The sequence below is a fragment of the Bufo bufo genome, chromosome 2 (assembly GCF_905171765.1).
Source record: "Bufo bufo chromosome 2, aBufBuf1.1, whole genome shotgun sequence".
In the NCBI taxonomy this organism is placed as follows: Eukaryota; Metazoa; Chordata; class Amphibia; order Anura; family Bufonidae; genus Bufo; species Bufo bufo.
In genome coordinates, this window is record NC_053390.1 from 508,678,413 (window position 1) to 508,822,591 (window position 144,179).

Genomic DNA, 144,179 nt, shown 5'->3' on the forward strand with positions numbered 1-144,179 from the left:
GGGACATGCCTCATAAGTGCCGCAAGCCCCCTCAACATTGCTTCTTCTTGACCGTCAGTCCTCCTCTGAGCTAGGAACTCGATAACTCGGGCATCTATCATTTCCCGAGTTACTAGCTCAGAGGTAGACTGGCGGACATTCCTCCTTCTCCTGGGCTGCTGTGATGTTTGGGGCCTTTCTTGTTCCCCGACGCTCGTTGCCATGGGCAGTTCTGTGGCTTCCACTGCTGGTGTTGCTTGTGGGCTGGATTCTGGTGAAAAAACGGCTGGGGTTTCTTCACCACCCAAATCCGAATCGTCCGTCTCTTCCAAATTGTCCACAGTACTGTAGGTTGATGAAAAATTGTAACAAATCTTAATGTATTCAAATATCACAGAACCAACATACAGAATCCTATTAATTTTCAAAAAATATATATGACTACTATATGTAAGTCGAGGCAACATATATCCAAAAAGGGTTCAAAGTGTAGAATTTAGTAAAATTTTTAAAAAAGACACATAGCATAAACTAACCATTGAAAAACTGTTGCTTTGTACTGTGTGCCAATAGCATAAGTTTACCAAAAAATTGTTGGGGTGTTGGTTGGTAGCCTGATCAGAAACTTGTAGGTCAGGAGCTAACCAAGTGCTGATATTCTGTCCTTCTATATCTGGCCTGCTCAACCAATGTGCCTCCAGATGTTTTTAAAATGTAACTCCCAGCATGTCCTAATAGCTGTAAGCTCTACAGATATGCTGGGAGTTGTAGTTTAAGAGCAGCTTGAGGGCCGCAGTATGGATATGCCTGGCGTAAATGAATCAGCCTACACAAGGGCCTGGTGGGACTTGTATTGTACAAAAAACTGAAGCAACGCAGGGAGAGCAACCCTGGTTTAGGTTAAAATGGGCGAATGAGATTGACATTATTTGAGAATACTTTGAAAACCGGTTGTTGTTTTTTTTTACATAACTTTTGAGGGTGTGTAAAAAACATTGACCATATTTTAAAGTGTCAAACAGTAATGGAATGAATCCAAAACACGTTAAATTTCAACAACAAAAAAAACACCACATCCGGTGCATCGCCAAATGAAATTTCGAATTTTGAAAGGTGTATTTCAAAATTATTACACAATGTCGGCATATTGCTCTGATATGGGCACATTGTCTGATTGGTGTGTGTCCCAGCGCTCGGACATGCAACTATTTATGGAGAACAGAGCACAGAGTGCTGTTGCAGGAGGACCACATATTTTCCAGGATCCGTCCGCCACCATGCGCTAATCCCCGCCTCTACCATAGAAGTGAATGGGAGGGTGCCGCACATGCACGGGCCTTGCTCCCATTCATTTATATGGGGCAGACGCTATTAGTGGAACAAGCACACAGCTATTTTATGCGTCCCCATATAAATGAATAGAGGGATGTTGCGCATACGCAATGTGGCCTCCTTCTCTTTCATGGCCACGGTTGCAATATAGGTGGGACGTGCACCTGTAAGACAATGGGTGCATATCCTACCAATATGCCCCCATTGGATGAGATGAGTGAACACCTTTTGAAATTAACTACCAACAATGTCTCGGCATCATTTTGGGCCTAACCTCAAAAAAGGTGAAGTGAGAATTTAAACATAATTGTTTTAAACATTGGTGGAACAGGGCATCCTGTCTAAAAGCACCCCTGACAAATCTTAAATACACCATCAACATCATATATAGCAGACCAAACCTGGAAGAAAGGTCTGCTAGATATATTCGCATTGTGTACAATGAAATATATACAGTTCAATACATTGATTGTTAAAATAAACAAGACTTACGGCTTCAACTCCATCACAGGGCGTAGAAAACTTAGTTGCTCTGTATATCTTTATGGGCGCTTCTTGGATGCACCATCCTCACTGCTGCTCTTTTCGTTTAGCTCCCTCCGGAACTGGTCCCTGCAGCTATTCCACCTCGTCTTGGTGTTTTTAACTGTGTAAACAACCAAAAATGATAAAATTATTTCCTTAAAAAATTAATAAACATCCAAAATTCAAAAGTGAACAAAAAAACTTAACAATAATGCCAAAAGGGGATACTGCACAGGACATCGTACAGTCGGGCAGTTGTGGGTATCATATAATGTTTGTAAATTACTGGAAGGGGGAAATTATTTGTGCACTGACTTGAAAAAAGACTACTTTTTGATATTGGAAGTAGACAGATGTTTAATCAATTCCAACAGGGCCACATGTGTCCAAAATTCCTAAGAAATACATCCTGGGTATACATTATGACTGGGGCCAGTAGGTAAGGTCTGAACAGACAATAAAACATGGTGTGGTGTGGTAAAAAGTTCATGGAAATTGAACAAAACATGGACACAGTGGCGTACAGAGAAATGACTGGGCCCAAACTCAAATTTGCAAATGAGGCCCCCTCACACAGTAATTTGTTTGCTACACCTTCCTTTCAAGCCGACCCAATTCCTGTGGCTAGTAAAGAGCACTCTCTTATACCAGGCCGGGCAGCAGTTTCAACAGTTTTATGCACTGTCTATACTGTTACTGTATATATAAATGTGCTACAACTGTTGAGGGGGCCCTGACAAAGTATTTTACTCCTCCTCCTCCAAGGTGGGCCACTTCAGGGTCAGGGTCCAAAAGCAGCTGCTTCCCCTATAGCTAGGCCCCTACATGTACATACCACTAGAGCAGGGATGCTCAACGTGCGGCCCTCCAGCTGTTTCAAAACGACAACTCCCAGCAGGCCTACAGCTCCTGCAGGGCATGGTGGGAGTTGTAGTTTAACAACAGCTGGAGGGCCGCAGGTTGAGCATCCCTGCACTACACAATTAAGCCTGGCCACAAAAGGAACATGATTCTGAACTCACTGAAGTAGTTTTCAATATCATTAGGGACAACACAAGGACCGAACACCAAAACGACATTGCTTGCACTTACCTAATTCTGCACGACCTCGGTGATCCGCTTTATCCCATTCCCTCGGCTTTAAGCGACGGGCCACTTTCTCCCACGAAACTTCCTTGCGCACACGGTCCAGATACACAGGGGGCCGTGTGTCCCACAGCTCGGGCCTTTCATGGACAAGAGTGATGAGTTTGTCCACATTCCACCTTGGCATTTTTTGTTGGTACAGTAAAATATACCAATTATGACAGCCAAAAAATATGTGTCTGCCAAATCACCACACAAGGCTTGCCAATCTGGTAGTTTAAACTTCCTGTCCTTTTTTTTTTATTGCCAAAAGGACTTGGAGACAGGTTGCCAGGCAACTGATCCGCAAAAAAAAACGGACGCGGATGACATACGGAAGGCTTCCAATGTGCATCCGCATTTTTTGCGGACCCATTGACTTGAATGGGTCCGCAAACCGTTTTCCGCAAAAAAAATTAGACAGGTTATATTTTTTTGACGGACTGGAACCACGGATCATGGACGCGGATGGCAAACGGTGCATTAGCCGAGTTTTCCACGGACCCATTGATTTTCAATGGGTCTGCAGAAAAACACGGAAAACGGAACAACGGACGCGGATGCACACAACGGTCGTGTGCATGAGGCCTAAGAATGTCATGTTCCGTAGAGAATTTTCAAACTTCCACGTTTCTTTTATTTCATGTGGGGGGGGGGGGGGGAAGCAAGTGCTGCATCCCATTGAAATGAATAGGAGGCTATTTTGGAGCTCATTCGGAGACGGAAACACGCAAAAAAAAAAAAAACCTGTGTGAATTGGCCCTTTTTAGTCTGGCCCTAGCCACTTTCTGCCTGTGTGAAAACAGCCGCAATTCTCAGCGTGAGCGCTAGATGGCGCCTGATCCGCCGCGAACAGGGAAGTGCAGTTCCACTAGTGGGATATTTCCCTTTCCCAGGCAGTCCCCACCCTGTGATTTTACAGGGAGGGGGGAGAGAGAAGCAGGTTAAGAGTCATCTCCACAGAGAGGGAGACCTGACAATGTAGGAGCAGCGGGCGCCGACACCTCATTCTTCTCAGACGTCTCCGAGACAATAGCTGCCCCCATTGTGCGGGCAGCCGTGACCGTCATTCTGTCCTCCCATGGAGGGGGGAGAAGAAGCATGTCCGCCTGGCCGTCACCCCGGGCTCGTGGGTGGAGGTGCCCGATACACCGGCTGCCCGGCCCCCGTGCTGTGCTTCCTCTCCAGTCCACCATCGCTGCTGCACTAGGCTGTCAGTATCGCATGCAGGGTGTGTGGTGAATGGTGCACCATGACGCTTCCGCAGCACTGACAGGCGCCCCCTCCCCGTCTCCATGATGATGGCAGCGCCAAAGGATGCCTGTGACCTGAAGACTGCCAGGCTATGGAGGGACGCGGCTCTGCGCTCCAGGAAGCTGCGGAGCAGCCTGCGCCAGCTCACCCTCAGCTGCGGCGAGCAGAACAAGCTCATCCTCCCCGAGGACCTAGGCGACGTGGAGGTGCTGAATCTGGGCAACAACTCCTTGGAGGACGTGCCCGATGGCCTGCGGAGCCTGTCTGCCGGCAACCTGCATGTCCTCATCCTGCGCAGGAACAAGCTCCTCAGCGTGCCCTCCGCCGTGTACGAGCTGGGCAGGCTGACCGAGCTGGACATGAGCCACAACCGGCTGAGCTGCCTGACAGAAGCGGTGGGCTTGCTGAGCCAGCTGAAGAAGCTCTGCCTGAGCCACAACAAGCTGCAGACCCTGCCCAGGCAGGTCGGCTCCCTGGTCCACCTGGAGGAGCTGGACGTGAGCTTCAACCGTATCAGCCAGCTGCCTGACGCCCTGCAGGGTCTAGCCCGTCTCCGAGCCCTGGACCTGGACCACAACGGGCTGTGCAGCTTCCCTCAGCAGATCCTGCCGCTGCCTGCCCTGGAGGAGCTGGACTTCTCTGGTAACAAGATGCTCTGCAGTAGCGGCTCCCTTCCTGATGGCATCCGGGCCATGAAGCCTCTGAAGATACTGTGGCTGAGCAGCACTGGCCTCTGCACCTTGCCGGACTCTTTTTGTGAGCTGACCAGTCTGGAAAGCCTGATGCTAGACAACAATAACCTCTCCTCCTTACCTGAGGGCTTTGGGGCTCTGCAGAAGCTGAGGATGATCAACCTGTCCTCCAACTCCTTCCAGGATTTCCCCAAGATCCTCCTGTGCCTCCAGGAACTGGAGGAGCTCTACCTGAGTCGAAATAAAATGACTGTGCTACCAGAGGGCATCTCCAGCTTGTTCAGGCTGGTCACTTTGTGGCTGGATAACAACAGGATAAGGTACCTGCCGGACTCCATTGTGGAGCTGGGCTTGCTGGAGGAGCTGGTGTTGCAAGGTAACCAAATAGCAATTCTCCCAGATAACTTTGGGAAGCTGTCCAAAGTCAATATCTGGAAGATCAAAGACAACCCTTTAATCCAGCCTCCTTATGAGGTGTGTATGAAAGGGATCCCTTACATTGCTGCTTATCAGAAGGAACTTGCCCATTCACAGCCTGCAGTCAAGCCTAGGTTAAAACTGGTCCTCACAGGCCTGAAGGAAGCAGGCAAAACTGTACTGAGACATTGTCTGACTGATGGTCAGCAGGCCAGCTGCATACTGGGAAATACAGGGATTGAGGTCACCAACTGGACAGCTGATGTGGAGCGGGGAATTACTTTCATAGTGTATGATTTAGCTGGGGACCAGAGCTATGACATAATCAACCCCTTCTTCCTCTCCCCCGGTGCTTTATATATCCTAGCAGTTAATCTAAAGTCCTATGTTTCTAAGCAGTTTTATATGTCTGTAGGCTATTTTCTACATTTTATCAGTGCCAAGGTACCACATGCAGTTGTATGCATCGTAGGGACTCATGCAGATTTATGTGAGGAGATGGACATTGAGGAGAAATGCCTTGATATACACCACCAGATAGCTCTGCAGGAGAAGAAGGATTCCGAGACCTTACAGAGTCTGGCACAGACTGTTGATGAAGCCCTCAGCCAAGACTATGACATGCGTGCCTCAAACCCTCATGCAGCTTTTTATGGTGTCAGTGATAAGAACCTGAGGAGGAAGAAAGCCCATTACCAATATTTAATGAATAACCGTCTTCAGATCCTCTCCCCGGTCCTCTGTGTTAGCTGCCACAATTATTCTAACATTAGGCGCTTGAGGGAAAAGCTCCTTTCTGTGGCGGAGCACAGAGAGATTTTCCCAAATTTGCATAGAGTTCTTCCCAAATCCTGGCAAATGCTGGAGGAATTGCACTTTAAGCCTCAGGAGCTGTGGCTGACCTGGTGGGACTCGGCACGCCTAGGCCTACAGGCTGGCCTAACTGAGGACAGGCTACAGAGTGCCCTGTCTTATTTACACGAGAGCGGCAAGCTGCTCTACTTTGAAGACAATGCGACTCTTAAAGAGTACGTTTTTCATAATCTGACTAAACTGATTGACATTTTGAATGTCTTTTTCCAGAGGGATGCCTCTGTCCTACTGCAGAAACTTATGAGTGACACTAATGTGGATGACCTGAGGGCTACCCAATTCCATCATTATGTGGAAGGGTTTCTACTTCATGGACTATTGCCCACTCATGTCATTAAGTTACTACTCAAACCACATATCAAAACCCAACAAGACTTGCAACTCATACTAGAACTTCTGGAGAAGATGGGCCTTTGTTACTGTATGAATAAACCTAAGTCCAAGCCGTTGAATGGGGCCACAGCTTGGTATAAGTTCCCATGCTACGTAAAGAATGAGGTGCCTCATGCAGAGGCTTGGATCAATGGTACAAACTTATCAGGACAATCTCTGGCGGTGGAACAGCTTCAGATAGAATACAGCTTTCCGTTCCTGTTCCCACCTGGCTTGTTTGCCCGCTTTAGCGTCCAGATTAATAGTCATATAGTGCACCGTTCAGATGGTAAATTTCAGATCTTTGCCTACAGGGGAAAAGTGCCAGTTGTGGTGAGCTTTCGACCTTCAAAGGGAGCCTTACAGTCAGACATTTTGTCTATTGCCAGCCATGCCTCACTGCCTAATATCTGGACGGCATGGCAGGCCATAACACCCTTGGTGGAAGAGCTGAATGCACTATTACTGGAATGGCCAGGCCTATACTACACAGTACATGTTCTGTGCTCCAAGTGCCTTAAAAGGGGATCACCAAATCCACACACCTTCCCAGGTAAGATTTTATTTCTCCATGGTTGAGTTTTTGTGCATTTAACACCTTATACTTGGAATGTATTACCGTAGATATAAATGGAGCGGAAGGATAACTATACATATGAGAGAACTGGAAAGAGCTTTATTGTTAAGGGTGTGGTAATGTCTTATAAATAAAGCTGTGCAGTCCTGAATGCAGGCAGAAATGGAAGCAGTGGATGTTTTCTTTCCGGTTGCTGTGGTTATGATCAGGACCATCCAGTGCACACCTTAGGATGTACAGTGCTTGTGTGTACAGGTATTCCTTCACATATTCAGATTGCTGGCTGCAGTCTGGTAATATTGCCAAGTTACATCTTTTTTTAAGCTCATTTATAAAAGGTTTATATGCCCTTTAGGTCGATCATCTGATCACTATCATCCTTCAGTGCCAGGTTAGTCTGGCATGGTGAAGGCACAAAGGATCTAATGGATGATATAGTAATCTGATGGGTATAGCCTGCTGTACAGTGAACCAGGCAGCTGAGATCTATGGTGCTGCATGAGAGCTGATGTAGCGGAGTACCAGCAATACTGACATGGAGGGGCGCATTTTTGGCTCCTCAAAGGGGTTGTCATTTTTGCTGTTCCTCAGGATAGACCATCAATATCTGGTCATCAGGGGCCTAACAGCCTGCATCTCTGCTGTTTTTTAGCAGCACTGGAGCTAGACATCTCCATCCATTGTGTTACTGTGGCACTTCAGTTACCGGTTCCATCCGTTACACAATAGAACAGCTAATTGGTGTGGGCGTTGGTGGTTGGACATCCCCCAATCAGATATTGATGGGCCATCAATATGCAAATCCTGGACAAGCCCTTTAATGACAGCCTTAGTCCATTCATGTCAGTGGCATGTGCAAGGATAGCTAATGCAGCACTTCATTTCAATGTGAGTGACTGGTCCCTATCAAGGACTGTCGCCCACAGGGAATGTACTTTCATGTTATGCAGCAGCATTGCATCTTCTGTTAATTTAATATATGGTCTCCCTTTAATATATATATATGGGGTAAACCATTGCTGTTTCCTGATGCGGGTTAGTGTAAAGTACCATTGTGGGTCCATGTACCAGAGGTTTTACTCATTGTACATATGTTCAGTATGGAGTCGGGAACAGCTGCATCATGTCCCATAATGGCGTCACTAGAACGTTTTCCTGTTTCAGGTCATTGACTTCAAGATGTTTTCTAGCAAAATTATCTACATGAAAACGTGAAGTTACATTCTCATATGTCTGGTGATCCCATGTAGTGCTCCGGAAATCCGCAGGCAGGTCAATTTCCGCATAGAAATAATGCGCAAAGTGTGCATGAGGTTTGTGTAGTCTTAAACGCTTTGCTGGTCCTGTACTACACTGTGGTTTTTCTGCATGGGATTCCACATGGAAAAACCACACATATTCTGCAACTTGTGCAGGTGGCCTTGGGTTGAGGCAGTCTTGGCCACAACCAGCAATCACTGCGTAGCACTGCAGTCAGGGATTGAGGCCATGGAAACATGCTGTCACGGCCTTTGCTGTGTGCGCCGTTACATGGTTGCCACGCAGGCTGTTGGCTGGTGTGTGCACTTCCCCTTTTAGTGGTTTCCTCCCTCTGTCTGGTGCTGGAAGGGTAAACTCCATGACTGGGTGTGGTCACTTGGGTTTTATTACCTGTGGCTCCCTGGCTGGAGTCAGTGGTACTCCAGCTGTCGTTGGTGCTGGAGCTCTGTCTGCCCAGTCCTTGAGGGCCACCTTGTAAGGACATCAATGTCATCCCGGGTTCTCCAGCTATATCTTCCCTCCCTTACATGTGGTGTAGGGTTATGTATGTGGTGTGTTATGTCTAGCTTGTTGTTCCATGTTTAGTGTTGTCATCCCGCATGTATGCTAGACATTTATTTGTCTACCTCCGTGAGGGGGCTGGTTTCCCAGAGGGTTAAACCTTAAAGGGACACTGACAGGCCGTTAGAGCTGACTGCCTGCGCCTATACGATACTCCTGGTCCTGAGGGCAACAGCCTCAATAGTGTCACTGGGCATGCGCCGAGCCCAGTGACGTAATCAGAGCGCTGTTGCCTCAGGACCCAGGAGCATCGTACAGGCGCAGGCAGTCTGCGATACTGCGGCTGCGCGGGATTTCGGAGGCCAAGAAAGGAGGACGCAAGGTTGGTGGGGTGAATAAATTACATGACGTAGTGGAGGGGGCGACGTCGTTTGGCAAGGATGTGGGAGTAAATTTATTTCTAAGGAGGCGTGCTGGGCTTGGAAGAAAGGCGAGCTGGGCACTGCAGGGGGCGTTACTGGGCACTAGAGGAGAGGAATAACGCCCCTCTGGGCACCTTGAAGGTTCATTAGCATATCTGAAAAATTGCTTTTTCATCTAAATGAAAAGTTGAATAAAAGAAAGAAGACAGATGCTGGAATGAAGGTACTTTATTGCACATTGCTATGTTAACAGTTTTATATGCTCAAAATAGGTGACAGATTCCCTTTAATTAAGCATATTAAGACCAATAAAAGAATATATGTCACTTTATATGCTCTGTGTCCCTTTAAGTCTGTATGCAGTGCTGCCTGGGGCTGCCATGCACCTTGCTGTATTGGGCCCAGGCAGTATCTGGTGTGCTGGATACCTGTGTGTTGTGTTGTTGGTACGGAGTCCTGTGTGGTGTGTGGGCTCCTGTACGTATGCACGGGTTCCAGTCATGGTGGCAGCGGCAGGTAAGCGTGTTGTCTGGTGTTCTTACCTGCCGACTCTGTTGCTGTATTCAGTCTTCCACTTTTCCCTGCAGCTAGGCCATTTGAGACTCCGGTTCCTCCGTGTCTTGGAAGAACAGGTCGTCTCTCCCCTGCTCCTATGTGAGGGATTCTCAGGGCGACTCAGGGCCAAAGGTATCCAGGGTATGAGCCGTCCTACCATCAAGGTCCGCTCATGCGGTTAGGAGTTAGGGTGACGCTTTAAGAGGTGACCTGATCCTGGCCTAGCTGCTCCCCCTTTATACTTGACATTGTACGGTGGGGGTTTCCCCCACTCCCCACCGTGATACATGCAAGTCACACTGGAACCCCATTCAGTTAAGTGGCTGCAGTGCTACACGCTGTCGTGGCTAGCTAATTGCTGAACCTAAGGGTCTCTACCACACATGAATTTTGTCTGGCATTTTTCCACCACTGAAATACACTGTAGTAACCGCCTGTGTTTTTATCCATTTTATATTCGATCGGTTTTTTTTTAGCAACTTTTTTGTTAAATCTGTGTGAACCCTATGACGGATCGCAGTAGCAGAAAGCGCAGGTGTGAAAGTAGCCTAAGAGATTCACTTACTTGAAGGACCACCAGGAGGATAGTGAGTAAGGGTCCTATTAGACGGGCAGATATTTTTTCATTAATGATCGGCAAACTGTTTGCATTGAATTTCTGAATTCTCATCTCATCCATCATGCTAGGGAAAGGATGCGACATTGTGGATTTAAAATCTGCAGCATGTCAAATTTTGCAGATTTCACCCTTTGCAATGGAAAGGGTGAAGTCTGACTTTTCTGTAGCAAAAACCACATGTAATACATGCAGTTTTGTTGAGGATTTTTACTGCGGAAACGCACCAGAAACAGCAGCAGATTTTTCAGCTGGATTTTCAGTCCGGTTTAAACCCGACCTTGCCCTCCTAATGACTTCTGATCAGGGAAGGGAGTGTGGTGGGGACTAGCAATCTTTCAGTCGGGCAGAGTTGTATAATCCACAGAAAATGAATGATTTATCACTCATCGTTCGATCTCTGCACGTTATTACACCTCAGGATAATTTCTCAAATTCAAATAATTATGTGAAAATTGAAATGATAATTATTAGTCTAATAGGCCTGTAAGTGGTATTTGGGATGAAAAAATTGTAGGTACCAAGGAGACCTGAGTAGACTAAGGCCAGACACGCAACCGAGTGAGTGTCCCATCCTGACCTCTGCTCCTCTGACAGGATTGTACAGCATTATAATGATTTATAATTCTGTGTTATTGTCCTACATTTAATGTATATGTGATGTATATGTTAAACGTGTGCCTCTAGACACCTTGCAGTGGCATCCGTCCCCATAGGGTTCCATTGTGAAAAACGTATTTAATGGTGTTTAGTGGTTGCTTCTTGGCTGTCCCAGAATGGCCACTGTAAATTGTGCTCTTAAACTCTGTCCAGTAAAATACAGGAAAAGTCCCGCCATGTTACTCTATATACTCAGAGGTTCATGAAGGACTTTCTATGGAAGTAAATTGCCAGTTGTTCCCTGTGGTACGAACAGGATAGAAATCCCAATTTATACGTGAAAATAAAAATATGACTGCTATAAAAAGTTGTTAGCATAGTGTTTCACTTTACTAGGTAATCGGAGGGATGAACCTTTATTTTCCAGCTTATCTATGCAGATTTACAGAAACTAACATCTGAATTTCGTATTCCTTTAATTTTTTTTCTTTTTTCTGGGAAGATGAAATGGTGTATAGCGAGAAAGAAGCAGAGCTCCTTCAGGGTGTCCACCTGATTGTCCCGGCAGCCGCACAGCAATCGCAGTGTGACTAGGTAGTGACATGGCTGTGCTGCAGCTCTCCCACCGATGATTTACTGCTCAGCCCAAGACTAAACATTTCTCCCTCTGGCTGTAGGCCTTACAGATTCCTCGAATAACTCGGTGTCAGCTCCAGCATGCTGTCCACAGCGCCCTGTCACACTGTGTGTCTATACAGTACAGAGCATTAGTACCTAGATGGGTGATTCCTTCTATTGTCCTGTATATTACTATTTCTTTATCAGCCTCTCTGACCATGTGAGGTGGAGGGAAGAATGACGGCCTAGCTTGGCATTCGTGACCTTGGCTGGTTATGGGACTAATGCAGGGACACAAGTTCCATCATGCAGCTGTCTGTTGGAGCGTTGCTGGTTACGGGCATTGTCTTGTGGCCGCAGGGTACAAGTATGTGCTGCTGATGATGCCGGATGCTCTCAGATGAATGGACTTTTTGGTGCGACTAGTGGAGCACAAAGGAATTCCTGCTGTTCATTCCAGGAGGAAGCTTAAAGGGAACCTGCCACTCAACCCGTCACCTAATACAGCATGGTTACTATATAGCAATAGTTACTTTGTGTCACTTACAACTGATAGAATTTAGAACTGATAGAATCAGGTCCAGTTTTTAAAACTGTCTCTAGGGCTTATGCACATATAAGGCCTAGTTCACATGTCAGTGTGATTGAGAGCCAAAACCAGGAGTGGAGCCTCCACAGACCATTCATTTCAATGGTTCCGCAAAAAAACGGAATGTACTCCATATGTAATCTGTTTCCGTATATCCATTCTGCTAAAAGATAGAACTTGTCCTATTATTGTCCGCAAATAATGTTCCGTGGCTCCATTCAAGTCAATGGGTCCAAAAAAAAATACGGAATACATCCGTATGTCATCCTTTTTTTTTTTTGCGGATCCATGCCCACTTTGCCCATGTGTATACTGTTAAAATACATTAATGATTAAAAATTGTATGTTTCCATTTGCGATCCACAAACAACGGATCGCATACGGAAACCATACAGAGATTTTTTGCGGAACTACAGAACGAAAACGTAAAACTGAACAACGGATCCGTTAAAAACGGACCACAAAATAATGAAAAAGCCATATGGTCGTGTGCAAGAAGCCTAAGGCTGGGTTCACACTTGAGCGTTTTACAGCGCGTTTGAACGCGCTGTAAAACGCTCAACACATGAAAACCAATGCTTCCCTATGGCCCTGGTTCTCACTTGAGCGTTTTACAGCGCGTTTGAACGCGCTGTAAAACGCTCAACACATGAAAACCAATGCTTCCCTATGGCCCTGGTTCTCACTTCTCACTACGCTCAAACTAGTTCTTGAGCTTCTTTGGGGCGTTTTGTCGCGCGTTTGCAGCCATAGGACACTGCAGTCAATCACACAAACGCGTGTAATACGCGCGTTCACCATGGACAAAAACGCGCGACAAAAACGCGCGTTAAACGCGCATATCAAATTCGCTCAAGTGTGAACCCAGCCTAAGGGAAAGATCTGCACCTGTTCTGTGTTTAGAGCCGCACCTGGTTTTGGCTCCCAGTCACTGACTGTGTGAACTAGGGCTAACAGTGTGTGCTGTGGACCCCAATACACAACTGTTTTGTATGTCTTATATCACACTGTATTCTCTTATAGCACTTCTACAATAGATGGAGTGTAGTATTACATACAGTGTCCAGTGGAAGATACTGTTGTGTTTTTTTTTGCCTTCTTAAAATATGACCGCATGCATGCCTCCCTGTCATGCTTACTACCTTATCATAGATCTATATAACACGTATCCCAAATACCGTCATGTGTGTAAGCTTTTAAGACCCGCATCGTGATAGTAAATGTCATGGTGTCACAATCGAAAACTAAAAACCCCTTATACCTAATACCTATAATAATAACGACTGACAACCAATTGTGGATAAATAAGGCCGCGGTCTTTATTAAATCTGGGGGTTAACCAATAAATATTTCCACAATAAATTAATCATACTGAGTTTAACCGCTTGCCGCCACGCTAACGCCGAAAGGCGTCATTGCGGCGGCTCCCCCAGGCTACGCTAACGCCAATTGGCGTCATCTCGCGTGAGCCGAGATTTCCTGTGAACGCGCGCACACAGGCGCGCGCGCTCACAGGAACGGAAGGTAAGAGAGTTGATCTCCAGCCTGCCAGCGGCGATCGTTCGCTGGCAGGCTGGAGATGTGATTTTTTTTAACCCCTAACAGGTATATTAGACGCTGTTTTGATAACAGCGTCTAATATACCTGCTACCTGGTCCTCTGGTGGTCCCCTTTGTTTGGATCGACCACCAGAGGACACAGGTAGCTCAGTAAAGTAGCACCAAGCACCACTACACTACACTACACCCCCCCCCCCCGTCACTTATTAACCCCTTATTAGCCCCTGATCACCCCATATAGACTCCCTGATCACCCCCCTGTCATTGATTACCCCCCTGTCATTGATCACACCGCTGTAAAGCTCCATTCAGACGTCCGCATGATTTTTACGGATCCACTGATAGATGGATCGGATCCGCAAAACGCACACGGACGTCTGAATGGAGCCTTACAGGGGCGTGATCAATGACTGTGGTGATCACCCCATATAGACTCCCTGATCACCCCCCTGTCATTGATTACCCCCCTGTCATTGATCACACCCCTGTAAAGCTCCATTCAGACGTCCGCATGATTTTTACGGATCCACTGATAGATGGATCGGATCCGCAAAACGCATACGGACGTCTGAATGGAGCCTTACAGGGGCGTGATTAATGACTGTGGTGATCACCCCATATAGACTCCCTGATCACCCCCCTGTCATTGATTACCCCCCTGTCATTGATAACCCCCTGTAAAGCTCCATTCAGACGTCCGCATGATTTTTACGGATCCACTGATAGATGGATCGGATCCGCAAAACGCATATGGACGTCTGAATGGAGCCTTACAGGGGCATGATCAATGACTGTGGTGATCACCCCATATAGACTCCCTGATCACCCCCCTGTCATTGATTACCCCCCTGTCATTGATCACCCCCCCTGTCAGGCTGCATTCAGATGTCCGTATGATTTTTACGGATCCACGGATACATGGATCGGATCCGCAAAACACATACGGACATCTGAATGGAGCCTTATAGGGGGGTGATCAATGACAGGGGGGTGATCACACCATATAGACTCCCTGATCACCCGCCCTGTCATTGATCACCCCCCCTGTCATTGATCACCCCCCTGTCATTGATCACCCCCCTGTCAGGCTCCATTCAGACATTTTTTTGGCCCAAGTTAGCGGAAATTATTATTTTTTTCTTACAAAGTCTCATATTCCACTAACTTATGTCAAAAAATTAAATCTCACATGAACTCACCATACCCCTCACGGAATCCAAATGCGTAAAAATTTTTAGACATTTATATTCCAGACTTCTTCTCACGCTTTAGGGCCCCTAGAATGCCAGGGCAGTATAAATACCCCACATGTGACCCCATTTCGGAAAGAAGACACCCCCAGGTATTCCGTGAGGGGCATATTGAGTCCATGAAAGATTGAAATTTTTGTCCCAAGTTAGCGGAAAGGGAGACTTTGTGAGAAAAAAATAAAAAATATCAATTTCCGCTAACTTGTGCCAAAAAAAAAAAAATTTCTATGAACTCGCCATGCCCCTCATTGAATACCTTGGGGTGTCTTCTTTCCAAAATGGGGTCACATGTGGGGTATTTATACTGCCCTGGCATTCTAGGGGCCCCAAAGCGTGAGAAGAAGTCTGGTATCCAAATGTCTAAAAATGCCCTCCTAAAAGGAATTTGGGCACCTTTGCGCATCTAGGCTGCAAAAAAAGTGTCACACATCTGGTATCGCCGTACTCAGGAGAAGTTGGGGAATGTGTTTTGGGGTGTCATTTTACATATACCCATGCTGGGTGAGAGAAATATCTTGGTCAAATGCCAACTTTGTATAAAAAAATGGGAAAAGTTGTCTTTTGCCAAGATATTTTTCTCACCCAGCATGGGTATATGTAAAATGACACCCCAAAACACATTCCCCAACTTCTCCTGAATACGGCGATACCACATGTGTGACACTTTTTTGCAGCCTAGGTGGGCAAAGGGGCCCATATTCCAAAGAGCACCTTTAGGATTTCACAGGTCATTTACCTACTTACCACACATTAGGGCCCCTGGAAAATGCCAGGGCAGTATAACTACCCCACAAGTGACCCCATTTTGGAAAGAAGACACCCCAAGGTATTCCGTGAGGGGCATGGCGAGTTCCTAGAATTTTTTATTTTTTGTCACAAGTTAGTGGAAAATGATGATTTTTTTTTTTGATTTTTTTTTCTTACAAAGTCTCATATTCCACTAACTTGTGACAAAAAATAAAAACTTCCACGAACTCACTATGCCCATCAGCGAATACCTTGGGGTGTCTTCTTTCCAAAATGGGGTCACTTGTGGGGTAGTTATACTGCCCTGGCATTCTAGGGGCCCAAATGTGTGGTAAGGAGTTTGAAATCAAATTCTGTAAAAAATGACCAGTGAAATCCGAAAGGTGCTCTTTGGAATATGGGCCCCTTTGCCCACCTAGGCTGCAAAAAAGTGTCACACATGTGGTATCTCCGTATTCAGGAGAAGTTGGGGAATGTGTTTTGGGGTGTCATTTTACATATTCCCATCCTGGGTGAGAGAAATATCTTGGCAAAAGACAACTTTTACCATTTTTTTTATACAAAGTTGTCTTTTGCCAAGATATTTCTCTCACCCAGCATGGGTATATGTAAAATGACACCCCAAAACACATTTCCCAACTTCTCCTGAATACGGAGATACCACATGTGTGACACTTTTTTGCAGCCTAGGTGGGCAAAGGGGCCCATATTCCAAAGAGCACCTTTCGGATTTCACCAGCCATTTTTTACAGAATTTGATTTCAAACTCCTTACCACACATTTGGGCCCCTAGAATGCCAAGGCAGTATAACGACCCCATTTTGGAAAGAAGACATCCCAAGGTATTCGCTGATGGGCATAGTGAGTTCATGGAAGCTTTTATTTTTTGTCAGAAGTTAGTGGAATATGAGACTTTGTAAGAAAAAAAAAAAAAATCATCATTTTCCGCTAACTTGTGACAAAAAATAAAAAGTTCTATGAACTCACTATGCCCATCAGCGAATACCTTAGGGTGTCTACTTTCCGAAATGGGGTCATTTGTGGGGTGTTTGTACTGTCTGGCCATTGTAGAACCTCAGGAAACATGACAGGTGCTCAGAAAGTCAGAGCTGCTTCAAAAAGCGGAAATTCACATTTTTGTACCATAGTTTGTAAACGCTATAACTTTTACCCAAACCATTTTTTTTTTTACCCAAACATTTTTTTTTTTATCAAAGACATGTAGAACAATAAATTTAGAGCAAAATTTATATATGGATCTCGTTTTTTTTTGCAAAATTTTACAACTGAAAGTGAAAAGTGTAATTTTTTTGCAAAAAAATCGTTAAATTTCGATTAATAACAAAAAAAGTAAAAATGTCAGCAGCAATGAAATACCACCAAATGAAAGCTCTATTAGTGAGAAGAAAAGGAGGTAAAATTCATTTGGGTGGTAAGTTGCATGACCGAGCAATAAACCGCTAAAGTTGTGGAGTGCCGATTTGTAAAAAAGGGCCTGGTCTTTAGGGGGGTATAAACCTGTGGTCCTTAAGTGGTTAAATTAAATAAATACCAAACAATCCCTTAAGTTAATATCCGTCCACCCAAAAGACTGGGCGACTAACCCCCCCCCCCCCCAAATTCAACAAAACCGCGACAAAAGACTGGGAGGGCGGGCGGGGGATGCTTCTTTCTTGCTTGAAGATTCCGACAGCTAAGACCCAGGTGAGTGACCGACCTTAAATAGTGGTCCAGTTCCCGCCACAGAACCTCCAGGCCATTCCTTGACTCAGGCTAAAAATAGCCTAAGCCCAGCAACCGGACAGCAACCCTCCTGAGCCAATCACCTGCCGTCCAGTTGCCAGCTTAACCTGAGGAGAAACAGGGAGAGAAAAGAGAAAGGGGGGGGTAGAAAACATGGCCATAACATAACAATGTGTCTCAATGACACCATGAGGGGGCAAGCGCCAATTTCGGCCTTGCCCCTATCATTCTGTGTCTAATGAAAAGCTACACTGGTTTCCAGTATACTTGATGTATGAGTTCATCACCATTTCAAGACCTCTGCTTGCTGTCCTTCATTGTCTACTGGATAAAAATCTGTGCCAGTCATGTGAAGGTCCCACAGGTGTGGACTTATTGCAGTACAGGGTATCAGGCCTGTGTATTATAATGAGCTCCATCACATGACCAGACAGATTAGTATCCTTCCTGATGGACCCTAGAGCTGAAAACCGCGTAACCGGAAAATTCTGATAATAGAGGTAGTGTGGTCCCGAAAAATACATACAATGAAAGTAAACTCAACATACAAAGCCTCAGACTGAGATCCAGCCATCAACATGGCCTGTATTGGTTGTATAGTACAGTGCGGTAATATCTTCTGCCCTCATTTTATTTTCCTGGTACACTGTGTGTATTGTACCAGACGCTGAATAAGTGATTTACATCTATTCCTGACTGTTATATGTAAGGACTCGCTTTATCTTAGTTATCTGCTTCTTCTTTATAAATCTTCATTTTCTTTTATTATTAGATGACATTTTTGGGCTTTGGAACAATTACTGAGTTATGGACTCTGGTTACATAGGTTTAAACTTACAATGGCTGTCCCAGAACCAATTGATATTGTAATTTGAGGTAGAACTGTATATTAAGGAATTACTGTATGTGCCATTTGTACGTTTTCATGACGGGTGAGTAATGGTGTTTCTTCTCCAGTGGGCAGATCAATGAGTGACACAGACATAACCAGTCACCGCAATGGTCATTTTACAGGCAAAACAGACATTGCGGCCTAACTGTTTTTATGTGCAGGTTGAAAGCCTGGGTGTGACACATGAGCAGTTCTTCTAGCTGCGAGGCTAGTAATGACGGGTAATGTAGCAGCATAAGTGCGTGCTTTGTACAACAGGTTAGGTAGCATTTCCTTCCCCACATTGAAGAGAGAGCGCACACTGAGGTCATGGCTTGAAGGGGTTAACCACTTTATAAGCTGCTAAACTGTTTGTAGTGATACAATAACATGATGTTCCTCATACTTTACCTCAGCCTCTCAGGAGAAGGCGTGGCGGCCTATCTGTGGGCTGTGTAGTAGAGCCATAGGAAGCAAGCCCTAATGGTGGCTTTCTCGGCTGTCCACAGGGACGGGATGTGGGCCCTATGAAGAAATATATTACATTACTTCTTTCTGTAGCAACTTGAGGCCTGTGTGAAGCTAACCCCGCTATGGATTTGTCTGCAGAAAACTCTGGCAATCAGCAGGGTAAGCAATGGCCGTCTGTACTCTCCTGAGAGAAAAGGCAGCCCCAGAGGATGTAGATGCAGATCAGTCTGTCTAGTCCAAGATGGGGGTGACAAAAGGCATTTAACTAATATATTCAGGAGCCAGGTCCTCCATGTGCCAGGGAGAAATTTGCTGCTGGAATCTAATATTTTGGGCTATTTTATGTTGAGATTTTGGGAGTTCTTCTTGTCTGGCTACTATAGAAAAGAAATCTGGCTTTCGGAGTAGTTTCACATGACCGCGCTTATCCGCAAAACATGGGCCATGTCTTTGCCGCATCCTTCAGGGGAGCCACGGTTGATCCGGGAGATGCGGCCAAGACACCGCCCGTGTTTCCCAGGCGGATCACAGTCCGTGCGTGATTTTTGTACCAGAAATACTTTCAAAAACGGATTCCTTGGTTTTCTATGGTATTCAGTACATAGAGAAAACTTAGCATGTAGGGGTAGATTTAGACCTCTTGCACGCGACCGTATGTCCTCCGAGATATACGGTCTGTGAGTGTGCCACATGATCGGGAGCACACAGCATCATAGATTACAATGATGCTGTGGACGTCGGGCCGCCTGCGGGGCTATTGTCCCTGACTCATATGATCTTATGAGTGCGGGACAATAGTCCTGCGGGCTGCCCGACATACACAGCATCATTGTAATCTATGATGCTGTGTGTAATGCCGCTCCGGGACATATGGCCCGCTCACGGACTGTATATCTCGGAGGGCATATGGTCGTGTGCAAGAGGCCTTAAGCATTGGTCTCCCTGCACTGCTGGAGGATGTGTCACATTTATGATGAGGTGCATACCTTGTTATAAATGAGGCACATCACCCGGCAGTCCGTGCGCCCTGAGCTGCTGTAGATTTCTAGCTTCATTTGCACCAGAAAATTGGCATAAATGATGATAAATTTGTCAGGGCGTCTGGCCATGCCCGTTTTTGACCCTGCCACACCTTCTTTCTGAAAAGTGGAGAGGGCGGCGTAAAACTGTCCTTTACAGCTTTATTTTTTAATCCAAAAATGTAATCAGTGACTGTATGTCTGACACGGCTGATGTATGTGAACCACCTCATAAGATCTAAAATTAGTTGTCCACCACTAAAAATGTTAGTACAAGGCACCCTCTGCCCTGAATTTGGTCTTCAAGGCACCCAAGCTCTAGTTATGGTCCCGGCCTCTGGCTAGGTTCCCTAGATTTTAGTACCTCGAATGGCTGAACTGTCAGTTTTCGCTCAAGCTTTTTTCGCTGCAGCTAGGCCTCATTCACGTGGCCTTTTTTTAATGGACAGCCGCCTTCCAAAAATAGGACATGCCCTATTTTTGACCAGATGGACCCCGTTGAAATGAATGGGCCTGTTTTTAATGGCCATATAGACAGTTAAAATGGCTACAAGGGTGTTTCAGGTGTTAAAAAAAAAACCACATCCACCTGAGCGTGGGGGCACCAGCTCCTCAAACCCTTGCTCCTAACTGGGATGCAGCAGGACCTTTGCTCTCAGCGTGAAGACATGACATGACTAGGCTGCAGCATCCAGTGAGGAACAAGTGTCCCCGGGCGTTCAAGTGGGTGAGGTGAGTATTTATTTATTTTTTGTCTGCACTATCATGGGTTGGGGGTTAAAGGCATGTTATAATACGTGGGGCACAAAGGGACCCATTATCTATACCGGGAGCACTATGGGTGCAAAAAAACTCTCAAATTCATCCATTTTTACCAGCTGTTAAAATCTGATGCAAAACCGCTGTTAAAAACGGATAAACGCCATAAAATGGATGCATACATACATGCAAAATGGCCATGAAAAACTGACAGTGTATCCATTTTTAATGGCAGTGTGAATGTACCCTAAGTTGCTACTTCTCCAGCGGGTTTTGTTTCTTCACTTTCATGTCCCCTCATACCCTTCTGAAGTGGTAACGCTATTTTATATATGCATGCCATTACCTGGAAATATAACTCACCAGTTAGCACCTCTTGCGCCAATGTTAAACTGGTGACCTTTCGCTCATTACAGATCTGTACAGAATTGTGATTTATGGGTACACAAAACCGTTCACTCACCCCCCAAATGTCCTGTGTAACCAGTGGTGATGTGAAATCACTGGCATCAGCAGAAGGCCCCGTTCTGTGTCCAGCCCTCCATTACAGCTTCCATCTTTTACTTCTGTTGTGTTCATTTGTCGGGGGAGTTGTTCTCAAGAATTGTGAAAGTAGCCCCCCCCTTTCCTGGTAAAGAGGAAAATCTGACAATCCAGTGCAGATGTCAGTAGTAGGTGGGAAGGAGAGAGCTTTTATAGACTTCAGCTTAACATATGATCATTAACATACCCTTCTATTTTCTGTCATGTAACATTAGACAGTCCCGCTGCGTAAACCGAGCACGTGCGTTAGGGATGCTGGGTGACTGCAGCAAGCTTGGATTGTGTAAAATTTGGCAGGGGGAAGTGTTAACTTTTTTTTTTTAATCTTTAAAATGTACCACACCACCGCTATGATTCCTGCCACTCTGAACCCCGCTGGGGCATCAGTCCTGTGACCACTACAGCATATCACTGGCTTCAGCGGTCACATGTCCATGAGTGACACATCCCTGCTGAGGGCAGTGATTGGCGGCAGCAGTCACTGGAGCAGTGAATAGCATTTGACTGCTGTATTTGCAGTGGAGATTGGAATGGCAGGGACTGAAGCAGTGGTGCAGGTCCAGTGAGAAATTTGAAAGGGGAGGAGCTTTCTGACGTATTTTACAAAATCTTTGAGAACTTCTTTAAATCTGTCTGCAGGTCTTAGGCTAGGGCTACACTGCAACATTGGTCGAGCCCCAGCTGTGGCAGTCATGATCGCAGAGTAGTGGTGATCCCATAGAAATTAATGGAATCGCCACGACAGTCGCAAGAAATTCACCACGGCTGGATTTATTGTGACGGTTGCGGCGATCCCATTCATTTCTATGGGATCACCACTGTTCAGCGATCCTGGCTGCCACAGCTGGGGTACGACCAATGTCGCGGTATAGTCCTAGCCTAAGGATTGTATTCCATTATTATTTTCCTCCATAGTTTGCATCACGCAGGGTCTCTTCTCGCAATGAAAAAGCCTGTTATGACTAATTTGGGGTGTTGTCTTGCGCCTTTCAATGCATGATGTCTTTATGGACATGGGGTGGGTAATTAAAGAGTTCTCTTGTAGACAGGTTTAGGCTAGTTTTATGTCTGCGGTAAGAAATTAGGCAGGCTGTGCTGGAGCTCTCGATCCAGCATTGCCAGACAATACCGGAATGCCCTCCGGCCCCATTAACTATAATGTGGTCTGGTGGAGATCTGGCCACTACCTGCGGACTTTTTGGCTTACAGGGGCTGATTTTTTTAAACTGTTTCAGAAGACTCCAAGTGTGTGTGTGTGTGTGTGTGTGTGTGTGTGTGTATGTGTATTTGTGTGTGTGTGTGTGTATATATATATATATATATATATATGAGAAAAATGGCGGCACTGGCTCCAGAGGAGAATGCGGGTGCACGTCCCAAAGGGAAAAGACTGGTTTCCCTGATGAATAATACCAGAAAAAAGAGAGCGGCACTCCAAAAAGTAAAAGCGGTGAACCCTTTATTCATACTAGTGGTGCAACGTTTCGGCTCTAGTCACGAGCCTTCCTCAAGCAAAGATACAACTCAAATAACAGTGGTTATATAGGGAATACAAATCATGTGGACACAACCCAGTGGGTGTGTTTAACAAATCATAACAATAATATACAGTGAATGCACATAATATAGAGAAATATGCTGATCATCATTAAAGTGATACGTGCTAAATACAAAACATATATACGGATCAAGTACATAGACCTGATCAGATGGTATATCAACATTGATTTTACATAAGTGTAAGGAGGGGGAGGAGCAATGAAGTGATATCGCAAAACATACCCATCCAGCAAGGAGGCTCATTCAATGCCGTGAAGTAGATATCATTCTGCGCAGGCGTGGCAGCGCACCAATAGTAGGTATTCAACAAGCTGGAGACGCTAAGCATCATCGCACTGGGCCGACACCCCTACGTCACTGCGAACGTCATCACAGCAGGACACAGTGTGTTGTCCCATGCGCATGCTCAGTGAAGAATCGAGCTAAAGACGCCATTTTTGTAACTGGAGAGCTGCCCTTAAATAATCACTATGTATATCGCACCCAGCCAAAAACAGAAAACGGGCATAGGGGGTTAGAAAAGGGCACAAGGAATCCCAATTGACAGGGTACCTATATGTCCCACCCAGGCAGAAAATCCACTACAGCCACGGAAACCGCAGTACCTGCAGGGATAACGCCAGGGATTCCAACCACCCGTCCTGCCCGAGAGGGATCTCCTCAGATTGGTACACAGATGCTGCAAAGTGTATAGAGTTCAGTTTCCAATTACAAAGAAAAAATTATATAACAAAAAGAGATTATAGAGAGTGTAGGCAAAGATGCAATATCCCCACACGGTGCCTGCCATGCCTGACAGCAATAGAACTGAACCAAACATAGAATATAAATTATAATAGAATGAACTCCTTCCGTGGTATGTTGCGTGCACTCCGACCATATGTTCCATGCCCCAAAGTGCAAGGTGTAAGTGATCTAGAAAAAAAGAAAAGAACATTAGAGTAGGAATAAAATGAGTTGTATAACTCACTAAGTGTGTACACAATTTTAGCAAAACAATATCCGGAAAGACACAGAGGGCAAACCAACCCTCACAGAACATCACCAAAGTTGTAGTCAACGTTTAAACCCTTTGGCTTCAAGCTGTCCAATATATATGTATATCTCTCAGTACTACCAACTATCCTGTTGTCAGACAATGGGGCCCATGTGCAAAACAGACGTCCCATGTGCAAAAGTTTCCGATTTTTCTTTTGCCGCTCACGGCGCATATATTTTTTTTTTCAGTGGGTGTGGCTTAGTGAAAGGTGGAGCCTCTCCTGCCTGACCAGAAACAGGTGTAAGTTATAACTGAAATCTACACCAGCTGTCACGAGGGTATCGAGAACCACGCCTGACTCCCTTATACCCGGGGTCAGGAAGTCGCAGCGGTTGGCTGCACGCTCTATTTAAGATAGGGCTGTTTTCCTTATGGTAGCTTTCTGGGTTTGCTTTGCAAACCCTTTTGGCTCACTCAGGGATCCGTAGCTCCTTCTCCTCAGCTGTTCCCTGTCCAGCACTCCCAAACCTCCTTATATTCCTCTCTCACACTTCTCTGGTTGCCAGAGATAGAACTTCCTGCCTGGACATCTATTCTGACCTTCTGGAGCTGTGTTGCTGCGTTCTCTGGTAGTTGGTCCAGAACGCTACCCTCCGGATCCCTGTTGGACCTTTGTGGTCTATTGTGATCGCCCACCTGGGTGTATGTGTTTGTCTGTTTTGTCTGTCCTCTCCCTGGTGTTTCCCTCTTAGTGATAGTGGTGCGGACTAGCGATCCCACCGGCCCATTCACTATCTAGGGCTCATTTTAGGGAAAGCCAGGGTTTAGGCACGTGATCGCCGCACGGGTGAGGAACCCGTCTAGGGACGTCAGGGCAGTAAGTTGCCAGCCGCAAGGTGAGTTAGGGGTCACCACCTTTCCCTCTCCCTTGGGCAGGGCTTTCCCTTTTATCCTCCCTGTGCGTGACGTCGGTCATTACATTCTCTCTGGCCCTTATTTTGTGTAGGTAAAAAAAAATATATATATATTTTTTTTTTACCTACTTAGAATCCAGTATGGATCAAATTGCTGCTCTGTCAAAACAATTTCATGGCCTGTCTTTTGAGGTGGCAGGATTGAAGGCGTCGGTCCTCCAGCAACAGCAGCGATTACAACTAACCGCAAGCCCAGCGGTTGCTACTGGTAACCAGGTTGTTGCGGAACCCAAGGTCCCTCTCCCTGACAGATTTTCTGGGGGAAGGGACAAGTTTTTGACATTCCGTGAGGCCTGTAAGTTATATTTTAAACTGCGCCCTTACTCCTCTGGTAATGAAGATCAGCGGGTGGGGGTTGTTATTTCCCTGCTGCAGGGGGACCCGCAGTCCTGGGCGTTCTCTTTACCTACTGATTTCCAGGCTCTCCGGTCAGTGGATGAGTTTTTCGGGGCTTTGGGTCTCATATATGACGACCCTGACCGAGTCGCACTGGCTGAATCAAGATTACGGAGACTCTTACAAGGAGAGCGGCCGGTAGAGGAGTATTGCTCTGAATTCCGTAGGTGGGCTACGGATACCCAATGGAACGACCCGGCTCTCAGGAGTCAGTTCTGCTCTGGGTTATCCGAAAGGGTTAAGGATGCGCTTGCATTATATGAGACCCCCTTTTCCCTTGATGCGGTTATGTCCCTTTCTATCCGTATAGAGAGACGCCTTAGGGACAGGTTGAAAAAACCGGAGCAATTGGTAACCCCTCCCAAGCAGCAGTTAGTCTGTACGGACTTAGACGAGCCTATGCAGCTAGGAGGAACTACTCGTCAGGTCCGTCCTCCTGAGGCTTGCCGTAGGCGTGGGGTTTGTTTTTTTTGTGGGGAGAGGGGTCATTTCATTAATGTCTGTCCTTCTTTCCTCAGAAACAAAAGACCGTCGGAAAAACGACTAACCCCAGGCTGTGTGGAGGATGTCAGCCGGGGGGTATACGTTTCCTCCATACGTACATCGCAATTTGTGTTGCCAGCGGTTATTATTTTTGGTGATAAGACGGAGACAATTTCTTTCTTTCTTTCTAGACAGTGGAGCAGGGGTAAATTTGATAGATGCCCATTTTGCCCGCACTATGGGTTTGTCTCTCTGTACGTTACAGAGACCCATTCCCATATTCGCTATTGATTCTGCTCCCCTGTCTCAGAGAAACCTCACCCACATTGTTCATAATTTACACCTTCGGGTAGGGGACCACCATAACGAGATGCTTTCAGGTTATGTTCTGGAGGGGCTTCCCACTCCGGTAGTGCTGGGTCTTCCCTGGTTGGTAGCGCACAATCCAGTAGTGGATTGGCAGGTCAGGGAGATATTGGAGTGGAGTGAGCAGTGCAGAGAAAATTGCTTAAATAGCAATTGCTTAGTCGCCTCCATAACTACCCTACCTACATTTATTTCGGATTTTGAGGTTGTTTTTTCTGAAAAGGGTTGTCAGAAGTTACCACCTCATCGTTCTTATGATTGCCCGGTTAACCTTATTCCCGGCGCAAAATTACCCAAGACCAGGTTATATAATCTTTCGGGTCCAGAGAGACAAGCCATGAAAGATTATATCTCTGAGAGCTTGGCTAAGGGACACATCAGACCCTCTTCTTCACCCGTGGCTGCAGGGTTTTTCTTTGTTAAAAAGAAAGATGGGGGGCCTGCGTCCTTGCCTAGATTTTCGCGAATTAAATCGGATAACCATCAGAGACCCATACCCTCTTCCTCTCATTCCTGACCTGTTTAACCAGATTGCGGGTGCGAGGTGGTTCTCCAAACTTGATCTTAGGGGGGCCTACAATCTGATTCGTATTAAGGAGGGGGATGAGTGGAAGACAGCGTTTAACACCCCTGAGGGGCATTATGAAAATCTAGTTATGCCTTTCGGTCTGACCAATGCTCCTGCCGTCTTTCAACATTTCGTTAATGACATTTTTAGTCATCTAATCGGCAGGTTTGTGGTAATATACCTCGATGATTTTTTAATTTATTCGTCTGATCTGAAAACACATGAGGTGCATGTCAGACAAGTACTGCAGGTCCTACGGACGAATGAATTATATGCTAAAATTGAAAAATGTGTCTTCGCCGTTCAGGAGATACAGTTCCTAGGTTATTTATTATCTGCTTCAGGTTTCCGTATGGATCCTAGGAAGGTCCAGGCAATTTTAGATTGGGATCTTCCTGAGAACCTCAAAGCACTACAACGGTTCTTGGGCTTCGCAAATTTCTATAGGAAATTCATTAAAAATTATTCACTTATTGTAAAACCGCTTACTGACATGACTAGGAAGGGGACTGATTTTTCTAAATGGTCTGACGCCGCTAAAGTTGCTTTTTCCTCTCTAAAAGAGAGGTTTACCTCAGCACCTGTACTAGTCCAACCTGATGTCTCTCAGCCTTTCATTGTTGAAGTCGATGCGTCAGAGGTGGGAGTGGGGGCGGTGCTGTCTCAGGGTCCGTCTCCTGGCAAATGGCGTCCTTGTGCTTTCTTTTCTAAAAAACTATCTGCAGCAGAAAAGAACTACGATATTGGCAATAGGGAACTATTAGCTATTAAACTTGCGTTTGAGGAGTGGCGTCACTTCTTAGAGGGGGCAGTCCACCCCGTCACTGTGATTACGGACCACAAAAATCTTCTGTACCTCGAATCAGCTAAGCGTCTCACCCCTAGACAGGCTAGGTGGTCGCTATTTTTTACCAGGTTTAACTTTGTGATTACCTATCGTCCTGGGGCAAAGAACACCAAGGCTGATGCACTATCTCGTTGTTTCCCTGGAGGGGGTAATGTGAGTGATCCGGTGCCCATTCTTCAAAGCGGAGTGGTTGTTTCTGCGGTACACTCTGTTTTGGAGGGGAAGGTGTTAGAGGCCCAGGGGGACGCCCCGGTCTCTTGCCCCTCAGAGAAATTGTTTGTACAGTTGAACCTACGTTTCGAATTATTAAAGGAACATCATAGTTCGGCACTTGCTGGGCACCCGGGTAGTAAAGCAACCTTGGAGCTATTGTCTCGTCGTTTTTGGTGGCCAAGGTTGCGTCAGGATGTATTGGATTTTGTATCTTCTTGTTCTACCTGTGTGCGCGCAAAAGTTTCACATACACGTCCTACAGGGTCTCTATTACCACTCGTCATTCCCAATAGACCGTGGACACATCTGTCAATGGATTTTATCACTGACTTACCTTTGTCTGCGGGTAAAACAGTTATTTTGGTAGTAGTGGACAGGTTTAGCAAAATGGTACACTTCATTGCGTTACCCGCACTACCTAATGCTAAGACTCTTGCTCAGGTATTCGTCAGTAAAATCGTGAAGCTTCACGGGGTCCCCTCCGATGTTGTTTCGGATCGGGGTACCCAGTTTATTTCTAAATTTTGGAAGGCTTTTTGTTCCCGTTTGGGGGTACACTTGTCCTTTTCCTCAGCTTTCCATCCTCAGTCGAATGGACAGACTGAGCGTACCAACCAAAACCTTGAGACATATCTAAGATGTTTTGTGTCTGAAAACCAAGAGTTGTGGTCATCATATTTACCGTTAGCTGAGTTTGCCATAAATAATCGTCGTCAGGAATCCACTGGCAAGTCACCATTTCTTGGTGCATATGGTTTTCATCCCCAATTCTGTACTTTCAAAGAGGAAGGGTCTTCTGGGGTTCCCGAAGAGGAACGGTTTTCGTCATCTCTTTCATCGGTATGGCAGAAGGTGCAAGCTAACTTGAAAAATATGAGAGGTAAATACAAATGCATGGCTGATAAGAGACGGTCGCCAGGTCCGGACCTAGGAGTGAATGACTTTGTGTGGTTGTCTACTAGGAATATTAAATTGAAGGTTCCCTCTTGGAAACTGGGTCCTAGGTTTATTGGCCCTTACAAAATTGTAGCCATCATCAACCCCGTGGCTTTTCGCCTGGAGTTACCTCAGACTTTTAAAATTCATAATGTTGAGTCGTTACTCAAAAAATATGTTCCACCTCTAGAACCGTCACCGCTGCCACCCCCTCCTGTTGTCGTGGATGGTAATCTAGAATTTCAGATATCCAAAATTGTTAATTCTCGTCGGGTCCGCCGCTCCCTTCAATATCTGGTGCATTGGAGAGGTTACGGTCCCGAGGAAAGAATGTGGGTTCCTGCGTCTGAGGTAAACGCCGACAGGCTAGTTCGGGTTTTTCATGCCTCTCATCCTGAGAGACCTGGTCCTGAGTGTCCGGAGGCCCCTCGTAGAGAGGGGGGTACTGTCACGAGGGTATCGAGAACCACGCCTGACTCCGTTATACCCGAGGTCAGGAAGTCGCAGCGGTTGGCTGCACGCTCTATTTAAGATAGGGCTGTTTTCCTTATGGTAGCTTTCTGGGTTTGCTTTGCAAACCCTTTTGGCTCACTCAGGGATCCGTAGCTCCTTCTCCTCAGCTGTTCCCTGTCCAGCACTCCCAAACCTCCTTATATTCCTCTCTCACACTTCTCTGGTTGCCAGAGATAGAACTTCCTGCCTGGACATCTATTCTGACCTTCTGGAGCTGTGTTGCTGCGTTCTCTGGTAGTTGGTCCGGAACGCTACCCTCCGGATCCCTGTTGGACCTTTGTGGTCTATTGTGATCGCCCACCTGGGTGTATGTGTTTGTCTGTTTTGTCTGTCCTCTCCCTGGTGTTTCCCTCTTAGTGATAGTGGTGCGGACTAGCGATCCCACCGGCCCATTCACTATCTAGGGCTCATTTTAGGGAAAGCCAGGGTTTAGGCACGTGATCGCCGCACGGGTGAGGAACCCGTCTTGGGACGTCAGGGCAGTCAGGTGCCAGCCGCAAGGTGAGTTAGGGGTCACCACCTTTCCCTCTCCCTTGGGCAGGGCTTTCCCTTTTATCCTCCCTGTGCGTGACGTCGGTCATTACACCAGCCCAGCGCAGTCGTAGATTTTAGTTACTGGTGCACTGGCAGCACAAGATGCACCTCATAATAAATTTGGCGCATCTTACTCTGTAGTCTGTGCCCCCTTTTACTAGTAATGGGCCCCTCTGTCATCCTCTCTGCACATTATCACCCTGATCACATGAACACAGTCACAATGGGAACAGCCGTGGGATATCCATTAAGGAGTACAATATCTTTTATAGCTACAAGGGGCTTAATTATGACTTTGGAAGTCTGATTTCTTTCTTTTTTTCCCCATTTCTGAAGTAGGTCAGCTAGTTTATTAAAGCATTTGTACGTGGCGAGCAGACAGCGCTGGAGGACGATATTAGGTTGGACAGATACTGCACTTATATGTATTCGTCAAGTGGAGCTCCTGAGGCATGAGGGCACTCTTGGCCTATGTTAGGTCAATTAAAGCCTGTGTGTGTTTTTAGCGCGCTACGTATTATAGCTAATACTGTTTTCAGCTTTTGCTCATATTAAATAATGGACTCTTCATGAAATATTTCTGATATTCCATAAGTGGTAATTACTATTCTCATAAAACATTTTCATCATGTACTTTAGACGGGTGAGTCAAAGGATCAGTCAAGCCATTTTCCATGGCGCATTCTGACTTTGCTCAGTCAATAAGCTGTGTTCACCAGAGGCTTATCTTTTCAGAATGGACTCTCCATGGCCTACATGATGATTTGTCAGTTTCATGAAGGAAAGTCTGTTTGCACAGCGGTCATCTACACAATGGACCCAACTGTGAATATTTTACCTGATGTTTGCTAAATGTAGATATTGCTACAAGGCTTGCAATAGAATTGCGCTAATAGGTTGCGGCATATTAATACAGAAGATTTGCCCCGTTGTATTTTCAGGGCAGAGACTGTCAACATGCACCCAGATAACGCGACCGCCCAGAAGGTTGTAGACCTCTGTGCTCTAAGCCGCGGTGATAGAGATGAATAGTTATCACCTGGCAGTAGTGTTCTGGTATCTGCACGCTAATAGCCTAATGGTGCATTTAGATGCTGCGCAGAGAAGGCGCTTCGCCTCCACTTAACGAACAGCTAACTGTCAGGACAGAGTTTTTCCTTCCCGAAAGTCAGCTGTTCATTAAGTGGAGATGGCAATCACCTCCACAGTATGAGGATAAGCGATCGCTCGCCCCCATACAGAATCATTGCTTCTGGGCAGCAGAGCGCTGTTCAGACTTTACAATCTGCTGCCTAGGAACGATGACTGAAGTGTCCGCACCTCAGATCATTTCACCCGATGAACGAGCATTTCGGCACCCAATGATCTGCAGCACCTTTAGACGGGCAGGTTATCAGGAACGAGTGTTCTTTTCCAATAATTGGCCTGAATATCGGACCATATAAATCCAGCTTAAGGGTTCATTCACACGTCCGTAGTTTGGGTCCGCATTCGTTCCGCAATTTGCGGACCCATTCAATTTCAGTGGGGCTGGAACCGATCCGCATCCGTTTTTTCGGAACGGTCATCTACAAACTAAACGGAAACACAATGGAAACAAAAAAACGGAACAACGGATCCGTAAAAAACGGATTGCAAAACACTGAAAAAGCCATACGGTCATGTGAAAGAAGCCTAAGGCTTACTGATTAGAATTGAACTGTTTATTCTGTGTTGATCGGCCACACAGTTTTATGGTCATTAACAATAAACAGCAAATAAACAATTCAGTTCTAATCGGTCCATATCAGGCCGTGGCTTGCACAGCCTCGTGGTACTCGTCCACAGGTTAGCCACTCTGTGTGGCTGTACCCTAATACCTGCTTGAAATATATAAAATATAAGGGCATGTAATGAGATTGGAAATATACAGTTACAGAATATATCTCTGAAAATAACAGCACTAATAATGATCATGAAAGTAGATACAGGAAAGTAATGGACTAAGGAAGTGGATTGTATGGAAAGTACTGAATCACTGTCTCATCAGAGACCAAAAACTGATCAATATGTTCTTACTGCCAACCTACAACGTGCATGTTTCCATATAGATATTAATCTCATGTAAACCATTGCGTGGTGTATGTATGTGTGTGTGTTGAAAATGGTCCCAGTAAGCGGACCGAAACGTCGCTACCTGGGTGAATAAAGGATCCCACCACTTTTTCACCAGACGGATGTGCTGCGGTGTGCTTATTTCTTATATATATATATATCCTGTATTTATAATAGGCTTGCCATCATTAAAGGGGTTGGCCACTTTTTGGCTGCTTATGACCAATCTATATGTAAGATGACTGTATGACAATTGGCAATATATCCTTTGTTGATATTCTGTACCATTTGCTGTATTTCATAGGCAGCCTCCTTGTCTTCTGTGCTGTTCACACAAAGGTCCTGTCCATAAAATGGCCGCTGATGGAGGGTCATGTGACCAGACACATCACCTCCATGTGATGTCTCCTGCCTTCAAACACAGTGCACCTGCCTAAACTCCCAACAGGGCAGGTGCAGTGTATTTGAACAGCGGAGACATCACATGGAGGTATTGTCTGGTCACATGACCCTCCATCAGCGGCCATTTTATGGACCGGACCTCTGTGTGGATAGCAAATAAGGGGACATACCTTATAAATAATAGAAAATAGTGCAGAATTTCAACAAAGGCTATATTAGTAAGTGCCATATTGGTATCTTACAAACACATTGGTCAACAATAGCCAGAAAGTGGCCAAGCCCTTTAATAAAAAAAAACTTAAATGTCCTAGTAACCAGTAAGAGCCAACCTTTTATTTGTGGCCTGCAGGTAAGAGAATGAAAACTGAATCCATCCTGGTGGTTTGGGCAGCTTTCACATGAGTGTACACTAGTTCTATAGCATTACATTACTGTTCATTTTCTACTTTTGCAGGGAATGGACAATGTGTGACTGTGGAGGACCTTTACACTGTTAGATACTTGTATACTTATCACTTCATTCACGGGATCACTCAAGGGAGTAACCCTTCCTATCTTTTTTCACTTTTCACACTAGTTAAAGGGATTCTGTCATCAGATTTAACCCCTCTAACCTAAACATATGCTCATGTCCAGACTAATAAGAATCCTAAGCTGGCCTTATTAAACCTCAATGTGGCTCTATTTGCCCAAAAAAATGGGTTTTTATAACCTGTCAATCACTTACTTAAGGTGCCCAAGGGGAGGTCTGTTAATACAGGGTGCCCGGCCGCACCCCTAGCCGTCCGGTGCCCAGCGCCGCCATCCCTGTCTTCAGCACCGCCTTCTACAGCTCAGCGCCGCCTCCGCAATCCTCCCCGTCCCTCTGCCAGATCCCGCGCCTGCGCACTAGGCTCAGCTCCCGTTTACGTTCAGTTTTTTGCGTTCCGTATACGGAACCATTCATTTGAATGGATCCGCAAAAAAAAAAAACGGAAGGTATACCGTATGCATTCCATTTACGTTCCGTTCGAAGATAGAACATGTCCTATTATTGCCCGCAAATCACGTTCCGTATGGAATGCATCGTATGTCTTCCGTATCGTTACGTTTTTGCGGAAACCATCTATTGAAAATTTTATGCCCAGCCCATTTTTAATGTACTTACTGTTTGAACATTTTATGCTTCCGTTTACTATCTGTTAAAAACGGATCAAACGGAAGAACGGAAACAGAAACACTACGGAAACAAAAAAATAAAACGGAAAAACTGATCAGTTTAAAATGGACCACAAAACCATAATCATGTGCAGGAGGCCTAAGGGTAAGGTGCTTGCATAATTTCTTATTTCTAGGAGTAGGATTTGGAGTTTGCAGAGTTGGCAATTACTTATACACCCAGGACGGACCACGGTTACCGCATGCGTACTACCACTAACCGCTGGACTACATCTGTATTTGCATCTAATACGATGGCAAGTATAGATACAGCCCAGCAATTAATGGTATATGCTGTTTCCACAGCCTGGGTGCAACAGGTTCTGGGTCCTTAGATACAGTTGTGTTCAAAATAATAGCAGTGTGTTTAAAAAAGTGAATAAAGCTCAAAATCCTTCTAATAGCTTTTATTTCCATACACACAAATGCATTGGGAACATTACACATTTTATTCCAAATCAAAACATGAAGAAAAATACTGTATATTCCTGCGTATAAGACTACTTTTTAACACATGAAAATCTTCTCAAAAGTCGGGGGTTGTCTTATACGCCGGGTATGACGGGCGCTGCAGTGCCAGGACGCCCGAATTATCAACAGAGAGAGCCCGGGCTATTGCCTTGTATCCCCAGCAGCTGAGAGCTGCGATGTAACCCACGGCATATGCCCCCCCGCGCTGTACCTTGTATACCGCCCCCTGCTCTGTACCTTGTATGCCTCCCCCCTGCTCTGTACCTTGTATGCTCCTTGTACTGCCATCCTCCCGGCCGCTCGCATCTCGCTCCTACGCATGTGTGAGATTTCATGCGGCGAGCGTGGATACACGGGATCCTCACGGCCGCTCGCATCTCGCTCCTGCTCATGTGCGAGATCTCCGTGCGGCGTATCTAAGTGCGGCGCAGATGTGCATATGTGAATATGAAGAATAACATAACAAAAACATGTTCAGGGTATAGGTGGCACATGTTTAGGGTCTGGGAGGCAGGGAGGGAGGACAAGGAAGGTGGTGGGATTCAGGGATGGTGGTGATACCTAGGGATGGTGGTGGGATGCAGGGATGGCAGTGGTATCTAGGGATGGTGGTGGGATGCAGGGATGGTGGTGGGATGCAGGGATGGCAGTGGTACCCAGGGATGGTGGTGGGATTCAGGGATGGCAGAGGTACCCAGGGATGGTGGTGGGATGCAGTAATGTACTGCTGTGTGTTGAAAAAGGGGTAGTCTTATACGGCGAGTATATCCCAAACTCTATATTTTCAGTGTAAAAGTTGGGGGTCGTCTTATACGCCCAGTCGACTTATACGCCGGCATATACGGTATATCAAATTTGTGTTGTTCCTCTAAAAAATAAATTGAAGAAAAGTGAATGTTAGACTGTTCAAAAAAAATAGCAGTGTTTGTATTCTTCTTCTTTACAAGCTCAAACATTCACTATATAAGCTGAAAAATGTTAGAAGATTTTGCTTTCCTTTGAATCACTTAACTAATATTTCGTTGTATAACCACTGTTTCTGAGAACTGCTGTACATCTGTGTTGCATGGAACAGGTGAACAGATATTCCAGCCCAGGATGATTGGACTACATTCCACAGTTCTTCTCTATTTCTTGGTTTTGCCTCAGAAACTGCATTTTTGATGTCACCCCACAAGTTTTCTATTGGATTAAGATCTGGGGATTGGGCTGACCACTCCATAACGTCAATCTTGTTGGTCTGGAACCAAGATGTTGCACGTTTACTGGTGTGTTTGGGGTTGTCGTCTTGTTGGAACACCCATTTTAAAGGCATTTCTTCTTCAGCATAAGGCAGCATGACCTCTTCAAGTATTCTGATGTATTCAAACTGATCCATGATCCCTGGTATGCGATAAATAGGCCCAACACCGTAGTATGAGAAACATCCACATATCACAATGCTTGCGCCACCATGCTTCACAGTGTACTGTGGCTTAAATTTAGTGCTTGGGGGGTCGTCTGACAAACTGTCTCCGGCCACTCGACCCAAAAAGAACAATCTTACTTTCATCAGTCCACAAAATGTCTCTATAGGCCAGTCATTGTGCTCTTTGGCAAATTGTAACCTCTTCAGCACATGTCTTTTTTCAACAGTGGGACTTTGCGGGAGCTTCTTGCAGATAGCTTGGCTTCACATAGGCGTCTTCTAATTGTAACAGTACTCACAGGTAACTTTAGACCTTCTTTGATCTTCCTGGAGCTGATTGTTGGCTGAGTCCTTGCCATTTTGGCTATTCTTCTATCCATTCAAATGGTAGTTTTTTGCTTTCTTCCACATCTTTCAGGTTTTGGTTGCCATTTTAAAGCATTTGCGATCATTTTAGCTGAGCAGCCTATCATTTTCTGCACTTCTTTATGTTTTCTCCAATCAACTTTTCAATCAAGGTAGTTCTAGGGGTGGGCGATATGGCCTAAAATTTATATGGAGATATAATTTGAAGCATGTGCGATTATATATTATTTTCTTCTGTATGTATACAAAAAATACAAATGACAAAACTTTTAAAGAAATTTTTAATATGTGTATTATGTAACAGATCTTTTTCCAAAAATGTAAAGATGAAGACTAAGGCCCCTTTCACACGAGCGAGTATTCCGCGCGGATGCGATGCGGGAGGTGAACGCATTGCACCCGCACTGAATACCGACCCATTCATTTCTATGGGGCTGTGCACACGAGCGGTGATTTTCACGCATCACTTTTGCGTTGCGGGAAAATCGCAGCATGCTCCTCTTTGTGCGTTTTTCACGTAACGCAGGCCCCATAGAAATGAATGGGGTTGCGTGAAAATCGCAAGCATCCGTAAGCAAGTGCGGATGCGGTGCGATTTTCACGCAGGGTTGCTAGGAGACGATCGGGATGGAGACCCGAACCTTATTATTTTCCCTTATAACATGGTTATAAGGGAAAATAATAGCATTCTGAATACCGAATGCTAAGTAAAACAGGGCTGGAGGGGTTAAAAAAAATAAATAAATCATTTAACTCACCTTAATCCACTTGCACGCGATGCCCGGCATCTCCGTCTGACTCTTTTACTGTATAGGACCTGTGGAGAGCATTAACTATAGTTTAAGGACCTGGGATGACGTCACTCCGGTCATCACATGGTACGTCACATGATCTTTTACCATGGTGATTCACCATGGTAAAAGATCATGTGACGTACCATGGGATGACCGGAGTGACGTCATCGAAGGTCCTTTAGCCAGGTCCTAAAGAAAAGAATACAGAAGCAGATGCCGGCTGCGCTATCAAGTGGATTAAGGTGAGTTAAATTATTTTTTATTTTTTTTAACCCCTCCAGTGCTGTTTTACTATGCATTCTGTATTCAGAATGCTATTATTTTCCCTTATAACCATGTTATAAGGGAAAATAATACAATCCACAGAACACCGATCCCAAGCCCGAACTTCTGTGAAGAAGTTCGGGTTTGGGTACCAAACACGCACGATTTTTCTCACGCGAGTGCAAAACGCATTACAATGTATTGCACTCGCGCGGAAAAATCGCGGGTGTTCCCGCAACGCACCCGCGCATTTTTCAGCAACGCTCGTGTGAAAGAGGCCTAAGGCTGGTTTCACACGGGCGTTGCGGGAAAATGTGCGGGTGTGTCGTGATTTTTCCGCGCGAGTGCAAAACATTGTAATGCGTTTGGCACGCGCGTGAGAAAAATCGCGCATGTTTGGTACCCAAACCCGAACTTCTTCACAGAAGTTCGGGCTTGGGATCAATGTTCTGTAGATTGTATTATTTTCCCTTATAACATGGTTATAAGGGAAAATAATAGCATTCTGAATACAGAATGCAAAGTAAAATAGGGCTGGAGGGGTTAAAAAAATAATAATAATTTAACTCACCTTAGTCCACTTGATCGCGGCCCGGCATCTCCTTCTGTCTCCTTTGTTGAATAGGACCTGTGGTGAGCATTAAGTACAGTTACAGGACCTTTGACGTCACTCCGGTCATCACATGATCCATCACCATGGTAAAAGATCATGTGACGTACCATGTGATGACCGGAGTGACGTCATCAAAGGTCCTGTAACTGTACTTTAATGCTCACCACAGGTCCTATTCAACAAAGGAGACAGAAAGAGATGCCGGCTACGCGATCAAGTGGACTAAGGTGAGTTAAATTATTTTTATTTTATTTTTTAACCCCTCCAGCGCTGTTTTACTATGCATTCTCTATTCAGAATGCTATTATTTTCCCTTATAACCATGTTATAAGGGAAAATAATAATGATCGGGTCTCCATCCCGATTGTCTCCTAGCAACCGTGTGTGAAAATCGCACCGCATCCGCACTTGCTTGCGATTTTCACGCAACCCCATTCACTTCTATGGGGCCTGCGTTGCGTGAAAAACGCAGAATATAGAGCATGCTGCGATTTTCACGCAACGCATAAGTGATGGGTGAAAATCACCGCTCATCTGAACAGCCCCATATAAATGAATGGGTCGGTAATCATTGCGGGCGCAATGCGTTCACCTCACGCATCGCATCCGCGCGGAATACTCGCCCGTGTGAAAGGGGCCTAAGGCCTCTTTCACACGGGCGAGATTTCCACGCGGGTGCAATGTGTGAGGTGAACGCATTGCACCCGCGCTGAATCCGGACCCATTCATTTCCCATTCATTTCTATGGGGCTGTGCACATGAGCAGTGATTTTCACGCATTACTTGTGCGTTGCGTGAAAATCGCAGCATGCTTTATTTTGGGCGTTTTTCACGCAACGCAGGCCCCATAGAAGTGAATGGGGCTGTGTGAAAAAGCATCCGCAAGCAAGGTTATAAGGGAAAATAATAGCATTCTTAATACAGAATGCTAAGTAAATTAGGGATGGAGGGGTTAAAAAAATAATTATAATTTAACTCACCTTAATCCACTTGTTCTCGCAGCTCGGCTTCTCTTCTTTCTTCTTGTTTGAGGAAAAGGACCCGTGGTGACGTCACTGCGCTCATCACATGGTCCGTCACATGATCCATCACCATGGTGATGGATCATGTGATGAGCGCAGTGACATCACCACAGGTCCTTTTCCTCCTGGACAGCAAAGAAGAAGACAGAAGAGAAGCCGGGCTGCGCGAACAAGTGGATTAACGTGAGTTTAATTATTATTATAAAAAAATTTTTTTAACCCCTCCATCTCTATTTTACTAAGCATTCTGTATTAGGAATGCTATTATTTTCCCTTATAACCATGTTATAAGGGAAAATAATAAAATCTACACAACACCTAACCCAAACCCGAACTTCTGTGCAGAAGCCCGGGTTCGGGTCTGGGTACCAAAAATGCTGATTTTTCTCACGCGTGTGCAAAATGCATTAAAATGTTTTGCACTCTCGCGGAAAAATCACGCATTTTCCCGCGACGCACCTGCATCTTATCTGGCCCAAATCCGTGATGCCCGTGTGAAAGAGGCTTAAGTGTTAGTAAAACACAAATTTCATACATGTCCCCCAGAACCAGTGCCATCAGCCCCATTGCATTTGCCATCATCATACATGTCCCCCAGGGGCCCAGAGCAAGTGCCATCAGCCCCATGGCATTTGCCATCATCATACATCTCCCTCAGTGCCATCAGCCCCATGGCATTTACCAATTGCCATCATCATACATGTCCCCCAGAGCCAGTGCCATCAGATCAGCCACATGGCCATCCTTTGCAAATAGATCCCTCCAGCCCCCCCCCCCAGAGGAATCGCTGTTATTATACTTACCTTTCCTGCAGGGTGCTGGAGTCCGCAGGTGTCGCATCTTCTTCCCAGCATGCATTGGGCAGGACCTGACGTCACACACAGAGTGGCTGACGCTGTGTGCACGCCAGACCCTGGCCAGTACAGCGCGGTGCCGACTGCGGAGTCGGGAGGCCATGGAGCAGTGAGTGAGAAGCTTCTTCAATTCACTACCGCTCCGTGGTCGTATAGCAGTCTGGCGATTATAGACAAAATCTGTATCGTTGCACAAATTCATATGATGCATATTGCCTATATCGCCCACCGTTACAAGGTACGCTGTTCTTCTGAACAATGTCTGAAACTACCCTTTTCCTCAGAATTTCAGAGAGAACTGCACTGTAACCAGCATGTACAACATTTGCTGCCTTCCTTCCTTAAATAAGGGCAATAATTGCCACCTGTTTTTCAAAGAATGAATGACCTCATTGAACTCCTCACTGCTATTATTTTGAACTTGCCCCTTTCAATTAGTGATTGAATTACAGAGTATCAGCAGCATGCATGTCATGACTGTTGGGTTTCTATTACACCTGGTAGTAAATTATTTGCCATGTAGAAATATCATTTCTACCAAAAAACTGTGACTGATCAGGTTAGTGATGTCTGACTGCTATTATTTTGAACACAACTGTGTATAGTATAGCTTTTTTTTCACTTTCTGGATTTCCACCTTGGATGATTATTTCTTTCTTTTTGTGTGAATAATATACCATTGTTATTGGTGGTTTAGCATATTTCCAGGCACCACCAACTTACTATTATATGTGATGTTCTTATGGTGTTGTGCACCTAGGCTTGCTTCTGGTAACTCTGTGGGTCATTTACAATGGGTGCTACGCCGCTTTTTGGCATTTAAAAGTCGCTAAACCCATGTGACAATATTTTGCACTACATATCTTTAACGCCTGGAAACAAGCATAAAAGTGGAGTGTAAACTACTCCAGTTGGACCGGAGTAGTTTTTACACCAGTGGCATGGACTGCTTGCAGTGCGGCCTGTGCCTCGTCATAAATTAGGCGCATTCTCCGCAGTGTGGGGACAGAGACCAGCGTAAAGCATCAGTCTTTGTGTAAATGACCCCTCTGTTTTTTATCTTGTTTTCATGTGTTTTTGACTAATGAAAATACTTTATTACTATTGACTTTTGGTCATTTTTCTTTCCTTTTCTTCTTTGGCAGATTTGTTGTCACTGTTGCTGCAACCTCAGGGTCCGTTCACACATTGTGGAAATACAACACACTTTCTGTTGTATTTATGCATGCAGAAAATCCACAGCATTTTACAGTACCAGCAAAGTGAGCACCTTTTTAGCAGTTCTCATCCACACGCTGCGCAGTGTAAAGTGACCTGTGGTGCAGATTTGAAGTTTTCAGCATGTCAGTTTATGCTGCCGATTTTCATTGTGGATTTCGCCCTTTGCAATGGAAACTGGAAAATCTGTGTCAGAACAGCCACAATTCTGCAATGAAATCTTCACAAAAACACCAAAAAATTGGCAGCGTTTTCACAATTTATGAAGTACCCAAAAGTAGTACTTTTACTGTATATAAGAAAAGAAAACAGTTTTTGAATATATAGTAAGTAAATCTAGATATATTAAGAGTTGCACAACTAACCCAGAAATGATGGTAGGTGCTCTGGTCGATATGATGCCTCCAATCACGTGTAAAAATTATATTAAAAAAGATCGATCGGCACTCAATACCTGTTCCACGCTGATAGCACTTTAATAATAAACAATAAAATAGTAAAAATGCAATTGCCAATTTCTCACACTAAAAACAAACAGAATTGTACACTCTAAAAACAAATACACAAAAATCCAAAAATTGCGTAGAGTTGACCTAGTTTATGCTTGTATAAACACTAAAGTCCTGCATAGAACTTGTTCGAATGTCAGTGCAGATAATCTATAAAAATCGCACCAAGATGGTATTACTGTTCATCCGAATTTGTTGCGATTATTTTGCAATCATTGTTTGCGATTTTTTTCAATACATATTTATATCGATGCAACCAATTCCTGTATTGAGGATGGACTTGAATCCTATATTGGACTTAGATGATGGTTGCTCTACAAAAGTCACATCCGATTATTTGTAATGTTCATCCTATTAGTAATCACACAATTTAAACATTATTAAATCTCAGATTTTTCGTGGATTATCCCAACATGTGTTTTCAGGATCTCTGCGAATTTCGATTTTACCACTTTAAACTTTCGTATATAAATGCGGTACTCACTGGTAGATGGGTTTCTTCGGGTGTTTGTCCGTGCTGTGTGGCGTCCCACGTGTAAAGCAGCCGGTGTACACTTACCTCTGAGATCCCAATATAACTCGTGAGATTACTGCAGGTGTATGGCTCGATTGAAGGTTTTGCAATCACAGCGTCATCACATCGATTTCCTCTGTTTTCTCCACTATTTGCTATAGAGTGGAAGGCTCTTGTTGGTTTGTTATAATCGCTTCAAAGATTGATGAAAGAGATGATCTATGCCGGCATATTGTAGTCAATCTTCTTATAGGTGATGAGGTATTTTCCAATGGTAGCAGACGCGTTTCGAAGCTTTATTAGACTTGCTCCTTCATCAGTGGTATGATGTTACTGCCAAAAATACCTCTTATATATCCCAAAAACTCTGGATTTCTAATAATCTCCGGTTTTGATTTTATTCCATGGATCATAAATCCCTTCAAATTGGGTTAATTACATCACATATACATTGCACAATTCTGTTTGTTTTTAGTGTGAGAAATTGGCAATTGCATTTTTACTATTTTATTGTTTATTATTAAAGTGCTATCAGCGTGGAACAGGTATTGAGTGCCGATCGATCTTTTTTAATATAGTTTTTAAATATGTTGTGAGTTCTCAAACGTTTGTAGGACTGTCGGGATAGGCCTCATGCACACGATCGTTCCATTTTTTGCGGTCCGCAAACCGCCGATCCGCAAAAAAAGCCTGCGTGCCTTCCGCAATTTGCGGAACGGGCTGTCCATTGTAGAAATGCCTATTCTTGTCCACAAAATGGACAACAATAGGACATGTTATATTTTTTTTGCTGGGCTATGGAAAGGAGCAACGGATGTGGACAGCACACATTGAAGTGAATGGGTCCGCATCCGAGCCGCAAAAACTGCGGCTCGGATGCGGACCAAAACAACGGTCGTGTGCATGAGGCGAAAAAGAGCAGTTTTATGCCCAGACTTTTAATGTATGGAAGGTACTTGCATCTCAAGGTATGCGCTGCAATTAGATTCGGTCAAGGAACCTTTTATATTCTCGCTACTGATGAAAATCAATGCGAAGCTGTGATGAGTCATTCTGGCTCGGCATAATGTCAGTCTGCCAGTAAACTAGGAACAATTCCTATGATATTAGTGAGTATTCAGCTTACCTAACAGGAAGGGCCTGAAGGTGGGGACCTCTGAAATGGGAGCAGCCACAAAGATGGGAAGTTGTAGCATGTAAAATCCTATTCAAACCAACTGGAATGTCAACAAAAGCATTTTCTAGAGAAAAGCTCCAGTGTGTATAGAGCCGAAGGGCACGCCCACACGTGACTAAAGCTCTGCCAGTTTGCTGTTACAGATTTTCATAGAGCATGTCTGCAGCCAGGGACGGTTTTAAACAAAATGTGGCCCTGAGCAAAATCAAAAGTGGGGCCCCAAATCTTGTAATGTGCTAAAAACACAGTCCGACACCTGACACCCCCGCCGATCAGCTGTTTGAGCAGATGGCACGTGCTGTTTACTGCTGCTGTCCCATAGACATACAGTGATGAGAAGGGAGAGCACGCCGTCTCCTCAAACAGCTGATCGGCAGGGGTGCCGGGTGTCCCTACAGTACCCTAGTAGTAATAATATAACCATAAGGCCCCTTTCACACGAGTGAGTTTTCCGCGCCGGTGCAATGCGTGACGTGAATAGCACCCGCACTGAATCCTGCATGACCCATGAATTTCAATGGGTCTGTGTATGTGAGCGTTTTTTTTCACGCATCATTTCTGCGTTGCATAAAAAACGCAGCATGTTCTATAATCTGCGTTTTTCAGGCAGCCCTGGCCCCATAGAAGTGAATGGGGCTTCAGTGAAAAAACACATTGCATACGGAAGCAAGTGCGGATGCGTTTTCACTGATGGTTGCTAGGAAATGTTGTTTGTAAACCTTCAGTTTTGTATCACACGCGTGAAAACGCATCAAAACGCATTGCACCCATGCAGAAAAAACTGAATGCAATTGCAGACAAAACTGATTGAACTTGCTTGCAAAATGGTGCGAGTTTCACTGAATGCATCCGGACCTAATCCGCCACACTCGTGTGAAAGGGGACTAATGCTCCCAGTGGCTCTAATGTCCCCCTGTAGTGCCTCCCACTAGTTCCATATAATGCCCCCCCCCCCATAGTGCCAGTATATATAATGTTCCCCGTAGTGTCAGTATATAATGCTCCTCCATTCCTCCCCAGTAGTGGCAGGTATATATAATGACCTCCTTCCCACTTTTCCTGGTGCCCCCAGCAGTGCGGACATTTAATTAAAACATCGAAAACTCACCTCACTCCCCTTTTCCCCGCCGCTGTCTGCGATGCAGACCACAGTGTTATCTGCGCCTCCTTTTATGGGTAGCGAAGTGGTGCCCTAGGCGGATGACTACCCTCGCCTATCTATTGTCCCGTCCTTAATGCAGAGCACATTACCGCAGGAGGTATAACAGGAGAGGACTATAACTCCCAGCATGTCTAAGCCATTATTATTTATCAGAGCACATTATAAGAGGATGGTACTACAACTCCCAGCATATCCAAGCCATTATTATGTAATAGAGTACATTATAAGAGGAGAGGACTACAACTCCCAGCATATCCAGAATGTTGTAATGTACCCTGATATTACATAATGATAGCCTGGACATGCTGGGAGTTTTAGTCCTCTCCTCATACCTCATCTTGTAATGTACTCTGATATTATATAACAGGAGGTATAAGAGGAGCGGACTAAAACTCCCAGCACTTCCCTGTCACTTAGATTGAATCCTTCACTTCTTCCCATGCATCACTGGTCTTCTTCTTCATTACTTTACTGCACTGCTTAGCTTCTCCTCCTGTTCTGGTCACATGATGGTGATGTCATCGCAGGTCCTTCAGCCCCCTCTTCTCTGCGGAGCTCCGCCTCCTGCACGTGACATCATGGCAGGTCCTACAGCTCCAGTAGAAGAGTGCTGCTGGTGTCCGGAGCGGTCAGTTTGCAGAGCAGCACTGTGGTAATGACTTGTGTTATGTGTACAGGGAGGGGGCTTTACACTATATTGTACAGTGCAGCTTTTCAGCTGTCCGCCCGTTTGCTTCCATGGACGTTCAGCTGAACAACAGCACTGAAGCAGGGGGCCCCTTAGACGATGGGGGCCCTGGAGCAATTGCCCAGTTTGCCCCCACCCCCCTAACGCTGGCCTTGTATGCAGCATTGTACAATACCAGCAAAGTGAGTTTTTAGCAGTTCTCATCCGCACACTGCAGAATAATCTGCTGCGGAAATTGATGTGTGGTGCAAATTTGACATTTGCAGCATGTCAATTCATCATGCAGATTTTCATTGTGGATTTCACCCTTTTCAGTGCAGAGAATGAAATCTGTGTCAAATCAGCATAAAAAAATGGACCACTTGGTGTGTTGTTTTTTTTTCTCTGATGTAGATTTCAAGCAGAAAAACTGCATATTTTTTATTTTTGGTGCAGATTTAAAATCTGCATGTCAATGTCTGCTGTATATCTCCACCACAGCAGATTTTTCCGCTGTATTTTCAGGGACATGTGGACATATCCTTAGGGTGTGTTCACACTTCACAGATTTTGTTAGAGATTTCTGCAACTGAAAATCATTTCCATTCACCTGAATGAGGCTTGCAGAAATTTACGTGCTTGCGGTCAAAACAACCCATGAATGGAATTGATCTGCAGTCTCAGTGTATACAAGATATACCAGTGCATTGTAAAAACCATGTCTAAAAAAAGAATTGCTATTAAAGTCTATAAAAAAATATTTTTTTATAAAATCATTTTTTCCATAAAAAGTGGTTTTATCTTGCTAAAGTGGTAAAAAAAACACTTGCACACACTTATGGAAGCGCTGTGTTCTACACAACTCTTTTAATAAAGGTAATGTTATTTAAACCACCCCATGAGCAACATAAAAAACACAAAAAATAACAATTGTCTTTTCCGATTCCCCCAAAAAATAAATAACTGTTAGTCAATAAGTCCCATGGTACCTATGAAAAGTTAAAGGGGGTTCTACACCTTTTTCTTACTGATGATCTATTCTTTAAGTAAGTCTTTGGCATCTGATCGGCGGGGGTCCGACACCCGGGACCCTCGCCAATCAGCTGTTTGAAAAGGCAGTAGTGCTCGCAGTAGCACCGCAGCCTTCTCGCAGGCCATTGACATCATGACTGTGTTACATTGAAGTGAATGGGGCTGAGCTGCTTCCAGGCCAGTGAAATGGTAGTGACGTCACTACTCTGAAAATTTGTCTAAAATGACAGGTGCCCTTTAACTTACATTGTTTTTGGTTGACATTTTAGATCTTTTGGAACAAGTTACTGTTTTGCATTAGGTATGGTTTCAGATTTCAGCATATTCAAGTTATAATTGTCCCAGAAGCAAATAACATTGTAACTTGAGGGACCCTTGGTAGTATCTGTGCCTGCAGTAACACTCTGATGGATTCTCTACATGGCGTAGGATCTAAGGAACTAGATATTCTTCACCGTATGTCCGTGTGATGACTAGTCTTGGTTTGATGGCAGGGCTGTAGCAGTGACTGTGGTCAGTAACACTAGTGAAGCCAAAATCAAGCAAAATTGAAAGTAGTGGTAGCTCTGGAATACTCGAATTCCTTAGTTAGGCTACTTTCACACTGCCGTTTCTGGGTCCGCCTGTGAGATCAGTTTCAGGGCTCTCACAAGCGGCCCCAATGCATTCTGAATGTATAAGGATCCGTTCAGAATGCATCAGTTTGCCTCCATCTGATGAAACTGAGCCAAACGGATCCGTCCTGACTTACAATGTAAGTCAATGGGGACGGATCCGTTTTTACTGACACAATATGGTGCAATTGAAAACGGATCCGTCCCCCATTGACTTTCAATGTAAGTCAAAACGGATCCGTTTGCATTATCATGAACAAAAAAAATAATGCATGGTAATGCAAACGGATCCATTCTGAACGGATACAAGCGTTTGCATTATAGGTGCGGATCCGTCTGTGCAGATACCAGACGGATCCGCACCTAAACGCAGGTGTGAAAGTAGCCTAACACTGGGTTTCAGTGTGCCACCTATGATGTCATCTTCGGGCGGGTGAGTAACACACTGACAGTATTGCTGCCGCATCATAGACATCCTGTGCAATATCAAGCTACCACACTGGTGGGGCATTCTGGGTATCACTTCACATGGCAGCTTCATACTCCAAACCTAGAGGAAAAACATGGGAATCAAGCATAGGCATTGCCCGGCAGATGCAACAACTAAATGCCTGTTATATACTGTACATAGTAGATATATGCGATGCACAAATGTTATTGTGCCCACAGGGGACCCTAAATATAACTGTGTCCTGCACATTTTATTTGAAGTTAACATATTTATCACTGATTTAGCGCTGAATGGACCCAGCACTTAGCCAGCCAGTTGCAAAATCTTCTTGCTGTGCACGGTGAAGTGGAGGAACTGGGTAGGAAGGAATGAGATCACTGTGAAGATGGCTTTGTTAATCACTATGTATGAATAATGAATCTGTCTGGAGAAGAACATCCTGCAAGGCACTAATCTAAAAATACAGAGCTATGCTCTCCGGATTGCTCATTTTATGACCGTGTGTGACTGCCGGGTGTCGCAAGACAGCCCCTAGTTTGATACTGGAAGGTATACACTGTACAGCATTATGCCCTACTTGTTTATAATCTGGCTTTTTAGAATTCCTTGGGTGATGGGTTCATTTAGCTCAAGGATGAGACCTGGAATCTTAAGTCATATGAATACACTGTGAGGTCTGATATTCTTTTAAGAGTCACAAGCTAGCTACGAACTTAACAAGTTGATGGATGCCCAAAGTGACCCAATACCGTGTCTTTTACCAGCCCATCAATAGTTACTACACCTATACAAATGTGGCTTAGTACCTACACTGTAACTACAAGGTGTTCTTTGTATAGGACAATAACCTCCAAAAAGAACACCTCACAGCGGTTTAAAATATAAAATCGTACTCCTCTCTATTATATGATAGCTAAAAATCACTAAGATTTAGAAGCAGATCCATACCCACACAGATACAGGAAACCATGTTGGAGTCTTTACATAAACAAGAATAATAATGTTTTAAAATACGTAGGCAGCACGGTGGCTCAGTGGTTAGCAGCACTGGGGTCCTGAGTTCGAATCCAACCAAGGACAACATCTGCATGGAGATGTATGTTCTCCCCATGTATGTGTGGGTTTCCTCCCACACTCCAAAGACATACTGATAGGGAACTCATATTGTGATGCTAATGTCTGTAAAGTGCTGCGGAATATAGTAGCGCTATATAAGTGCATAAAATAAAGCATGATGCAAAAATATAAAGAAACAAAATACCGACCACAATGGTTCCTGAAACTCCAACACCGTTTCACTGTTGCTTCTTCTGGGGATCCAGTCTGGGCCCGTCAGTAGGAAACAACTTAGGGCTCTTTCACACTTGCGTTGTTCTGTTCCGGCATAGAGTTCCGTCGTCGGGGCTCTATGCCGGAAGAATCCTGATCAGGATGATCCCCATGCATTCTGAATGGACAGAAATCCATTCAGGATGCATCAGGATGTCTTCAGTTCCGGACCGTAACGTTTTTTGGCCGGAGAAAATATCGCAGCATGCTGCGCTTTTTGCTCCGGCCAAAAATCCTGAACACTTGCCGAAAGGCCGGATCCGGAATTAATGCCCATTGAAAGGCATTAATCCGGATCCGGCCTTAAGCTAAACGTCGTTTCGGCGCGTTACCGGATCCGACGTTTAGCTTTTTCTGAATGGTTACCATGGCTGCCGCGACGCTAAAGTCCTGGTTGCCATGGTAAAATGTAGTGGGGAGCGGGGGAGCAGTATACTTACCGTCCATGCGGCTCCCGGGGCGCTTCAGAGTGACATCAGGGCGCCCCACGCGCATGGATGACGTGATCGCATGGACACCTCATCCATGCGCATGGGGCGCTCTGACGTCATTCTGGAGCGCCCCGGGAGTCGCACGTACGAGAAGTATACTGCTCCCCACTACTACTATGGCAACCAGGACTTTAACCTCCTCAGGACCGCCGTACGCAGGATTGCGTCTTTGCGGCGGCCCTGCTCTTCTGGGTGGACGCGCCGGCGCGTCCTCTCGCGAGACGCGAGATTTCCTGTGAACGCGCGCACACAGGCGCGCGCGCTCACAGGAACGGAAGGTAAGAGAGTTGATCTCCAGCCTGCCAGCGGCGATCGTTCGCTGGCAGGCTGGAGATGTGTTTTTTTTAACCCCTAACAGGTATATTAGACGCTGTTTTGATAACAGGGTCTAATATACCTGCTACCTGGTCCTCTGGTGGTCCCCTTTGTTTGGATCGACCACCAGAGGACACAGGTAGCTCAGTAAAGTCCCACCAAGCACCACTACACTACACTACACCCCCCCCCGTCACTTATTAACCCCTTATTAGCCCCTGATCACCCCATATAGACTCCCTGATCACCCCCCTGTCATTGATTACACCCCTGTCATTGATCAACCCCCTGTAAAGCTCCATTCAGATGTCCGCATGATTTTTACGGATCCACTGATGGATGGATCGGATCCGCAAAACGCATACGGGCGTCTGAATGAAGCCTTACAGGGGCGTGATCAATGACTGTGGTGATCACCCCATATAGACTCCCTGATCACCCCCCTGTCATTGATTACCCCCCTGTCATTGATCAACCCCCTGTAAAGCTCCATTCAGATGTCCGCATGATTTTTACGGATCCACTGATAGATGGATCGGATCCGCAAAACGCATCCGGACGTCTGAATGAAGCCTTACAGGGGCATGATCAATGACTGTGGTGATCACCTTATCACCCCATATAGACTCCCTGATCACCCCCCTGTCATTGATTACCCCCCTGTAAAGCTCCATTCAGATGTCCGCATGATTTTTACGGATGCACTGATAGATGGATCGGATCCGCAAAACGCATCCGGACGTCTGAATGAAGCCTTACAGGGGCATGATCAATGACTGTGGTTATCACCCCATATAGACTCCCTGATCACCCCCCTGTCATTGATTACCCCCCTGTAAAGCTCCATTCAGATGTCCGCATGATTTTTACGGATCCACTGATAGATGGATCGGATCCGCAAAACACATACAGGCGTCTCCCTGGAGCCTTCCAGGGGGGGTGATCACCCCATATAGACTCCCTGATCATCCCCCTGTCATTGATCACCCCCCCCTGTCATGCTGCATTCAGATGTCCGTATGATTTTTACGGATCCACGGATACATGGATCGGATCCGCAAAACACATACGGACATCTGAATGGAGCCTTACAGGGGGGTGATCAATGACAGGGGGGTGATCACCCCATAAAGACTCTCTGATCACCCCCCCTGTCATTGATCACCCCCCTGTCATTGATCACCCCCCCTGTCATTGATCACCCCATATAGACTCTCTGATCACCCCCCTGTCATTGATCACCCCCCCTGTCATTGACCACCCCCCCTGTCATTGATCACCCTCTGTAAGGCTCCATTCAGACATTTTTTTGGCCCAAGTTAGCGGAATTTTATTTTTTTTTCTTACAAAGTCTTATATTCCACTAACTTGTGTCAAAAAATAAAATCTCACATGAACTCACCATACCCCTCACGGAATCCAAATGCGTAAAATTTTTTAGACATTTATATTCCAGACTTCTTCTCACGCTTTAGGGCCCCTAGAATGCCAGGGCAGTATAAATACCCCACATGTGACCCCATTTCGGAAAGAAGAAACCCCCAGGTATTCCGTGAGGGGCATATTGAGTCCATGAAAGATTGAAATTTTTGTCCCAAGTTAGCGGAAAGGGAGACTTTGTGAGAAAAAAAAAATATCAATTTCTGCTAACTTGTGCCAAAAAAAAAATAATTTCTATGAACTCGTCATGCCCCTCATTGAATACCTTGGGGTGTCTTCTTTCCAAAATGGGGTCACATGTGGGGTATTTATACTGCCCTGGCATTCTAGGGGTCCTAAAGCGTGAGAAGAAGTCTGGGATCCAAATGTCTAAAAATGCCCTCATAAAATGAATGTGGGCCCCTTTGCGCATCTAGGCTGCAAAAAAGTGTCACACATGTGGTATCGCCGTACTCAGGAGAAGTTGGGGAATGTGTTTTGGGGTGTCATTTTACATATACCCATGCTGGGTGAGATAAATATCTTGGTCAAATGCCAACTTTGTATAAAAAAATGGGAAAAGTTGTCTTTCCATTTCATCCACCATGACGGCCCACATTGAGATTGACCCTTGACCTCTGTAGGGGCAGGAACACATAGAGAGTTTAAATTCCCCCCACCCCTCCACCTCCTCAGTGCTTTCCTGCCCCTACAGGGGCCAACATGTAGAGAGAGCCCTCCTTCCTGGAGGGTAGCAAGCTTTATTCTTTTACAGGAATCTCCTGCTGGCCTCCCACGGCAGGGGCTAAGGCTGGCCAGCTTGGAGCAACGAGGACCCTCGTCTTAGCTTATGCTGAGGCCTGCGGTCCTTCCCTACCTCAGACTTCCTTCCCTCTTCTGGGTAATAGTCGGGGGTGCCGGCTTCACAGGGCGCCTCGCGCGCGGCGCTTGGCGTCCTTCCTTACAGGTGACCGGCAGCAGGAGTGGTGCGGCGCATGAAGCGCATTATGGGCGGGCCGGGCGGCGCACGTACCTTTTTTCTACAAGCTGGTGCGGCGCAGGCTTACGCTATCAGTCGGGGGCGCTGCTTGATGACGTCAGACGCCGGGACAGAATTTAAAAAGACCGCGGTATCAGCCTTTGACTGCTGCACCGCGATGTCTGAAGCACCTACTCCTCGCCAGGAAGGCTCTGACCCTTCGGCCATCAGTACAGTGAGTCCCCTCTGGGGGGAAATTGTATTTTTTAAATTTCTACTTCTGTTACAATTCTGAATACGGTATATCTGGTTGCTTCCTCCAGGGCAGCAAAGATTCTAAAACTAAAGCAAAGCTCTCAAAGTGCTGTGCATGCTCAAGAAGGTTACCTGAAAATTACAAAAAGAGGCTGTGCAAGCCTTGCACTGCCGAAATATGGAAGGAAGAGCAACCAGATATCCTGTCCGAAATGAAAACTTTTATTACGGACGAAATCAAATCTTCTTTGGCCGCTATGTCTGTTCCTGCTAGTGTCCCTAACCCTCCCAAGAAACGCAAACTGTCGGTCGTCTCCTCATCTGAGGGCGAGGATGTAGAGGAAGCTTCCGTCACATCCAGACAGATTCCTGCTGAGGACCCCTTGTCCGAGGGGGAAATTTTGGAGGAGGACAAAAAGTATTTTTTCTCCACAGACGAGATGGAAGATTTACTTAGAGCAGTCAGGTCCACAATGGGAATCGAGGATACCCCTAGACCCCGGACCGTTCAAGATGAAATGTTTGGCGGCCTTAGATCCAAGACTTCCATCGTCTTCCCTATAAACGAGAATATACGGGAAATGATAATGGAGGAGTGGGCAGATCCTGAGAAGAGATTAGGTGTCCCCAAGGAGTTCAGAAACCGACTCTGCTTTGACCCAGCAGAAAGCAAAATATATAATCAGACCCCCAAAGTCGACATACAGGTTGCGAAGGTTGTAAAGAAAACCGCTCTTCCTTTTGAGGATTCTTCCCAATTGGGTGATCCAATGGACAGAAAAGCAGACGGGCTCCTTAAAAGATCCTGGGAATCAGCAATGTTTGGGGTAAAAGCAAACATTGCAGCAACTTCAGTAGCCAGGGCTATGTATATATGGTTGGGGGAATTGGACGAACACCTAAAAAATAAGACCCCTAGAGAAGAAATCAGGGAGTCTATTCCACTCCTTCGTTCCGCCACAGCATTCTTAGCGGATGCCTCCGCGGAATCCATCCGCTTCTCAGCCAAAGACGCTGCTCTCTCTAACGCAGCCAGGCGAGCATTATGGATGAAAGCATGGTCAGGGGACAAGGCATCCAAAGCCAAACTCTGTTCTATCCCATTTTCTGGGGAGTTTGTCTTTGGGCCCACTCTAGATAAAATTCTAGAGGGAGCGGCGGATAAGAAAAAGGGATTTCCGGAGGACAAGGAGTCTAGAAAGAAGCCCTTTCGTCAGTTCCAGCCCCAGCAAAGATCCTACAGGGGGAAAGGAAAAACGGGCAGATGGAGCTATCCCAAAGGGGGAAGAGGGAGAGGCTTCATCCTCAATCCCCAAAACCGACAAAATAAACAGCAATGACGCCAGAGTAGGGGGGAGACTGAGGGGGTTTTTTCCATCTTGGGAGCAGATCACCTCAAATCCCTGGGTTCTAAACGTAGTCTCTCAAGGCTACAAAATAGAATTCACTTCAATCCCCCCAAGAAGATTCTGCATCTCATCCCAGAGCAAAACAGAACTTCCAAAGATATGGCAGGGCGTCCGAGACCTCTTAGATCTAGGGGTAATTCAGAGGGTCCCGCAACTAGAACAAAGGAAAGGCTTCTACTCCACCCTCTTCCTAGTAAAGAAACCAGACCAATCCCTGCGAACCATCATAAACCTAAAACCTCTAAACAGATCCATCTTATACAGGAAATTCAGGATGGAAACCATCACATCCACTATTCCCCTAATACAGAAAGGAGCGTTTATGTCGTCAATCGACCTCAAAGACGCATACTACCATATCCCTATCCATCATCTTTCTCAAAAGTACTTAAGATTCTCCCTAAAAGGGCCGGACGGCTTGATCCACCATTTTCAGTATGTCGCCCTCCCTTTCGGCATTTCCTCGGCCCCCAGGGTCTTCACAAAGGTGGTAGTGGAAATGGTGGCCTATCTTCGTCAGGAAGGCATAACAATTATCCCATACCTAGACGACTTCCTTATTCTTGGCAATACAGAAGCCGAAAATCTGTCTGCAACTCGGAGATTCTCAGAGTTCCTAGAAAGTCTGGGTTGGATCATAAATATAAAAAAATCCACGCTGATTCCATCCGGAAGAATAAAATTCCTAGGCGTAGAACTGGACTCAGCCCTGTTAAAGACCTTTCTCCCCCAGGACAAAACCGTAGCATTAATAGAGAAGATCCGAATATTTCAGAGTTCTCACAGATGCTCCATCAGACGGTCCATGAGTCTTCTCGGAAGTCTAACCGCCTGCATCTCCTCGGTTGCCTGGTGCCAAAGCCACACAAGGGTAATCCAGAATTGGATCCTAAGTGTATGGGATGGAAGACAGATAAACCTAGACAAAGATGTATGGATTCCTCAGTCCGTAAAATCAGACCTAAGCTGGTGGAAAGAAAGAAGAAGGCTGCTTGGAGGTCTACAGTGGCGAAACTATCCGGCCATTCAGGTAATAACAGACTCAAGTCTCGAAGGCTGGGGAGCAAAAATAGGAGACCACCTTCTACAGGGTGCTTGGCCAGAAGACATAAGAAAAAGATCCTCCAATTACAGAGAGCTGTACGCTGTCCTCGAAGCTTTAACAAAAGGAGAGGACCTACTGAGGGGTCATCATCTAAAGATTCTATCCGACAATACCACAGCTGTGGCATACCTACGACACCAAGGAGGGACAAGGTCACGCCTGTTGGGTGCTGTAGCAATGAGAATCTTCTCCTGGGCAGAAGAGAACACCTTGTCGCTCTCCGCCATCCATTTAAAGGGCTGCGAAAACACAGTAGCAGACTACCTGAGCAGGGAAAAAATAGATCCAGGGGAATGGTCCCTGAACCGAAAAATCTTCCAGAGGATCTCAAAAAGATGGGGTCATCCGGAAGTAGACTTATTCGCTTCAAGAAAGAATACGCAGGTAGAATGCTTTTGCTCCCTAAACCAAGAAGACGGTCCATGGGCAATAGACGCCCTATCAATTCAGTGGAGTTGGAGACTAGCTTATGCATTTCCCCCGATACCACTACTACCGCGAGTCATCCAGAAGCTTCGAGGAGAACCAACTACTCTCATCCTAATAGCCCCCCTGTGGCCAAAGAGGAGCTGGTTCTCTACTCTAAAACAGCTATCGCTGGAGGATCCCTGGGAAATTCCTTTTCAGAGAGACATCTTAGTCCAGGGCCCACTTCTGCATCCAGACCCAGGAATCTTCAGACTGGCAGCCTGGATCCTGAGAGCGAAACCTTAAAGAACAGAGGCCTGTCAGATAAGGTGATTCTCACGCTCAAGGCCAGTAGGAAAAAAGTGACATCTTCCATCTATTTAAAGATATGGAAAAGATACTGTTCTTGGTTAGGAATTGATCGCCCGGACACCTCCTCTCCCCCCATAAACAAAATTCTGGACTTCCTCCAGAGCGGACTGGAATTAGGTCTGAGACCTAGTACTCTGAAAGTACAAATATCAGCCCTCAGTACCTTCTACGACTGCAGCTTAGCCAATCACAGATGGGTCAGGAGATTTATTAGAGCAGCTTCAAGGTTAAGACCCACCCTTAAATCTAGAGCTCCAACTTGGGACTTGAACATCGTCCTAGAAGGCCTAACAAAGCCTCCGTTCGTACCATTATCAGAGATCTCCTTAAAGCACCTTTCTCTGAAAACTGCTTTCCTGATAGCAATTACTTCAGCAAGACGTATTGGAGAACTTCAGGCCCTATCCTGCAGGGAACCATATCTCCAAATTTGTAATGATCACATCCGCCTAACGCTCGACCCTGGTTTCCTCCCTAAAGTAGTCTCCTCCTTCCACCAGGAACAGGAAATTTTTCTACCTTCTATCACTAGGTCCGAAGTTGCCGGGTCTGATGATAACATGTATCTCTTAGACGTTAAGGATACGGTAATTCAATACCTGGAGGCTACCAGGGCTCTTAGAATAGACAATAATCTACTAGTTCAATTCTCTGGAAAAAACAAAGGGAAGAAGCTAGCCAAATCCTCCATAGCTAGATGGATCAGGTCCACCATCGAGTGTTGCTACAGGATACAGGGCAGGCCCAGTCCCGGCAATATTAAAGCCCACTCCACTAGGGCCACTGCCTCCTCTTGGGCTGAAAAAAGAGGCGTCTCACTAGACCAGATTTGTAGGGCTGCAACCTGGGCTAGCACAAACACCTTTGTAAGACACTATCGCCTTAATCTTCCGGACTCGAATGAGTCTCTTTTTGGTCGGAAGATTATACAGGCCATATCCCCACCCATATAGTCATTTGATACGTCTCAATGTGGGCCGTCATGGTGGATGAAATGGAAAAACCGCAATTAGACTTACCGGTAATTCCGTTTCCTTGAATCCACCATGACGGCCCCGTACTATTCCCATCCCAAAAAAAAAAAAAAAAAACACATATCATATATGTAGTAAAAAAAAAAAAAAAATATATATATATATATATAAAATACGAGTTTAAGGGTATGAATCAATATCTTTTACTCTTTTCCACCTTTCGGATAATTTGTAAAGCACTGAGGAGGTGGAGGGGTGGGGGGAATTTAAACTCTCTATGTGTTCCTGCCCCTACAGAGGTCAAGGGTCAATCTCAATGTGGGCCGTCATGGTGGATTCAAGGAAACGGAATTACCGGTAAGTCTAATTGCGGTTTTTTGCCGAGATATTTCTTTCACCCAGCATGGGTATATGTAAAAAGACACCCCAAAACACATTCCCCAACGTCTCCTGAGTACGGCGATACCACATGTGTGACACTTTTTTGCAGCCTAGGTGGGCAAAGGGGCCCACATTCCAAAGAGCACCTTTAGGATTTCACAGGTCATTTACCTACTTACCACACATTAGGGCCCCTGGAAAATGCCAGGGCAGTATAACTACCCCACAAGTGACCCCATTTTGGAAAGAAGACACCCCAAGGTATTCCGTGAGGGGCATGGCGAGTTCCTAGAATTTTTTATTTTTTGTCACAAGTTAGTGGAAAATTATGATTTTTTTTTATTTTATTTTTTTCATACAAAGTCTCATATTCCACTAACTTGTGACAAAAAATAAAAACTTCCATGAACTCACTATGCCCATCAGCGAATACCTTGGGGTCTCTTCTTTCCAAAATGGGGTCACTTGTGGGGTAGTTATACTGCCCTGGCATTCTAGGGGCCCAAATGTGTGGTAAGGAGTTTGAAATCAAATTCTGTAAAAAATGACCTGTGAAATCCTAAAGGTGCTCTTTGGAATATGGGCCCCTTTGCCCACCTAGGCTGCAAAAAAGTGTCACACATTTGGTATCTCCGTACTCAGGAGAAGGTGGGGAATGTGTTTTGGGGTGTCATTTTACATATACCCATGCTGGGTGAGAGAAATATCTTGGCAAAAGACAACTTTTCCCATTTTTTTATACAAAGTTGGCATTTGACCAAGATATTTATCTCACCCAGCATGGGTATATGTAAAAAGACACCCCAAAACACATTCCTCAACTTCTCCTGAATACAGAGATACCAGATGTGTGACACTTTTTTGCAGCCTAGGTGGGCAAAGGGGCCCATATTCCAAAGAGCACCTTTCGGATTTCACAGGTCATTTTTTACAGAATTTGATTTCAAACTCCTTACCACACATTTGGGCCCCTAGAATGCCAGGGCAGTATAACTACCCCACAAGTGACCCCATTTTGGAAAGAAGAGACCCCAAGGTATTCGCTGATGGGCATAGTGAGTTCATGGAAGTTTTTATTTTTTGTCACAAGTTAGTGGAATATGAGACTTTGTATGAAAAAAAAAAAAAAAAAAAAAATCATCATTTTCCACTAACTTGTGACAAAAAATAAAAAATTCTAGGAACTCGCCATGCCCCTCACGGAATACCTTGGGGTGTCTTCTTTCCAAAATGGGGTCACTTGTGGGGTAGTTATACTGCCCTGGCATTCTAGGGGCCCAAATGTGTGGTAAGGAGTTTGAAATCAAATTCTGTAAAAAATGACCTGTGAAATCCTAAAGGTGCTCTTTGGAATATGGGCCCCTTTGCCCACCTAGGCTGCAAAAAAGTGTCACACATCTGGTATCTCCGTACTCAGGAGAAGGTGGGGAATGTGTTTTGGGGTGTCATTTTACATATACCCATGCTGGGTGAGAGAAATATCTTGGCAAAAGACAACTTTTCCCATTTTTTTATACAAAGTTGGCATTTGACCAAGATATTTATCTCACCCAGCATGGGTATATGTAAAAAGACACCCCAAAACACATTCCTCAACTTCTCCTGAATACAGAGATACCAGATGTGTGACACTTTTTTGCAGCCTAGGTGGGCAAAGGGGCCCATATTCCAAAGAGCACCTTTCGGATTTCACAGGGCATTTTTTACAGAATTTGATTTCAAACTCCTTACCACACATTTGGGCCCCTAGAATGCCAGGGCAGTATAACTACCCCACAAGTGACCCCATTTTGGAAAGAAGAGACCCCAAGGTATTTCGTGATGGGCATAGTGAGTTCATAGAACTTTTTATTTTTTGTCACAAGTTAGTGGAATATGAGACTTTGTAAGAAAAAAAAAAAAAAGAAAAAAAAATCATCATTTTCCGCTAACTTGTGACAAAAAATAAAAAGTTCTATGAACTCACTATGCCCATCAGCGAATGCCTTAGGGTGTGTACTTTCCGAAATGGGGTCATTTGTGGGGTGTTTGTACTGTCTGGGCATTGTAGAACCTCAGGAAACATGACAGGTGCTCAGAAAGTCAGAGCTGCTTCAAAAAGCGGAAATTCACATTTTTGTACCATAGTTTGTAAACGCTATAACTTTTACCCAAACCATTTTTTTTTTTTACCCAAACATTTTTTTTTTATCAAAGACATGTAGAACAATAAATTTAGAGCAAAATTTCTATATGGATCTCGTTTTTTTTGCAAAATTTTACAACTGAAAGTGAAAAATGTCATTTTTTTGCAAAAAAATCGTTAAATTTCGATTAATAACAAAAAAAGTAAAAATGTCAGCAGCAATGAAATACCACCAAATGAAAGCTCTATTAGTGAGAAGAAAAGGAGGTAAAATTCATTTGGGTGGTAAGTTGCATGACCGAGCAATAAACGGTGAAAGTAGTGTAGGTCAGAAGTGTAAAAAGTGGTCTGGTCTTTCAGGGTGTTTAAGCACTGGGGGCTGAGGTGGTTAATAGCGTCCTGGCTGCCATAGTAACACTGAACGCATTTTGAAGACGGATCCGTCTTCAAATGCTTTCAGTTCACTTGCGGTGTTACGGATCCGGCGGGCACTTCCGGCAAATGGAGTACACGACGGATCCGGACAACGCAAGTGTGAAAGAGGCCTTAGAATCTTAGGCACCAGCATCTATTTTCTAGGCACTTAGGCAACCTGGCTTCTGGCATTTGTTTGATTTGCAGAAGTCCTGAACCAAAAATGTGTCGTATTCTGAACATCTCACATTTCTATGGTGGTCTTTTTGTGATCCATTACCATAGCGATGTTGCAGTGCTCAATTTTGGAAAAAAAATTGCCTTCATTAATAAAATGATAAGGAAAATGGAATTTCAGGTTTCATGACTGCAATTCTGATTTGTTTGCAGATGATCATTTCAGACAACCTTGCTTTATGTAGGCTGTTAAGAAGATAAAGATGAGATAAGACTATAAGCAGATAAAACCATGAAACCATGCTCTCTTTGTAACCTATGATAGATGATTTGATAAAAAGTTAACCCCTGTCCCTCGTTATTGTCTTGTTTGGTTTTGACACTAAACAGTTGTTTTAAATGGGAGACCATTGTCTCACTTCAGCAAATGGCATTTATCATGTAGAGGAAGACAGTTAATACAAGGCACTTACTAATGTATTGGGATTGTCCATGTTGTCTCCTTTGCTGGCTGGATTCATTTTTCCATAACATTATACACTGCTCATTTCCATGGTTACAACCACCTGGCAATCCAGCAGCGGTGATCTTGGTTGCATATTATAGGAAAAAGTGTGGGCCTCTTTGGCTTAAACCAGGGATGGGCAAAACTACAAATCTGTTGTAAAACTACAAATCCCATTATTCCCAGTCTGCCTACAGCTATCAGCCTACAGCAGGGCATGATGGGATTTGTAGTTTTAAAACAGCTGGAGGGCCGAGTTTGCCCATCCCTGGCTTAGACTGTAGGACCCCACATCTGCCGGTGCTTTTTTCTATATTTTACAAGCATGGTCACCGCAGATGGATTGCAGGGTGGTCGTAACCATGGAAACTAGACAGCATATAATGTGATGGAAAAATGAATCCAGCTAGTAAAGGAAGCAATATGGAAAAATTACAATACATTAGTAACTGCCTTGTATTAGCATTTATTATGCAGAAAAAGTTATTTGCTGAAGTGAGACAACCCCTTTAAACCAAGACTGACCAGAGCAGGCACATTTTATAACAGATGAGACATTATAGAATTACAATTAAAGAAGACCTTTCATGGTTTTGTAATAATTGAGATAAATGCAGATGCTGCCACACTGCCTGTTTTTTTTTTAATATCGCTCCTACGCCCCGCTGTGCCCCCTGTAGTTTTCCCTCTCAGTATGTTAATACTGAGCATCGATACAGGGAGGAGGAGACGCCAGGGTTTCTCAATGGGCGTCTCCTTCTCCCTGCCTGTGCCATGATCCATTCACAGCGGAGATCGTCACAGCCAGGGAGAAAAAAAAACTCGCCTTCTCCCTGGCTGTGACGCTCTCCGCTGTGATTGGATCGCGGCACAGGCAGGGAGAAGGAGACGCCCATTGAGAAACCCTGGCGTCTCCTCCTCCCTGTATCGATGCTCAGTATTAACATACTGAGCGGGAAAACTGCGGGGGGGGGGGGGGGGGAACAGGAGCCATATTTAAAAAAATCAGGCAGTGTGGCAGTGGGGAGTACCGCCCAAGTAAAGGTATTTATCTCAATTAATACAAAACCATGAAAGGTCCTCTTTAAAATCTTGTCTTAGGCCTCCTGCACACGAACGTGTGCTGCCCGTTGCCATATTGCGGACCCACAATACACGGGCGCCATTCACTTCAATGGGTCCGCATATCCGGAGATGTGGAACGAAACCCTGCGGAGTGCTTCCGTGGGGTTTCGTCCCGTACTTCCGTTCCACAAAAAGATAGGACATGTTCTATCTTTTTGCAGAACGGCCGGATCGCAGACCTATTAAAGTGAATGGGTCCGCGATCCGCTGCGGCTGCCCCAGCGGTGTTTGTGCATTGCATGACCGATGCTATATTAGTGGACTTTCCGGATTATTGTCTAATAGCATGTTATTCATCAGAAATGGTCTCATTTTATTCATGGCAAGACTCCTTCAATGATCCTCTAGAGCAGGCATGCTCAACCTGCGGCCCTCCAGCTGTTGCAAAACTACAACTCCCACAATACCCTGCTGTAGGCTGATAGCTGTAGGCTGTTCGGGCATGCTGGGAGTTGTAGTTTTGCAACAGCTGGAGGGCCGCAGGTTGAGCATGCCTGCTCTAGAGACATCTTGCTGCTTTCATGGGAAACTTAGGAAGACTTGTAACTACAGGCTGCTGTATTCTGCTTATAGGGCACAGCAGGGGTGAATTGAATTTCTTTGTCACTGTCCTGGATTTCTGCTGCATGTGAGGAGAGAAGTTCCAATAACATAGTAAGAAATTGCTGAAGACTCATTTCACTAATACTTTCCATTAATAAAAGTACACTGAAAAGTTCTGTATGTTTTTAGTCAGTAGACAGAAGTGAAAACTGACCACTTTTTGCAGTGAGCAGGGGAAATTTCACATTTTACCAAATCAATTATGTTCCAGTAAGGACAGCATTACAAATAAGTCAGTAATATTAAAGGGGTATCACTTCAACAAATAGCATTTGTCATGTAGAGAAAGTTCATGCATGGCACTTACTAATCTATAGTGATTGTCCATATTGCCTCCTTTTCTGGCCGGATTCATTTTTCCATCACATTATACACTGCACATATTCAGGGGTTATGACCACCCTGTAACCCAGTAGTGGTGGTCGTGCTTACAACGGCTTCTCTGGTGGTTGGAACTGTGGGAGTGCACATATGCACGCATGATCAGCGTATCTTCACTGCGGAGGTGGCCATAACACCTGGATCAAATCATTTTCTGAGGATGCCTTACATTTAAAGAAGCACTGCCAGTGATCCTGTGGTAATGTGTAAAAGGTATGAGTCTTATAGGCCTGAATAAAGAAACTGGCTCCTGGTCCACTCTACACACAAGACAATGTAGTGATGTTCACATGACATAGTCGAGGACCTGAACAAAGCGGGTAACTCCAGTAAGCAAATTAACCTCCCCACTATACACCTTATGTACATTACCACCACACTGTAGAAGTTTTGCTAGCAGTGATTCTTTAATAATTAATGAAGTGTGACAAATAAGACTCTGTTCCCATAAACCTGAATTCCAGGACTGAAATAGGAACAGTCAGTTATTACTGTTCGTGTTGAGTGGATGCTTGTCACAAGAAGAGGAATTGTGGATTGAGCTGTGGTTTATTGCAGTTAGTGCATGGCCCTCACATACACAAAGATGTGGAAAACTGAAAGTCTCTACCTGAAGTAGAAATGGAATAATCTTAATACCTCCAGTCAATCCCTCAGTTTACCAGTCTTCCATTACACCCATGCCTGGCAATGACTGAGAAGTGCTCTGTTCAGGTAGTATCCCATCAGTACCAGCTCTGCAGACCACGGCAACAAGATTAGGTATTGTTGCATGCTTCCTGCAGGACTAGTTGATAAGCAGGTTATTTCTGCTGGGGCGTGACCAAGATGCTACCTCTTGGAATAGTCCCAGTGTGAATGGCAGCTGACCCACAGGGATCAGAGACACCGGGTGACAAGCACAGAGGGATCAGGCTATGCTCGAAGTCGGGAAAAAATCCAAAGGTCAGGGCTGGAAGTTTGTGAAAAAATCCAAAGGTCAGGGCTGACGCCAGGGGATCAGTATGGTGAACAGGCACAGGTCAGGGCAGGCAGCAGAGGGTTAGAATCCAGGAATCAAGCAGAGGTTGGTACACAGGCAGACAAATGAATTATAGCTTTTTTACAGGCTCCATTAAGCTAGGGAGACATAGCAAGATCTGTAGAGACCAATTGCTCAGGCCAGAAATGAAAGCACACAGCTGATATAGCCCAGGCTGATGAGAAATTGGAAAGAGCCTGGCAGCAGCTCACAGAGCTGTTAGCCCTTGCAGTAGTGCAACTGACGAGAGATACAATGAACAATGGCCCTCATTTACACACACAAAGCCGGCGCACTGGACAGCGGCAGCCGTGAACCGCCATTCTAACATTTAGTCTCAATGTGGTCTGTCAACATATCATTTTTTTTGTTCTTGACAACCTCACATCTCACCCTCGTTATCAACGATGTATGGAATTCCACATACACACGATCATAAATAGGTTGTAATCACCGTTTACTGCACATTTGAACTTTGGCTTTGTTGCAGACCTGAGTCCCTGCACGTTTTTACTCGAAACGTATGAGCTGTGCCCTGGATGTATTCCAACAGCCAAGTCATACAATGAAAGGCAACTAGAGTGCAGGAGAGAAAGCTGGAACCTTTGTTTGCCTAAGAGATCTGCAAATATATACGTCATTGACCTACCTCGACAGCACAGAGTTATAGGCAATACTCCAGAATTGTTATTGCATGGGGAATAAAATGATTAAGTAGACATGTCAGGGCGGAGACACGTCCACTGTAAAGGAATTGTCAGGGTCATTTTAAGTAATTGCCGTCCACAAACCGGGGATCTGCACAATATGGATACTGACCGTGTGTCATCCACATTTTTGGCAGAACCATTGACTTCAGTGCTTTTGCTATTTGCAGACCAGAATAGGACACATTCTATAATTTTGAAACTGAAGTACAGATATGGGCAGCACACATCCGTATGTCTGTTCCACAAATTATAGAACGTGTCCTGGTCCACAAAATGAGGTCCACGGACCCATTAAATGTCAATGAGTCTGCATAAAATTCATATTTTGCAGATCCCTAGCTTGCGGACCACAAAACGTATACAGTTGTCTGCATGAGGTCTGAAATGGAATACAAAGGAAAAGTGGCCATAGCAGTTAGTCTACAGCAGGGATGCCCTGCTGTAGGCTGGTAAGGCATGCTGGGAGTTGTAGTTTTGCAACAGCTGGAAGGCCGCAGGTTGAGCATGCCTGGTCTACAGCCTATTGGCAGCTTTTTGTCCTCCATTCCACACTTCCTTTTTTTGGTGATGCTTACAGGAATGTGAACAAATGCTGTAATGTTGATGTCTGATGCTGTGTATAGTTGGTCTTTATAGGAGCGTTCACATTTAGCTGCTCAGCACTGTAAAGATGAGGGCAACCTAGCTTGTACATAAGTATTTTGTGCTTGTAGTGTATCTGCCATAATATGCCCTTTATGTCTGTGGAACTGTACTGATTGATTTGCTAGCTACAGTGTGCAAATAAGGCCCCATCTGTTCTATATAACTATACACTTCATACTACGTGCGACTAGGAGCTGACCTTGCACATACTTGGGGCTCCAGGTTCAAACATTCTTTTCTTCCCAGGAGCAAGAAGAAATCTAAGTCAGTCTGCTGGTGACGCGTCTTGTGTGGTACAGTGAGCTCGGGTTCTTCTGACCTACTGGAAGGGTCGCTTGGCCTTCAGCACCCTTGCTTGAGTTGCAGTGCAGTTCATATTTGTTAAGGTCTCATACTTCTACTTATCATTGTACGGCATACTTATGTGCAAGCTGGTTAGTTTCCGCTGAGTGTTTTGTCTTTTTTTCATTTAAAAAAAAAGTTTTTTAGAGCATTCATAAGAACATTCAAGGCTGATGATTTTTTTTATTTGTGTCAGCAACTACAGATCACCTTCAGACTGTGGAATTACGTCAGTATATCCAAGTAAATGTCTCTCATCTTCAGCACAATCTTGTAAATCAGCCCTTTGCAAAAAAAATAAAAAATAGTTCACAATGTTCAAAGACATTCTGGAGAGAAGGCATGGTATTCCAGAATCCTAAAAGAACCTGCAGAATATGCCGAGCTTGCATTGAATAGGTCTCATTCTTGACCTTTTCACATCAGTTGTAAGATAAGACCAATTTATATGTAGTATCCCTTGAAGGTTGCCTTTTTAAATCTCAGCCTATTGTGTATGATTCAAAATTTGTGGGAGATAATGTGCAAATTATTACGAAAGCTTAGAATGATGTTATAGACAAAGTCATACCTCATCGACCCACTGCCACTTCAGTTCTGATGCTCCCTGGGTCCCCTGCCAATCTCTACTAAGGATCAGCAACCTTCGGCACCCCAGCTGTGGTAAAACTACAACTCCCAGCATGCACACTTGATCTCCCATAGAAGTGAATGGAGCATGTTGGGAGTTGCAGTTTCACAACAGCTGTATTGCTGGAGGTTGCTGACCCCTGCTCCCTCTCAACACTAACATGTGGGCACTGCAGTTACCCGCTACTCCACAGTTGCGGTTGTCTAAGATAATTACAACCAATCACTAAGTGGTAGACCATTGAGGACAGTGATTGGCTACAGAGGTCACATGCTGTTTCCAGGCCTATCACCACTGCTGTATGTAAACAAAAAGTGCCAGAAGGACTGGAACGGCACTGCCGAAAAGGGGTGGGTGTAACGTTTTTTTTCTTTAATTTTAAAGCATTTTAGGCCTTCCCTGAGATATTTAATTGTCTCAGACAACCCCTTGAGCATAGATTTTTACCCAGTCTATAAAAACCCCAATAGTTAGAAGACCCCCCCTCCCCCCATGTAAAAGTTCCACAATGATCTATTTATTGGAATTATCTATATATCAATGTCTAAATGAAAAATAAATTCAATGACCTAGTATTGGGAGCCAGTAAACGGGCACCATGTCACACGTACCTGTAAACCAGTGAGAAGACAGAAAACGCTGGCATATGATGTTGATTCGTGTATGAGCATAATAAGGCTGATTGGAAAGCTGTCTAGCAGATAAATCTATAGTACAGGCTTTAAGCTGCTTATTGTTCCTCTGCATGTTCTGGATGACTTTGAATTTGCCTCATTTCACCTCATGGAGATTGAACTGATTGGAAGCACTCCAAAGCCTGACAGTCAAGATGCAACTTTTGCAAAACCTGGTCATGAATATTGTGGTATATTTACAATGACTCTGCCAACCTTGGCACTTAATAAACTGCACGACAGATTCTCATCATGGTTCTTCTTCTGGCTGGTATATGGAATATAGTAAGCACTGAATAATATCCACTGCTGGAAATGTTCATCTCGACTGTTATTTCACATAAAATCTAATAGATAGAACATTTAATAATCTGTAAGTTATCAAAGTCTGAATGTAGAATCAGGGCATCTTGATTGTCATTGGTACGCAGTGGCAATGGCAGCTGTCTCTGAAACTCCAAGAAGGGACGTGGTGGCACTTGAGGACAGCCCTGTCATTCAGCAGCTTTCCTCCAGTAAGTGGCCTGGCTAGAGACTGCTGACCGGCATACATGTATAAGTTGTGTATTGAGGCTCTTTCGAGCGATCCACTCTGACATTGCAGCTCTAGGTGTTGGCACAGGTGGCTGGTGAGATTACATTTGTAGACCTATGTGAACAATAGACTATTGATACTGGTTGTTACATGGAAGTCATTGCACCCAAAAGATGCAGGACAGCAAACTGTAATCTCATTTGTAATTCCAATCCAGACACAATAAACTTGTGTTGGCTACTAAAACCGACGTATTTCCCAATATTGGTATATTATTTTATCCTATGGATGACATGACATACTCTGTCATGGAGTCAATGGGAGCAGATATATTGCACTGACTTGTTATGTTGCCGAACATTAGAACGACCTTGTAGGTCCTGTCTTAAAGGGGTTGTCTTACTTCAGCAAGTGGCATTTATTATGTAGAGAAAGTTAATACAAGGCACTTACTAATGTATTGTGATTGTCCATATTGCTTCCTTTGCTGGCTGGATTCATTTTTCCATCACATTATACACTGCTCATATCCAGGGGTCATGGTCACTGCTGCATTGCAGATACAAGGTGGCCGGGATGGGAGCTGCTGTGCATGCATTCCTATGTGAGCTGCCACGGTCATAGCCACCAGAGAGGCCAGCTATTTCCTATGGTGTGAAAGCGTGACCACCACTATTTACAGGTGGTCGTAACCCCTGGAAACGAGCAGTGTATAATATGATGGAAAAATTGTATTAGCTTTCTCTACATGACAAATGTCATTTACTGAAGTGACGCAACCCCTTTAAAAACCCAGATGTCATACAGTGTACATTTTCTAATCGGGGTGTAACTTATCACAAACACAGTGGAAATTAGAACCCCCTGAAACAAAAATAAACTGAGAACTGGTGACACCTCCCTTTAACCCCCTGGTGACCTTCGCTTTAGCCTTTCCATGTTCCAGGTCTTCAAACATAGAAGTGTTATAAATGCTGATGAGGCTCCCTGAGCTGGGCAGCTAATCCTGCTGTCAGTTAAATGCCATTTAAATTTGGCCATGCCTGCTATCTACTGTACGGGGGAAACAGGCACCTCTCATCATATGACAGGTTTCCAAAATGCTGATCTCTATGACTTAGCAGCTACAATAGAGTGGAGAGCGGGAAAATGGAGCCACAAACTGTCATTTCCATCATTTCTATTGTACTTTGTGTAAGGCTACATGCACACGAACGTTGTTTGTTTCCGTGTCCGTTCCGTTTTTTTGCGGATAGGATGTGGACCCATTCATTTCAATGGGTCCGCAAAAAATGCGGACAGCACACCGTCTGTTTTAGGCATTGTTACAATGGATCCGCAAGAAAAAAAATGGATGGCATACGGATGTCATAGTTTTGTTTTTTTGCGGATCTGCAATTTGCGGACCGCAAAACACATATGGTTGTGTGCATGTAGCCTAAAGCACAATAGCTCTCTATTTCCCATTGGCTATACAGTATTAATGCAGATGTATGGGCCATATGAAGGTAAACATTTTTGCATAGTAATAATATGAATGTCGCCTGTTTACCTATTTGAATTGAGCCCCGCTCCTCCCCTCTGCCCCTTTTCTCCACCTCTGTCCGCTCCCGACACCAATCCACTGTTCGCGCCTGCGCCGTCTGAGCTCATCTGAGGGCAGCGGTGCAATGAACTCTGCTGCAGGAGCACAACCCCTTATGAACAGAGCATAGTTGTGCTCCTGTGCAAGATTTCAAGCATTTGTGGAGAAAAGGCGCGGAGGGGAGGAATGGGGCTCAATTCAAATGGGAGCAGCTGGGCTCTGTTGGTGATGGGTTCTACCCATTAGGCTCTTTTCAACTAATTTGCATATGGATCTTTTTTGGGGGTAATAACTATCAACAAAAGGACATAAAGATATGTTTTGGATGTCGTGCATGTCAAATTCAAGGCACAGGAAACGGCATAAAGGGGTTATGTCAAGTGATAGGATAGGGGATAACTAATCCTGTGGAGGTCTGGCCGCTGGATCCCTACTAATCCCAAGAACGAGGGTCCCGTTTCCCTTTCTTGATGGATGCAACTCCATTCATTCTCTATAAGACCAGCGGAAATAGCAGAGCACTGTACTCGACTATCTCCGGCAGCCCCACAGAGAATGAATGGAGAGGCAGGGTCCTTGCCCGACTTGCTGCGCCATTAGGAATGGTACCCCCATTCTTGAGATTGTTGGGGACCCCACTGATCAGTTAGTTAGGATAGAGTATAACTTCAAAACTTGGCACAATCCCTTTAAAGCGTTGATATGTGGTGATACTCTCCCTTAAAGTTTAGCAAGAAATGTAAATGATGAAAAGGGCCCCATGAGGTCCTTAGTGTTGCCCGTTTTGAATGTGAAAGCAGTGATCTGATTGGTTACAATGGGTATCATATTCTGTCAGCGGCTCCTCACTTGCTCTTTAGCATCAGACCACAAGCTTTCACAGACTGAACTGAAATCCCATTCGCGGTACAAACCTGCACATGCTCATTTTTTACTGTATTGTGGCAGATTTATGGATGTCGCCTTATTATGTGTGGTGGTTAGACCCCTAGGAAATATGCCGAGAAGAAGCCCCAGTAAAGCAGTATTGTGCCTCTAGCATCAGTCAGAGTTTGACATACTGTTTATACACTGAGCCGTATGGTGATACATATGGGGAAGTGGCTGCGCTAGGTCTGCTCCCAAATCATCAACACCACTATAGGAAATGTTTCTTGGCCCACAACAGGTTAAACCCTACACGTAACAGCCCGTACTGATGAGTGCATTGTAAATAAATGTTTTTAGATACCCAGTACCAAATGCAGACAAAATCCCCTCCACTAGGAAGTGCTCTATCATCAGGCACTGTGTGTAGTTCTTATCAATACCTTAAAGGGATTATCCCATGATTGATGTAAAGAAGACACCGTATACGGTAATCTCTTCTAACAAAGCTAGCACCAGCCCTGTACCTCACATGGATCCAGAGCTCCCCCATTCATTGCTCTGCTGGATTTATATCAGGCTGGCAGCTCCGGGGATGTGATCTTTCTGCTGCAGCTCTCTTCCTATGACAGATTACGGGGGCATATCCTTTCTGCTGCAACTCTCTCCCTATAACTGCCACAGCTTCTAACAGTAAATACAGCTGGTGGCAGTTGAAGGATGGAACTGAGAATGTGTGACCATATCAGTAGGTGGACGTGCGCACAATAAATACCGGGAGGCACCATTACAATGAAGTAAAAAGAACAGCTTACAACTGGAGCATTTTTGGAACATAAAGTAAATGAAATGCAACTAGTTTTTTATGCAGAATTATATCACCATACCGTTCAATGGTGGCACAACCCTTTAACCACCTCAGCCCCCAGTGCTTAAACACCCTGAAAGACCAGGCCACTTTTTACACTTCTGCACTACACTACTTTCACCGTTTATTGCTCGGTCATGCAACTTACCACCCAAATGAATTTTACCTCCTTTTCTTCTCACTAATAGAGCTTTCATTTGGTGGCATTTCATTGCTGCTGACATTTTTACTTTTTTTGTTATTAATCGAAATTTAACGATTTTTTTGCAAAAAAATGACATTTTTCACTTTCAGTTGTAAAATTTTGCAAAAAAAAACGACATCCATATAGAAATTTTGCTCTAAATTTATAGTTCTACATGTCTTTGATAAAAAAAAAATGTTTGGGTAGAAAAAAAATGGTTTGGGTAAAAGTTATAGCGTTTACAAACTATGGTACAAAAATGTGAATTTCCGCTTTTTGAAGCGGCTCTGACTTTCTGAGCACCTGTCATGTTTCCTGAGGTTCTACAATGGCCAGACAGTACAAACACCCCACAAATGACCCCATTTCTGAAAGTACACACCCTAAGGTATTCGCTGATGGGCATAGTGAGTTCATAGAACTTTTTATTTTTTGTCACAAGTTAGCGGAAAATGATGATTTTTTTTTTTTTCTTTTTTTTTTCTTACAAAGTCTCATATTCCACTAACTTGTGACAAAAAATAAAAAGTTCTATGAACTCACTATGCCCATCAGCGAATACCTTGGGGTCTCTTCTTTCCAAAATGGGGTCACTTGTGGGGTAGTTATACTGCCCTGGCATTCTAGGGGCCCTAATGTGTGGTAAGGAGTTTGAAATCAAATTCAGTAAAAATTGACCTGTGAAATCCGAAAGGTGCTCTTTGGAATATGGGCCCCTTTGCCCACCTAGGCTGCAAAAAAGTGTCACACATCTGGTATCTCCGTACTCAGGAGACGTTGAGGAATGTGTTTTGGGGTGTCTTTTTACATATACCCATGCTGGGTGAGATAAATATCTTGGTCAAATGCCAACTTTGTATAAAAAAATGGGAAAAGTTGTCGTTTGCCAAGATATTTCTCTCACCCAGCATGGGTATATGTAAAATGACACCCCAAAACACATTCCCCACCTTCTCCTGAGTACGGCAATACCAGATGTGTGACACTTTTTTGCAGCCTAGGTGGGCAAAGGGGCCCATATTCCAAAGAGCACCTTTCGGATTTCACTGGTCATTTTTTACAGAATTTGATTTCAAACTCCTTACCACACATTTGGGCCCCTAGAATGCCAGGGCAGTATAACTACCCCACAAGTGACCCCATTTTGGAAAGAAGAGACCCCAAGGTATTCGCTGATGGGCATAGTGAGTTCATGGAAGTTTTTATTTTTTGTCACAAGTTAGTGGAATATGAGACTTTGTATTAAAAAAAAAAAAAAAAAAAATCAGCATTTTCCACTAACTTGTGACAAAAAATAAAAAATTCTAGGAACTCGCCATGCCCCTCACGGAATACCTTGGGGTGTCTTCTTTCCAAAATGGGGTCACTTGTGGGGTAGTTATACTGCCCTGGCATTTTCCAGGGGCCCTAATGTGTGGTAAGTAGGTAAATGACCTGTGAAATCCTAAAGGTGCTCTTTGGAATATGGGCCCCTTTGCCCACCTAGGCTGCAAAAAAGTGTCACACATGTGGTATCGCCGTATTCAGGAGAAGTTGGGGAATGTGTTTTGGGGTGTCATTTTACATATACCCTTGCTGGGTGAGAGAAATATCTTGGCAAAAGACAACTTTTCCCATTTTTTTATACAAAGTTGGCATTTGACCAAGATATTTCTCTCACCCAGCATGGGTATATGTAAAATGACACCCCAAAACACATTCCCCAACTTCTCCTGAGTACGGCGATACCAGATGTGTGACACTTTTTTGCAGCCTAGATGCGCAAAGGTGCCCAAATTCCTTTTAGGAGGGCATTTTTAGACATTTGGATACCAGACTTCTTCTCACGCTTTGGGGCCCCTAGAATGCCAGGGCAGTATAAATACCCCACATGTGACCCCATTTTGGAAAGAAGACACCCCAAGGTATTCAATGAGGGGCATGGCGAGTTCATAGAAATTTTTTTTTTTTGGCACAAGTTAGCGGAAATTGATATTTTTTATTTTTTTCTCACAAAGTCTCCCGTTCCGCTAACTTGGGACAAAAATTTCAATCTTTCATGGACTCAATATGCCCCTCACGGAATACCTGGGGGTGTCTTCTTTCCGAAATGGGGTCACATGTGGGGTATTTATACTGCCCTGGCATTCTAGGGGCCCTAAAGCGTGAGAAGAAGTCTGGAATATACATGTCTAAAAAATTTTACGCATTTGGATTCCGTGAGGGGTATGGTGAGTTCATGTGAGATTTTATTTTTTGACACAAGTTAGTGGAATATGAGACTTTGTAAGAAAAATAAATAAAAATTCCGCTAACTTGGGCCAAAAAAATGTCTGAATGGAGCCTTACAGAGGGTGATCAATGACAGGGGTGTGATCAATGACAGGGGTGGTGATCAATGACAGGGGTGGTGATCAATGACAGGGGGGGTGATCAATGACAGGGGGTTGATCAATGACAGGGGGGTGATCAGGGAGTCTATATGGGGTGATAACCACAGTCATTGATCACGCCCGTGTAAGGCTTCATTCAGACGTCCGTATGCGTTTTGCGGATCCGATTCATCTATCAGTGCATCCGTAAAAATCATGCGGACATCTGAATGGAGCTTTACAGGGGGGTAATCAATGACAGGGGGGTGATCAGGGAGTCTATATGGGGTGATCACCACAGTCATTGATCATGCCCCTGTAAGGCTTCATTCAGACGTCCGGATGCGTTTTGCGGATCCGATCCATCTATCAGTGGATCCGTAAAAATCAAGCGGACGTCTGAATGGAGCTTTACAGGGGGGTAATCAATGACAGGGGGGTAATCAATGACAGGGGGGTGATCAGGGAGTCTATATGGGGTGATCACCACAGTCATTGATCATGCCCCTGTAAGGCTTCATTCAGACGTCCGGATGCGTTTTGCGGATCCGATCCATCTATCAGTGGATCCGTAAAAATCATGCGGACGTCTGAATGGAGCTTTACAGGGGGGTAATCAATGACAGGGGGGTAATCAATGACAGGGGGGTGATCAGGGAGTCTATATGGGGTGATCACCACAGTCATTGATCATGCCCCTGTAAGGCTTCATTCAGACGTCCGGATGCGTTTTGCGGATCCGATCCATCTATCAGTGCATCCGTAAAAATCATGCGGACATCTGAATGGAGCTTTACAGGGGGGTGATCAATGACAGGGGTGTAATCAATGACAGGGGGGTGATCAGGGAGTCTATATGGGGTGATCACCACAGTCATTGATCACGCCACTGTAAGGCTTCATTCAGACGTCCGGATGCGTTTTGCGGATCCGATCCATCTATCAGTGCATCCGTAAAAATCATGCGGACATCTGAATGGAGCTTTACAGGGGGGTGATCAATGACAGGGGTGTAATCAATGACAGGGGGGTGATCAGGGAGTCTATATGGGGTGATCACCACAGTCATTGATCACGCCCCTGTAAGGCTTCATTCAGACGTCCGGATGCGTTTTGCGGATCCGATCCATCTATCAGTGCATCCGTAAAAATCATGCGGACATCTGAATGGAGCTTTACAGGGGGGTGATCAATGACAGGGGTGTAATCAATGACAGGGGGGTGATCAGGGAGTGATCAGGGAGTCTATATGGGGTGATCACCACAGTCATTGATCACGCCCCTGTAAGGCTTCATTCAGACGTCCGGATGCGTTTTGCGGATCCGATCCATCTATCAGTGCATCCGTAAAAATCATGCGGACATCTGAATGGAGCTTTACAGGGGGGTGATCAGGGAGTCTATATGGGGTGATCACCACAGTCATTGATTATGCCCCTGTAAGGCTTCATTCAGACGTCCGGATGCGTTTTGCGGATCCGATCCATCTATCAGTGCATCCGTAAAAATCATGCGGACATCTGAATGGAGCTTTACAGGGGGGTAATCAATGACAGGGGGGTGATCAATGACAGGGGGGTGATCAGGGAGTCTATATGGGGTGATAACCACAGTCATTGATCATGCCCCTGTAAGGCTTCATTCAGACGTCCGGATGCGTTTTGCGGATCCGATCCATCTATCAGTGGATCCGTAAAAATCATGCGGACATCTGAATGGAGCTTTACAGGGGGTTGATCAATGACAGGGGGGTAATCAATGACAGGGGGGTGATCAGGGAGTCTATATGGGGTGATCAGGGAGTCTATATGGGGTGATCAGGGGCTAATAAGGGGTTAATAAGTGACGGGGGGGGTGTAGTGTAGTGTAGTGGTGCTTGGTGCTACTTTACTGAGCTACCTGTGTCCTCTGGTGGTCGATCCAAACAAAGGGGACCACCAGAGGACCAGGTAGCAGGTATATTAGACGCTGTTATCAAAACAGCGTCTAATATACCTGTTAGGGGTTAAAAAAAAACACATCTCCAGCCTGCCAGCGAACGATCGCCGCTGGCAGGCTGGAGATCAACTCTCTTACCTTCCGTTCCTGTGAGCGCGCGCGCCTGTGTGCGCGCGTTCACAGGAAATCTCGCGTCTCGCGAGATGACGCGTATATGCGTCCAGGCGGAATGAATCAACCACCTCCAGGACGCGTCTGTGCGTACAGCGGTCCGGAGGTGGTTAAAGGGAACCTGTCACCTCCCAAAACCATCCCAAGCCGCCAGCAGTACCTGCGTGTAGCCAGCAGTGTGTTTCTGATGATGCCTTTCTTCCTGAAGGACAATGCAGGAAAAGTACTGAAAACGTTGTTTTATCCCCTGCCGGGCGCGCTTCTCCACATGATTGAAGTCAAGCGGGCAGCGGCCTCCTTGCTTCAAGTCACGGTAACCATGCCCCCTTCGCTGTGACTGACAGCGCTTATGCACAAGAGTTCGGCTGCCTTTGCCGAACTGCCAGCTGTCAGTCACAGTGAAGGGGCAGGGAAGGGGGCGTGGTTACCGTGACTTGAAGCAAGGAGGCCGCTGCCCGCTTGACTTCAATCATGTGGAGAAGCGCGCCCGGCAGGGGATAAAACAACGTTTTTAGTACTTTTGCTCCTTCTGCCTTCAAGAAGAAAGGCATCATCAGAAACACACTGCTGGCTACACGCAGGTACTGCTGGCGGCTTGGGATGGTTTGGGGAGGTGACAGGTTCCCTTTAAATTAGTTGCATGATCTCATAGTCAAAGTTCTGTAATAGTGAGCCAAAATGCAAGATGCCACCTAAGAACTCAATAGCAAATACAATTTTCTGAAGTGAGACAATTCCTTTAAGGCTACATTCACACGTCAGTATTTTTCTATAATCCGATTTTCTGTCCGTTTTTTGCGGATCCGTTGTTCCTGAAAATGTTTCCGTATGTCATCCGTTTTTTGCGGATCCGCAAAAAACGGAAGCATGTATAAATTTCAATAAGCAAATAAAGTTGTTTGGATTTCTTGGAAAAAAAAATTAAAAAAAATTAAAATGTAATTTCCAGGAACGGATTCCGTATAAAACGGATGACATACGGAATGACATCCATTGACTTTGTATTGTACCAGGATCCGATTTTTCAGGAAAAGAATAGGACATGTTTTATATTTAAACGGACATGCGGAACGGAACAACGGAAACGGACAGCACACATTGTGCTGTCCGTTTTTTTCCAGGACCCATTGAAAATGAATGGGTCCAGATCTGTTCCAGAAAAAACGGAACAGATCAGGAAAGAAAAAACGGACGTGTGAATGGACCCTAAGGGTAAGCCTGGCATTTCTGGTGTGTTGAGCTAGGGCAGGATGTTTAGGAGACTGCAACTGCAGTTTTTTTCTATTTTTTTTTAAATGCACACATTGGAAAACCCTTTTAAACACACAAAAACCCCCATGACCTATAGCGTAATTACATGTAAATAAGAGCCTTGTATTACTAAAACATACTATAATGTGACCATACATTATAAAAACTAAGAAGACAGGTTGGCATTAGCAGGAAGTGCTCAAACCCACATGCAGTTGTGCATATATATAGGGGAGCAAATCCTGCACTTGTGGCCCGTTGCTAATGGCAATCCCCAGCAAAATGCATACAATGGAGGATGCCCGCGGCGAACCACAAGTACCACAATAGACATCCTACACAAGGTAACAAGTGCGGATGTGATAATTAATATAACAAAACAATAAACACAGGTGCACTCTGCAATCTCACTAAATCCTCAAACTGATTTTAAAATTGAGAGATTAGTCAACATGTCCTACGGTGTAGAACATGTCTAAGCCCGGACACCACGACAAGGTTTCTCAAGTAGCCCGGGACCCTACACTCTCCTACCTGAGCCGTATGGGCGATACCAGGAGCCAGTGGGCAAATTACAGGAGCATAAGGCCGACTCACAAACAACTCACCAGTTACCTCCAGCATGTGGCCATGCTTGCAATGGGAGGAGGGAGGAGTCTGTGAGTCCCACTCAAGACTTGCTGATATGTCCCAGGCCTCACAGGTGCACCTAAATGTGACCTGTAGATGGAAAACAGGCACATTTAAATAGGAGTTTATACACCTCCAGGAATCTATATATACAAACTAAGAAGACAGGTTGGCATTATCAGGAAGTGCTCAAACCCACATGCAGTTGTGCATATATATAGGGGAGCAAATCCTGCACTTGTGGCCCGTTGCTAATGGCAATCCCCAGCAAAATGCATACATTATAAAAGAATATGTTAAAGTAGATCATCAGTGATGAAACGACTGACGTCATATTGTAACTACAGGGTGGGCCATTTATATGGATACACCTTAATAAAATGGGAATGGTTGGTGATATTAACTTCCTGTTTGTGGCACATTAGTATATGTGAGGGGGGAAACTTCGGCCATTTTGAATCCAACTTTTGTTTTTTCAATAGGAAGAGGGTCATGTGACACATCAAACTTATTGGGAATTTCACAAGAAAAACAATGGTGTGCTTGGTTTTAACGTAACTTTATTCTTTCATGAGTTATTTACAAGTTTCTGACCACTTATAAAATGTGTTCAATGTGCTGCCCATTGTGTTGGATTGTCAATGCAACCCTCTTCTCCCACTCTTCACACACTGATTGCAACACCGCAGGAGAAATGCTAGCACAGGCTTCCAGTATCCGTAGTTTCAGGTGCTGCACATCTCGTATCTTCACAGCATAGACGATTGCCTTCAGATGACCCCAAAGATAAAAGTCTAAGTGGATCATTGGATATGCGAAATTGCTACATGATGATGTGTTTTCATCTTTATGCACTGAAGCTGGCACGTTCCCTGAGCTTTTCCAGCAAGATGGTGCACCACCACATTATGGGTGTCAGGTCAGAGCATTCGTAGATGAACAGTTTCCTGGAAAGTGGATTGGTCGTCGTGGGCCAGTTGAATGGCCCCCAAGGTCTCCCGATCTGACCCCCTTAGACTTTTATCTTTGGGGTCATCTGAAGGCAATTGTCTATGCTGTGAAGATACGAGATGTGCAGCACCTGAAACTACGGATACTGGAAGCCTGTGCTAGCATTTCTCCTGTGGTGTTGCAATCAGTGTGTGAAGAGTGGGAGAAGAGGGTTGCATTGACAATCCAACACAATGGGCAGCACATTGAACACATTTTATAAGTGGTCAGAAACTTGTAAATAACTCATGAAAGAATAAAGTTACGTTAAAACCAAGCACACCATTGTTTTTCTTGTGAAATTCCCAATAAGTTTGATGTGTCACATGACCCTCTTCCTATGGAAAAAAAACTAAAGTTGGATTCAAAATGGCCGACTTCAAAATGGCCGCCATGGTCACCACCCATCTTGAAAAGTTTCCCCCCTCACATATACTAATGTGCCACAAACAGGAAGTTAATATCACCAACCATTCCCATTTTATTAAGGTGTATCCATATAAATGGCCCACCCTGTAGTATGTCTATAGGCTATACAATCAATCTATGGCAGTGGTGGCGAACCTATGGCACTGGTGCCAGAGGTGGCACTCAGAGCCCTCTCTGTGGGCACCCACGCCCTGGAAAAAGTCGAAGGTGTACCAATATGCCTTAGACTTTTCCTGCCATTCATCATCGCAGGGCGCACTATTACAGCACAGGCAGCGCATTGAATGTAGGCAGGCTATTATAGCTAAATGATAAAGTACATGGAAGATATACTGTATTGGACTGTAGTATTCAGGTTAAATTGCTGTGTTGGCACTTTGCGGTAAATATGTTGGTTTCGGGTTACAGTTTGGGCACTCAGTCTGTAAAAGGTTCACCATCACTGATCTATGGGTTACTTTACAGGGTTTCTATCATCAGAAAAATCATTATACAGCTGGCTGACATTAGTGATGTGCTAATGTCAGCAGTACATAACAGTATGCTTTATAACTCCCTGCCTGCCGCCGTTTGCGCTAAATAATGACTTTTATAATATGCAAATGAGCCTCTAGGTGCTAGTGGGGCGTTGCTGCAGCGCCTAGAGGCTCCGTCCTCTCACCGTTTGGCACGCCCTTGTAAAGGTGATTGACATCCTTTGTCTCCTCCGTGCCCCGCAAATCCTGCGGCGACCATTTTAGTATTAGGCGCAGTGAGTGAAGGATGGCAGCAGGCATCCTGCAGCAACGCCCCACCAGCACCTAGAAGCTCATTTGCATATTATAAAAGTCATAATTTAGTGCGAACCGTGGCAGGCAGGGAGATATAAGTCATACAGTTATGTGATGCTGACATTAGCACATTGCTCATGTCAGCCAGCTATATAACGTTATTTCTGATGACAGAAACCCTTTAAATATAATCAAAGTTAGATGTTTCTAATCAATAATTAAGCCAAAAAAAAAAAAAAAAAATTGCTATTCAGTAGCAACAATGCATCAAAGTAAAATGTAATAAATCCTCTGAATTAGGACTCATTCAAACAAACATGGCCATCGCACCCGTGTTGCGGACGGCAAATAGTCCGCAATACAGGGGCTCCGGCCGTGTGAACTCTGTGCTGCAGTGTGGACCCATTGACTTCAATGGATCTGCGATCTGCAAGATACGGTCCTGAGGCATGGACCCAAAAGCCCAATGGAAGGGTTTCCAAGTGTTTCAGTGGGCTTCCAAACCGTGCCTCCGCTCTGCAAAAGATAGGACATGCCTGTAATAATAATTCTACTGTGTTGATCCAAAAAAAGGCAAAATCCCTTATGAGGTGGAAGTGTAGCTTGTACTTTATACTTATTTATACTTACCATAATTCTTAAGTCTTCTTTTGTTCAAAAGACATGTTAATTTGCAGAACGTAATAGTTTGAGCATCACCATTCATGGTCTGTCCACTTAGTGGAAGTGCAGGATAATCCATAAAAATGAATATCTTGGAAGAACTTGAAAGAACACACACTCCATAAAAAGAACAAGATGACAATGAAGGGAAATAGTTTATCTTCTGTCACAGGAAATAAGGCACTCTGCTAGATGGAACATGAAGCGTCCTGTACACAGTAGGATTCCAGGTGGCTGTAAATAGTGTTGCATATTGCATGAATAGGCCTGTGTATTCTGAGTAAAGTAAAAATCTGAGGTAGCAGTACCATTTTATACTAATCAATGCTACCACATCTAGCAGGGGAGATTTATCAAAACTGGTGGAAAGGAAAACTGGTACAGTGTCCCATATCAACCAACCAGATTCAATGTTCAACCTTTGGAGAATGAAAGGTGGAATCTGGTTGGTTGCTATGGTCAACTAAGCCAATTTTCCTTTACACCAGTTTTGATAAATCTTCCCCATTGTGTTGAAATAATAACCATAGGGCAGTGTTCTTCCACCAGTGGATTGACAAACACCCAGCATGTGGCCCCATGGCTTTTGGTAGCTGCAGGTACTATTGTGGAAAAGGTCAAAACCCATGTCCCTGCAGTTAATTATTTAATAGACTTTTCCATTTTTAATAATTACCATGGCTCAACCTCATTTCTCACCTAAAATAGTGGCTCGTGATGAACAAAAGGCCGAAAAACGACTGTCCAAGAGGTTAGTATATACTTACCCCACTCCTGGTCCCCGCACCGCCGCTGCTGCTTCTTCTCCCCGTGCTCAGACGAAAACATCTGTGTCGGGGGGAGCAGCCAATGGTGGACGGGGATGAGCCTCCGTAGCATCGTGGGTTACACTAGGGAGGATTGTCCCCATCCCCTCCTGCCATTGGCTGCTCCCACCCAACCGGTTGTTTTCAACCCTGCACAGGGAGAAGCAGCAGCAGCAGGGAGCGGGGTAAGTATATTCACTATGAGGAGCCCAGCATATGGGGGACATTTTTATAGTATTGGATAACCCCTTTAAATGGTGCCATTACAAATGTACAACTTGTCTCACAAAAACAAGCCCTCATATGGCTATGTAAACGGAAAAATAAAGTTATGACTCTGGGAAGGCAGGGAGTGAAAAACGAAAACACTAAATTGCCTGCGGCTGATAGGCTTAAAGAAACCCTCAACCTTTTGTTGTTTGGAGAGCTGTACCATTTCCTATTGAGTTTATGAAAATGTCTACTGATTTTTCCAGGCTAGTTTTTGTGTCCAAATAACGCTAGGAGCATCCTAAGAATGACATGGTATATTCATGAGCGTCAGAACATAAGCCAAAAGTGATGTTTGACCACGGCTCAGTTCACTTTGTTTATTGGGTGCATAGGTTACTACCTTGCCATGCTGTAAGCAGTCTGCTATGTTCTCCTTCTGCCACTGGCATAGCTAATATTTACTTGACACTTAACACATTAAATACAGTTTCAGCAGACATAAACTTGATACTATCAATTACTTCTGTCAATTTAAAGTTTGCTGCAACAGTTTTTTTTAATGCATCAAGTTTCACATCTTTCAAATGACAGCTGTTACTCCCACACAAATGTGCACAGTTCGACCACTGGTGATGGACGAGTGGGCCTGGCATGCAAACAAGTCAAGTTCTTCCACACCAAACTCACCCAAACATGCCATGCCTTTATGGACCTTGCTTTATGCACAGTCATACTGGAACAGAAGAGGTCCTTCCACAGACTGTTCCCACAAAGTCAGAAGCATACAATTGTCTAAAATGTCTTGTACGCTGAAGCGTTAAGATTTCATTTCACTGGAACTAAGGGACATAGGCCAGCCCCTGAAAAAGAACCCCATAACACCATCTGTCCTCCAGCAAACTTTACAGTTGGCCCAGTACAGTCAGGCAGGTAGTATTCTCCTGGTATTGGCCAAATCCAGGCTCCTTCATTAGTTTAGCATAGGGATGCTCAACCTGCGGCCCTCCAGCTGTTGCAAAACTACAAATCCCAGCATGCCCTAGTAGCTGTAGGCTGTCTAGGCATGATGGGAGTTGTAGTTTTGCAACAGCTGGAGGGCCGCAGGTTGGGCATCCATGGTTTAGCAGATAGATAAAAGTGATTCTTCACTCTACAGAACATGTTTCCACTGCTCCAGAGTCCAGTGGCAGCATGCTTTACACCACTTCTTACCATGCTTGGTGATGTAAGGCTTGCATGCAGATGTTCAGCCATGGAACCCATGCCATAAAGCTTCTGGCATGTTCTCTGCTGATGTTAATCAATCAACTTATTTTAAAAAATGTTCTAGAAGTTTCCTCCACATTATACATAAAACCTAGACCATTAAGGTTTTCCATTTCTTAAAGCATGTCTGCTGTTATCTTGTATGGGATTTATGCCAGACCTTGGACACTTTCAACTGAGCTTCTAAAAGACAGTATAATGAATTGTTCATCTCAATAATAGGAATCCTTGCCAGAAAGATATAAAGCTGACTCACAATAAAGCCCCTATATCCGTGTACTGTAAGGACCAATGCACATTCATAAAGGATTTATTCTTCAGCGTATTTCGAAGACCTTCATGTCTTGTCTGCAATGTACTGAACTCTATTAATCTAGTTTAGAATCAACTTGCAAGGGGACAGAAAAGTCTCCTATTGTGCATTAGGCGCTGACTAGGACAGATTGTCAGAGATTGGTGACATGATTATTTACTCATCATATTCCCATTCAGGAGGTCAGTTTTATAGTAATGAATCATGCCAGTAACAATATAATCATACTGAGCTCTAGGTATTAAGCTGCCCATCTACATAAATCATGGCAGAAATACAGTGCCTTGCAAAAGTATTCACCCCCCCTTGACTTTTTCGCATTTTGGTGCCTCACAACCTGGAATTAACATGGATTGTTAGAAGAATTGCATCATTTCATTTACAGAACATGCCCACAACTGTGAAGATGTTAGTTTTTTTTATTGTGAAGCAAACAACAAATAGGACAAAATAACTGAAAAAGTCAATGTGCATAACTATTCACCCCCTAAAGTCAATACTTTGTAGAGCCACCTTTTGTGGCAATCACAGCTCCAAGTCGCTTTGGATACGTCTCTATGAGCTTGCCACATCTTACCACTGGGATTTTTGCCCATTCCTCCTTGCAGAACTGCTCCAGCTCCTTCAAGTTGGATGTTTGCCCTTGTGAACAGCAATCTAAGTCTGACCACAGATTTTCTATTGGATGGAGATCTCGGCTTTGATTAGGACATTCCAACACATTTACATGTTTCCCCTTAAACCACTCAAGTGTTGCTTTAGCAGTGTGTTTGGGGTCATTGTCCTGCTGGAAGGTGGACCTCCGTCCTAGCCTCAAATCATGCACCGAGTGGTACTGGTTTTGCTCAAGAATATCCCTGTATTTAGCACCATCCATCTTTCCCTCAACTCTGACCAGTTTCCCAGTCCCAGCTGCTGAAAAACATCCCCACAGCATGATGCTGCCACCGCCATGTTTCACTGTGGGGATGCTGTTCTTTGGGTGATGTGATGTGTTGGGTTTGCGCCAGACATAGAGTTTTCTTTGATGGCCGAAAAGTTCAATTTTAGTCTCATCAGACCAGAGCACCTTCCTCCATACATTTTGGGAGTCTCCCACATGCCTTTTCGCAAACTCACAATGTGCCTTTTTGTTTTTAGCTGAAAGTAATGGCTTTCTTTTGGCCACTCTGCCATAAAGCCCAACTCTATGGAGCGTACGCCTTATTTTCGTCCTATGTACAGATACTCCAGTCTCTGCTGTGGAACTCTGCAGCTCCTCCAGGGTTACCTTAGGTCTCTGTGCTGCCTCTCTGATTAATGCCCTCCTTGCCCGGTCCGTGAGTTTTGGTGGGCGGCCATCTCTTGGCAGCTTTGCTGTTGTGCCATGTTTTTTCCATTTGGTTATGATAGATTTCATGGTGCTCCTGGGGATCATCAAATATTTGGATTTTTTTTTTTTATAACCTAATCCTGACTTGTACTTCTAAACAACATTGTCCCTTACTTGTTTGGAGAGTTCCTTGGTCTTTATAGCAGTGTTTGGATTAGTGATGCCTCTTGCTTAGGTGTTGCAGCCTCTGGGGCATTTCAAAAAAGGTGTGTATAACTGTATGTAATGACAGATCATGTGACACTTAGATTGCACACAGGTGGACATCATTTCACTAATTATGTGACTTCTGAAGGTAATTGGTTGCACCAGAGCTTTTTATGGGCTTCCTAACACAGGGGGTGAATACATACGCACATGCCAATTTTCTGTTTTCTATTTCTAAACAGTAGTTTTATTTATATATTTTTCTCATTTCACTTCACCAACTAGACTATTGTGTTCTGATCCATCACATAAAATTCAGATTAACAAAACATTGAACTTAACCTCTTTAGGACACAGGGCGTACAGGTACGCCCTAATGTCCTGGTACTTAAAGACACAGGGAGTACCTGTACGCCCTGTGTATTTCCGATCACCGCGGCGGGCGGTGATCGGAACAAGGTGCCTGCTCAAATCATTGAGCAGGCACCTTGGCTAAATGCGCAGGGGGGGGGGTCCTGTGATCCGCAGGTTGTGGGCGGCGGTGGTGCCATCGGGTCCCCGTGGGGCTGTAGGGGGGACCCGATGGCATGGAAGGCAGCGCGATGCCTTCCTGAGGCATCGGCGCTGCCTTCCTGTGACGAGCCTGTGAGATCCAGCCCCCTGGATCTCACAGGCCGGAAGCTGTATGAGTAATACACACAGTATTACTCATACAGCCAATGCATTCCAATACAGAAGTATTGGAATGCATTGTAAAGGATTAGACCCCCAAAAGTTGAAGGCCCAAAGTGGGACAAAAAATAAAGTGAAAAAAAAGTTGAAAAAATAAAGTTTCCCCCCCAAAAAATTAAAAGTTTCAAGTAAAAATAAACAAAAACGTCATTTTCCCCAAATAAAGTAAAAAAAAATTGGTAAAAAATATTAGGTATCGCCGCGTCCGTATCGACCGGCTCTATAAACATATCACATGACCTAACCCCTCAGATGAAGACCGTAAAAAACAAAAAACATTTTTTTGTCACCTTACATCACAAAAAGTACAACAGCAAGCGATCAAAAAGGCGTACGCCCACCAAAATAGTACCAATCTAACCGTAACCTCATCCCGCAAAAAATGAGCCCCTACCTGAGATAATCGCCCAAAAAATAAAAAAACTATGGCTCAGAATATGGAGACACGAAAACATAATTTTTTTTGTTTTAAAAAAGCTGTTAATGTGTAAAAGTTACATAAATAAAAAAAGTATACATATTAGGTATCGTCGCGTCCGTATCGACTGGCTCTATAAAAATATCACATGACCTAACCCCTCAGATGAACACCGTAAAAAATAAAAACTGTGCTAAATAAACAATTTTTTGTCACCCTACATCACAAAAAGTGTAATAGCAAGCGATCAAAAAGTCTTATGTACCCCAAAATAGTGCCAATCAAACCGTCATTTCATCCCGCAAAAAATTAGACCCTACGTAAGATAATCGCCCAAAAACTGAAAAAACTATGGCTCTCTTATGGAGACACTAAAACACAATTTTTTTTGTTTAAAAAATGAAATCATTGTGTAAAACCTACATAAATAAAAAAAATGTATACATATTAGGTATCGCCGCGTCCGTGACAACCTGCTCTATAAAAATACCACATGATCTAACCTGTCAGATGAATGTTGTAAATAAAAAATAAAAATAAACGGTGCCAAAACAGCTATTTCTTGTTACCTTGCCTCACAAAAAGTGTAATATAGAGCAAACAAAAATCATATGTACCCTAAACTAGTACCAACAAAACTTCCACCCTATCCCGTAGTTTCTAAAATGCGGTCACTTTTTTGGAGTTTCTACTCTAGGGGTGCATCAGGGGGGCTTCAAATGGGACATTGTGTCAAAAAAAACAGTCTAGCAAAATCTGCCTTCCAAAAACCGTATGGCATTCCTTTCCTTCTGCGCCCTACTGTGTGCCCGTACAGTAGTTTCCGACCACATATGGGGTGTTTCTGTAAACTACAGAATCAGGGCCATAAATATTGAGTTTTGTTTGGCTGTTAAGCCTTGCTTTGTAACTGGAAAAAAAATATTAAAATGGAAAATCTGCCAAAAAAGTGAAATTTTGAAATTGTATCTCTAATTTCCATTAATTCTTGTGGAACACCTAAAGGGTTAACGACGTTTGTAAAATCAGTTTTGAATACCTTGAGGGGTGTAGTTTCTTAGATGGGGTCACTTTTATGGAGTTTCTACTCTAGGGGTGCATCAGGGGGGCTTCAAATGGGACATGGTGTCAAAAAAAACAGTCCAGCAAAATCTGCCTTCCAAAAACCGTATGGCATTCCTTTCCTTCTGCGCCCTGCCGTGTGCCCGTACAGCAGTTTACGACCACATATGGGGTGTTTCTGCAAACTACAGAATCAGGGCCATAAATCTTGAGTTTTGTTTGGCTGTTAACCCTTGCTTTGTAACTGGAAAAATAATATTAAAATGGAAAATCTGCCAAAAAAGTGAAATTTTGAAATTGTATCTCTATTTTCCATTAACTCTTGTGCAACACCTAAAGGGTTAACCAAGTTTGTAAAATCAGTTTTGAATACCTTGAGGGGTGTAGTTTCTTAGATGGGGTCACTTTTATGGAGTTTCTACTCTAGGGGTGCATCAGGGGGGGCTTCAAATGGGACATGGTGGCAAAAAACCAGTCCAGCAAAATCTGGCTTCCAAAAACCATACGGCGTACCTTTCCCTCTACGCCCTACTGTGTGCCCGTACAGTAGTTTACGGCCACATATGGGGTGTTTCTGTAAACGGCAGAGTCAGGGCAATAAAGATACAGTCTTGTTTGGCTGTTAACCCTTGCTTTGTTAGTGGAAAAAATGGGTTAAAATTGAAAATTAGGCAAAAAAATGAAATTCTCAAATTTCATCCCCATTTGCCAATAACTCTTGTGCAACACCTAAAGGGTTAACGAAGTTTGTAAAATCAGTTTTGAATACCTTGAGGGGTGTAGTTTATAGAATGGGGTCATTTTTGGACGGTTTCTATTATGTAAGCCTCGCAAAGTGATTTCAGACCTGTAGTGGTCCCTAAAAATTGGGTTTTTGTAAATTTCTGATGTTAAACTTCTAAGCCTTGTAACATGGTTATAAGGGAAAATAATAGCATTCTTTATACAGAATGCATAGTACAATAGGGCTGTAAGGGTGAAAAAAAAGAAAAAATAAATAAATTTAACTCGCCTTAATCCACTTGATCGAGCAGCCCGGCTTCTCTTCTATCTTCATCTTTGCTGTGCACAGGAATAGGACCTGTGATGACGTCACTGCGCTCATCACATGGTCCGTCACATGATCCATCACCATGTGGATTAAGATGAGTTAAAAAAAAATTATTTTGTTTTTTAACCCCTCCAGCCCTATTGTACTATGCATTCTGTATTAAGAATGCTATTATTTTCCCTTATAACCATGTTATAAGGGAAAATAATAGCAATCTACACAACACCTAACCCAAACACGAACTTTTGTGAAGAAGTTCGGGTTTGGGTACCAAACATGCCGATTTTTCTCACGCGCATGCAAAACGCATTACAATGTTTTGCACTCGTGCTGAAAAATCGTGCATTTTCCCGCAACACACCCACATCTTATCTGGGCAAAAAACATGACGCCCGTGTGAAAGAGGCCTTAGGGTTTTCTCTAGAAGGCGTCCATCTTCCTTCCCTAGTTTCCAGGCTTTATTCCGGTATCTCCTTTTCCCTCCTATGCTGTGTTTTCCTCCCACACACAAGCGTGACAAGAATCTGTCCAGGGACAGCACAGAAAGGGGTGATGTGGATGAATGACGTCACCTCCACCATCTCAGACCCTAAGGATGGAGCGTCCGAGGATTGTAGCAGTTTACAACCCACTGATTGGGGCTCAGAGGACTTCTGCTGCACAGTTATAGATTAAGGGGTAATTGTAAAATATTTGTACAAAATGTCCACTCCCTTTAACATAAAATGAATACCTTGGACATACGTGTATATTACCAAAATAGTTTGACAACAATCAAGAACAGCTTTTCCATTTGTGATATCAATTGTTGACCTAGTCCATCGTCTGTATATTTGCTGCAGTGGAACAGGCTTTCTGGCCACCTGTCTGTTGTTACATGGACGCTGCCCAAGAATTAATTCCTGAAAAGCCAACAGCACTCTTTCGTTGGATAATAACTTTCCTTCTATAATGCCCTGATCCCATATTAGAATTAGCAGCTTAGAAACTGAAATGGATCCATCTCATTGACATAATCTTTGAGTCAGGAGATTGGGAGAGTGTAGATAGACTGGCCTTAACATTATCAATTGGCACCAAGAGCAGTTTACTGTTTTACCCTTCTAGTTCTTTATTTCTGTATTAATCAGATTTTTCAAAAATTTAGTTCAGGAGGAGAAACCCTTCACAGCAATAAGATTGTCTATAAAAATTGTGTACTGAGCTCTTCACAGCCAATAGCCTGACTGAAGAACTCAATAACTCTGTTCCTACCAGTTCACATTCTTCATAGTCCAGGATGTCAATGGATCTCTGAGGGATGGCTTCACCTGGATATCCATTTGTAATGCGCAGTGATGCACTATGTATTTGCATTTGTTTGCCTTTAAAAGGGTTATCTGACTCTTTGTAACTGGTATTCTCCCCTAGAAGCTTTTAGGAGTAGAATATGTCGGCACACAGATTCAGGCTTTTGTAATTTGCATATTCTGCCGACGGCATATTCAAAAGAGATCATGCCCTGCTCTATTGCAAGGGTCAGCTTTTCCTAGAACTCCGGTAGAAGTGAAAAGCATGTTGGGAGTTGTAGTTTCACGACAGCAGGAGTACCCCATGTTGTTGACCTCTACTCTTGTGTCTAAATAGCTACAACTTGTAAGGCGAGTGATTCCAGTAGTAACATTATATTAGCGACTGTCCTTATAGACTGAAACATTGGTCAGGGGATGACCTGTAGCGGCCAGCTTTCATCCTACAATGGGGCATGCGTCAGTCAGGCTGCTCGGTTCAGTTTCATATGCCCTCTTCATGATTTTTGCATTTATTATTAGTTACATTTCAGGTTCTTGGATTTGACGAAACAATTGACTTCTTTGATGATCTGTCAGTGTCTTATGCTTCTGCAGCAAATATCATGTGCTTTTTAGAGATCAGCTCTTCTTTGCTATCTTATTTAAAGACTCCAGTCACCGTTACTAAGAACATACTGGACAGAAGAGAGAAATACCGTATGTCCATGAAGTACACAAAACATGTTGTGGGGTTAATCATGGGATTTCTGTTAATGCACATGTATTGCCAGGATATATCTTATTATATTATTCATCAGTATTAAAAGTGCCCTTCGTCCATTTCCTAGGCAAATCTGCATATACAGTGCATTCCCCAAGCCGACATCATGGAATAAATGACCACCAGGGGCATACCTCTAATAGCGGCAGCTGCTATGGGTCCTAATTACACTAAATACAAGGGCTGCTCTGTCTGGGGCTCCTCACTCACTACTTCTGAAGAGCTCTACATGTGCTAGGGTTGGATGGGCCCCCTCCCTATTACACAGTTTGTGTCCCCGCCCGCAGTCTACAAGAGCCCATACTGTCCACTGGGCGATGGACCGGCCAATCAGCATTTAGCAGTGGAAGCACAGCCTGCTGCTGATTGGCTAGCCTAGCACCCAGCAGATAGAACTGAGCCTCTAATCCAGTGCTGCCTGTAAGGATCTGCCTGGCCACAGTGACAGGAGGCTGTACACGATGCACAGCCACAGTCAGTAAGCCAGCAGCAGTGTCCAGGGTGCACTGAGGTGTCAAAAAGAGGGGCCTGCCTGGGGCACACTATCCACTATATAATAAGCATCAGCCGCAAGCAGAGGTTATTGGGGGGTGTTATGGCCGTGCTGTGTTATAAAATAATCAGCACAGCAGGCACAGTTCATGGGGGGCAGTGACAGGATGGCACACTATATAAAAAACAGCATGTGAAGGAAGTCATATAGACTCCATCTTGTCGCCTTCTCCTCACAGTGGACACTTCCCCTCCTTTATTCTCATACTGATGCTTGCATTTTTACATAATCTCTAGAACACAATATTCTAAACTCAGGGCCAAATGTTTTGTCTTCACTTTTGTGAGTTTCACAGCTTTTTGGCCTAGAGCCATAATGATATGCTGTTGGTGTGCATGTGTGTGTGTGTATATATATATATATATATATATATATATATATATATATATATATATATATATATACACACACATGCTTGCTGAAAGTTTGAAGTCATTTTATGAAGAACACACCTCCTGTGCCGCCCAATTTAACCCTTGATTTGAGCCCATCATTGCATCGGTAGAGCAGAAGTTGCTGACAAGCAGCAGGCACAGTTCATCAAATGAGGCTAGGTGTACACCTCTGATCAGATTCTGGTATTCTGTTCCAGCATAGGAACAGAATACCAGAATTGCTAGATCCAGTATTTGCCAAACACTGCTGGCACTTGTCAGATCCTATTCACTATTATGGGTCTGTTGGTTTCCAGTGTGAGTACTAGTATTTAGCAGAACGAAATACCACTGCGTGCGATGGACCAGGGGAGGAGCCAGGGCCGGTAGTGGGAAGGGCTAGGGATGGGTAGTGGGAAAGGCTAGGAATGGGGCATGAGGGTCCAATTCAGATTCTTGCTATGGGGCCAAAGGAGTTAGATGTATGTCCCTAATTGACTGCATGCTGACAACCCTGTAATGATTGCCATTAGACTACACGGGAAGAAAGAGTTATAATAAAAATATAGAATAGACTATTTTAAAGAAGTTAACATAGAGCATAGTCCCAGCATGGAACCATACTGTGCACACAAGCTGCCATATTGTGCCCAGATAGTGTCAACAGTTTCCCAGATAGTGAATCCAGTGCCTACAGTACCCACTTAGGTGGTCATTTATTAAGACTGCCGTTTTAGACGACAGTCTTAACCCCTATAGCTGGCAGTGGATCTGCCAAAATTATGAAGAGGAGCCGTCCTCTACATAACTTCTGCGGTTCCTGTGCCAATCTAAATGTAAGCCAGCTTCCTTTTTTAGACCTGGCGTGATCGGTGAATAGTCGCAGATTGTAGCACAAATAACCTTTGAGCCATAATCTGCGCAAGAAATACTCCGAATATAGGCATATTTCTGGATAGTAAATGACCCCCATAATGTCTACAGTCTTAATTGACATAAATCAGACCCATCCTAGAGGCTGACAAAATTGTACATCCATTAACATTTAGCGCCTGCAATGCCCACAGAGCGCTAAAGCCACTTAATGCATATAGCCATATTCTCAACACGGCTTCTGCATCAGAGCCTTGCTGCCCTCTTCTGTTAGCATCTGGTAAAACTAGTTATATCTAATTGACATTACTAGTTTTATGTGTGGCTGGTTTCCAAGTGGTAAGGTTCTCCCAGGTGTCAGGACCTTTGGGGATACATAGGATAAGAGAGGAGATATTCAGAATCTGGGACCCTCTTGGTGGCATACCTGGATGGTAATACAGCGTATTGTATTGATTTGACCCAAACATAGGGTCTCATACAGTCAGGTCCATAAATATTGGGACATCGACACAATTGTAACATTTTTGCCTCTATACACCTCCACAATGGATTTGAAATGAAACGAACAAGATGTACTTTAACTGCAGACTGTCAGTTTTAATTTGAGGGTATTTACATCCAAATCAGGTGAACATTGTAGGAATGACTACAGTTTGCATATGTGCCTCCCACTTGTTAAGGGACCGAAAGTAATGGGACAATTGGCTTCTCAGCTGTTCCATGGCCAGGTGTGTGTTATTCCCTCATTATCGCAATTACAATGAGCAGATAAAAGGTCCAGAGTTCATTTCAAGTGTGCTATTTGCATTTGGAATCTGTTGCTGTCAACTCTCAAGATGAGATCCAAAGAGCTATCACTATCAGTAAAGCAAGCCATCATTAGGCTAAAAAAAAACAAAAAAAAAACATCAGAGAGATAGCAGAAATATTAGGCGTGGCCAAAACAACTGTTTGGAATATTCTTAAAAAGAAGGAACGCACCGGTGAGCTCAGCAACACCAGAAGACCATGGAAAACAACTGTGGTGGATGACTGAAGAATTCTTAACCTGGTGAAGAAAACACCCTTCACAACAGTTGGCCAGATCAAGAACACTCTCCGGGAGGTAGGTGTATGTGTGTCAAAGTCAACAATCAAGAGAAGACTTCACCAGAGTGAATACAGAGGGTTCACCAGAAGATGTAAACCATTGGTGAGCCTCAAAAACAGGAAGGCCAAATTAGAGTTTGCCAAACGACATCTAAAAAAGCCTTCACAGTTCTGGAACAACATCCTATGGACAGATGAGACCAAGATCAACTTGTACCAGAGTGATGGGAAGAGAAGAGTATGGAGAAAGAAAGGAACTGCTCATGATCCTAAGCATATCACCTCATCAGTGAAGCATGGTGGTGGTAGTGTCATGGTGTAGGCATGTATGGCTGCCAATGGAACTGGTTCTCTTGTATTTAAAGATAAAGCACATCTTGTTTGTTTCATTTCAAATCCATTGGGGTGGTGTATAGAGCCAAAAATGTTAGAATTGGGTCGGTGTCCGAATATTTATGGACCTGACTGTAGTTCATCTCATACCTGAATTGTAAGTGGACTGTCCACAGTGCTGCTACTTGAACATACTCGAGTGCCATGTTGGCCTGCTAGTACATTCCTCAGAGCGGTAAAGTACCCTGATATATAAGTACCGTTCGCGTACATATTTAATTATATGACTTTGACGCCTAACTAATTGTGACATACATCTACATCAGACTTTATCTCTTTGGGCTACATACTTTGGGATAAATCACAAAAGTTACAGTGGACAGCCCCCTTTTTTTTGGCACAATTGATTCAGTGCAATTGAATTTTAGGCTCTTTTTAAGGTTTTTATATATTATTGTATACTGTATATTGTTTTTATGCAACATGTTGTTATTATGTGTGTGATATACACTATAAAACTTATTCTGATATCATCCAACTTGGCTATATGTTTGCCTGATATTGAGTGACGCCCATCCCAGTTTATTCCTCAGTTTTTCACTTTATCAGCATTAGGGAGTGCTGTGGGACAGTGCACCTTTCCAAAAGCGGAGCAGTGAGTGAGCCACCATTTCCTCTGTATTTGCAATTCTTTAGAACATGTTTCACCAATATCTAGTGTTTTATGTCCAACTGCTAATGCTGAAATTGCTCAGTAAATAAGCACTGCCAGAATTACAATAGTTATCTCCTGTTACAGTCTGGTTGCCCTGTAAACATCCATCTAAAAGTGTCCTAACATGGTATTGGTTACAATCTTGGATTAAATCTCTAGAGGGATTATAGGATTCTCAAACACAAGACAAATGTTATGTGGAAAATATCTGCATTCTCTTACATAGCAGCTTTTTATTCACAAATGGAGGCCTGTGGTGAAGAGTATTGTTAATGCTTGCATACTGCAGGCGCCACCAAGAGAAAATGTTTGCTGCTATTTAACTAGTGATGCGTGTGGCTGCAGTTTGCTTGGTCAGTGATCCATTCTATAGTCTGCTGGGTTTAGCCCTTAAAGCACATCACAGGTCACAATTAAATATTTTGTGTTGCTAGAAAATCCATAGGGTATGCAAGTTTTTTTACTCCAAAGTTCCTTTTTCTCCCTTCACCTTTCAGTGTCTAGTCACTTTTCGACAAGCTTTGTATAAATCAATAGTACAGGTGAATATAAGAAACTTTGTAATATATCTTATTGGAGAAAATTGTCTCTGCCTCTAGCAGTTTACTTCGCATAGATGTCTATGGACAGCTGTAATCTGATTCTTCAGTGAGCTGGACTTAGTGGGGGATATTTCTTAGGCAGGGGCATGTTTCTTGATCGATTAGTGACAATTTAAAGATCAGGAAGTGTGTATCAGACTTTGTCATAGAGCTGTAGCCTTGGTGATTAAATTAGTACATTCTGTTTTTAACACTACTAGATGGAGGCTTCTGCCCAGCAGTGAGACCAATGACGTCACCGGTACCAATGGGCGGGCTTTAGCGCTGCCCTAGCATGTTAAACGGCTAGGGCAGCACTAAATACCACCCATCAGAGCCGATGACGTCACTGGAAACACTGCCTAGCAGTGTAAAAATATAAACCAAAACACATGAAATGCTCTGATACTCATGTCAGGGGGGCCGGAGGGGTGAAGATAGGAATATGCGGAAAACCCCCTTAAGTGTATATTCACATGCAACATATTTTTTGCAGAACTTTCTGTAATTGAAACACAGTTCCATGCATCCAAATGGGGTTGTTTCTGCGGCATGTGCATAGATTTCACCAAGCTCCATTCAAATGAATGGTAGTTAGAAAAAGTTCTGCAACAAATCTACCTCTTCTGAATATGCCAATAACTGGCCCTTGTAAAGATGCCACCAATAACCTGACTAAGGAGAATAACCAACAATAAGCAAAGTGATTGGAGGATAAACGATCGTATTAACAATCATTCAGCCTTCTTTCACTCCACATCAGGGAGTGTGAAAGGTATTTAGTGCAGATGGAGTTGTATATCATCGTATCTGATCGCCAAACATTAGTTACTATTCGTTTCTCTATGTGGTTTATATGCTTGTTATCAACACAAACTTGGACCATGGATTGGTGATAAATGATTATGGATGGAGAGGACGATGAACACAATAGAAAGGAGGAACAGGCTGCACAATGTGTATCAGATGGTCTGGAAACGAAGGAGTGAGAGCTACAGCATGGTGCCAGCACTGAGACACCAGTCTGATGTATTCATAAAACACAGTAAAGTCAGGTCTGGATTTTTGTGATTGTCACGTTGCACTGCAGCACCATTGATAATCATTAGATTCAATGTCGTGTGACACGTCGCTATGTAGACCCAGCCTATTATTTTCCGTCCATGTCCTATCTGCATTTTTTGCTTATTGCACACTAACCCATTCATTTCTATGGGTCTGCAAAAAAAATGGACAGCACATGAATGTCATCTGTGTGCTGTCTGCATCTGTGTGGCGGAGCCGCAAATTATAGAACCTGTCCTATTCTCCTCCATTTAGCAGACAAGAATAGGCTTTTTTTTTTTACAGTGGGTCTTGCAAAATTGCGGGATGCACATGAACTACATCCATATTTTACGGATCTGTGATTTGCGGACCGCATTAGATACGGCTGTGTGCAGGAGGCCTTACTTGCATAAGGAGAAATGCTGTCAGTCAGTGGCGGGGCAGGGCTCATACATATGTATTACTTATCTCACAGTGCTGGTATCGTGCACAACAAACAGTCACACGTAAGTGACAGCTGATATCAGTGTGTGGCAGTGCTTTATGCCGTCCTCAGTATGTACAGGTTCCCTTTATGGCCTCACATGGAAACTTCCAGCAAATGTTGGGAATGTTTAATCTATAATATCTTAATTAAAAATGAACATAGTAATGAATATATGGCAATATCATCTTTCTCTGTTTCTTTTGTAGGAGAGTTACTGACTCAGCCAAGACCAGAAGGGATAAAAGAAATAATTTGTCCTAAAAATGGCAGTGAACGAGTGAACGTCGCCCTGGTTTATCCCCCTACTCCCACAGTGATCAGCCCCTGCTCCAAGTAACCACCCGGCATCCGCTTCTCTGCTGCCGTATTTGGGAACTGTCAAAGCAAAGTTGGAAAGGAAGAAAATTTTACAAATGAGACAATCAGAGCCCCCGAGATATTTCTCAAAGAACCGGGATATTTGAACATTTTGGAATGCAGCAAAGGCACACCTCTTATTCACTGACGGGCACCAATACTACTTCAAAGCTTTAAGGTAAGTACTCAGGCTGGAAGATGTTAAGGAGTGTTTATAGCCTGATTCATACACCTATCTGAATGGATTATGTAATTACAGAAAATCCATATGTTTGTCCCTTATATCATGCAATATTATAACCAAAGCTAAGTGACTGAATCCACTTTGTAGTAGCATACGCATAACCAGTCATTGACGTACATGTACATTAGGAGGATCACACAAGCGGCCCCCATGCAATCTACAGTGGGAGCTTGTCTGAAAGCATGGCTTGATAGTTTGCCAGGGACAGACAATAGTGCTGCGGAATAATAAGTATTCCATAGCATGATATAAGTGGTGATGGCTGCTTCGGATTGGAAGCCCACAGAATCACTTAGTAGCCCATCAGAGTCTGTGCCTCAAAAAGATAGAACATGTCCTATCTTTTGCCGTATGTTGCGGATCGTGGACCCATTCAAGTCAATGGGTTGAGTTCATCCGGCCAGTGCCCATGTATTGAGGACCTGTTATTTGTGGTCTGCAACATTGGCACAGCGGCCATGTGATTGTTTGAATTGGGCCTAAGTCTGATCCCCAAAGAATAAACCTCTGTCTATCTATCATGTAGTCCTTTACAAGTTTCTTCTCTGCAACCAGTTATTTAGCTGTCCTCATGTCTGCCCATACACAGGACAAACAGAGGATTCTGCTTCCTAACTCTCTCTAGCATAAGCTCAGAAGCACCAGCTCCAATGGAAGACATTACATAGCAGAGCTAAGCAGTTTACATGTCACTGTAACAGCGACTGCTGTGCGCCGCTGTTCCCCTGCTTACCGCCGCGGTCCCGGGCGCTGTGTTCAGCGGTGATCTGCTGCCAGTGTTTCCTTTCAGCCCTGGCCACAGCATGCTTGCTGCTTGTTTCCTGCAGCATTCCCTTAAGGGCCGGCGCGCGTCACTTCCTGTGTTTTATGGGTTGAATCATGTGACCTCGCCAAACAATCCTAGCCCTCCTGCACATATATAAGTGGCTCAGCCCCCTTCCCAGATGCCTCAGTGTCAAGATCTTTGTGTCCTGCTAAGGTTCCTGATATCTGCTTGTGTTCCTGACTCGTACTTGTGTTCCTGGACTCTGCTACCTGTTTGATCCCTGCCTGCTTGCCTTGACTCTCCTGTTGCCGATCCGGATTGCCTGACCTGTACCTGTGCTGCCTGTCTGACTTCTGTCTTATCCTTCGGTCCTGCACTGTTGCTCCTGGTTACGACTCAGCCTGCTGACAACGCCTGTACCTCTGGTACCTTTCTCAGGTACCTCCTGGTCCGCCTGGACCAGCTGCCTCGTGTGCCTATCCTTCTCAAGAGGTAGCGACCTGGTGTTCGCCTTGGGAAAGTATATCACCACCATCAGGGGTACTGTGAAGATCGAGGGGTTCACTTAGACAACTACCTTAGAGGAGGTAGGACACTTGGCACAGTGGGTTCACACCCGCTGGTTCGTGACAGTCTCCAAGAAATGTTTAACCGCTTGTCGACCGCCCATAGACTTTAAACGTCCAGGTCACATATAACTACAAAAATGTTCCTAAACATCCTTGCAGAGTTAGCAGCCGTACGCTAATCATGCGGATGCAGGGAGCCCACTGTCAGTAACAGCTGGGCTCCTCATAGAGAAGGCAGGGACAGTTATTTTTTTACTGTCCCTGCTTTCCCCATTACTGTATACACAGAAGTTAATGAGTGCTGTTTTTACAGATCAAGAAACGATAATGCTGCTTCTGAGGGAGGGAGGGAGGGAGGGAGGGAAGGAAGGAAGGAATTATTTAAAGGGGTTTCCAGTGCTTAAGTTCTCATCACCTGTCTTAGGGATAAGAAATCCATATTGGATCGGTGGCGGCCCCTTTATACTATGCAAAGCACCAGGGCTGTGGAGTCGGAGTCGAGGAGTCGGGGGAAATTTTGGGTACCTGGAGTCGGAGTCGGCAAACAATGCACCGACTCCGACTCCTACTAAATTTAGATTGGAATAAAAAAAAAAAACAACAAGTTTAAATGTCCCAATTCACAAAAAGTTATAATTAATGACTTCATTACTGTAAGAATAAAGGCCAATGCATGCAGTGCCTCACGTAACCGCAAAACGAACACGTTAAGTGACCGTGAAGAAGCATGCTTTTCATGTGCTTCACTATATGGCACGCAACGCACAATTAGGAGCTGCAATACTTATACTTTCCATAGTGTTGTCTTCTGCTTTTACAGGGAACGCAGCGTCCATGTGTAACCTAGCCTCTCACTGATAAGGGATTAAATAAATATGTTTTTTGCAGGACTAGAGAGAGTGAGACACTTGTATAAGTGAAGGGAATGGAGGGCCAATAATTCAAGACTGAAGCTGTAAACCATTGGAAAAACTGCTGTCATTTAGCTAAGGCTATAAAAACTTGTAAACTCTGATTGTTAGCTTAACCGCCTCACGTCCGCCCATAGGATATAAACGTCCTATGGGTGGACGTCTATTTCTGACAGCACGTTTTAAAACGTCCTGTCAGAAATAGCAGCTGCACGCTAATCGTGCAGCTGCTGATCGGGTTGCCCGCTGTCAGTGACAGCAGGGCAACCCTAAGACAAGGCAGGGACAATGCCCAGGTGTCCCTGCCTTCACGATCGCTGCAGACACAGCGCTCACCGAGCGCTGTGTATGCAGAGCAGGAAGCGCTATGCGCTTCCTGTTCCGGCCCGGCGGTCATGTGACCGCCGTGACCGGAGTGTGCAGGAGCTGTGTGAGGTCTCTCAGAGACCTCGATCAGCCCTGCTGTGAGGCTGTACAGCGCAGGATTGCTGCTGTACAGCCTCTATAGGGGTGCATTTCTTCTGTAACTGGGGCTACTATGTCAGCCCCAGTTACAGGAGAAATCAACAGTGAAAAAAAAAAGAAAAAGTGAAGTAAATGTCCCCCAGAGGTCTTGTATGACCTTATGGGGGACGAAAAGTGTAAAAAAAAAATAAAAAAAATAAAGTGTTGAAAAAATAAAATAAAGTTTCACATGTAAAAAAAAAAAAGTTCCCAAGTAAGGAATAAAAAAAAAAAATTAAAAATAGAAAAAATAAAATAAAATAGACATATTAGGTATCGCCGCGTCCGTAAAAACCAGCTCTATAAAAGTATCACATGACCTAACCCCTCGGGTGAACACCGTAAAAAAAAAAAACTGTCAAAACAAGCAATTTTTGTCACCTTGCATCACAAAAGGTGCAACACCAAGTGATCAAAAACGCGTATGTCCCACAAAATAGTACCAATAAAACCGTCACCTCATCTCGCAAAAAATGAGCCCCTACATAAGAAAATCTCTCAAAAAATAAAAAAACTATAGCTCTTAGAACATGGAGACACTAAAACATCATTTTTTTGGTTTCAAAAATGCTATTATTGTGTTAAAGTGAAACAAATAAAAAAAAGTATACATATTAGGTATTGCCGCGTCCGTAAAAACCAGCTCTATAAAAATATCACATGACCTAACCCCTCGGGTGAACACCGTAAAAAAAAACAAAAAAAAACTGTGTCAAAACAAGCAATTTTTGTCACCTTGCATCACAAAAGGTGCAACACCAAGTGATCAAAAACGCGTATGTCCCACAAAATGGTACCAATAAAACCGTCACCTCATCCCGCAAAAAATGAGCCCCTACATAAGAAAATCTCTCAAAAAATAAAAAAACTATAGCTCTCAGAACATGGACACATTAAAACATAATTTTTTGGTTTCAAAAATGCTATTATTGTGTAAAACTTTAATAAATGAGAAAAAGTATACATATTAGGTATCGCCACGTCCGTAACAATCTGCTCTATAAAAATGTCACTTGACTAAACCCCTCAGGTGAACGCTGTAAAAATAAATAAATTGAAACTGTGCTAAAACAACCAATTTTTTGGTCACCTTGCCCCATAAAGTGTTATAATGAATGATCAAAAAATCATATGTACCCAAAAATAGTACTAATAAAACTGACACCTTATCCCCTAGTTTCCAAAATGGGGTCACTTCTTGGGAGTTTCTACTGTAAGGGTGCATCAGGGGGCTTCAAATGGGACATGGCATCTAAAAACCATGTGGAGTTCCTTTCCTTCTGCGCCCTGCCGTGTGCCCATACAGCAGTTTACGACCACATGTGGGGTGTTTCTGTAAACCGCAGAATCTGGGTAATAAATATTGAGTTTTGTTTGGCTGTTAACCATCGATGTGTTAAAGAAAAAAATTGATTAAAATGGAAAATCTGCCAAAAAAGTGAAATTTAAAAATTTGATCTCCATTTTCCTTTAATTCTTGTGGAACGCCTAAAGGGTTAACAAAGTTTGTAAAATCGGTTTTGAATACCTTGAGGGGTGTAGTTTCTACAATGGGGTCATTTATGGGGGTATCCACTATGTAAGCCCCACAAAGTGACTTCAGACCTGAACTGGTCCTTATAAAGTGGGTTTTGGCAATTTTCTTAAAAATTTGAAGAATTGCTTCTAAACTTCTAAGCCTTCTAACGTCCTAAAAAAATAAAATGACATTTCCAAAATGATGCCAACATAAAGTAGACATATGGGGAATGTTAAATAATAAATATTTTATGAGGTATCACTTTCTGTTTTAAAAGCAGAGAAATAGAAATTTAGAAAATTGCGAATTTTTCAAATTTTTGGGTAAATTTGGGATTTTTTCATAAATAAAGGTGAAATATTTTGACTCAAATTTATGACTATCATGAAGTACAATGTGTCACGAGAAAACAATCTCTGAATGACTTGGATAAATAAAGGCGTTCCAAAGTTATTACCACATAAAGTGAGATATGTCAGTTTTGCAAAATTTGGCCTGGTCAGGAAGGGGGCAAAGGGCCCAGATGGGAAGTGGTTAAACTTTAAACATGACTATGGGATTCTCCTAGGAAAATCATGTTTTAGAATAAATGCCCCGTCCTGGATCCTCCCACTGCCCCATCTTCAGCAGCAGATAAGCACACAAAGGAGAAAGCAGCAGCCCAACTACCTCTCTGCTAGAAGAGCTTAGAAGAACTTGTGTTTGTCTTTTGCTTAAACTGTGCAATACAGTAGACTGTTGGCTTCCCAGCCAGTAGTCCTGTGGTAGGTTGCGTTTCTTTCCCTCAAGGAATGCATAAAATACATTCGCATATTAATACGTCGGAGTCGGGGAGTCGGAGTCGGAAGTACATAAAACTGAGGAGTCGGAGTCGGAACATTTATCTACCGACTCCACAGCCCTGCAAAGCACAGCGCTGTACACAATCAGTGGTCATTTTCTCCTCAGCCAGGTCTCTGTGTAGTGATTTTAAGGGATTAGGGTGCATCTAAGGGATTAAACGGCCCCGATTGGGGGTTCTGCCGATGCAGGCCGTTAGAACTAGAGTCAGGCTCTCATGTGAGAGATCCTGCTTCTCCCAGTGCGTGGATGAAAACATCTGGTGTCGGGGGGGGGGGGGGGGGGGGAAGCAGCCAATGGCAGGCGGTGATGGGGACGAGCCTCCCTAGTATCGTGGGTGACACGGGGAGAAGCAGCAGTTGTGCGGGAACTAGGAGCGGGGCGGGGGAGCCAGAGTCCGGACTTGGTGAAGTTTAAAGGTTTTTACTTGAATAAACTTGCAATAGACTTGTGTTATCCAAGCAGTACTTGATCTTTCTCTTGGCTCCAGCAAGCTAAGGGTAAACTTGAATACTTTTCTTTATCTCTCTGCTGCTGTGGTATTCTCTGGCTTCAGTTTAGTTACTGGACTTTCTGTAGACTCTGGTACCATTGAGTAGAGTGTCTTTGGCTGTTGACCCCCTCTCAATACTCCGTCTATGAACTGCAAGGAGTCGGGGTGCTTTGCAAGTTGCTTCCCCTGGAAGACTCCTGCTGCAGAAGGGGGGAATGCTACCCCCAATGCACCATATCTGGTCCCTTTGGACTCTAAAACGCAACTCTCTATACAGGTTCCTGCAACCCCTAACTCTCTATACAGCTTCCTGCAACCCTTCCCTTGGTAAGCATTAAGTCCAGCAAAGGTACCCTGTTAAATCATAGGATGACTAAATTTAATGAGAAATATAGACATAAACATAAACAAAACTCTACATAAACAATCCGAGGGGAGAGGCCAGGATACAGTCAGATGCACTGGGTAAGTGGTGGGGAATTAAATCCCTAGTACTGATACCCTAAGCTGGTCCTCTGCCCAGGGACGTCTCCTGGTGGTGGGGACGCCCTGTCCACGTACCTAATCTCGACCTCCTAACTGTCCATCTCAACCTCCTAACTGTCCCTGGTAAAGTGACAAGTGGAGAGAGATAGGTATCAAGTGGTACCCTAGCGGATGACGAGGACAACGCCAAAAAGAATGAAAGGTGTCCACTGTATAATGCCCTCGTGACCAATCGCCAGGAGGTACAGGGTCCACCTAGAGGATAAAAAACACAAACAGACACACGCACATACACTGCTCAAAAAAATAAAGGGAACACTTAAACAACACAATGTAACTCCAAGTCAATCACACTTCTGTGAAATCAAACTGTCCACTTAGGAAGCAACACTGAGTGACAATCAATTTCACATGCTGTTGTGCAAATGGGATAGACAACAGGTGGAAATTATAGGCAATTAGCAAGACACCCCCAATAAAGGAGTGGTTCTGCAGGTGGTCACCACAGACCACTTCTCAGTTCCTATGCTTCCTGGCTGATGTTTTGGTCACTTTTGAATGCTGGCGGTGCTTTCACTCTAGTGGTAGCATGAGACGGAGTCTACAACCCACACAAGTGGCTCAGGTAGTGCAGCTTATCCAGGATGGCACATCAATGCGAGCTGTGGCAAGAAGGTTTGCTGTGTCTGTCAGCGTAGTGTCCAGAGCATGGAGGCGCTACCAGGAGACAGGCCAGTACATCAGGAGACGTGGAGGAGGGCAACAACCCAGCAGCAGGACCGCTACCTCCGCCTTTGTGCAAGGAGGAACAGGAGGAGCACTGCCAGAGCCCTGCAAAATGACCTCCAGCAGGCCACAAATGTGCATATCTCTGCTCAAATGGTCAGTAACAGACTCCATGAGGGTGATATGAGGGCCCGACGTCCACAGGTGGGGGTTGTGCTTACAGCCCAACACCGTGCAGGACGTTTGGCATTTGTCAGAGAACACCAAGATTGGCAAATTCGCCACTGGCGCCCTGTGCTCTTCACAGATGAAAGCAGGTTCACACTGAGCACATGTGACAGACGTGACAGAGTCTGGAGACGCCGTGGAGAACGTTCTGCTGCCTGCAACATCCTCCAGCATGACCGGTTTGGCATTGGGTCAGTAATGGTGTGGGGTGGCATTTCTTTGGAGGGCTGCACAGCCCTCCATGTGCTCGCCAGAGGTAGCCTGACTGCCATTAGGTACCGAGATGAGATCCTCAGACCCCTTGTGAGACCATATGCTGGTGCGGTTGGCCCTGGGTTCCTCCTAATGCAAGACAATGCTAGACCTCATGTGGCTGGAGTGTGTCAGCAGTTCCTGCAAGACAAAGGCATTGATGCTATGGACTGGCCCGCCCGTTCCCCAGACCTGAATCCAATTGAGCACATCTGGGACATCATGTCTCGCTCTATCCACCAACGTCACGTTGCACCACAGACTGTCCAGGAGTTGGCAGATGCTTTAGTCCAGGTCTGGGAGGAGATCCCTCAGGAGACCGTCCGCCACCTCATCAGGAGCATGCACAGGCGTTGTAGGGAGGTCATACAGGCACGTGGAGGCCACACACACTACTGAGCCTCATTTTGACTTGTTTTAAGGACATTACATTAAAGTTGGATCAGCCTGTAGTGTGTTTTTCCACTTTAATTTTGAGGGTGACTCCAAATCCAGACCTCCATGGGTTGAAAAATTTGATTTCCATTTTTTTATTTTTGTGTGATTTTGTTGTCAGCACATTCAACTATGTAAAGAACAAAGTATTTCAGAAGAATACTTAATTAACTCAGATCTAGGATGTGTTATTCTTGTGTTCCCTTTATTTTTTTGAGCAGTGTATAAACACAAATAACAAAAGATGACCTACAAACCCGACGCGTTTCACCCACAGCAGTGGGATCATCAGGGGGTGATACAGGGTAGGTATAGTGAGGACTGGAAGCCCGTGACAATAACTATAGCAGGCCCAGACCGATGATAAATGCGTGAATAAATGCGTTGACAGATATATACATATATCGCGACAACAGACCCAAATTAATAAATAAATGGTTGCCACATGGCAAATTACATACGGTCACTCGGCGGCACAATTGGTGAAGTCAGCCGACTAGATGCAAAGTACAAATCTGGGATTAACGAGGGCTCAGGGTCACAAAAGGATAAATTGTGAAGAGGCTCATGGAGGGGCATAAAGGATAATCACCCCAAACCTACCTAGCTGATAAGCACTCCAGGGGTAAGGTAGGACAATACCACAGTTCAAAGCTCCATAGGTATAGGGCTACCCGCCAGATGATGCATGGTGCTTCTTGGTAAGAAGCAGGACTAGCCAAACTTCTGCCCAAAAGGGGGAGAATGGAATGGTAAGTTCCATTCTTTCTAAAGGTAATCTGCCAGATACACGGCCACCTGCTGGACAACCAGGCACAGTGCATGAAATCCAATACATTTCTAAATATATAAAAAAAACGTACTGTTCTTTGTAAAATCGAATCCTCCAAATCAATTGTTTATCTTTGCTGCCCATGGATACGGCCACCGCTCGCCGGTCGCATCCATGGGCCGCGCTTGCGCAGAAGAACTCCGGCATCCAGTGGCCACCTCCATCGCAAGCGCGAACGAGCACGGCTCCGGGCGGCCGCGCATGCGCAAATCTATATTCCTTTGTGCCGCGTCTGAAACAGAGCCGCACATACGCGGCTCCATTCTAAACCCGGCACAAATAATTATAGATCGGCGCATTGGAGAATAGTGTAGAAGGAGGAGGAGGGGAGCTGTCCGGTCTTTCAGAGTTCGTTCATCAGCGCAGCCAGGATCTCCTCAGTGTATGGTGAGGAGATCGGGGCTGCGCTGCTCTTTCGATTTCAGGATGGCCGAGCGGAACCCACCATCGGGCACTGTGCTGCTGTGTCAGCCCCGATGGTTACCATGGCAACCGGACGCCTTCACAGGCATCCGGCTTGCCATGGTATATCTAAGCCTGATCAGGCTCCAGCTAAAGGCAGGAGCCTGACCAGGCTAAGTGTCAGTGGCGTAGGGATCGCCAAATTCATGTGGCGAGTGGCGACGCCCCCCCCAAATCATTGGTGGCAGCGGCAGTTCCGATCGGAGTCCCGGTAGTGTAATGCTGGGGCTTCGATCGGTTACCATGGCAGCCAGGACGCTACTGAAGTCCTGGCTGCCATGGTGCGCCCTCCCCCTCCCCCCCATCATTGGTTGCAGCGGCATTTCCGATCGGAGTCCCAGCAGTGTAATGCTGGGGCTCCGATCGGTTAACATGGCAGCCAGGACGCTACTGAAGTCCTGGCTGCCATGGTCAGTTACTCTGCAGCAATATACTTACATGCGCTGTGGCCGCCCAGCGCTCCTTCTTCTTGTAACTCGTCACAGGTCTGTGCGGCGCATTGCTATAAAGCATAAGAAATGTGCAGCACAGACTGGTGAGTTACAAGAAGAAGGAGCGTCGGGCCACAGCGCATGTAAGTATATGTAGGCACTTGGGGGCTGATGGAGGCACAATGGGGGCAGATGGAGGCACAATTGGGGCTGATGGAGGCACAATGGGGGCTGATGGAGGCACAATGGGGGCTAATGGAGGCACAATGGGGCAGATGTAGGCACAATGGAGGCTAATGGAGGCACAATGGGGGCAGATGTAGGCACAATGGGGGCTGATGGAGGCACAATGGGGGCTAATGGGGGCAGATGTAGGCACAATGGGGGCTGATGGAGGCACAATGGGGGCTGATGGAGGCACAATGGGGCTGATGGAGGCACAATAGGGGTGTTTGAGGCACTATGGGGCTGTTTGAGGCATATGTAGCAGAGCTGAATACGCTGATGTTCAGACACAGTTCTAATGGAGAAGGGAATAGACAAATGTAGCAGAGCTGTATATGTGGCGGGTCAGCATCAATGCTGGTGGAAGAGAGAAACAGATGTAGCAGAGCTGAATATGCGGCTATTCTGACACAGGGCTGGTTGAAGAGATAAACAGACAGATGTAGCAGAGCTGTATATGAAGCTTTTCAGACACAGTGCTAGTGGGGGAGTAGAATAAAGATGTAGCAGGGCTGTATAGGAAGCCATTCAGCCAAAGTGATGTTAGGGGACTGGAGAAGACACATATAGCTGAGCTGTATATGCATCTATAAAGATACATAGTGTAAGGTTTATGCACAACTGGAGTACAGCTGTAATGGAAACAAATCTGCATCAGTGCTGGTGGGTGGGGGTTGGTCAAGCTTTTGAGCTAATGTATAATATGGAATTATAGTTTTTGATGCACAGAATGGGTTTGTAAAAGATCAGACTGAGATTTTATGTGTAAAACTGTGCAGAACAGCCAGGTGTCAGGCTAGGTCTACACGATGAGATTATTGTCGCGCGACAGATAGGGCAGAACTACACTGCAACATTTGTTGCGCGACATTTTGTTGCACCAATGTCGCGCAACAATTTTTATAATGGTAGTCTATGGTGTTGCACTGCAACATGCGACATGCTGCGACTGCGACAGTCGCAGAAAAGTCCATCTTGAATGGATTTTTTGCGACTGTCGCAGTCGCAGCATGTCGCATGTTGCACTGCGACACCATAGACTACCATTATAAAAAATTGTCGCGCAACATTGGTGCTACAAAATGTCGCGCGACAAATGTCGTCGTGTAGACCTAGCCTCACTGTACACTGAGCTCACTTCACATGGCTATCTAATTCCGCAGCAGGGGGGAGGGGCCTCACAGACACTGCAGGCTGCCAGACTGGTGATGAGTCATACTCTTCACATGAACTAGCACACAAGGACTGAGTTCTCAGTGTGATGTCCTAAGGGGGTGTGGCCGGCCTTCACTCTAGCTGCCTAAGCCCGCCCAGGCTTAGCTGCAGAAAACCAGGAAGTGAACAGCTAGCTGGCAGCAATTGAGGATGAAGTAGCAAGATGGGAATACCCTTTTAAGGCACAATGTCAGAGGATCGGGAATTAGGTACACAGATGACATTCTCAGCTCGCCATTAGAGACAATATCTAGGTGTAAGAATGGTAGTGCCCCCTCTGGTCTTTATGCTTACTCATAATATTTCTTTATAATATTACAAAAAAATCACCTGTGTAACTTATGCTCCATGTTTTTTTATCAGCTGAACATTCCATTTTTTATTTGACATGATCTTTTTTTGGGGCACACATGGTATAAGACTTTTATACGTTTACTGGTGTTATTATAAGAAAAATAACAATGTGATTTGTATTTTATTTTCTTTCTTAATACTTATCTTGTCTTTCTGCAGGAAACATAAAGAATATATTAATTTATTGATGCATACAGTTTATGGTCAGAAATGGATGTTCTGCAACCCTGGACACGACGTGGATTTTTTTTTTTCTCCGAGACGTGGACTTTTATAGACAATAAAGATTGTTGTTGGTATTGGGTTATGTTCTTACTTTACTGTATAGATATCTTTCAGCAGTTATATATCACATGAGAGGTTGTGGGAATTAAACAGATGGCTATGTTAATGGCTTCTCAGGGATTTGCTTGCCATGCACTTATAAGCCATGACATGTCACATTGTCGTATTGTGAATATATGCTCTTCAAATGTCAAAATCCACTAAAGATCATTGGTATTTGACTTGAACAAAATATTATCATTTTCTTTTTATATATACTGTACAAAAGAAAAAGCACATTAAATTTATACATCTTTCAAAATCTGATTGTGGTAATAATGTGCATTTTTTTTGTGTTGTGAGGGAATGTTTATAGCAACCAAATGTATAATGACCGGTGTACAAATATGTATATATACAGTATATTAGTCAAGCAAAAGACTGGATGCACCCTTTTAACTGGTGTCATTTGTATTAATTGGGGGGAGGCCATATTATTTTGTTTTGGAAACTGTTTTGGCCGCCATTTTGATTTCAACTCCGGTTTCTCTAATGGGAAAGGGTTCATTTGGCTAGAATTTACTCAAACGCACTGGAAGTTTTTACCTAATTAGGAGTTGAGCAAGGTCAAAGTTTCCTAAAGTGCTTTACATGACGTGTTCAATGCGTTCAGCATGCATACGGTAAACATTTTATCCATTTTTCGTGGACACAGGTGATACTTCTTCACAGCACTGGTAGTCTTCATCGTTCCTGATGACAGCGCCCATAAATAGGACCCTACATTTTTTCCTGTTAACCCAAGACCAAAAAGCTAAAAGACGAAAATTTCACCTTGGCATTCAGTGTACAGTCGTGGCCAAAAGTTTTGAGAATGACACAAATATTAGTTTTCACAAAGTTTGCTGCTAAACTGCTTTTAGATCTTTGTTTCAGTTGTTTCTGTGATGTAGTGAAATATAATTACACGCACTTCATACGTTTCAAAGGCTTTTATCGACAATTACATGACATTTATGCAAAGAGTCAGTATTTGCAGTGTTGGCCCTTCTTTTTCAGGACCTCTGCAATTCGACTGGGCATGCTCTCAATCAACTTCTGGGCCAATTCCTGACTGATAGCAACCCATTCTTTCACAATCACTTTTTGGAGTTTGTCAGAATTAGTTCGTTTTTGTTTGTTCACCCGCCTCTTGAGGATTGACCACAAGTTCTCAATGGGATTAAGATCTGGGGAGTTTCCAGGCCATGGACCCAAAATGTCAACGTTTTGGTCCCCGAGCCACTTAGTTATCACTTTTGCCTTATGGCACGGTGCTCCATCGTGCTGGAAAATGCATTGTTCTTCCCCAAAATGTTGTTGGATTGTTGGAAGAAGTTGCTGTTGGAGGGTGTTTTGGTACCATTCTTTATTCATGGCTGTGTTTTTGGGCAAAATTGTGAGTGAGCCCACTCCCTTGGATGAGAAGCAACCCCACACATGAATGGTCTCAGGATGCTTTACTGTTGGCATGACACAGGACTGATGGTAGCGCTCACCTTTTCTTCTCCGGACAAGCCTTTTTCCAGATGCCCCAAACAATCGGAAAGAGGCTTCATCGGAGAATATGACTTTGCCCCAGTCCTCAGCAGTCCATTCACCATACTTTCTGCAGAAGATCAATCTGTCCCTGATGTTTTTTTTGGAGAAAAGTGGCTTCTTTGCTGCCCTTCTTGACACCAGGTCATCTTCCAAAAGTCTTCGCCTCACTGTGCGTGCAGATGCGCTCACACCTGCCTGCTGCCATTCCTGAGCAAGCTCTGCACTGGTGGCACTCCGATCCCGCAGCTGAATCCTCTTTAGGAGACGATCCTGGCGCTTGCTGGACTTTCTTGGACGCCCTGAAGCCTTCTTAACAAGAATTGAACCTCTTTCCTTGAAGTTCTTGATGATCCTATAAATTGTTGATTGAGGTGCAATCTTAGTTTCCACAATATCCTTGCCTGTGAAGCCATTTTTATGCAACGCAATGATGGCTGCACGCGTTTCTTTGCAGGTCACCATGGTTAACAATGGAGGAACAATGATTTCAAGCATCACCCTCCTTTTAAAATGTCAAGTCTGCCATTTTAACCCAATCAGCCTGACATAATGATCTCCAGCCTTGTGCTCGTCAACATTCTCACCTGAGTTAACAAGACGATTACTGAAATGATCTCAGCAGGTCTTTTAATGACAGCAATGAAATGCAGTGGAAAGTTTTTTAGGGGATTAAGTTAATTTTCATGGCAAAGAAGGACTATGCAATTCATCTGATCACTCTTCATAACATTCTGGAGTATATGCAAATTTCTATTATAAAAACTTAAGCAGCAACTTTTCCAATTTCCAATATTTATGTAATTCTCAAAACTTTTGGCCACGACTGTAGACCCTCACAAGGGCAACTTCTGAAGTGTCCGTATGAGATGTAAAGTGTAACGGACGTACATCTAAAGAGGTTTTATCGTTTTATACAAATAGAGCTTAGTCACCGTATAAATAAAACTCCCCAAACTTTCTAATATACTTTAGGTTTCAATTTCTCACCATTTTTAAGATACTTGTTTGCTGTCAATGAATGAGAACATTTTTGTTTACATTCATAGCCTGCAAACATTTACATAGCTAGTTCTTCTCTCAGCTGAGAAATGGATACTTTCTGAGTAAGATTCCAGACTAATACATAGTAGCAACTGTTAGTGACATTTGGGCGGCTGCTGCTGATGTATTTAAGGCTACTTTCACACTCGCGTTTGGTGCGGATCCGTCCTGGATCTGCACAAATGCATCCGTTCAGATAATACAACCACATGCATCCGTTCAGAACCGATCTGTTTGTATTATCTTTAACGGCCAAAACGGATCCATCTTGAACACCATTGAAAGTCAATGGGGGACGGATCCGTTTTCTATTGTGCCAGATTGTGTCAGTGAAAACGGATCCGTCCCCATTGACTTACATTGTGTGCCAGGACGAATCTGTTTGGCTCAGTTTCGTCAGACGGACACCAAAACGCAGCAAGCAGCTTTTTGGTGTCTGTCTCCAAAGCGGAATGGAGACTGAACTGATGCATTCTGAGTGGATCCTTTTCCATTCAGAATGCACTAGAATGCAAACTGATCCGTTTTGGACGCTTGCGAGAGCCCTGAACGGATCTCGCACATGGAAAGCCAAAACGCCAGTGTGAAAGTAGCCTAACTCTCAAAGCATTGTCTAGAGCAGGGGTGCACAACCTTTTTTGGTCTGGGGGTCGCATTGTCACATTGCTTTAGTTCAAGGAGCCGCAAATAAAAAATTGTCGATCAGCACTAATTTGCATCAGCCTATTACACAAGCCAAGTGAATGGGGAGGAATAATCACTACCAGTCATTCCTCCTTCATTTAGTTATATTGATTATTGGTAGCACATTCCTGATTATATGGTGAGATGTGCTGACGATAATTGTACATCCTTCACCCTGATAAAATATGCAAATCAGCCGACAAACGAGCGATCCCTTGTTTATCAACTGATCAGCGATATGATTATACTGCCAGATATCAGGAATAAGGGTATCTATGAAGACTTGTTTCCAGGAATTGTCCCAAATATCGCGCAGTGTAATAGGGGCTTAAAGGTAGGGTTTTAGGCGGGATAGTCCGGCTTTCTGACCCCTTGTCCTCCCATCCGGTGCAGGGATGTCCTTTTTAACAGCTCAGGCTCAGACAGCAGCACTGTGCTGTCTGAGCATGAGCTGCGGGGATAAAGTTACCCTCCCTCCTGCCCCCCGTAGCTGACCTGAAGATTGTTCTGCATTTCATTTTCTAAAGCTCTGTCGGCTGCAGGCGGGGGAGGGGACTGTTATGCTTGCCATAGGGTAAGAACAAGTGCTTCCAATAATGGTGAAAAACCTCTTTTCCATATCCACTATTCTTATCGCATGGGAAGGAGAAGATTGGTATTTCCACTGAGGCAATCTATAGACAGTGACATATCTGCTTGCCCATATCTGCCTTCATCACTCTTTATATACACCTTGGAAGAGAGTGCAATTACTGAGGTCTTTCACCGAATTATTCGTGTAAACTCACACATTAAGTGTGGGGAGGGGGTCTCAAGGAGTTATTTAACATATGAAAACCTCTTCAAAGCCCCTAAATGTATTAAAATAATGATCGTCTGGGGGAATGAAGTTTCTCCTTGTGGAGACCGCCAGGTTTGGAGTCTGGCAAAAAAATCCTCCAGAAAATGCACCACATAAAGATTTCCCCCATGTCATCATGTGGGGTTGAAAAGTGTCAATCCCTGGCCTATGTTCTGCTGTAGGATAAGATTCTGGATATATAATTATGTGCTGAGGCTTTTCTAGTGCAGAATGTCTCTATCCATTTAGATAGGAGATGTAATCCATATAGAAATCCCCAACAAAATCCACTGCTAAAAACCCACATCAAAATATGCACCTTGGTAAATATTAGTCACCTACAGTCAGGTCCATAAATATTGGGACATCAACACAATTCAAACATTTTTGGCTCTATACACCACCACAATTGATTTGAAATGAAACAAACAAGATGTGCTTTAACTGCAGACTATCAGCTTTAATTTGAGGATATTTACATCCAAATCAGGTGAACAGTGTAGGAATTACAACAGTTTGCATATGTGCCTCCCACTTGTTAAAGGACCAAAAGTAATGGGACAATTGGCTTCTCAGCTGTTCCATGGCCAGGTGTGTGTTATTCCCTCATTATCCCAATTATAATGAGCAGATAAAAGGTCCAGAGTTCATTTGTTGCTGTCAACTCTCAAGATGAGATCCAAATTGCTGTCACTATCAGTGAAGCAAGCCATCATTAGGCTAAAAAAACTAAACAAACCCATCAGAGAGATAGCAAAAACATTTGGCGTGGCCAAAACAACTGTTTGGGTTATTCTTAAAAGAAGAAACGCATCGGTGAGCTCAGCAACACCAAAAGACCTGGAAGACCACGGAAAACAACTGTGGTGGATGACCGAAGAATTCTTTCCCTGGTGAAGAAAACACCCTTCACAACAGTTGGCCAGATCAAGAACACTCTCCAGGAGGTAGGTGTATGTGTGTCAAAGTCAACATTCAGGAGAAGACTTCACCAGAGTGAATACAGAGGGTTCACCACAAGATGTAAACAATTGGTGAGCCTCAAAAACAGGAAGGCCAAATTAGAGTTTGCCAAACGACATCTAAAAAAGCCTTCACAGTTCTGGAACAACATCCTATGGACAGATGAGACCAAGATCAACTTGTACCAGAGTGATGGGAAGAGAAGAGTATGGAGAAGGAAAGGAACTGCTCATGATCCTAAGCATACCACCTCATCAGTGAAGCATGGTGGTGGTAGTGTCATGGCGTGGGCATGTATGGCTGCCAATGGAACTGGTTCTCTTGTATTTATTGATGATGTGACTGCTGACAAAAGCAGCAGGATGAATTCTGAAGTGTTTCGGGCAATATTATCTGCTCATATTCAGCCAAATGCTTCAGAACTCATTGGACGGCGCTTCACAGTGCAGATAGACAATGACCCAAAGCATACTGCAAAAGCAACCAAAGAGTTTTATAAGGGAAAGAAGTGGAATGTTATGCAATGGCCAAGTCACTTACCTGACCTGAATCCGTTTGAGCATGCATTTCACTTGCTGAAGACAAAACTGAAGGGAAAATGCCCCAAGAACAAGCAGGAACTGAAGACAGTTGCAGTAGAGGCCTGGCAGAGCATCACCAGGGATGAAACCCAGCGTCTGGTGATGTCTATGCGTTCCAGACTTCAGGCTGTAATTGACTGCAAAGGATTTGCAACCAAGTATTAAAAAGTGAAAGTTTGATTTATGATTATTATTCTGTCCCATTACTTTTGGTCCCTTAACAAGTGGGAAGCACATATGCAAACTGTTGTATCTCCTACACCGTTCACCTGATTTGGATGACAGTCTGCAGTTAAAGCACATCTTGTTCGTTTCATTTCAAATCTGTTATGGTAGTGTATAGAGTCAAAAATGTTAGAATTGTGTCGATGTCCCAATATTTATGGACCTGACTGTATGTGTTTTCTGGCAGATTTTTCCGCCCTGTGTGAAGGCACCCTTATAGGCCAGGCAATGCTCACTGGGAAATATTGACTGTGAAAATGCTTGTACATGCCCTCATCATCTCCCGCCTAGACTACTGCAACACCACTCTCCTCTGTGGCCTTCCATCTAGCACTCTCGCACCCCTTAAATCTATCCTCAACTCTGCTGCCCGACTAATCCACCTCTCACCCTATTACTCCTCTGCCTCTCCCCTCTGCCAATCCCTTCACTGGCTCCCCATTGCCCAGCGAATTCACTTCAAAGTACTAACAAATTCATACAAGGCCATCCATAACCTGTACCCTCCCTACATCTCTGAGCTACTTTCCCGATACATCCCCATACGCACTCTCTGATCCTCATAAGACCTCCTTCTCTCCTCTCCTCTTATCGCCTCTTCCCACAATCGACTCCAAGATTTCTCCCGTGCATCCCCCATACTCTGGAACTCGCTACCCCAACATATCAGACTCTCACCTACAGTGGAATCCTTCAAAAGAAACCTGAAAACCCACCTCTTCAGACAAGCCTACAACCAGTGACCCTGCTGCCTCTATACCGCCATGAGCAACTTCACCCGCACCTACTGTGTCCTTCTCCCATACCATGTAGATTGTAAGCCCTCACGGGCAGGGCCCTCTCTCCTTCTGTACCAGTTTGTAATTTGTCTTGTTTATGATTAGTGCCATTGTCTGTATTATGTATGTATACCCCTTTTCATATGTACAGCGCTATGGAATGAATGGCGCTTTAATAATAATAAATAATAATAATAATAATAAAAGCCAGACATTGATTTATAGAATCGCTATCCAGTAGGGGGCACTAGAGGGCCAGGGCATATGCTCACTCATTTAAAGGAGCGTGTCAGCCAGTTTTGACCATGCTGGACTGCTGCTAGCACTAGGCAGGGGCTGGGGACAGCAGTACAAACATCCCCTCTGTGGATCTTTTTTCATCAGGAGTAGTGTGAATATGAAGTCAGATTCTGCTTTCCCGAGTGCACCGGAGGCAGAGCTTCACTGTAAAATGCCCTCTGCATTGAGCAGCTTCACAGCCCCTTCTCTCTGCTTTGAGTGACAGCTGTAGCGTCCAGCCAGGAGACCAGTACCTCTGTCACATCAGTGGGTTTGGCCATATTCTAATGTTTATAAGACAAGATAGAAGTTAAGTGTCTGATCAGTGGGGGGGGAACTAATGGGACAACCCTTCTAATCAAATTTCTTTTTATTGAAGAAAACTCAAATAGTCATGTGACAATTCAATCACTTAAATACCAGGCGCAGCTGGACAAATGCTTATTCACTAAGCGCATCAATTCAAGTGCAGTGGCGACATGACTCAATAACACATTAACATGTGCATAAAAGTAATTAATACGGAAAAGTAAAGACAAGACATGGGAAGAGGGGAGGGGGAAAAGGAGGTAAGGGGGGGGGGGGTAATAGATGTCTATCATATGCTTCGTGTGAATCTAGAAGTTACGATAAAGCTTCCAAGGGGACCATGTTTTGATAAACTTTGCTCTAGAGTGAGTCTCCCAGTGTGCAAGCTCCTCAAACCGGTAAAGCTGATCCACCTTCTCGGTCCACATCAAGAGGGATGGAGGAGAATCATTTCTCCATAACAATGGAATCAATAGGCGAGCTGCTGTTATAAGCATAGTCGGTAGATTTAACCTTGAGGGGGTCAGCGTGTCATTAGGACACCATAACATTAGGAGCTTTGCGTCTAATCTAACCTGGGTATTACAGGTCTTATTTATAGTAGTTTCGATCTCTATCCAGAAAGGCCGGATCTTTTCACAATTCCACCATATATGAGAAAGAGAACCAACATCTCCTCCGCACCTCCAGCAACGGTCGGGGATATCAGAATTGATCTTATGTAGATATTCTGGTGTTTTATACCATCTTGTGAGCAATTTGTATGAGTTAGCTTGTATCTTAATGCAACGGTTGAATCCTTGTGAGTGTGTGAGGATAAAAGCTTTCCCAGGTTCTGACAAAGTTATGGATAACTCCTTCTCCCAAGCTGAGAGAAACCACAGATCTGGAGGGGCGGAGGAGAGCAGCTCCTTGTATAATGTGGAGAGAGGCTTCCGCGGGCGTTGGCCTACTGAAATCTTCCCCTCGGGACAACCCTTTTATATTCTATGTCCACTTTTCATTGCAGCACTGGGGTCCTAGGTTCAGCATGGAATTTGTATGTTCTCCCCGTGTTTGTGTGGGTTTCCTCCGGGTACTCCAGTTTCCTCCCACACTCCAAAGACATACTGATAGGGAACTTAGAATGTGAGCCCCAAAGTAGAGGCAGCACCCAAATTTGCAGTGGTGAAAATAAATTGTGTTCTTTTAATCCTTATAATAGGTACTTACAACGTTTCGGCTACACCTTAGAATTCATCAAGCTTGAAAAGTGTTGGCCTATTTTTTGTCTGATTGTGCTATATTACTGAGTGCTACATAGAACACAGGGCCAGGATCAGTTTAGATGAGGCAGCTGTACTGGGAGCACATCTCCAGCTACCTAAGCATGGCAGTCAAGTTTCAGGTTACATTTTCATGATTTTATTTTTATTTTTGCTGTTTGTATGTGTCCATCTAGTTAAAAGGGTTATCCGAGACTAAAAAATGTCCCCCATATGCCCGGGCCCTGAATCTACTTACCTGGCTCCCTGTGCCGCTCCTGGTCCCCGCACCAGGGCCAGGTAAGTAAATTCAGTGTGAGGGGCATTTTTGTTCTCTCGGATAACCCCTTTAAGCACAACTTTTGTGTGCCCTCAAGAATGGTCTACAGCAAGCCAATTTTGTCTTTTTCCACATGCCTAGCTCCTGTTGCTGTCTGCTCCTGGCCTATAGTCAGGTAAGTGACCATTCATTTCTTCTTGTGTCTGTAAGGGTGTCTATGCATGTCAGTGTAAGCAGACGTATGGGTGCTTCCATGTGTATGGTGAGAGTGTGTACAGTATGTGGTGAGCATGCCTGTAAGTCCACACTCTGCTCATAAGGATCACTCTTGATTGATGCTGTGGCAGTATTGAATTGTATACAGCCATTGTTAGTTAACCCCTTCCAGGCACCCAGTTTTTACCTTCCAGACAGAGCCTATTTTTGCAAATCTGATGTCACTTAATGTGGTAATAACCTTGGAATGCTTTTACTTATCCAAGCAATTCTGAAACGTTTTTGTTAGTGAAGTAAATTTGGGTCGATATGTTTTACCTTTTATTTATGAAAAAAATCAAAAATTTACAAAAAAGTTAGAGGAACTTGCAATTTTTACATATACATTTCTCTGCTTTCAAGACAGAGCGTGATACCTGACAACAAAATGTTAATTAACTTGCACCATATCCTTTTTTTTTTTTGTTATCTTTATTTCAAGTCAAGACATTTAACAAATTCCAACAAAACATCTACAGTATCTCACAAGTGAGTACACCCCTCACATTTCTATAAATATTTTATTATATTTTTTCATGGGACAACACTGAAGTTATGACACTTTGATACAACGTAAAGTAGTCAGTGTACAGCTTGTATAACTAAATTTGGTGTGCCCTCAGAATAACCCACACAGCCATTATTGTCTAAACCGCTGGCAACAAAAGTGAGTACTCCCCTTAGTGAAAATGGACAAATTGTGTCCAATTAGCCATTTTCCCTTCCCGGTGTCATGTGACTCGTTAGTGTTACAAGATCTCAGGTGGGAATGGGGAGCAAGTGTGTTAAATTTGGTGTAATCGCTCTCGCACTCTCTCATACTGGTCACTGGAGGTTCAACATGGTCACTCATGGCAAAGAACTCTCTGAGGCTATCAGAAGATTGCCAACACCCTGAAACTGAGCTGGAGCACGGTGGCCAAGACCATACAGCGGTTTAACAAGATAGGTTCCACCCATGGTCAACCAAAGAAGTAAAGTGCACATTCTCAGCGTCATATCCAGAGATTGTCTTTTCAAACTATACGTATTGGTGCTGCCAGCATTGCTGCAGAGGTTAAAGGTGTGGAGGGTCAGCCTGTCAGTGCTTAGACCACACGCCGCACACTGCATCAAACTGGTCTGCATGATTGTCATCCCAAAAGGAAGCCTCTTCTAAAGATGATGCACAAGAAAGCCTGCAAACAGTTTGCTGAAGACAAGCAGATTAAGGACATGGATTACTGGAACCATGTCCTGTGGTCTGATGAGACCAAGATAAACTTATTTGGTTCAGATGGTGTCAAGCGTGTGTGGCGGTAAAGAAACTGAGGGTAAAGGTGCTGGACTGGCCAAGCATGTCTCCAGACCTAAATCCTATTGAGCATCTGAGGGGCATCTTCAAATGGAAGGTGGAGAAGCGCAAGATCTTTAACATCCACCAGCACCGTGTTGTCATTATGGAGGCGTGGAAGAGGATTCCAGTGGCAACCTGTGAAGGTCTAGTAAACTCCATGCCCAGTGGCGTACATACAGGGGTCGCAGTTGCGACCAGGCCCGGCACTCCAGGGGCCCGGGGCCCAGCCGCCTGTGGACCCCCCTGGCCCCTGCAGTCGGTGTTCCCTTACGTCTAAGTGGCGCGGGTGGGCGGCCATGCAGCTATATCGCACCGCTCAAGCTGCTTGCAAAATGTCCGTCATGCGCCTCATGCCCTGTCTGTCTGCTCCTTCCACTTTATGAATGAAGCAGGCAGGCGGGGCAGGAGGCGCATTACGGAGGGAGAGATGTCACGCTGTGCACAGGCAGCACAGCAGCAGAAGGGCGGGCAGCGGCGCTCTAGTTCGGCTGCCCACTGCCGGCCATGTGAGGAGTGGTGGAGTGGTGAAGCGGCCGCCGCTCAGGAGACTTGTGGAGCAAAATGTCCTGCAGCAGAATTAACTCCCAGAAGGTAGGAGCTGTCCCCGGTGTGTGCACAGCGCCGGGCACTGCACCGGCCCCGCCGCAAGTGTCCCTGCCTCCTCCCTTCCCCCCACTAATACATTACTAGAAGGCACTTATGGGGATATCTGTGGAGGGCACTTATGGGGGATATCTGTGGATGGCACTGTTATGGAGATATCTGTGGATGACACATATATAGCATAAGATGCTATATATGTGTCATCCACAGATATCCCCAATAAGTGTCATCCACAGATATCCCCCATAAGTGCCCTCCACAGATATCCCCCATAATAGTGCGTCATCCACAGATATCCCCCATAACAGTGCGTCATCCACAGATATCCCCCATAACAGTGCGTCATCCACAGATATCCCCATAACAGTGCATCATCCACAGATATCCCCATAACAGTGCGTCATCCAGAGATATCCCCCATAACAGTGCGTCATCCACAGATATTCCCCATAACAGTGCGTCATCCACAGATATGCCCCATAACAGTGCGTCATCCACAGATCCCCCCATAACAGTGCGTCATCCACAGATCCCCCCATAACAGTGCATCATCCACAGATCCCCCCATAACAGTGCATCATCCACAGATCCCCCCATAACAGTGCGTCATCCACAGATCCCCCATAACAGTGCGTCATCCACAGATATCCCCCATAACAGTGCGTCATCCACAGATATGCCCCATAACAGTGCGTCATCCACAGATATCCCCCATAACAGTGCATCATCCACAGATCCCCCCATAACAGTGCGTCATCCACAGATCCCCCCATAACAGTGCGCCATCCACAGATCCCCCCATAACAGTGCGTCATCCACAGATCCCCCCATAACAGTGTGTCATCCACAGATCGCAGTACAGAAGGATTGCCATCCAAAATCGGCCTGTCCCGCACAAAGTGGTACTGTACTGGGAGGCATGTTGGGTGACTGGTAGGGGAGGTAGTGGGGGTGGGGTGGAGGCAGGTTGTGGGGGGGGAGGCGGCTGCGGGTTGGGGGATGGAGGGGCCCCATAGATCAGTTTTGCACCAGGCCCCATGGAATGTGTGTACGCCACTGTCCATGCCCAAGAGAGTTAAGGCAGTGCTGGAAAATAATGGTGGCCACACAAAATATTGACACTTTGGACACAATTTGGCCATTTTCACTTAGGGGTGTACTCACTTTTGTTGCCAGCAGTTTAGACATTAATGGCTGTGTGCTGAGTTATTTTGAGGGCACACCGAATTTACACTGTTATGCAAGCTGTACACTGACTACTTTACATTACAGAGATACTGGTATATAAGAAAGAAAAAAAAAAGGAAAAAAACCACTAGACTTTTTATTGCAAAGCTAGCCAGGAGAAAGGGGAAAAAATAAAAAAAGGGGGGGGGGGAGGGAAAACTCATATCCAACAACCCCATCATTTATTTTTTTCATGGTAATGCAAACAGTTTCGTTCTGAACGGATACAAGCGTTTGCATTATAGGTGCGGATCCGTCTGTGCAGATACCAGACGGATCCGCACCTAACGCAGGTGTGAAAGTAGCCTTACATACACTGAGGTCAGTAAAAGGACATAAAAATTTCAGTGACCACAAGGGTGAGATTGGAAATGTAAGGGTAAGTGATGCTAAAGCCATATGGTTACAACCTCACTATGCTACATTACTTTGGGGTAAAGCACATATAGGACTAAGTGAGCAAGCTTACCAGGCTCTCGTGGAACCTACACTGGATAAGGGTAAGGAATACTTGCTCACTGCACGCAGTCTAGTTACTGTGAAACGTGGCAGGGTGCCAGTCTGCATGCTAAACATTAGTGACCAGCCTATTCAGTTAAACAAATACCAGACTCTTGCTAAATTAATATATATTGGGAATGATAATATTGTCCAGTTCGACTGTCCAGTCACTCAGTCTGCCAGCCAGGCCTTAAGTCTGTCCTGAGGTTCTCTGGTGGGAACAATTGCACATTGGGGATCATAACACCCCTGCTGAGTGGAAGGAGGGTGTCTTGAAGGTTGTTAAGGGGGATGAGGCTGCTTTCAGTAAACACCCCACTAGTGTTGATCGAGCACCAAAGTGCTCTGGTGCTTGAGTAGAACACTTTGGGATGCTCGGGTGCTCTACAGAGCACAATGGGAGAACCAGAGCATTAAACCAGGCACACCCTGCTCTGAAGAGGGGAGGGGGTCTGGTTCACAGGGAAAGGTCAGAAATTGATGGAAACACCACTGAAATGGTTCGGGAACAGCGTGGGGAGGATGTCTGGATGCATCTTGGACTCCAAGGTCGCTGCTGGGAACGATGTTGTCCGAGTAGTACACCACTTTTACAGACTGACAATAATACGCACAAAACCAAAGATAAAATCGTTTGTTTTTTTTTAATAGTGTATAAAATCGATTTTAGAGAAAACATTCTTTCCTGTATATTTACTTGTATATAAAGTGCAAGTGCTGCCAAAAACTACAAGGAAGAGGCAACCTGTATATCACATAAAGGAGGGCCTCATTCACATTGTGGTACAATAGTTCAGGTAGTGGGACTCCTACACTCATAAAGCCTATGCACTAAATGAAAGGGCTGCCAAAAATTACAAGGAACCGACACTCCAATACACCCTTTATTACACATAAAGGAGGGCATCATACATAGCCTTGAAAAATTATGATTGATGGCCTGCTGGTGACCCTAAAAAACATTAGGAGCAAGGGCCTGGTGGTGACCCTCTAAAACATTAGGGGCGAGGGCCTGCTGCCGATATGACCATCTCTAACATTAGGGGTGAGGGTCTGCCTCTGAATTGACCCTCTAAAATATTAGGGGCGAGTACCTGCTGCTGATCTGACCATCTAAAACATTAGGGGCGAGGGCCTGCTGCTGATCTGACCATCTAAAACATTATGGGCGAGGGCCTGCTAGTGACCCTCTAAAGCATTAGGGGTGAGGGTCTGCTGCTGAGCTGACCCTCTAAAACATTAGGAGCGAGGGCAGCCTAATAAGCATGTTGATATGATGGAGGAGGCTTTGTTCATTTTGATAAGAGTCAACCTGTCAGCATTTTCAGTTGACATTATCGGTTATTATGCCCCCAGCAGCACTAAATACCCGCTCTGACAAAACGCTGGAGGCAGGGTAGGCCGGCACCTTCAAGGCGTAGAGCGCTAGTTCGTGCCACGTGTCCAGCTTGGACACCCAATAGTTGTAAGGCACAGAGGGATCCCTGAGGACGCTGACGCGGTGTTACGTACTCCTTCACCATCTTCCAAAACTTTTCCCTCCTTGTGACACTAGGCCGCGCATCAGGGTGAGGGTGCTGTCAGGGTGTCATGAAACTGTTCCAGGCCTTGGAGAGTGTTGCCCTGCCTCTGTTGGAACTGCTGTGTGTTCCCCTCATCTCCCCTCCTCAGTTGCCCAAGGAACTACGTACTCTGCCGCCAGCGATATCAGTTGGAAATCTTTGGAGCAATTTTTCCACAAGGACTTTCTGGTATTGCACCATTTTGCTAGTCCTCTCAATCACAGGAATGAGAGATGAGAAGTTCTCTTTGTAGCGGGGGTCGAGAAGGGTGAACAACCAGTAATCGGTGTTGGCCAAAATGCGTATAACGCGAGGGTCACGGGAAAGGCAGACAAGACTTTGTTGTTCTCATCAGGAGCATGACTCTCAATCTCCTCATCCTTTTCCTCCTCTTTGGCCCATCCACGCTGAACAGATGGAATAAACCTGCTATGGGTACTACCCTCTGTAGCGGAGGCAACCGTAACCTGCTCCTCCCCCTCATCATCATCCAATTTGCGCTGAGAAGACGAACTGAGGGTGCTCTGGCTATCACCCTGTGTACTGTCTTCCCCCATCTCCACCTCTTGCACAGGCAAAGCGTCTGCCTTCATTATGAGGAGCGAGCGTTTCAGTAGACACAGAAGTGGGATGGTTACGCTGATATTGGGGCATCGCCGCTCGCCATCTGTGTTGATTCCTCAAAGTTGCGTAAAACCTCACAGAGGTCAGACATCCATGCCCACTCATCGCTTGTGAATAGCAGAAGCTGACTGGAAAGGCGCTGACCATGTTGCAGCTGGTATTCCACTACTGCCCTCTGTTGCTCACAAAGCCTGGCCAACATGTGGATCGCGGAGTTCCAGCGTGTGCTCATGTCGCACAACAGTCGGTGAGCTGGCAATTGCAAGCGCTGCTGCAGCGTTGCCAGACCGGCAGCTCTGTAGATTATTTTCGGAAATGGGCACACACGTGACGCACTTTCACCAGGAGCTCAGGCAAATTGGGGTAGGTTTTGAGAAACCGCTGAACCACTAAGTTGAACACGTGTGCTAGGCATGGTATGTGTGTGAGCTTGCCGAGCTTCAAAGCTGCCACCAAGTTGCGTCCATTATCAGACACAACCATGCCTGGTTGTAGGTTGAGTAGCGAGAACCACAGCTTAGTCTGGTCCCTTATACCCTGCCACAGCTCTGCGGCGATGTGCTGTTTGTCACCTAAGCAAATTAGTTTCAGCACGGCCTGTTGCCGCTTCCCCACTGCAGTCCTACACAGCTACTGAGTGATGGCTGACTGGTGCTGCAAGATGAGAATTCAGAGGTGGCAGTGGAGGAGGAGGTGGAGGAGGAGGGGGGGTTGCAGCCACTAATGAAGGTGATGGCGGAAATCCTGATGGAAGTAGGGCCCGCAATCCTTGGCGTCGGTAGCATCCCAGGGTATGACTCGCTCCCGGCCTCCACAACGTTCACCCAGTGTGCCGTCAGGGAACTGTAGCGTCCCTGGCCAAAAGCACTTGTACATGTGTCAGTTGTTAAGTGGACCTTCCCAATATCTGCGTTGATCAGGGCACGGGTGATGTTACGGGACACACATGCTGGTGTAAGGCGGGAACGGCACACCGGGAAAATCGTGGCGGCTGGGGACTGAGTAACGAGGGACGGCCGCCACCATCAGGCTGCGGAAAGCCTCAGTGTCCACAAGCCTATATGGCAACATTTCCAGGGCCAGCAATTTGGAAAGGTGTGCATTTAGTGCTATGGCCTGTGGGTGGGTGGCTGGGTATTTGCGCTTTCGTTCAAAGGCCTGGGGTATGGACATCTGTATGCTGCGCTGGGACACAGAAGTGGATGTGCTAGCTAATGGTGCTTGCAAAGGTCCAAGTGCAGGGCGGGAGGCATCCGGGTCTGCGTCTTGGACAGGGGATTGGCCAGCACGTAACACAGGGCAAGAGGAGGCATGGTGTGACCCGCAGACACTGATTGTGGACCCAGGCGTTCAGCCCACCTATTAGGGTGCTTTGATGCCATCTGGCGGATCATGCTGGTGGTGGTGAGGTTGCTAGTGTTCACGCCCCTGCTCAATTCTTTTATCGTCCGCACTTTCCTCAAAAAGCGCCAGACTGCGGAACACCTACCCCTTGGCAAGGGAGATTGCCGCAAGGGGGTGCTCCAGGGAACAGTTGCGAGCCTGTTTGGTGTGGCGCGCCTTCTCCCTTTTGCCAACCCACTGCCTCTTCCAGCCTGTTTGGTACTGCGGATCCTTTCCCCTCTGTACTGCTGTCCTCGCTTGGCTTACCACCTTCCCAGGTTGGGTCAGTGATTTCATCGTCAATGTTTTTTTTCCAAAATAATGTCTCTTGTACATCGTCTTATTATCTTTTGGGAGACACCTATGTCATTTCCCGTCAAAAAATGACTTGCTGGTTGAATAAAAGTAACTTTAGGTAAAAATTTGCCAAGGGTATGAATAATTATGGACAGGACTGTATAACAGCAGCCCACCCAACCTAGCAATATACTATCCCTAACCAGTACAAGTGGTTAAAAACACAATACTGATCAGGGGTTGGAATACAGGGCAGGGGAGCAGCAAGGGTTAAAGTCATTGGTGGTATTGGGAAATACAGGGGTAATACAGGGGTTAAAGGCATTGGTGGTATAGGGAAATCAGGGGAGCAAGGGTTAATGCTGATACAGGGGAATGCAGGGGTTAATGCGTTGGTGGTATAGGGATTGGTGAAGTAGGGGTTAAATACAGGGGAACAGGGTGGTGAATGCAGGCGTTAATGCGTTGGTGGTATAGGGATTGGTGAAGTAGAGGTTAAATACAGGGGCACACGGTGGTGAATGCAGGGGTTCATTGGTGGTACAGGGAATGCAAGGATTAAACAGTATAGGGTATAGGGAAAAATGGAATCGTTGGTATAAAATCGTTGGTCGTATAGGGAGGAAAAAAATGGTTAATTATATTGTTGGTGGTATAGGGAGGAAAAGGGGTTAATTATATCGTTGGTGGTATAGTGATACTTAGCCCAATATGCTCGTTGTCCATGGGTTGATTCCCGCTTGTATATGCTCGTCTCTCTAGGGGATGATCCTCTCTTGTATCGGGCTGCTGGCTCGAACTGCCGAGCGTAGCACGGCCGGGGTATTCCGCCCAAACCACGCGGGCCGGTGATATGACGTCACCGCGCCAGCCCGCGCATTCTGGAGCGTGCTTCCAGGCGGGGGGATCCTTTCATCCTCCCGCCTGTGAAGATGATGCATACCTCTGGCGCTGTAATTACAGCGCCGGAGGTAAGCAACACACGGGGGCATGGGAACTCTTTGTTCCCATGTCCCTGTTAGGCACACCATCTCCGGCGCTGCCGGAGATGGTGAGAAAGGGCAGAGTATCTTTATTGATCCTCTGTCCTTTGAAGAGGCCGAAACTGGACATAATTGTCCAGTTGTCGGTCTCTAACGCCCCAGCAGGCACATTCCAGAGGGGGGGGGGGGGCAACCATGGGAGCTACTGGCCACAGTTTTACTGTACATATACACTCACCTAAAGAATTATTAGGAACACCTGTTCTATTTCTCATTAATGCAATTATCTAGTCAACCAAACACATGGCAGTTGCTTCAATGCATTTAGGGGTGTGGTCCTGGTCAAGACAATCTCCTGAACTCCAAACTGAATGTCAGAATGGGAAAGAAAGGTGATTTAAGCAATTTTGAGCGTGGCATGGTTGTTGGTGCCAGACGAGCCGGTCTGAGTATTTCACAATCTGCTCAGTTACTGGGATTTTCACGCACAACCATTTCTAGGGTTTACAAAGAATGGTGTGAAAAGGGAAAAACATCCAGTATGCGGCAGTCCTGTGGGCAAAAATGCCTTGTGGATGCTAGAGGTCAGAGGAGAATGGGCCGACTGATTCAAGCTGATAGAAGAGCAACGTTGACTGAAATAACTACTCGTTACAACCGAGGTATGCAGCAAAGCATTTGTGAAGCCACAACACGCACAACCTTGAGGCGGATGTGCTTCAACAGCAGAAGACCCCACCGGGTACCACTCATCTCCACTACAAATAGGAAAAAGAGGCTACAATTTGCACGAGCTCACCAAAATTGGACTGTTGAAGACTGGAAAAATGTTGCCTGGTCTGATGAGTCTCGATTTCTGTTGAGACATTCAAATGGTAGAGTCCAAATTTGGCGTAAACAGAATGAGAACATGTATCCATCCTCTGATGGCTACTTCCAGCAGGATAATGCACCATGTCACAAAGCTCGAATCATTTCAAATTGGTTTCTTGAACATGACAATGAGTTCACTGTACTAAAATGGCCCCCACAGTCACCAGATCTCAACCCAATAGAGCAGCGGTTCTCAACCTGGGGGTCGCGACCCCTTTGGGGGTCGATCGTCCCTTTCCGGGGGGTCGCCGGAGGCTTCCTATTATGCCCCCGTTCCCGCCCCCTAAGTGAGCCGCCGCCGCCGCAGTCAAGCACAGGGAGATGAGCGCTTCCATTGCGCTCATCTCCCTTGTAATCTGCCTGTGCTGCGGCGGTGCATGGGAGGGAGGGGTGTGTCCCCTCCCCTTCCTCTGATAGGCTGCCGGCGCACTAGGCCGGCAGCCTATCAGAGGCCGGTGCAGGCGACGTGATGACGTCATCACGCCGCCTGAGCCTTACAGCACGGGACACAGGCCAGAAGAGGCCTGCATCGCATCGCTGACACTGAGGTAAGTATAAGTGTTTTTTTTTTATTTTATTACAATACTGGCACATGATGATGATGATGATGATGGGGGGGGGGGACTTAATACTGGCTGGCACATGATGATAATGGGGGGGGGGACTTAATACTGGCTGGCACATGATGATAATGGGGGGGGACTTAATACTGGCTGGCACATGATGATAATGGGGGGGGGGACTTAATACTGGCTGGCACATGATGATAATGGGGGGGGCACTTAATACTGGCTGGCACATGATGATGATGGGGGGGACTTAATACTGGCTGGCACATGATGATGGGGGGGACTTAATACTGGCTGGCACATGATGATAATGGGGGGGCACTTAATACTGGCTGGCACATGATAATGGGGGGCACTTAATACTGTCTGGCACATGATGATAATGGGGGGGGCACTTAATACTGGCTGGCACATGATGATGATGGGGGGGGACTTAATACTGGCTGGCACATGATGATAATGGGGGGGCACTTAATACTGGCTGGCACATGATGATGATGGGGGGACTTAATACTGGCTGGCCCATGATGATAATGGGGCGGGGACTTAATACTGGCTGGCACATGATGATGATGGGGGGGGGGACTTAATACTGGCTGGCACATGATGATAATGGGGGGGCACATAATACTGGCTGGCACATGATGATAATGTAGGGGGGACTTAATACTGGCTGGCACATGATGATAATGGGGGGGGCACTTAATACTGGCTGGCACATGATGATGATGGGGGGGGACTTAATACTGGCTGGCACATGATGATGATGGGGGGGGACTTAATACTGGCTGGCACATGATGATGATGGGGGGACTTAATACTGGCTGGCACATGATGATGATGATGGGGGGGACTTAATACTGGCTGGCACATGATGATAATGGGGGGGGGACTTAATACTGGCTGGCACATGATGATAATGGGGGGGCACTTAATACTGGCTGGCACATGATGATGATGATGGGGGGGACTTAATACTGGCTGGCACATGATGATAATGGGGCGGGGACTTAATACTGGCTGGCACATGATGATGATGGGGGGGGGAATTAATACTGACAGCTGAACTTTTCTTCCCTGTTGCGGTTTTAGGTATTGGGTAAAGTATCGCAGCATTTCTAAGCGTACTTGTGTAAATGTATCGTTGTTATAGCTGCCCCCCCTACTTTTGTCCTGGCCCCCAGTGTGCCCCCCCAAAATTTGAAAGCTAGATACGCCACTGCTCGTGATATTTCCCTACCTCCTGCCGCGCTTGCGCACTGGGCCGTAATATCCCTACTGAGGCTCTCCTGCGCATGCGCAGTGTCCCGGTGTAAAGCTGAACTCCGCTGATTTTCCATAAACTGTCGGTCTGCGCATGCGTAGATCGTCAAAACTCAGGACCGCCTCCTCACGTCAGCAGTGCGACAGGAAGTCAGGAGGTAGCGAAATCTCACGAGGTAGGGTAGTATAACGCTACACCCGCACAACGGCAGTGGCCCCTTATCCTCGCGCACAGGAAGTGATGTCCTATCACTGCCTGTGCTTGAAGGAGCCTGACGTCTGGACGGGTAAGTCGGGCCACCTGTCTGCTGAGGTCCGAGTTTTTTTCGTTAATGACACCGCCGCTGGGCACCACTGCCACCAATGATTTAATTGAGCCTGGCTAATTTTATTTTAATTATTTGGCTGAGCAACGCTTAATTTATTTGGGAGGACAAGAAGCACCGCTGATTTATATATTTGGGGGACCCTGAGCACTTCTGATTTATTTATTTGGGGGACCCTGAGCACCTCTGATTTATTTATTTGGGGGACCCTGTGCACCATTGATTTATTTATTTGGGGGAGACCTGAAGCACCGCTGATTTATTTATTTGAGGGGTACCCTGAGCACCACTGATTTATTTATTTGAGGGGTACCCTGAGCACCGCTGATTTATTTTTTAGGGGGTATTTGTTGTTTATTATTTATTTTAAAGTTATTTATTTGGTTTACAAATATTTTGTATTTATGCTAAAGTTCTGTGGTTATGAATGAATACTTGTGTATTTGAATTAACATTTGGTGTATTGGTGTCTGTGCGTGTTTTTGGTGGGTCATCAGACCCAATTCTCCACGTGGGCCACGGGAGTTCCAGTCCGACACTGGGGTTGGCGCCATTGTATTTATGCAGACTGGTCACACACGCAGAGAGCAGGTATTGTAGAAAGCAGCTGCTGTGTTAAAGGCATTGAGGTAAGACAGGGCAACACTTGAATTATTGTTCATCAGCTATTGTCATATATTATTTTCATTTAGATAACAAACCACCCCATGACAATGGATCGTGTAGAGAAGAACCATAAAATAAGAAAATATAGTGAGGATTTTTTACAGTATGGTTTTACCTCAATAATTACAGTAGGGATTGAGAAACCACAATGTGTTATTTGTTGTGAAGTTCTATCAGCTGAATCTATGAAGCCAAACAAACTAAAACGCCATTTTGATAGCAAGCATCCGAGCTTTGCCGGCAGGGATACCAACTATTTTAGAAGCAAAGCTGATGCACTCAAAAAAGCCAGACTTGACACTGGTGGCAAGTATTACAAACAAAACGTAGCAGCCGTTGAAGCTTCATATTTGGTGGCACGTAGAATTGCCAGAGCTATGAAACCTCACACCATTGGTGAGGATTTACTGTTGCCAGCGGCCAAAGACATTGTTCGAGTTATGATCGGAGACGAATATGTTACGAAATTGAATGCAATTTCCTTATCTAACGATACTGTTCGCAGACGATTAGATGACATGTCGGCTGATATTCTTAGTCAGGTAGTACAGGAAATTAAATCTGCTCCACTTCCAATATTTAGTATCCAGCTTGATGAATCCACAGACGTGGCAAACTGTGCACAGTTACTGGTTTTTGTGAGGTATATTAATGACGGCGACTTTAAAGATGAGTTTCTTTTTTGCAAACCTCTTGAAACGACAACTACTGCACATGATGTATTTGACAAAGTTGGATCATTTCTGAAAGAGCATCAGATCTCTTGGGAAAAGGTTTGTGGTGTTTGTACTGATGGTGCTCCAGCTATGCTAGGATGTCGATCTGGATTTCAACGTTTGGTACTGAATGAGTCACCAAAAGTCATTGGAACTCACTGTATGATTCATAGGCAAATATTAGCAACGAAGACGCTGCCACAAAATTTACAGGAAGTTATGAAAAGCGTCATAAGTTGTGTCAATTTTGTAAAGGCGAGCAGTTTAAACAGTCGACTGTTTTCGCAACTGTGCAACGAGTTGGATGCGACACACAATGCTTTGTTATTTCATACTGAAGTGAGATGGTTATCAAGAGGAAAAGTTTTAAAACGTGTTTTTGATCTTCGTGATGAACTCAGAATGTTTTTTAATCAGAAGGCAAAACCACAGTTTGAGGCACTTTTCAGCGATAAAAGTGAACTGCAGAAAATAGCTTACTTGGTTGACATCTTTGTCATCTTGAATGAGTTAAATTTATCACTGCAAGGACCAAATGCAAAGTGCCTTGATTTGTCTGAAAAGGTTCGATCATTCCAAATGAAACTTCAGCTTTGGCAAAAAAAATTGGATAACAACAATATTTACATGTTGCCTACCTTAGCTGCTTTCTTTGAGGAACATGGCATTGAACCAGACAAAAGAATTACAATGATAATTTCTGTGAAAGAACACTTGCATATGCTTGAAGATGAAATTTCATTGTACTTTCCAAATCTACCGGACACCCCATTTGTTCTGGCCAGAAGCCCATTCACAGTCAAAGTTGAAGATGTTCCTGAGACAGCACAAGAGGAGTTCATTGAACTTATTAACAACGATGCAGCGAGAACTGATTTCTCTACAATGCCAGTTACAAAATTCTGGATCAAGCATTTGCAGTCATATCCCGTTCTGTCTGAGACTGTGTTGCGCCTTCTTCTTCCATTTCCAACAACTTATCTATGTGAAACAGGGTTTTCCAGCTTGTTGGTTATCAAGTCTAAATACAGAAGTAGACTTGTTGTGGAAGATGATCTTCGGTGTGCTCTTGCAAAGACTGCCCCAAGAATTTCTGATCTGGTGAGAAGGAAGCAATCTCAACCTTCGCACTAACGTTGGCTGTTTTATGCATACTGTTGCAAAATGTAGCGATGTTGTTTACTATTGTTATATTAAGTATGTTACCCATGCTACACCATGCTTCAATACAAAATTTCATTTATTTGTAATTAGAAATAAATATTTGACAATATATAACATTTTGTCTTTGTGATTAATTACTCTGCTTTAATTATGTTCAATTTGTAGCAATAAAAATACATCCTGCATATCAGATATTTACATTACAATTCATAACAGTAGCAAAATTAGTTATGACGTAGCAAGGAAAAAAATGTAATGGTTGGGGGTCACCACAACATGAGGAACTGTATTAAGGGGTCACGGCTTTAGAAAGGTTGAGAACCACTGCAATAGAGCATCTGTGGGATGTGGAGGAACGGGAGCTTCGTGCCCTGGATGTGCATCCCTCAAATCTCCATCAACTGCAAGATGCTATCCTATCAATATGGGCCAACATTTCTAAAGAATGCTATCAGCGGGGGCGTGGCCTGACCGGCATGGAGTGAGGACGCAGGTTGCTCCAGCTCCGGTATAATCCTGTTGGTATCCTGACCATCCGCTCTGGTGGAACCTAATTTCGGATCAAAAGACCCTCAGTGAGTCCCTGTGCTTGACCCCCCTAAAGCTCGCCTGTCTCTGGGCCCTGTGGCTGTTGCCGGATGCTACCTTGGTGCCGGGCCTTCTCCCCAGAGGACATCCTTACCAGCTGGCTGGTGCTATCGGTGGCGACGCCGGTGAAAAACGGTATCCCGCTATACTCACTAGCACCGGAGGTCGAGCGGAGCTTGGAGACTTACTCCAGTGTCTTGGACTTACCTCTCTTCCCGACCGGACGGTGGTTCCTGCACGCTTGGAGCTGCGGGCGCCATCTTGGCTGCTGCTCTGAGGACGACCGCACTTCTCCCTCTGAAGCCTGCGCTCCAGGTAAAGAACCTTCTCCTCTCCTGCATTGCTAAGGACACTTTCCTGGGGCGGTGTGTCGCTGGTCGGGGACACTGAGACTCCGTTTGCCGCAGTATAAAGGGATCGGGCGCATGTATTAGGCCACAGCCGCACTTGCTGAAGCGCTTCCTATTTAATATTAAGTGTGGTGCTTGCAGGAGGTTTTATGGGCCGCAAAACGGGCACTTCAGGGCCTGCTATCCCTCCTAAGTTGATGCTCGACAACATGAGCCAAACAGACGGCCAAGAAGCTGGGGCTACTCCACGTACAGAGGTGGACCTTGCCAAAGTTATGGCGGCCATTACTAACTGCCAAACGACACTCACGGTCAAAATTGACCATGTACAGGCCGACTTAACTCTCCTCAGACATGACATTGATAAGATTCGGGAGAGAACAACAGAGGTGGAGAGAAGGCTGGGAGAGGTGGAGGATACTGTTCAACGTGAGGATTCGGTGGTCCGGGCTCTCCAAAATCAGGTTAAAACCCTGGCAGCAAAAGTGGAGGATGCCGAAAATCGAAATAGGAGAAATAACATTAGGATTATGGGCTTACCAGAGAGGGCAGAGGGTCCATCCCCTGAGGAATTTACGGAGCGCCTTATCAAACAAATCCTGAGTCCAATTACCCTATCAGGGACTTTTGCAGTGGAGCGGGCGCACAGGATACCTACTCGTCCTCTGCCTCCTGGAGCCCCGTCGCGCCCCTTTATCTTTAAAGTGCTCAACTATAGAGACCGGGATGTTATACTGGCAACGGCCCGTCGTATGAAAGACATTTATTTTGATAATGTCCGGATTTCCTTCTACCCGGACTTCTCCACAGAGGTGCAGAAACAACGCAGGCAATTCACAGCAGTGAGAGTTCGGTTGCGGGAGAAGGGCCTCGTCTACGCCATGATGTATCCGGCGCGTCTCAGGGTCCAGGATGGAGAAGTAGTGAAATTCTTCGCCACGCCAGAGGAGGCGTCTGACTGGTTGGACCGCAGGGGCTGAGTAAATTGGGACTTGTATACTGAGAGTCTTATTTCATGTTCAGGATGGTCACTTTATATGTGGGAGCTGAGGGTGCTAAAGTTAGATTGTCCTACTGCCTAGGTTCAGTTCTTAGTTTTACCTAGAGTGGTGGGCGGCAGCACGGGCCTCCCCGTTCAGACCTACTAGAGAGGAGATTGAGTATGGGGTATTCAGGCTTGGATAGGTTGGGGATATCTGGGCAGAGTGGGGGGAGTTGCCCGCAGTTCTGGGCATGTTGGGATGGTTTTACTGCATTCCTGAAGAATGAGTGTGACTGTGTGTATGTATGGTTTGGGTGGTGCGTTTTCCTTGTGGGATATAACTTTGACTCTCCACCATTATGGCAATCTGTCGGTTTGTCTCCTGGAATGTCAGGGGACTAAATGATAAAATTAAAAGATCCCTTGTCTTCAATTTTGTAAAGAAACATAACCCTGATTTATTGATATTGCAGGAGACACATCTGCAGGGGCGGAAATTGCTGGCACTGAAGAGACCTTGGGTGGGAGCAGCCTACCATGCGGTATACAGTTCTAGAGCGAGAGGTGTGTCAATTCTGGTGGCGAAAGCCCTTCCGTTCTTATTCAGTTCAGACTGACATGATGGGGCGTTTTGTGATCCTTCATGCTGCAATCAGAGGCATTGATTATCTTGTGATAGGGGTGTATGTCCCCCCCCCTTTTCAGAGGGATGTGTTGGATGAAATTATGAAACGTGTTGCAGCGTTACCTCCGGTGCCTCTGATTGTGCTTGGGGATTATAATGCGGTGCTTGACCGCTCGATGGATAGGCTTCGCCCAGGAGGGACACATACGGACGCATTGAATTCCTGGGCAGAGGTATTTGCCCTAACAGAGGGCTGGAGGTATATGCACCCTGACCTTCGGCAATACTCTTGTTATTCAGCTTCCTATGCAGCGCTCTCCCGGATTGATTTAGTATTTCTTAGTAGAGAGCTGCTGTCCTCGCTGGTAGTCACGGAATATTTACCGAGAGGCATTTCTGACCACGCCCCCCTGCTGGTGATTCTGAGACAGCCACTTGCGCCTGCAGAAAGGGTATGGAGACTTAATAGCAAATGGCTTGAGGTGTTGCCGGTGAGTTGGGCCGCACAGCAGGGGATGAAGGAGTATTGGGAACTTAATGAGGGCTCTACTAATCCTCTGGTGGAGTGGGAGGCTTTTAAAGCTGTGTTACGTGGTACGTTGATTCAGGCAATTGCATCATACAGGAAAGAGCTGAATGCCACTAGAGTTAAACTAGAAAACGAGGTAGTTGGGAAGGAGCAAGCCTTTATCACAGACCCAAATAGTGTGAACCGTAGTTTATGGGATGAGGCTCAGAGGAAACTTAACTTGCATCTCACTGAGTATACCCAGAAGAAATTGCTGTTCCAGAGGCGCCTAGTTTTTGCAGATGGTGACAAAAATGGGAGTGCCTTAGCTTTCCTGGCTAGGACCGAGGTGCCACAAACGGTAGTTCCACACATTACCGGCGGGGATGGCTTGAAGGTATTTCGACCGGCAGATATTTGTGAACAGTTTGTTCAGTTCTATACGGGCCTATACAGCTCTGGATCCACTTCCTCCCCAGAGGAGATTCGTTCGTTCCTTCAATCCATCCCTCTTACTCCGTTGGCTGCGGCTGACAGTAGTTATCTAGGGAGGGCTATTGATGGAGGGGAGATCAGAGCAGCAATTGAGGACATGGCGCCTGGGAAGTCGCCTGGTCCGGATGGCTTCCCGATTGAATGGTACAGGTTGGATGTTGCACTACAATCTGCACGTTTACTCAGGCTATTTGATTATGCATCTGAATCCGGGAAGTTGCCTTCTTCCTTTGGGGAGGCGACCATCGTGGTAATTCACAAAGTTGGGAAGCCTCCGGATCAGTGTGCTTCATACAGGCCGATTTCCCTTCTAAACACGGATGCCAAGATCTTGGCCAAAGTATTGGCTAGGCGTCTGGGTGAGGTAATATTGTCCATTATTGACCCAGATCAATCTGGGTTTATGCCCGGGAAGACGACTGACATAAATCTTAGGAGATTATTCACCAACTTGCAGGTCAGGCATGATAATGCGGGTTCTAGAGTCTTGGCAGCCCTAGATAACGAAAAGGCTTTTGACTCAGTGGAGTGGCATTTTATTTGGGAGACAATGTTACGCCTTGGGTTCCCTTCCTCCTTTATTAAATGGGTCAAATTATTATATCAGGCACCTATAGCGAGGATTAGGGTGAATGGAGTCATGTCCAGGCCCTTCCGGCTGTACAGGGGCACTAGGCAGGGGTGTCCTCTATCCCCGTTGTTGTTCGCCCTGATAATGGAACCGTTGACACAGCTGATTAACAATAGCTCTCTGATAGAGGGGTGGACGATAGCCGGGATTCAGGAGAAGGTATCACTCTATGCGGATGACCTGTTAGTTTACTTGGCTGACCCTGGCCCTTCCTTAGAGACTCTGCTAGATGTGGTGAATGGATATGGGGGATACTCGGGACTACGGGTAAACTGGACCAAGTCTAGTTTATGTATTATAGACGTGGATGAACCTGTGGACATTTCCCCGGTGTCACCTCTGAAGGTGGTGGAAAGTTTTCTTTACCTAGGAATACATATCCATAGGGACCCTAGGCAGTTCTGTCAATTGAATCTGAGGCCCACTATGGAATATGTCACGCGCAAGCTGGAAGCCTGGGAGAACCTTCCTTTGACCCTGGTGGGAAGGATTAACATTGTTAAGATGGTGTTGCTACCCAAACTTCTGTATATTTATAGAGCAGCTCCGGTTAGGATCCCTAAGTCCCATTTTGACATTTTGGATAGAACCTTGTCCCGTTTCTTGTGGCTCCATCGGTCCCCTAGAATTGCGAGAAAGACACTGAAGGCCTCCTACGTACAGGGGGGTTTGCAGCTTCCGGACATGTTTATATATTACATAGCTACGCGCCTAATGTATGCATCTTGGTGGATTAGGGCGGATGCCAATAACCCAGCGGTGGTATTAGAAGCGGCGCTAGCTGGTTCTTTCGAAGCTCTGACTAATCTGGTATACAGGGGGGGGAAGGTCACAGGTCCTGGGCTTTATACAGAGTCTATGGTGACAGTTAGCGAGGCTTGGGTGAGATTCGTAGAGATACACGCTGAAAGTCAGGCGGGGGACACCTGGTCCCCTTATATCCCATTATGGCGTAACAGGCTTCTTCCTGAGCTCTTGCACCTTTCCGATTTTGAGTTCTGGCCTAGAAAAGGCCTTAAGTACCTAACGCAACTGTTCCATGAAGGGATCTTCCGTTCCTTTGAGAGCCTGCGGGCTGAATTCCAGCTGCCACGGACAAGCTTTTATCGCTTCCTCCAATTGAGGCATGCCTGTGAGAAACAATTTAAATCCCTGTCCTTAAAATTAGAATGTGGCCCATTAGAGTCAGTAGCCAGAAGGAAAATCCCATGCAAACCTATATCTTCCTTTTATGCTGAAATTGTCAAAATGCAAGAATCCCCTATTAGAGCTTCCTTTGTTAAATGGGCTGAGGATATGCCGGAATTGGAAGACACTCATTTGGAGGAGTGGCGCCTGAGATGGAAAACGTCGGTTATAAGTGCTAGAGATCAGCTCATTCAAGCTAAGTGGATGCACAGAGTGTACTTGACCCCACTGCGTCTCTATCAGATGCGGCAAATACCGAATCCTGGTTGCGACAGATGTGGTGAGGCGAGGGGCTCTTTCTTTCATATGGTGTGGCTCTGCCCGGTGATGAAGTCGTACTGGAAGGGGATATGTAATTTTATTAGCGTTAAGCTAGGGCTCCCAGGGATCTGTAATCCTGTAATATGTTTACTGGGGCTAGTCTCTGACGCCACTCCTTCCAAATAAAACAGAATATTATTAAGATTGTTGATGTTCTATGGGAGGAAGAATATACTTTTGAATTGGAAACCGCCCAAGTGTCCTACAGTGAGCCAATGGGTTCTCCTGATAAATAAAGACCTGCAAATGTACAAGTTGACATATGAGGCAAGGGGATTGCCTGATCGATTTGATAATATCTGGGGCCTTTGGGTCCAAGCGGAGGGCACAACTTGAGTCATTGGTAATGGCGAGCGAACCACCCATGGTACGAACGTGAGTGTGCATATGGTTGAGTGAGTCCTAGAACTAATCTGGTGAAAACAGCGATACCTTGTATTGAAGTCATTTATATGTCCTTTAAGGTCAAGATATATGTTAATATTGGACTTGCCAATGCGAGTGCATGGGTCATGGAAGGATTGTTCTTTTCTATTCTCCCCCCGGGGAGTGTTGTATTAATATGCAAAATGTTAAATAAACGCTATTAAAAAAAAAAAGAATGCTATCAGCACCTTGTTGAATCAATGCCACATAGAATTAAGGCAGTTCTGAAGGCAAAAGGGGGTCCAACACCGTATTAGTATGGTGTTCCTAATAATTCTTTAGGTGAGTGTGTGTGTGTGTGTATATATGTGTGTGTGTATATATATATATATATATATATATATATCATCTCACAAAAGTGAGTACACCCCACACATTTTTGTAACTATTTTATTATATCTTTTCATAGATATGACCTTTTGATACAATGTAAAGTAGTCAGTATACAGCTTGTATAACAGTGTAAATTCGGTGTGCCCTCAAAATAACTCAACACACGGCCATTAATGCCTAAACTGCTGGCAACAAAAGTGAGTACACCCCTAAGTGAAAATGGCCAAATTGTGTCCACGGTGTCATTTGCCTCGTTAGTGTTACAAGATCTCGTTTCCCTTCCTGGTGTCATTTGATTCATTAGTGCTACAAGGTCTCAGGTGTGAATGGGGAGCAGGTGTGTTACATTTGGTGTTATTACTCTCACAGTCTCTCATACTGGTCAGTGGAAGTTCAACATGGCACCTCATGGCAAAGAACTCTCTGAGGATCTGAAAAAAAGAATTGTTGCTCTACATAAAGATGGCCTAGGCTGTAAAAAGATTGCCGACAACCTGAAACTGAGCTGCAGCACAGTGGCCAAGAGTATACAGTGGTTTAACAAGACAGGTTCCACTCAGAACAGGCCTCGTCGTGGTAGACCAAACAAGTTGAATGCACATGCTCAGTGTCATATCCAGAGGTTGTCTTTTCAAAATAGACGTATGAGTGCTGCCAGCATTGCTGCAACGGTAAAAGGGCAGGGGGATCAGCCTGTCACTGCTCAGACCAAATGCCACACACTGCATCAAATTGGTCTGCATGGGTGTCGTCCCAGAAGGAAGCCTCTTCTAAAGATGATGCACAAGAAAGCCCACAAATTGTTTGCTGATGACAAGCAAACTAAGGACATAGATTACTGGAACCATGTCCTCTGGTCTGATGAGACCACGATAAACTTATTTGGTTCAGATGGTGTCAAGTGTATGTGGCGGCAACCAGGTGAGTAGTACAAAGACAAGTGTGTCTTAACTATAGTCAAGCATGGTGGTGGGAGTGTCATGGTTTGGGGCTGCATGAATGCTGCCGGCTATGGGGAGCTACAGTTCATTGAGGGAACCATGAATGCCAACATATACTGTGACATACTGAAGCAGAGCATAATCCCCTCCCTTCAGAAACTGGGCCCCTGGGCAGTATTCCAACATAACGACCCCAATCCCACCTACAAGATGACCACTGCCTTGCTAAAGAAACTGAGGGTAAAGGTGCTAGACTGGCCAAGCATGTCTCCAGACAGAAACTCTATTGACCATCTGTGGGGCATCTTAAAATGGAAGGTTGAGGAGTGCAAGGTCTCTAATATCCCCCAGGTCCGTGATGTCATCATGGAGGAGTGGAAGAGGATTCCAGTGGCAACCTGTGAAGTTCATGCCCAAGAGAGTTAAGTCAGTGCTGAAAAATAATGTTGGCCACACAAAATATTGACACTTTGGGCACATTCACTTAGGGGTGTACTCACTTTTGTTGCCAGCAGTTTAGACCTCAATGGCTGTGTGTTGAGTTATTCTGAGGGCACATCAAATTTACACTGTTATACAAGCTGTACACTGACTACTTTACATTGTATCAAAGTATCAGATCTTCAGTGTTGTCACGGCAAAAGAGAAGAAAATATTTACAGAAATGTAAGGGGTGTACTCACTTTTGTTAGATACTGTATATAAAACTATCTACAGATTACAGATGAGATCAGTACTGATCAGCATTTGCAGGATGCATGCAACCACATGAAAAATCTGAATGCTAGCTAAAGGATAGATAGATAGATAGATAGATAGATAGATAGATAGATATATCTTAGTATATGGGCAAAAAATGAGCACAGCTGAAAAAACAAAACTCTTTTGCGCTCAAAGTTGAGCACAAGTGTTGATCAGTGACGTACACATTGATCAGTGCTTGCCAGTCACAGCTCACACATAGAATAACTGGTGTGCATGACTGGAAAAAGACAAAAAAAAGCTAACAAAAAGCGTTCAGACATCCACCGAAAGGAGGGAGGAAGTGGGATCTGGAAAATCTGCAAATGTATAATTAGATTATTAATCACAGCCCAGTACGTTACATTGAATAGCAATGGAGGACAGGTGCACCACAAGTCCCAGCAGGCCGCACACAGCACAGAGAGACACACAGTACCTCTCTGCATGCAGTTACCAACTGAAATTACTGCCTGCAGAAAGGCGTTTGGTATTCTATACGCCACTCTTGTGCTGTGATTGTCTGTTATGCTATACCAGCCAATCACAGCACCTACAGGGGACATCAGACAGTGTTGTCCCCTTTGTAACCTTGGTGGTGATTGGTGCTGCCCTCTACAGCACTAATCACCCCCACCAGAGCCCACCTGCAGTCACCTTACTGGCTTTTAGAGTGACCTGCCAGTCGTAGCAATTGAAGCTGCAGGGGGGAGTTGAAATCCCCATATGCCCTTAGCTAAGATGGCTGTCTGTCAGGGACAGCCACCTTCCTAGCCTGGTTACCAGTGCACGATGACTGGTTTTCGGAGCACCATACATGTCTTGCAGTAGTTTTCATAAAATCACTGTTTATCATTTGCAGTGGGAGCAGAACGTGAAGTCCTTGTATTGAGGTCCCAATGCAAATTGACAGCGTTCTCCTTATGCTCAATATATGGACAAAGCTAGGGTATCGGCCATATACCGCTGAGGCCAGTTATTGGCTATAGCAGTTACGCAAGGTATGTGGCTACGTCACAACTGCACCTAATTAAACACACCCCAGCAAGGAGAACCAGAGCTGCGGCACTGACAAGCAGGGGGATTTAACGGGTTAGTATATGTTATATCACTTTATTATTGTATAATATCTCCAACAAGAGAGTTTTCCATCATTTCAAGAAACTCCCTTTTTTTTTTAAATACTGTATATTTTATTTTGACAAAATATACAGAATACTAAAAAACATCCAGGAATATGAATAGACTGAAACATAATATAAATGCCCAAATGGATCCAATGAAGTTTCTCTTAGAGGACAATCATTTTTACAATGGCCATGAAATTCAACCCTACTGTAATGTAATGAACAGAAACATACCTGAAGAAACCCTATTAATTTACCCCTGCAACTGTTCTGTCTTCTTACACGTTCACACAGTGTGCAGTCTGACATTCAGCATAAACCATTCCTGTCTTCCAAATAATAGGACTGTTCTTTGTAGTCTAACTTGTTTATTGGTCAATAGGTCATACATATGTGATTGTATATGATTGGTAAAACTACAAGAATACAAATAGCATTTATAAGTATTAAGCATAGAATTGCATGTACTAGCACATTAACAGTCATCAGTGAAGGCACATGGTAAAATGGCTGCCTATACATAGAATTACATGCCTATCTAACTGTAACAACTCCCTGAGTAACAATTAAAACTAAGGCTACTTTCACACTAGCGTTCGGGGCTCCGCTTGTGAGCTCCGTTTGAAGGCTCTCACAAGCGGCCCCGAACGGATCCGTACTGCCCTAATGCATTCTGAGTGGATGCGGATCCGCTCAGAATGCATCAGTCTGGCAGCGTTCAGCCTCCGCTCCGCTCAGCAGGCGGACACCTGAACGCAGCTTGCAGCGTTCGGGTGTCCGCCTGGCCGTGCGGAGGCAAACGGATCCGTCCAGACTTACAATGTAAGTCAATGGGGACGGATCCGTTTGAAGATGACACAGTATGGCTCAATTTTCAAACGGATCCGTCCCCCATTGACTTTCAATGTAAAGTCAAAACGGATCCGTTTGCATTATCATGAACAAAAAAAAACAAAACAAAAAAAATATATATATATTTTTTTTTTTTTGTTCATGGTTATGCAAACGGATCCGTTCTGAACGGATGCAAGCGTTTGCATTATAGGAGCGGATCCGTCTGTGCAGACACCAGACGGATCCGCTCCTAACGCAAGTGTGAAAGTAGCCTTAGGCTACTTTCACACCAGCGTTTTTGCTGGATCCGTCATGGATCAGCAAAAACGCCTCCGCCATGATATTATAACTGTCTGCATCCGTTATGAACGGATCCGGTTGTTTTATCTTTAACATAGCCAAGACGGATCTGTCATGAACTCCATTGAAATTCAATGGGGGACAGATCCATTTTCTATTGTGTCCGACCCCATTGACTAACATTGTGTCCATTGACTAACATTGTGTGTCAGGACAAATCAGTCTTGCTCCGTACCACATCACAGACAGAAAAACGCTGCTTACAGCATTATTCTGTCCGTGATGGGGTCGCAACCAAACGGAACGGAATGCATTCTGGTGCATTCCGTTTTGTTCAGTTAAGTTTTGTCCCCATTGACAATGAATGGGGACAAAATGGAAGCGTTTTCCCCCGCTATTGAAATCTTATGACGGATTTCAATAGCGTAAAGGGAAAGCGCAAGTGTGAAAGTAGCCTAGCTGAACAGCTCTGCATAACATCATGTCCCTGAAACAAGGTAGATCTCTCACCAGATATGCATTTACAAGGATGGTGGAGTTTGAGAAGGAGACAAGCATAGGACAGCTCAGAAGATGATTCCTGAGACTGGAGACTTCTCTTTCCCAGGATGCCTTGCACTCCCACAATACAGTGCACCACCCACAATGCAGTAGTCGTTGTAACAGGCAAATAAAGTGTCATACAATTTAACACCACTAGATGGTGCTATAACCACACTAAACACTTCAGAATTACCCTGACCCTGGCAGAATGAACCAGAATCATTTTCTAACCCTGCTGGGCAGAACAGCAACTATGAAAGGTCCCTTAAGGAACAGACATTTCTTCTCTATATGACTTCATGGGACAGACTGAGATTCAGACAGTATGATTTGTCCAGTGCCATGGTGACTGCCCATAACCAGTGATTGGCTGAGCAGGCCTTTCCAGCTATTTCCTATGTCAAACTGAGATTATGACATGGAGAGCAGCATTGAAATGGCAGTGGTGGGAGATCAGCGAGGTGAGTGTTACAGTAGGGGGTGTGGAACCACTGTGCCTATCCAAACAATTTGACTTTGGACTAGACCTAAGGGTGTTGTCCTGGCAGTCCCTTGCTATTCACCCTTGCCATACAACATATAGGAAGAAATGTATGCTTGTAGGTGTATTTGAGTTTAGTTTTCAGATTGGAGTTGCTATTAGCACCTGCCCCAAATTTATGACAATATCACATGGAAATAATAAATTTGGTGCAAGTGCAATGTAGTTGCATCTTTTTCAGGGAAAGTATGCCTGGGGAATACCTGGCATGGAGCTGCAACTTTTTTTTAAAGTCGCACTTTAGAAATGTGACACTAAGGCCTCCTGCACACGAACGTATGCTCCCCGTGGCCATGCTGCAGCCCGCAAATTGCGGGCCGCAATGCATGAACACTGACCGTGGGGCAGCCGTAGCGAATCGTGGACCCATTCACTCTAATGGTTCCGCTATCCGCCCATTCAGCAAAAAGATAGGACATGTTCTATCTTTTTGCGGAACGGAAGTACGGGACAAAACCCCTTGGAAGCACTCCGTTGTGCTTCCGTGGGTTTCCGTTCCGTGCTTCCGTTCCGCACCATTCCACATCTCCGGATTTGCGGACCTATGGAAGTGAATGTGTCCGCATCCGTGATGCGGAATGCCAGCGGAACTGCGCCCGTGTATTGCAAATGCGGTCCACAATATGGCAACGGGCAGCACACGTTCATGTGCAGGAGGCCTAAGGTGATCCACTCTGAAATGCTGACCAAATTTACGCTTCCCATCTGTAGGTGGCACTGGAAGGTGCAGAGCTCAAAGTCACAAAATATTTGCGCAAGAGATCCCAAAATAGTTGCAAAGTCCCTATTGCAGGGCTCACATTTATTCTCAGTTTATACATGGTTTTGGTAGAACTTGCATAGGTTAAAAAGCTACATCTAAAATTGCTACAGATTTGCGCAAAACCTTGTGACATTCTTTAGAAACCAGGCCAGAAAGTGGTTAAGCTGTACATATACAGTACATGTACTCTTACACTGATTCATCAAAGGTAAAAAAGTTGCATGTTAGTATTGTAAATGTATGGCTGCTCATAGCAGGCGTTAAAATATTACAAATGCATCAGATTTACTAACGAGTGTGCACCAATTAATAATTTTGGTGCTATTCTCACAAACAACATTGGTGCAAAATATGAAATTATTAACAGATGTGGCCATTATGTAGTGTATTTGTAGGATGCATTGTACTAGCAAAATAGGCCTATGATTTTATTCATTTATTTATTAGACCAGATTTGTAGAGCATTTAGCTGTTGGTCCTGTCACTGATGTAAACACTCAGTCTGTGGTTGCTGATATGCACTGTACCATGAAACTTTTATGATCCATTGATCCATTTGTTTTCTGGTACGTGCAAAAGTTGAAAATGACAGCATTAGGCCCCATTCACACATCCGCAATTCCGCTCCGCATTTTGCGGAACGGAATTGCGGACCCATTCATTTCTATGGGGCCGCACGATGTTCTGCCCGGATACGAAATTGCGGACCCGCACTTCCGCAATAGCGGACAAGAATAGGCATATTCTCTTAGTGCCTGCAATGTGCGGTCCGCAAAATGCGGAACACACATTGCCGCTGTCCGTGTTTTGCAGCTCCGTGGATACGTGGATCCGCAAAACACACACGGATGTGTGAATGGGCCCTAAGGCTATATTTCCATCCTTGTCAGTCTGGTTTCGGTCCTATGACAAGTCCAACACTGCATTGTGGTTTAGGTTTGCTATGACACATCTGTGAACTCAGCCATACACATTGTGTAAAAGAGGGGAAACCCGATTTCCTAGGAATTTTGCAAGTGTTTACTAATACAAGTGCTCCCTCTAGTGGTAAAACACCATTGTTCATGAAAAATGTCCAAACTGAATAAACATAATTCTGCATTACATAAATCTATCTATCTTACAGCAGTATACAAAAGTTTGGGCACCCCTGGTCGAAATTACTGTTACTGTAAACAGTTGAAGATGAAATGATCTCCAAAAGGCATAAAGTTAAAGATGACACATTCCTTTTGTATTTTAATCAAAAACATTTTTTACATTTTCATCTATTACTTTTTCAAAATAACAAAAAGGAAAAGGGCCAGAAGCAAAACTTTTAGCACCTTGTATAGTTAGTACCTAGTAGCACCCCCTTTGACAAGTATCGCAGACTGTAAATGCTTTTTGTAGCCAGCCAAGAGTCTTTCAGTTCCTGAGGGATTTTCATCCATTCTTCCTTGGGCTGCCTTGCATACATTGCTCTTTTGAGATCTATCCACAGATTTTCAATGATGTTCAGATCAGGGGACTGTAAGGGCCATGGTAAAACTTTCAGCTTGAACCTTTTGAGGTAGTCTATTGTGGATTTTGAGGCGTCTTGAGGATTATTAAGCATTTGTAGAAGCCATCTTCTTTTCAACTTCAGCTTTTTTACAGCTGGTGTTATGTTTGCTTCCAGAAATCCATTCTTCACTCTACCCATGAAATGTTCTCCGTGCTAATGGCTACAACACAACCCCAAAGCATGATTGATCCACCCTCATGCTTAATAGTCGGAGAGGTGTTCTTTTCATGAAATTCTGTGCCCTTTTTTCTCCAAACATACCTTTTCTCACTGTGGCTAGAAAGATTTATTTTAACCTCATTGGTCCACAGGTCTTGTTACCAAAATGCATCAGACTTCTTCATATGTTCTTTTGAAAACTTCAAAACTGAAGTTGAATTTTGTGGTGAGGATACAGGAGAGGTTTTCTTCTGATGACTATTCCATGAAGTCCATATTTGTACAGGTGTTGCTGAACAGTTGAACAATGTACCAAACCTCTAGAGCCTGCAAAATGTTCTTAAATTTATTCCGCAGTCAAGCGGAGATTCTGATTTGCCTTTCTAGCAATCCTATGAGCAGCTGTCTCTGAATTTTTTTCTTGGTCTTCTAGACCTTCTCTTGACCTCCTCTGTTCCTGTCAACTGACATTTCTTAATTATATTTCAAACTGAAAAAATAGCAACCTGAAAACACTTTGCTATCTTCTTATAAGCCTTCTCCTGCTTTGTAGGCCTCAAACATTTTCATTTTTAGAGTGTTAGGCAGCTGCTTAGAAGAACCCATGGCTGCTGTTTTTGGGACAAGCTTAGAGGAGTTTGGGTCTTTATAAAGATTTGAAATTTGCATCACCTGTTCTTTCCTAATGATGACTATGATTTGAATAAGCCTTAAGCCTAACAGGCTATTTAAGGTCTGAGACCTTTGTCAAACTTATTTGAGTGCTCAAATCTTTTTGGGTTCTGTCCGGGTTTGCTCTGGTAGGCAGGTGGTAACGATGCAGTGAGACAGGGATACAAGCAGGTTAAAGTCCAAAAACAGTGTTTTATTCACACTTTCAAAGTAAAAGGCTATGTACACATTTGGAGGCATTTTTTATGATTGCATTTCACTTATTTTTGGCTAAAAATCATATTTTCAATTGGCCTTTATAAAAAATATTGAGCTGTTCTG

At 44.8% G+C, this 144,179-nt stretch overlaps 2 protein-coding genes across 2 annotated transcripts; both read left to right on the forward strand.

Moving 5' to 3' along the window:
* The first annotated feature begins 3,882 nt into the window (after positions 1-3,882).
* Positions 3,883-106,561, forward strand: MFHAS1 (malignant fibrous histiocytoma amplified sequence 1). Its single transcript, XM_040417868.1, has 3 exons — positions 3,883-7,122; positions 94,183-94,511; positions 105,985-106,561. The coding sequence occupies exons 1-2, from the start codon at positions 4,257-4,259 to the stop codon at positions 94,311-94,313; spliced, it is 2,997 nt and encodes a 998-aa protein (XP_040273802.1). The 5' UTR covers positions 3,883-4,256; the 3' UTR covers positions 94,314-94,511; positions 105,985-106,561.
* A 9,927-nt stretch (positions 106,562-116,488) lies between these two features.
* On the forward strand, positions 116,489-129,214 carry LOC120990954 (protein ZBED8-like). Its single transcript, XM_040419844.1, has 2 exons — positions 116,489-116,635; positions 127,391-129,214. The coding sequence occupies exons 1-2, from the start codon at positions 116,489-116,491 to the stop codon at positions 129,212-129,214; spliced, it is 1,971 nt and encodes a 656-aa protein (XP_040275778.1).
* The last annotated feature ends 14,965 nt before the right edge of the window (positions 129,215-144,179 follow it).

Coding starts and splice junctions, on each gene's coding strand:
- MFHAS1 (XM_040417868.1), top strand. CDS start 4,257: ATGATGATGGCAGCGCCAAAGGATGCCTGTGACCTGAAGACTGCCAGG. Junction 7,123..94,182: donor AAATCCACACACCTTCCCAG/GTAAGATTTTAT, acceptor TTTCTTTTGTAG/GAGAGTTACTGACTCAGCCA.
- LOC120990954 (XM_040419844.1), top strand. CDS start 116,489: ATGTCTCCAGACCTAAATCCTATTGAGCATCTGAGGGGCATCTTCAAA. Junction 116,636..127,390: donor TGGCAACCTGTGAAGGTCTA/GTAAACTCCATG, acceptor ATTTTCATTTAG/ATAACAAACCACCCCATGAC.